Source organism: Juglans microcarpa x Juglans regia, chromosome 5S, assembly GCF_004785595.1.
Source record: "Juglans microcarpa x Juglans regia isolate MS1-56 chromosome 5S, Jm3101_v1.0, whole genome shotgun sequence".
Lineage (NCBI taxonomy): Eukaryota > Viridiplantae > Streptophyta > Magnoliopsida > Fagales > Juglandaceae > Juglans > Juglans microcarpa x Juglans regia.
This window is the reverse complement of record NC_054603.1, coordinates 22,143,035-22,269,278: the sequence shown is the minus strand read 5'-3', so window position 1 is coordinate 22,269,278 and position 126,244 is coordinate 22,143,035. Positions and strand designations below refer to the sequence as shown.

Genomic DNA, 126,244 nt, shown 5'->3' with positions numbered 1-126,244 from the left:
TTTATATGAATTTTCTTAAAAATATCTAAAAATTGAGAAAATTGCTTATCTAATTTTTGTTTTTGAAAACGTTGAGGATAAGGAAGTGGAGTAAAGAGAATATGAGGATTATCAGAAAATGAAATTGCTGGAGGCATATCAGTCTCTCTTAGTGTATCATCCACAATCTCCTCTTCTTCTACTTTATTCTTACTTTGACCATTGTTTCCAGCTGTAGGGGTGGAATTAGTTTCCTTTGATGGTGACCTCTCAATTTCTCTTCCACTCCTAAATGTGATGGTCTTGCATTGTTCCCTTGGATTCACTTCTGTGTTGCTAGAAAAAGCTAGTCAGCCCAATTTGCACTTCCAGATTCTTTATAGAGGCTCCCATGTTGCTACAATGAGTCTCAATGTTGTCTAACCTTGAATCAATCTTTTTAAACCTTGTGTTTGTCTCCTCAACAAAGGAAATCATGGCATCCTCAAGTGATATCTTCTTCTCGCTTGGTTGACTATCAAATCCTGGAGGAGGTTGAGGTTACAACACATTCTTTGTATTTCCATAAGACAAATTCTCATGATTTCGAAGCCCTAGATGGTAATAATTTGGCATAGGATTACCACAATAGTTGTATTTCCGATTGTTGATGTATTGAACTTGTTCTTGACTTGCTTCATTACTCAGAACTATCATACTTATATAGCTGCAACATATTCTGTACTTTGTGGTATCCTTTGGGTTGTCAAAACTGAAATCTGATGGGATAGAATAGCAACTTGAGCTGAAAGGGCTACAAACGGCTCCAATTCATGAATCCCAACAACTTTCTTAACCATAGTTCTTTCGGTTGGCTATTGATAGTTGTTTGAGGCCATTTTTTTCCAAGAGAGAAGTACCACCCTCAGCTGTCTTTGACATCAAAGTTTCACCAGCAGCAGCATCAACTATGGTCCGAGTTTGCCCATTTAATCCATTGTAGAACATCTGAACTTGCAACCAATCTGGCAATCCATGTTGAGGGCAGCGTCAAATCAAATATTTATACATTTCCCATGATTCATAGAGTGACTCAAAATCATTTTGCTTGAATTGACCAATCTCACTCCGGAGTTGGGTTGTTTTTACAGGTGGGAAGAATTTAGCAAGAAACTTTTCGGCCATGTCCTACCAACTAGTGATGCTTCCCGGTTGTAAAGATTGTAGCCAACCTCTTGCCTTGTCCCTCAAAGAGAAAGGAAATAATCTCACTCTAATGGTGTCTTCAGTAACACCATTGATCTCTACAGTGTCACAAATCTCCAAGAATATCACCAAATGAATATTGGGATTCTAGTGGCGATCCGCTAAATTGGGCTTGTTGCACCATGTTGATCAAGGCTAGTTTGAGCTCAAAGTTGTTGGCATTAATGGTCTGGCGTCTTATACTCGAGTAGTTGTCATTCACAACTGGCCGTGCATAATCATTCAAGGTGCGTGACTGTGCATCATGTTGTCCGTCAGCCATGACTAGTACTTTCTTCTTTCTTTGTGATCTAAGAGTTCTTTCAATCTCCGGATCAAAAGGAGTAATGTCACGAGTTCTAACACAACGCATCCAACGTCAAAAACACACCCGGAGAGAAAATAAAATGAAATTCTAAATTAAAGTCAAGATTATTTTGTATCAATATTGGCAAAAATAAAAAGAAATCAATCCCCGGCAACAATGCCAAAAACTTGATCGGTGCAAAACTGCAAGTGCACAGCATCGTAGTTTTATAGTAAAGTGATGAGAAGAGTATCATCCTCAGGGATTGGTAACTTACTTTTGATAAATACCAAAATTATACCAATCTCGACTTTATTTAGAAAAGTCACTAAGATTTTTGTAATTACAATTTACAATAAAATTAATTCAAAGAAAATACTCAAAGGAAAAGAAAGATATTGTTCGAAGATCAAATTAATAGGAAAGGAAACTTCTAGGAAATCGATTTCATCTACTCCCTCACTATGCTTTACTCATATTAACTAATTGAATTTAATTCTCTCTGTTTGTTAGCAAATCTCCAATTCATCCAAATGCCTCTTTCGATAGTCAATTGGAAATATTCTTGTTCATCATTTTACACAAAAGTATGTAAATTAATAAAACAAGAAAGCATTAAGACCAAAGATTTTAATACTACATAGGTTCATACAAGTCTTTCGATCTCTATATTTATCTATGTCGAAATATCCAAGATCTATCCTATAATTCCCTCTTTCAATAGCAAATCACAAGAACAAAATCATTTAATTAATGGGCAATTAATTAGAAGCAATAAGCTCAGAATAAATCAGAAAAACATAGAAGAGAATTATTTCAAATTAGCATAAAAAAGCAAGCATAGTTCGGAACTAGATTACATCGTCTTCCTAGAGTAAAGAAAATTTAGTTCATGCTAAAAATTAAATTCAACATAAATGAATTCACCATAATTGTTTTGAGAGAAGAATAGAAGGAGTTAACACGGGAAAAATACTCCTCACAGTCCGCCTTCACAAGTCGCAGCGTCAAAGATGAAAAGAAATAAAAAAAAAAATGTCGTCGCAGCGTCCAAAACGTGCCAAAAGCCAAAAGGCCTGCTGTGTTACGTCGCCTGCATCTCTTTTTGGAAAAACATAATTCAAATCCCCTTTTTTTTCGTCCATGCATGCGTGCAAAAGCCAAGAGACCAAAGACTCTCAATTGCCCCCCTTTTCATCCGCGTAGCAAATGCCGCTCGGCTCCAATCCGTTTCGTGCGTGCGTCCCTTCCGTTTCGTCCTAGCCATTCTAGCTTCTCCAGCCAAGTCAAACCCGTTTCGTGCGCTGCCAAAAAAATCAAATTTTTATCTAGCCGTTCCAGCTTGCACAGGAAAAAGCATTTGCTTTCTTCAGTGAAGATCAAGTCAAAACCAAAAGCCTCACGCGTGAAAAACTATAGCCGTTCCAGCCTCTACATAAAACTCTCTTTGGATTTTATTTTTCAAAGTGCCAAACTCTTCATTTAAATGAGGGAGTTCCTAGATAATAGACTTGCAAATTTGGGTCTTCATTTTCTTCAAATCTGAAATAAATTTAAATGATAACAATGAAGTCTAAAATCAACAAAAATAAATAAAATTAGACTAAAGCTTAAAGTTAAAAAGTGATAAAATATACTAAATTATGCAAGTCATCAGTACCCTCTCATGAAGTGACTTCACCAACTCTGTCTTCTTTTGTCAATCCAAGCTATTCCTGCCATCAACAGGTAAATGCATCAAATCTAAAGGAGTAAGTTGATTAAAATCATAAACAATTTCAAGAGGAGAATAAGAAATAGTAATATGTAAGGTTTTATTATAGGCACACTATAATAAGGGCAAATGATACTTCCGCAAACGTCCATGTAACAATTCAATTTATGACAAATGATACTCCCACAAACGTTCATGAAACACATCTAAAGTTTACCTTACACCAAAATGATCACTCCAATTATATGCAAACTCAATGAATTGTAAGCAATTCTCCCACAAACGTTTACGCAACATATTAATGAATGACAAATGAAACTCCCACAAACGTTCATGCAACACGTCTAAAGTCTTCCTTACATCAAAGTTACCCAATAAACCACCATGTCTATCACACACAGGCAACTTACACATAAAACTAGTAGGCACACGAAGTCTATTCTCTCTAAATAAGTAACAGTCTAGTTAATAGAGCTTACCAAACGATGTTTTCTCACATATTCCATACACACTAGCAAAGTCATTGTCATTAGCATGCAATTTCTTATCATATTCAAATCTCAATAATTTCGCATTTAAAATAAAGATAAGGACATACCTTCTTGCTAATGCATTAACCACAAAATTTTCCTCACCATATGTGTATTTAATGATATGAGGAAAAGTCTCAATACAATGCTCCCACTTAGCACGCATTCTAGTCAACAACGTACCTTGTCCCTTCAAGTGTGTCAAGGACTCATATTATTCAAAGAAAGGTTAGGTAGGAATTGTCGCACCTGACACAAAATCAATGTAGTGCTCTATCTCCCTAGTTGGTGGCAATCCACTAAACACACAACTAGGAAACACAATCTCATATCCCTGCAACAAAGAGACAACAACACTACGCAAAGATTCGTCAAGTTCGTTAGGATTAAAACTCGCCTTAGCATAAAAACTCAATTTTCTCTTTGTTTTTCTCTCACTTTTCTTTCCACTATCTTTGTCTTTTTCACTCTCTTTTTCCCTTTCACTCTCTTGTTTCTTTTCACTCTTTTTTTTTTTTTTTTTTTTTTTCTATCACTCTCTTTTTCTTTATCTTTTTTTGAACTCATTTTTCTCTCTCTCTCATTTTTGGTCTCACTATTTCTTTTTTTCTCAATCTCACATTCACTCTTGCTTTTTAATTCAATCTTACATTCACTCTTTTTTTTTGCCAATCTCTTCTTCTTTTTTTTTTTTTTTTTATCACTTTCACTTTTATTCTTTCTTTTTTGATCACTCTCATTTTTACTCTTTCCTTTTTGAACAACTTCACTTTTTAGTTTCAGTTGGTCCCCAAGGACCTATGTTGGAGTTAAAGGAGCATGTTTGATTGTTTTTCCATCATTTTCAAAACTGTACATGTTCCTTAACTCATCGTGGATCACATTCCTATCATACTGCCACGGCTTCCCCAACAAAATATGACCAGCATGCATAGGCACCACATCACAAAACATCACATTCTGGTATTTTTCAATTGAAAAAGAAACTAGCACTTGCTTATTTACCCTAACCTCCCCACAATCACTCAACATCTACAACTTGTATGGTCTAGGGTGTTTCAATGTAGGTAAATTCAATTTCTCAACTAAAGTAGTGCTAACCAAATAAATACAATTTCTCCCATCAATGATCATACTACATACCTTGTTATTGTTGATGTGGCATCTAGTATGAAAAATGTTCTCTTTCTGCTGCTCTGTATCATCCATCCTAATTTGTGTATTGAGAGCATGCCGAGCAATAAGAGACTCACCATACTCTTCATTCTTACACTTATGTTCAATACTAGACTCACGCCTACTCCTATCTCTCACACCTTGTAGTTCTCTACACACTGCATCTCGTTAATCCATCCTATCCTTCACTTCACCCAACACTAAGTTCAACCGCTCAAACTGTTATTGCATGGCTTGCAACAAAAATGATGAGTTATCTGCCATCCCCTTTGGTGATAAGTCACTCCTATGAGACATCATAATGTGCACACAAAAAGAATATTAGTGGAAAACCTCACACACTATCTTACATGTTTACACTCGAATAATGACACTCCACTTGTGTTTCACTCTTAATTGGCTTTTTCTCGATCATAGTCTCACGCTCTCTTGCCTTTTACCTCAATAGTCTTCCCGCTCAAGTTCTTTAAGAACTAGTTGAACTAAATCAAGACAATACAATTTTGTATTATTCCAACCATCAATAGGTTCAAGAAACAAGAACAAGAAATAAGGAAGGAATAAAAAGACACGAGACTCAAGGAATTTATACGAGGAAAATAGTAATTATAAAACAAGATACCAACTAGAAAAATGTATTCAGTCCCTTTGATGATAAAGCTCAATCAACAAATGTCTTTCTTTCTCTTTGTTATAACATGTAGCAACCTTTGAATATGTTACGTTTTCTTTTCTTTTTCCTTTTTTTTTTCCTAAATTTTCTTTTCTTTTCTTTTCTCTTCCTTTCCTTTCCTTTCTTTTCTTTTCTTTTCTTTTCTCTAATTCAATCACAAAAAACAATATTCAATTGTGAAAATCAAGCAATTGAATTCAAACATACAAGAATTGACAATGAAGTAGAAGATAATCAATGGATTGACAAACTTAGAGATATGCAAGGAACCCTAGAGCTAAGAAGATCAATGAAGCAATGCAAGGATTGGTACAATCCACTTGGGACGAGTCTAGCAAGAGTCGAATATTCAAGATGGGCTTGAGAGAATGAGATCCAGTGATCATCCACGTGATACAAGCTATGGAATGGTGCAATATAAATTAGGGCCTATTATTATGATTATGTGATTGAAGGCCTTAGATTTGTTTATTTAATTAAATGGGCTTATTTTATTAGTTATAGGAATTAGTCTAGAAAAATTGGGCTTGAGGATGCTTGTCCCACATATGTCTTATTTCTTATGCACTAGGATTTTTGGGAAGACCTTGTATTTTGGCCAATGGTTTATTTGGAAAGTTACTTTTTAGGAACTAGGGTTTAAGAAGTACTGTAGCCATGATACTATTCATCCAAGGGTATTTTTGAAAAATATGGCTTTATTTTGTCTAGGTTTTAATTAGGTTTTGGTTTAAATACTCTTTGTAACCTCATGTTAAGAAGTTTATGAAATTTGATAAATTTATTCATTGTGAGTTAAGTTTATCTCCTCTTGTTCTTGATTGAACTTTTGAACTTATTAAAAGTAAATCACAACCTTTGTGGCGTTCCTTCTTGTAATCTTGATTTTTGAGACAGGTTCTTCAATGGGTCTAGATTTTAATATAATCTAGATTCTTGAAACGAGTTCTCAACGGGTCTAGATTCTCTATCCATTGACTTGATTTTAGCTTTCTTGGATGAGTTTTCAAATTGATTGTGGGTTCAAGGGATTCCATTCCTACGGGTTCATATCATTTGGTATTCAGAACAAGGTTACCAATCAAGTCTGATTCTATCTTTTAATTCTTGTATGTTTAAATTTAATTCTAGGGTTTCATTATTCTAGGGTTGCAAAAAAAAAAAAAAAAAAGAAAGAAACAAAAAGCAGGCTGTCGAAATTCTTAGGGTTTTTGGCTTGGCTGAAATTTGCATCACCTAGGCTTTTCACAATTCTAGGGTTCCTTGCATATGTCTAAGTTTTTCAATCCATTAATTCTCTTCTACTTCATTGTCAATTCTTGTATGTTTGAATTCAATTGCTTAATTTTCACAATTGAATATTGCTGTTTGTGATTGAATTAGAGAAAAGAAATGAAAGGAAAGGAAAGGAAAAAAGAAAAGAAAAGAAAAGAAAAGAAAAAAACAATTGAAAAAAGAAAAATTAAAAAAAAAAATTTGTAGCATACTCAAAGGTAGCTACATAGTTACAACAAAGAGAGAGAAAGAAATTTGTTGATTGAGCCTTATCTTCAAAGGGGTTGAATACATCATTATAGTTGGTATCTTGTTTTATAATTACTCTTTCCCTCATATAAATTCCTTGAGTCTCGTGTCATTTTATTCCTTCCTTATTTATTGTTCTTGTTTCTTGAACCTAATTACTAGTTGGAATAAAACAAGGTTGTATTGTCTTGTTTAGTTTAACAAGTTCTTAAAGAATTTGAGTAGGAAAACTCTTGAGGTAAAAAAGGCAAGATAGTGTGAGACTATTATAGGGAAAAAGCCAATTAAGAGTGAAACACGAATATAGTGCCATTCGAGTGTAAACACGTAAGGGAGTGTGTGAGATTTTCCACTTAACATTCTTTTTGTACAACACATTATGATGTCTCATAGGAGTGACTCATCACCAAAGGGGATGACAGATAACTCATCCTTTGTGTTGTAAGCCATGCAACAACAGTTTGAGCGGTTGAACTTGGTGTTGGGAGAAGTGAGGGATAGGATGGATCATCAAGAAGCAATAATTAGAAATCTACATGGCAGGAGAGATAGGAGGCGACGTGTGTCTTGTGTTGAAAATGGATATGATAATGAAGAGTATGCTGATTCTCTTATTGCCAGGCATGCACTCAATACACAAATTAAGATGGATGATACAGAGCAGCAGAGCGAGAACATTTTTCAAACTAGATGCCACATCAACAACAAGGTATGTAGTATGATCATTGATGGGAGGAGTTGTGTTAATTTGGCTAGTACTATTTTAGTTGAGAAATTGAATTTACCTACCTTGAAACACCCTAGACGATACAAGTTGCTGCGGTTGAGTGATTGTGGGGTGGTTAGAGTAAAATAACCAAGTGCTAGTTTTTTTTTTTCAATTGGAAAATATCAGGATGTGGTGCTTTGTAATGTAGTGCATATGCATGCTGGCCATATTTTGTTGGGGAAGCAGTGGCAGTATGATAGGAAGGTGATCTATGGGTTAAGGAACATGTACATTTTTGAAAATGATGGAAAAAAAATCAAACTTGCTCCTTCAACTCCAACACGGGTCCATGAGGACCAACCAGAGCTGAATAGGGAAAATGATAAAAAAAAAAGGAGTAAAAGTGAGGATGAAATTGAGGAAAAATAAATAGTGAGACCGAAAAGGAGAGAGAGAAAAAAAAAGATGAGTCTGAGGCTACAACCTCAAGTAAAAGAAAGAATGAGTTGAAAAATAATTGTGAGGTCGAGAGTTCAGAAAGAAAAGGAGAGTGAAAGAAAAAAATAGAGTGAAAAGGAAAAAGAAAGTGAGGGGAAAAAAGAGAATGAGGTCGAAACATCAAGAGAAAGAGAGAGTGAAAAAGAAAATAGAGAGGTGGCTGAGAGTCAAGAAAAAAGAGTGGAGCTACAAGAGGAAAAAGAAAGAGAGATTGCAAGAGAGAAATAGAAAGACAAAAATGAGTTTTTATCCTAAGGCAAGTTTTTATACTAACAAATTTAACAACTCTTTGCTTAGTGTTGTTGTTTATTTGTTGTAAGGATATGAGGTCATAATTCCTAGCGGTGTGTTTAGTGGATTGCCACCTATTCGAGAGATAGAGCATTACATTGATTTTGTGCCAGGTGCGACAATCCCTACCCGACCTTTCTTTGAAGAACATGAGTCATTGACACACTTGAAGGGACAAGGTAAGTTGCATAGAATGCATGCCAAGTGGGTGTAATTCTTTGAGACATTTCCTCCTGTAATCAAGTACACACAAAGTAAGGAAAATTTTGTGGTTGATGCTTTAGCAAAAAGGTATGTCCTTGTCATCATTATAGATGCAAAGTTACTGATACTTGAATATGAAAATAAATTGTATGTTAATGATGATGGCTTGGCTAGTATGTATGGAGTACGTGAGAAAGCATTATTTGATCAGTTCTATAGACTAGATTGATATTTGTTTAAAGAGAATAAACTTTGCGAGCCTAATAGTTTTATGCGTAACTTGTTTGTGTGTGATAGACATGGTGGTTTGTTGGGTAACTTAGGTGTAAGGAAGACTTTTGATGTGTTACATGAACATTTGTGGGAGTATCATTTGCCATTCATTGACGTGTTACATGAACGTTTGTAAAAGTATCATTTGTCATTCATTAACATGTTGCATGAACGTTTGTGGGAGTATTACTTGCCATTCATTGAGTTTGCATATAATTGGAGTGGTCATTTTGGTGTAAGGAAAGCTTTAGGTATGTTTCATGAACGTTTGTGGGAGTATCATTTGTCATTCATTGAATTGTTACATAGACGTTTGCGGGAGTATCATTTGCCCTTATTAGAGTGTGCATATAATAAAACCTTACATACTACTATTTCTTATTCTCTGTTTGAAATTGTTTATGGTTTTAATCCAGTTACTACTTTAGCTTTGATACTTTCGCTTGTTGATGATAGGAGTAGCTTGGATGGACCTTTTCAAATTCTTGAGAAAATTAATGAAAATGCATATAAAGTGGATCTTCCAGGTAAGTATCATGTTTATACTATTTTCAATGTTACTATCTTTTTTTCCTTTGATGCAAGTGGAGATTCTAGGTCGAATCCTTTTTAGGAGAGGGGGAATGATGAGAACGAAGGTGGGTTTAGTCTTAAAGATCCTTTGCAAGTTCCAGGTGGACCAATTACAAGATCAAGAGCTAAGAAGATCAATGAAGCAATGCAAGAATTGGTGCAATCCACTTGGGACGAGTCTAGCAAGAGTCGAATATTCAAGATGGGCTAGAATGAGATTCAGTGATCATCCACGTGATACAAGCTATGGAATAGTACAACATAAGTTAGGGCCTATTATTATGATTATGTGATTGAAGGCCTTGTACTTATTTATTTCATTAAAGGGGCTTATTTTATTAGTTATAGGAATTAGTCTAGAATGATTGGCTTGAGGATGCTTGACCCACATATGTCTTATGTCTTATTTCTTATGAACTAGGATTTTTTAGAAAGCTTTGTATTTTGGCCAAAGGCTTATTTGGAAAGTTACTTTTTAGGAACTAGGGTTTAAAGAAGTACTGTAGCCGCGATACTATTCATCCAAGGATATTTTGGAAAAAAAAGGCTTTATTTTGTCTAGGATTTTAATTAGATTTTGGTTTAAATACACTTTGTAGTCTCATGTTAAGAAGTTTATGAAATTTGATGAATTTATTTATTATGAGTTGAGTTTATCTCCTTTTGTTCTTGATTGAACTTTGAACTTATCAAAGATAAATCACAATCTTTGTGGCGTTTCTCCTTGTAATCTGGATTCTTGAGACAGATTCTTCAACGGGTCTAGATTTTAATAGAATCTAAGTTCTTGAAACGAGTTTTCAACATGTCTAGATTCTCCATCCATTGACTTGATTTTGGCTTTCTTGGGTGAGTTTTCAAATTGATTATGGGTTCAAAGGATTTCATTCTTGCATATTCATATCAGAGAGGATCATCTTGACGAACCCCCTTGAAGCCTTGAAAAATCCCCGAGAACACCCATTCAATATAACTGAGAAATATGAAGAAGAAATACAATTATAAATCAAATTTCTCAATTTCTCCGAAAAACCCAACCTTTTCAACACCTCCAATAAAAACTCCCAATTAACCCTATCAAACGTCTTGACCATATCAATTTTAAACATAACATTCCCTACTCTCACTTTCTGATTCATCCCTTGAACCTAGTCCTGAGCGATAACCATATTATCAAAAATGCTTCTCCCCCTAATAAATGCAGATTGCTCCTGATAAATAATTTTATGTAATAACGGAGCCAAACGGAACACCATCACCTTCGACAAGGCTTTATAGATCACCGAGCAAAGGCTAATAGGACGGAATTGCCTAAAGCCAGTAGGTTCATCAACCTTAGGAAGGAGCACTAGATTAGTAGCACCAAAAAATGTGGTTAATGGCTTACCTTCAAAAAATTCAATGGCCATCTCCAAAATGTCGTGTTTAACAATATCCCACACAAGAATAAAGAAACTAGCTGAAAACCCATTAGGTCCCGGGCTACTATCTAAAGGAATAGACCAAAGGGTAGATTTTACCTCTTCCTTAGAAGGGCACACGAGTAAAGCTTCATTTTCAAAATTTGATATTGACGGCATGGGCAATGACATAGCGTCTTTATCAATCTGAGTTCCCTCCGTCGGCAGCATATTCTAAAAAAATTCTACCGCACCACTATGTACCTCTTCCACAAATTCAAGCACCTGCCCATTTTCCAGCCTCTTCTTCTCCACCCTTTTATTCTTCTTTTTAATACTCATCAAAGCATGAAAAAAAGCTGTATTCGAATCCCCCTCCATTAGCCATTTTACCTGTGACTTTTGACAACCCAATATTTCCTCTCTACGCAACCATTGCAAATACTGTTGTTTACATGTTAAAAGTTCCACTTCAACCTAAGAAGAGTAATCATTCACCACCGATTGCTCCAGCCCAACAATACGATTTTCTAGCTCCTTTAATTCAACTTCATCTCTTCCAAACACCTCAACATTCCATTTCCTCAAAACCCCTTTCAATGATTTTAATTTCTTACTAATCCGAACCATTGGATAGCCATCAATAAAAACATCCCAAACCTCCTTAACAAGGGGAAGAAACCCCTTATGCGTGCCCCACATATGCTGAAAACGAAATGGCCTTACGACCATAATTTGCTCACGACATAACAACACCAACATCGGCAAATGATCTGAAGATGATCCCGAAAGATATTCAAAATGCACATCTCCCTATAAATTAATAAAAGCCATATTCACCCAAACTCTATCCAATCTCGCCCAAATACGCCTCACACCAAGTCTACCATTACACCAAGACAACCGAAGGGCGACATTTATTCAATAGACGCAAACCACAAGATTGATTCAATCATTAAACTCAGCTTTTGCATGGGGAGCTCGCATAATCCCAGCAACTTTGTCTTCATCACAACGAATAATATTAAAAGCACCCCCAATGGACCATGGACAACTACCTGGATCTTGATTACACAAAAAATCTCAAAGCTCCAATCTCTTGTTACGAAAACAACTAGCATAGACAAACATACCAAGGATTCACAAACTTCCATGAGTAAACCAACCACTAACAGCCTGATCCGTCATCGAAATTAATTCAAACACAAGGTCATCATCCCAGAAAAGCCAAAGTTTCCCCCCAACCTCAGCATTATTAACAAATTTTGGTAACTTCATCCAACGTGCCCACTAGCGACATTTATTCTTGCCAAGAAAAGGTTATAAAAGTGTCACCACAGAAGGGTGACATTTATTCAATAGACGCTGAAGCCTACTCTTCGACGAAAGAATACCCCTAACATTCCATGTCAATATGTTCAACATCAATTAAAGTAATTTTTTTGAGCGAGTACGTTGCTCCAAAACCACAATAGATTTTTCTTTCCTTATCCCTCTAATTTTCTTCAAAGGAATGTGCAAATCCAGATCCGAGTCAAAACATTTTACTGCTAACTCATCCAATTCCTCTTTACGTTCAACATCTGAAATTGCTCGACCATGCAAAAATAAATCCTCTTCTCTACTCCCTTCCTCCCCTATACAACCCCTATCTGCCAAACCTCCCAAATCAAACTCCAAAGCCTCATCAATAAGCTTAAGAGAACTCCTGGGAGACGAACAAACACCCATGCCAGGACCTTCCTCATCCTCTAGCTCTTTTTCCAATAACTCAAACCAGCTATCCCGCCTAACCAGATATTTTTCAGCCATTCTTGCACCTCCCGCCACAACTCCCATTGCTTCCATCAATCCAGCATCAGAGACCATACCTTCACATTGGATTTTTGATCGCACCTTACCGTCAACATCAACAAACAGTGTCTCTTGCGACCCTTTCTCCAACCCTACCTTCCTCAATTTTATAGCTTCTAGAATTTCTTTTTGGCACAACCCATTGTAACCAACGTTCACAATATTTTGTTCTACAGATGGCTTTTCTTGCTCCTTAGCACTCACAATTTTCCATACCTTCTTTGGCCTTTCCGATTTTCCCACATCAACTCTCGTCATTTCTCCTTTAGTTTGACTTCTCTCTTACTGTTTGCATTGATGAACAGAGTGACCTTGCTTTCGACATTGTAGGCAAAAAGAAGGAATTGTTTCAAAACAACCTCTTGAAAATGACTATTTTCCAGCCCTGGCGTTCCCAGCCAAAAAGAATGACGAAATGGCTTCGAAACGTCAATCTCAACACAGATTTGCGCAGCCTCCGGATGAGTTACACACGCAGTCGCATTATCCAATTTCAAAAAAGGGTCAAATCTTCCACCAATGCTTCTCAAAATCGATTCATGAAAAAAATTAGGGAGCAACCTCGGCAACCTAATCCATATAGGAACCCCAAGGCGAGTCCTCCTCCTTTACAAAATCCGGTATTAAATGTGAAATTCTATAAGAAACCCCCTCTATATTAGAATTTCCTTGAGCCATTACGCTAATAAAATCCTCCTCATTTGAAACACGAACAAGAACATTCTACAGATTTCGCAATTGCCCAACCACAGGAACAGATCGCATCCCCCCACGATTTTTTATGAAACCACGCACATGGTCAAGAGACAGTCTTCTACGTAAGAATTAATAACCACAGAAAATCTGAAAGTCTTCGCCAATTGCTTAATTTTAGACTTTGAAAACAGAAAGAACATCTCGTCCCTAGAAAATTTTGGATTCCAAAAAGGGAGCTCCACTTCAGGGAGTATCTACAGCCGTGAAAGTATAACCTCTACAAACGCAAGTCCAGACGTAATAGAACGCCCATCAGCCTTCAAAAACGAGCTCTTCGTAGCATCCCAATCAAAACCAGCACCACCACCCTTCCCTGCTGTCCCAGACGAAGGCCAAGCCGCAGGGCCGGTGGCCAACACCATCAACATAACCCTAATCGCCTCCCCAAACTAGAGAGAAAATAATATCCCCTCCACATCAGCACTTTTTACACAATGAAGTTAAGATTGTTAACTAGTTGCTCTTCTATACTTTCTTGTTTTGCTGTAAAGATGGTGAATTTTATTGCTTTTATTAATAATGGTAACAAGGTTATGGTTTATGAAACCAACGAGAACTCCCTTTCAAGAGACAATATTACCAAAGATTTGTCACTATTTTTCATCATTATGGCAAGACTGATCGAATATATTCGACCTTATTGTTTTCAGATGAAACCCCATAAGTGTACGAGAGATCATTCGAATGGAATTGAGTGAGATATATATATATATATATATATATATATATATATATTTTCTTTGTTACAGTTCTTATTCTTGTTATGTAGACAACGTCTAAGCCGAAAAGAAAAAAGAGAAAAAAGAAAATTATCTAAGCAAAGAAATCATGAAATCGAAACTAGTCATGTAGCCCTATATATTTCTGATCAACTCGAGTAATGCCAAGGACAAACACCAAATGTAGAAGTCTTGTGTATGCCTTTTATAAAAAAGCGGAGGATCCCACAAAAAATAAAATTTTCACACTTTTTCATAGGGGTCCTTCTTTTTTTTTTTTTTTTTTTTTTTTTTTTAATAAAAGGTTTGCATAAATTTGAAACTTGTATATATCATTATTCTTTCTCTGCTCTCTCTCTTTTGCAGTGACTCTCCCTCTCTTTCTGGAATGATTGCAGGGCTCACCGCACCTCATTATATATATATATATATATATATATATATATACTTTGGTTGAATTCCAATAAGGATAATGATAAAGTTACTACTAATTGTCAACTTGTATAAAACTATGTAAAAAAATCTTCTAATTTATTTGACTACAGAAAGAAAAACTCGATTGAGATGGCTTCGATGCATATATGGCATATCTATTTGATAGAAAAGCGATGAGGAGAAAGCTTTTTGAAGACTCTCACACACAATCTCTCGCTTTAATATATATAGAATCTATGTTCTCCGGCCCATTCTCTCTCTCTCTCTCTCTCTCTCTGAGCTTGGTGCGTGAAGTGGGAAGCCATGGTTGGAGCAGAAGAACACCTAAGTTGACCCATTGGTCCAAGTCTCTCAGAGAAGTATTATACATATATAAGACCAAGTAAGTAAAGTTTATCCATACTTTAAACTCAACCATTCCTATTTAGATTTGGTGTTATGTGGGAATTCAACTATCCACCATACATGTTTTTGCTCAATATAGGTGACACATAATATTATACGCCATTAGAAAGAAAATTAATTAGTAATGTTGCAGTCTACAGGTCTTTTCATATCCCAAAAAAAAAAAAAAAAAATCCCAACACCTCATCAGCCTTGCTTTTCTTGACAAAAGACAAAACCCAAAATACGTACATAGCGCCCAAACACACTGATAATTTTAAGAAGATGATGATCGACGTTACCTTTCCATTCTAATTAATAATTAAGGCCAAATAGTGTTACAACAACTTAACAGTACCTGAAGATGATGCATGCTATACGTGATATGTAGGACATGATTGGAGTTTATATATCATGTCTCGGTGTTTTCTTGTTTTTTAGATTATTGACAAGGTTCGTCACTTCAATACATGAGTAGAATGAGAGTATAATATATAACATTTTTTGGAAAAATACCCCTGCTTGCATTCTTTTTTGTCTTCGATCCATCTCATAAAAAAGAAAAAGAAAAGACTACTGGTTCCTGGAAGATGGTAGCTAGTTCTGTAAACACAAGGTGATTATGCATAGGACTTGGGATAGAATATAGAAACTTTAGTATGCATATGAATACAAGGATGTCTTTATTATTATGGTTGTTTATTCTTATCTGCGCGCTATGAATGTAGAATATTTCAGTTGAGGTTATTACCAACTATCCTGTCAAGGGTCTCGATCCAGTCATCTGCAGTCCTAAAACATGAAAATATTATAAACCCCTAATTAGAGGAAGAAAATTAACAGACCCAAACACAGTTAAAAGAAATACATTTTTTTTTTTTTTTTTGAATGATTGGGATGCGTGGAAAATGTATATCAATTGACAAAGTTTTTCATGAAAATTGAGATAAATGATCTGATCAAAGTTTCATGTGAGAGATTAAAATTTGTTTTGGTACTGTTTATATAGTATCTGAATTTTCTTCTAAAAAATCCTAAAATGTTTCAAACCACATATTAAAAACTAGTGGACCAAAGTTGGTGCCAATAATATAATTCATGTTTTCTAATTATTCAGCTGCATGCCTCAAAGAACAGCCAGTGTCAGATTCCATTAATGATTTGAACGAAAAACAAAAGTAGGCCACTTGAAGAATAAAGCGAATAATAAAGCTGATAAAAGAATAAAGCAAGCAAATTATGATTTGTCTCCATCAATATCTTATTTGCTTGCTTATTCTAAACCCTAGCTGTACAGCGAGATGCAATTTTTTTTTTTGTTCTTTTTAACGAATAACTACGTAATCTGTCTTTGAGTTTTACACCATTAACGTTTTACTCTCCAAAGCTTCGTTTAAATATTATTGTGAATAATAATATTTTGTAAATTTTATTAAAATAAATTTAATTTTTTTAAGTTGAGATGGATTTAATTTTTTAGATTGAAATGTATGAAACATGTTGAGATAGCCGTTTAAATTTTTTATGGGAAATTATAAAAATAATAAATTCTATTAATAATTAATTTGAGATGAATTGAGTTTAGTTCGATAACCAAACATAACCTCAAAATATTTACTTTCGTGGTTTTGGTACTCATGATGTTAATAATTTTTCCAATTTAAATTTTGTCATCTTTTTTTTAACCTAACCTGACGTCACGTCATGTTGTCATGTGGTTAAAAAATATCAAGAAAAAATTAAAATTATTTAAAAAATAAATTAAATATTTTTAAAAATAAAATATCCAATTATTGAATTTTAAAATATTAACTGTGAAAAACACCACTTGAGTTGCACGCTCAGGCGCATTGTCTGGCCGGTTCTTCAACCTAGATGCCAAACCGACAACTCCTGTTTGGATTAGAAACTCATTTCAATTCATCTCATCTCATTATTATAATTTTTTTAAATTTTCACACAAAATATAATAAATAATTCAACTTTTTCAAATCTCAAAACAATAATAATATTAAAAAATAATATTATAACAATGTCTTATTCTACTATTTATAAAACATCTCAACTCATCTCTGAATCCAAACGGGATTAAATGAAAAATTCTACTCATCATCTTTACACCACATATCACACATAATTTTTTTTATTTTTTTTCTCTTACTAAATGTGTGGTGTATGAACGATGAGTAAAAAAAAATCAATTAGTTTAGGAAGAATAAAAAAAAAAATAATAATAATAAATAAAAATAAGTATAAGTGTGGGAATAATGAGTAGCAAAGTTCGTCCTAAATTGCAACCCAGGCGGTTGGTTGCAAAAACCAAGTTGTGCTTTATAAGTATTTTATTGCTTGAAAATATTTCACTTGATATCTTTTAAGAGATTCATATAATTTTGGTTATGTACTATTTCATTTTTACAGGATTATAACAATTAGAAGATGGATGAGAGATTACTTGGATCAGAACCAAAAGATAATAGAAATCTGGCATGGAGAATTTGGGTGGAAACGAGAAGAATATGGAAGATAGCATTTCCTTCCATGCTAGCTAGGGTAACTCAATTTGGAATGTTTGTGGTGACACAGGCATTTATCGGACATCTTGGTGAAGTTGAGCTTGCAGCTTATGCACTCATACAAATCATTGCTGTGAGATTTGCAAATGGGATATTGGTAACAATCTCTCTCTCTCTCTTCCTTTTTTTTTTTTTTTTTTTTGTTTTATTTTTTATTTTTATTTTTTGTGTGTGTGTGTGTGTTAAAGACTGCATCAATCACTAGATTTTCATATATTTGCACAAAAACTTCGCAAGTTTTCAATTTTAACAATTAATCTTTGGAATTGAGGTTTGTTGAAATTAAGTACTCCCTCCATTCAAGCTTTTTAAATATATTAATAGAACAATTGTCATGTATCAACAATTAGAATGACATATGACACAGAAATAACATGTTAATATATACACACATATTTAGAGCATAAGTACTCTGCATGTACATATAATGTTGTCTTAGATCAATATATAATGTGCGAAGTTTGAATTTTCAAAATCATCAGGGGGATGAATTTTCAATATACTTTTTATACCTTCAAATTATCAGAGCCAGGGTTGGTTTTGCACTTTGCATCACAAACTACTAATTAAAACTGAGGCATTGTGCAATCAAATTACTAAAATCCGATAATTTTCATCCTCGATCCATTGTGATTCAGCTATCAAGACTGTGCCATGTTGTTTATTATTTTATCCATATTAGCAGTCAATTGAGTTAATGACAGTGCCAAGTATAAGTTTTATGTAGTGAGTTTTTGTAAAGGTAAGGAATTTGTTTATATATATATATATCAAACACTCCATGTGCTTATCTAAAATAAGATTCATTACTTATGCTTTTTTTTAGTATATAGAAATAACCTATTATGCAATGACTGACTTTCTAACAAAGAAGGTGTGGAGTAGGTAGATGGGAGTTTTAACAAGGAATTATGAGCCAAAAGAGTTATTTTTTAAGACAAGAAGAACATGGAACAAACTTCAACTTAAACAAAGTAAATATAAAAGAAGTTTGGCCAAAGATTCCTGAAAGTAAAACATGCAGCTGATCAGGGATATATAGGTTATGTAAGCATGATTATATCAAGCTCTAATACTTCTAATTATCTTCAATATAATTTTGATGGGGTAGGTGGGAATGTCAAGTGCAACTGAGACTCTGTGTGGGCAAGCGTTTGGAGCAAGGCAATACCACATGATGGGAATCTATTTGCAAAGGTCATGGGTCATTAATATTACTGCTGCAACAATATTGGTCCCTATTTTCATCTTCTCAACACCAATTTTCAAGCTACTTGGAGAGAATGAAGATGTAGCAGAAGTTGCTGGATACATTTCTCTGTGGTTCATTCCAGTTCTCTACTATTTTCCCTTCACCTTTAGTATCCAAAAGTATTTGCAGACACAGCTCAAAAACACAGTTGTCGGGTGGCTATCTGCTCTCACATTTGCTCTTCATGTTCTCTTGTCATGGATTTTTGTGAGCAAACTACACTTTGGAATTCCTGGTGCAATGGGTGCCATGATTATATCTTATGCCTTAGTGTTGATCGGATTGTTCGTGTATGTCTTCGGAGGTTGGTGTTCCAACACATGGAGAGGTTTCACATCAGCTGCCTTCCGTGATTTATTCCCTGTAGTGAAGCTCTCAATATCCTCAGGCGTGATGCTTTGGTAAGTCCATTTCCTTCACCAAATTAGTTTCTAGCTAGCCTTTATTGTTGATATAATCTAGTTACTAAAAGCAGCTAGATTTATTTGTTTGTGTGTGTGTAGACATATTAAGTTCATTTAGATTATAAAGATAAAAGAATGATGAACGTATGTGATCATGAAGACCTAATTGGGTGATTAATCTTACCTGACCAATTATACCCCTACCTCCACCAGTCAACATAAGCTTTCTGATTCAAGATTGTTGTGGAAAGAACAAGCAAAAAAGGGGTTGTAGACAAGCTGGTTTTTGGAGATACTATAGACAGCAACCAATGATGTAGGCATGTTGATGGAGGTCCTCGTGTGGTTTGATCAGTTGTAAAATTGCATCATATGTTGTAAGTAATGAAATTATTGAAATCATTGTGCTAGTGACTGTAAGGAAATCCTGAGTTAATTGTGCATGCCAATGGCATTACTTAGCCAGGGGAAAGTCTAATTCTAAGAGGGAGCCCATTACTCTAAGACCTGTCTCATTCTTGTTTAAAGAATACTCTTCTATAATTCCATCGCACTACTGCTCCTCTGATCATTGACCCTTTGACAATCCCAATAGCTTAGAGCTGTGGTACAATGCTGTTTTAGTCTTACTCGCCGGATACATGAAGAACTCTACGGTTGCAATATCTGCCTTTTCAATCTGGTAAGACCACATCATTCATTCTTATTTATTTTTCCTGATGGATTTTGGTCTAAAATCTCCTAAGTTGATCTGACCTTGCCAGCCTCAATATCATTGCTTGGGAATTTATGGTCTTCCTTGGCTTCCTAACTGCTGCTAGGTATTTATTTTTATTACCCATATTCCTTGTTCGATGATTGGTGTATTTAAACTTATTCTCATGATCTCCTTTGCATAGCGTTCGGGTTTCAAATGAATTAGGGAGAGGAGATGCTGAAGCTGCAAGATTTTCCATTAAAGTCATCACTAGTACTTCTATATGTCTTGGAGTATTCACATGGATTCTATGTTTAGTCTACGGTCGTAAAATCGCTTATATGTTCACAAGTGATGAAGACGTTGCAGAATCTGTTTCAAATTTATCTATCCTACTCAGTATCTCTGTCTTAGTCAACAGCATACAGCCAGTGCTCTCAGGCATGTATCTGATTTTGTAGTCTGATGGTGGTGAAAGGTCACACTCAATAACTTTTGTTTTGCAGGCATAGCTGTTGGTGCTGGTCAGCAAAGTGTAGTTGCATATGTTAACATAGGTTGTTACTTTCTCATTGGGGTGCCAGCAGGAGTCTTTCTTGGATATTTGGTCCATCTTGGAATAAAAGTGAGCTTTTTTCTTTAAAACTTGAATATTAGATTCATTTATCAAGCAAAAATTTACATAAGCTCTTTTCATTTTTTTTTTTTTTAATGAAAACTAAGCTTGTTTCCTTCAATACCTTTTTATCTCATATTTTACCTCAGCATAGACCATAACTGTTTCATGAAAAAATAGATGCTTTTGTGTGTAGACATTGAATGCACAACATGCAAGGAAATCCTAGTTCAGTATACCCTCATAGGACTATGGCAATATTCAGTGCCATTTTCAATATATCCATGGAGGAAGATATGCCCTAGTTCTTAATTTTCTTTAAAAAAAATTTCCAGGGAATATGGATCGGAATGATCATTGGCGTCGTGGCACAGTCGCTAGTGCTCGGCTACATTACCTTCAAGACAGATTGGAATGAACAGGTAAATCAAATGATTTTGAATTTTGCTTGGTTCAAAATCGGGAGGTGTTGGTTTCTAATTATACAAATATCAATGAAATGATGATTCAATTCAATGCTTGTCCTAATTAATCCCTTTTCATACAGGTTAAGAAAGCATCTGAACGCCTGAATAGGTGGCTCTTGAATCCTTCCGACGAATCCAACAGAGGTTTTGCCTAGGAAAGACGCGATGGAAGAATTCCTCAATGTTGTGCTTGATGGCAACCACCAGCTTGGTCAATAACTAAATAAGATTGAACGAACCAAATTTGAGGTTCTAGGCAATAAAGAACCTTTTGGAAGAAATACTTCTCTTTCCAAATGTACCTTTTAAATTTTGTATATTGCCTTTGTTCTTTCTAACATGAGTATTAATTATCGGATGTCGCACAATAATGTTACAAGAAAGTTATGCAACTAAAGATTAAGTTCAATGAAATTAAAGAATCAAACATAGATCAGACTTTTATAGATGGGTGCTATTTAACATTGCAATATAAGATTGGCCAAACACTAGAATGGCATTTCAAAGAGCACAATTTTTGGTATAGTTTCAGAGATATGGACACAATTCTTATGTTACAATATCTGCAGAGAACAGAAAAAAAAAAAGGAAGAGTTGACAGACTAATATAAGTAGAGTAGATTATCTTCTCAAGAGGTTGTATGCTGGTAAATCTCTCACGCCGAAGATATCTTCAAGTGCAAGCTCGCGCTCTAACTGGGTTCTTGTTGACTTAAGAACATCCTGGAAATACAAAACCCAAAAAATAGTAAGAATCAAAATAATAAACAGCCAATGGCAGACTTCGTTAGGTAAATACCGAACAAACATCGTTTCAATACAAAGCTTGGGTTAAATCATGGACAGGATATGACTTTGTTAAAATTATTTACATTAAAATCCATATAGGAAGCACGCTTTGCAAGCCATTGAGCATCCAACATTTGAAACGCTACACAATAGAGGTTATCAAATGCCATTTCATCCTCCCCCAGCAGTTCTAGAAAGCGAATTCCTGCCAATGAAGTTGGTTTTCCTGCAAAATAAAATTATATAGAAAAACGACATTCTCTTTAAATAAAACCTCAGAATTTAAAATGAACAAGAAAAGATGAATATGTGTGAGTTAAGTAAAACATTTTCCAAAAGAGACTAACTTTTGGCAAAAATTAATGATTTTCAATTATTTGATTGAGATCTTAGAAAAGACATTAAAAAGGTTTTCAAATTTTAGTTGTAGCAGAAACTTTCCATGAACATACACACAAGGAAATCACCACATCCTGCAACACCCAGAAAGAAAACCATCATTATGATTTTTGGGGGGGGGGGGGGGGGGGGATGAGTAGTTCGGAAGGGTGGGTGTGGATGATGGGGCGGGCAGAGGGAAGAAAGCTTCAGAACCTGGGAATTCTGTGTCATTTCTGCATTAGCCCAAAATTCGCTTTCCCTTAACAAACATTTTTAAACTAATAACAAGAAAATGTGGAAAATATTCTTTTATTTAAAAAAAAACATTTTAGACTGAAACAAACAGTCAATTATAAGATGGGAAGTCTGGCATTAGATGCAACAAAAAGGCAAATGACACTCTCCACCAGAGTCTTCTGATATAGAGCTTTATCGTTAATCATTCATTGGAGTGGGAATAGTTTTCAGCATCTGGTTATTGATGAGAGGATTGCAACTGACACCAAGTATTCTTCCTTTCAGAAATCCAAATTACCTGATTGAAGATCCAACATTTGAGCCAACAAGAAAGAAATATTGATCCCAGCAACAGCAAAAGGATATTCCCACTCAGCTCTAGTTCCATCTTGTTTGTGCAATAATCTCTGGAATGATTCCTGCAATAAGATAATATATCATGAAACATTTTCAGTTAACCCCCCTCTCCATGTGTTTTATTCAATAAGCATATCCGGTATTTTAATGTACATATGAATTTATCAACACTATCCACTATGCTCCGGAAATACTGCAATGGATAGAGGAAAACATTCTAATGGAGACACACAAGCAATGATAGTAAAATTCCAGTTAAAAGCAAAACTGAATGAACAGAGAGTTTCCAAACTCCGATAGAAAGTGAATTCCCATTCTTGGTCTCAACTTTGCAAATGCTCAAAAAATCTGGAATAGAGAGATCAAAACAATTCTGAAACAATAGTAAATAAGGACAGAATACTAAAAGAAATACTTCCTTAATATTAGCACACTTACCTTTCGGCAAAACTCAACCTACCAGTTTTTTCTCTATTTTCACAGGCTTGAATCCCTCAACTAATGCCAATTTAGCCCAAGAGAAGAAAATGGTAGATACACCTTACACTGCTATACCACATCACAAGGCACAAGTTCCAATCTGTCTCTCAGCCAATCCATACGAAGTAGCACTGAGACCTACGAAGTAGCACTGAGACCTACCACACGCGCAGTAGGGGGCCATGACAAGCCAGTGGCTTCACTTCTTTACTGTTTAATGCTAAATCGGCATAATTATCATCAAAGATTTTGAAGCATTACAATCTATTTTCAGGTACATGGTACACGGACTGGGGAGGTTCGATTCTTCTATTCAGCATACTCTGATCTGCCATTAACAAAAATAGATGCGGCAATTTCCTACTTCGGATGGTGTTTCTATAAAATCTAAATGCCTTGCCTAAGCTCGCCAGAAAAACCTAAGCACTATCTCAAAGGTAAAGATCATCCTCTTCTGGAACAATCTATCTCTTACACATTCTGAAATATGCTTTCAGCTCTTCGGTTTTAGTCACCAGATAAACATTTTTTATTGATATGTAAGCACCAGAAAAACAGAGACACTGATAAGAATGAGTCGCCAAATAATAGATATTCTTGTAGTCACAGATGAATTTTCTCCTGGGCCTGTGCTTTGAGAGGGTGCTCCTCTTCTGAGGATGGCCTTCACTGTGATGAAAATCTATGGCAACTTTCCTTTCAGTGTTGATCATGTGAAATGCAAGAACTTCATTGAGTTTGTCATATTTCCAAAATGGTTTTCTTTTAATAGGAAAATACAACTCATGAACTCATATAGGATTAAACACATCCCCTCACTTTCCACCTGTTATTTTACGGGAGATGTCATTTGGTCCAAAGACAGTTGGCAGGATTCTGACATACTCACAGTTCCAACTTCAGCAAGATTTAAAGTTATGTAAATATGGAACAAACAAAACATCAACTTTTTATTTTTTTTTTGGTTAGATTGACTATAAAATGCACAACTATGCAATAGCTAAATTCTTAGATGTCTTTATCATGAATTCACAACTTGAAAATTTTGCCATGTGTAAAAGGTGAAAGAACCTAAGGCACTTCTGCAATTGCCCTAACATAAGTGTGCCTTAGGGACTCTTGATCGGCAAAAGAACTATTTTTCCTCAGACTAACAATTTTTTTTACAAGTAATCAAGATTTTTTCATTGAGGAAAACAATAGGCATAGGAAAATGACAGAACAACCGGTATGCAACATGTTTACAACTTGCTGAAGTAGCATGCCTAGTCAATGATGCCACATCAGCTAGAGTCAGACCAAAAATAAAAATAAAAATCCAAAACGAGCCTCTGAGGTTTGAAACCCAGACAATTCTCTCTCTATCTCTCTCTCTCTCTCTCTCTCTCACACACACACACACACTCTCTCTCTCACGACAGCCACCGCCGCTCTGCTGCTAGTCATCTAAGCTCGTCGTCTCTCTCTCCCTCCCACCCTCTCTCTTACTCTCTAATCTCCAGGTGTTTGTGGTTGACAGGAGCGCTTAGGGGTGAAAACTGACCCCTTCGGCAGGGTTTCTGGAGCAACCGACCGTAACCGGTCGATGGAGAGTGGTAAAACTGGCCAACGTAGTTTCGGCCGGTTGCCGTCGGTTCATCAGTGTGAACATTAGTTCCAACACTCAATAAATGTCTCAACACTCAACAATATAGATTCAAGTATTCAACAATAAACATCAACTATACACTATACAGATCCAAACAATAACAAGTTGATGTCATCAACTATCCCATGAGAGAGAGAGAGAGAGAGAGAGACGAAAGGGAGATGAGAGACCTGAGAGGCTGAGACAGAGGCTCCTAGAGCCCGACAGGGAGATGAGAGGGAGAGGGAGATGGGATCACCGCATCGGAGAGGAGATGGCATCGCCGCATTGGAGAGGGAGATGGTATCGCTGCAGTGGAGAGGGAGGTTAGGGGGGTGGCTGCTGCTGGGGAGAATTTGAGAGAGGGATGAAAAAAATTTTGAAAGGATGTATGAGGAAGAAGGGCTCGTAGGGGTCTTTTACCCTAATTCAAAACGGCGCGGAGCCAAACGGCGCTATTGCATTTATATTTTTTTTACAACCTGCGTCCCCAAAACGATGTTGTTTCACTCATTTAAGTGAAACAACGTCGTTTCATATACATATATTTGAAGAAAAAAGAAATATAACTAATGTCGGCCGGTTCAACGGTTTTTCCATGGGTTGAACTGGGACCGAATTGGCCGATGTCGGGTTTTGCTTAATTCCTGCCGTCGACCGACCGATTCTCTGCCGGCTTCGGTCGATTTCGTGCTCCGGCAGCCGGTCTGAGTCAGTGCCAGCCGATTTTCACGGTTCGTGTACAGCCCTAGCGCTGCTGCTTGGCACTGCTGCTCTGGCAGTTGTGGCTTCGCCACGTCGAGGTGAGTTCAAAATCTCTCTCCCTCTCCCTCTCCCTCTCCCACGGTGTTTGTTGTGATAGGACATATCGCCGCTTTGGCCGTCATATCTAGGTGAGCTCAGAATCTCACAGAAGCGCCATTGCTTTACACCACCATTGTCACTCGCGACTCTACCACATCCAGGTGAGCCTACCGTCTCTCTCCTTCCCTCCCTCAATCTCCCTCTCTCACTCATGGGTTGAGGGTTCTTTGGCAGGTCTGTTCGTCGCTTACCCCGAACCAGATCTGCCAAAGTGCAGGTCGCTACTCCATCACCACGCCCCCATTTCCAAGTCTCTCCCTCTTGAAATCCATTCAGATCTATGATTATGATGGGCATACTAGTGTAGTGATTTGTAGGGATTTTCTATATTGACGTTACCGACAACTATAAGAAACTTTTCCACCCTACCCATGAAGTGTCAAAAACATTCAGATTATTCAGAAGAATATAATGGGTACATCATTTTAATGGCACTAAGATGGCATTTAAAAGGATATTTATGTCACTCACAACTAACATACTGAAGCTATTTAAAATCCCGTAGATTACTCCTATGCAAAAATGGCATTTTTATTCTATTCTACATACCAATCTCTCTTAAACCCTTTATTTTTTTAACTTTCACATGTTTTCATGCATGACTATATTATATCCAAGTCTCCATTTAATCATTAGATATTTGCATACGTTAGGTCATGTTCATGTGCATTGCACTTTCTAGTTCTAAGTTGGACTTATTTCAAACTTCTCCATGCATGTGTAGTGCATTTCATTTTCTTGTTATGGTTAATGCATTGTTAGACTACATTGCATATTTTTTTTCGAGAATAACTTCAGACCGGTCGGTCTAATAAACCTCAAATAATAGCCCTTCAATGGGCTGTTGACAAATAGACTCCCCATTTTAATTCTCATGTGCCTGCACCCTACGTGAAACCCCACACCCCCCTCCCCCTCCCCCTCTCCCCCATCTCCCATCCTCTCGCATGAAACCCACCCCTGTCTCCACCCACTCCTCTCCAAGACGGACACCGTGACCCTCCTCACTTGATCGAAAATGCCGCCGCCGACCCAACGTGAAATCCCACACCCCACAGCCCCGTCTCCCCCAATCTCCCATCCTCTCGCATGAAATCCACCGAAGAGAAAATAACTCCCAGACCCCCCATTCCCTTACTCTGCGTTAAATCATAATTCTTCAAACAGATAACGAGTTGTTTCTGCCAAAAGAAAAAACTTCTCTTTAATATCTATAGTTCTGAATATGAACCAAAACAAATAGACAAAAAACTAAAAAATGAAAAAAGAAGGAACTGTTAAGAAAAAGAGAAGGGAAAATAAACAATTCAAATTTCCTAGGTAATTGTCGACAAAAGTATTAGCGGGTCTCAGAAAATCCACGCAAAGAAATGAACTTGCAGCCTTTGAACGATGCATTTCAGTCAAAAAGAGGCTTATTTTAATCTGAAAAGCAATTTGTTCCATCAGAAGCAGTGCTTCCTTGAGTTCCCCCCCCCCCCCCCCCCTTTTTTCTCTGTTTGCAAGCTGCAATGGGATAGCAATATGGCTTGGCTAGGTGGTGGCTTAGACGAGACAGAGGCCGGGTTGTGCTTTTGCAATTATTTGTGCTTTTGCATTTGATAAAAAAGTTTGTAGCTCTATATTTGACTTGAGAGAGAGAGTTTGGAAATGAAGGAAAAGTTTGATGGCAGGTAGGGAGAGATGGCCTGGGAGAAGAAAAGAGGGAGAGTTGGGAAAAAAAAAAAAAAACCTCCACGTATGTTATTTAGTGGCCAGCGGAACAGGCAACGACGAAACAGGTGCCTACTGTGATGGTGGTGACGGAACACGTTGGTGACCCAAAACACGACGGTGGGTGACGGAACTTGCAGCGGCGGTCTGAAGTTTGTGAGGGTCGAAGACTCGAAAGATGTTGTGGTTGTGTTTTCTGCTGAAATCTTGATTTGATCTAGTGTATCGATCCTGTATGGCTTTTGTGTGGGCTTGTTTACGTGAAGGAATTGTATTGGATTCTATTGTTGCCTTAACATCAGTTTGACTATTGCAAAGCGGACCTTTTTTTTTATTCATCTCATGTTCATGTGCATTGACTTTCTAGTTCTACAATATAATCATTAGCCTTCATTGCTTCTCGTCTCTCTCCTTTTCATGTTTTCTCTCGTCATTTTTCCGGCGCTTCTCGTCGGGAATAATCGTTAAATTTCTTTTCCTCTTACATAAATTTTTTCCTTTTCTTTCTTTGCGTTTAGCTATTAGTTTTTTCTTGGCTTCTGAGTTGGGTGTTGGGAGGGGGTATCCATGGAGTGTAGTTTTGGGGTGGAAGCTAAATCTTTTGTGTTTAGAAAGAAGGGGGGTAATCTTATTAGTATTGTCGAGAAGTGTAGGAAATTTATTAAGGTTCTGTACCTTAGTGGAGATGCAGTGGTCTGGATGGCTAAGGTGGTTGAGGATTGTCTGCGTTTTACGGGTAATAGAGCTTTTTTTCAGACCAGAAGGGAGGGTAATAGAGTCTTTTCCTAATCCAACTTTCTCATAATTCTTATGGAAGATTTGTTAAAGTGATGGAGTTGGGTGAGGGTAAGGGGAAAGGAATTATCGTAGTTCCTGAAGTTAAAAATGGTTGTGGCTGGTCTGGTTTCGTGCAGAAGGCTCGTGAGATTGACGGGTCTAGACCCTCTGTTTCTATTCAAGTAAAAAGAGGTCCATTTGATGCCGTGAGGAAGAAAAGTACCAGAGAAACTCCTTACTTAGTTGCTGCCAAGAAATTTGCAGATGTTGATTTCGACATCAATAGGAGTGATTTGGTGGAATCATCAAGAAGAACCAAGGAGGTATTGAAGGAGATGAACAGTCGTAGGGTCTCTTCTGTTGAGGGTGACGTTTGGAGTTCCAAGATGTGGAAAAAAGTTGGGGAAGTTGAGGGGTCTCTCTGGCACATTCGGGCGGAATTAATGGGTTGGAAAGAAAAAATTGGCTCTTTATTATTTTCAATAGATAAAAGGCTTGGGTCTCTTGATGGACTGGGGAAATGTGAAGAGTGGGCCTCAGGCTGTTAAGCCTTCTGGGAGTATAATTGTTGGGCCAAATAGAGGCCCAATTGGAAAGCCCTCTGAGGCCTCCCCTGTTTATCGCCAGAAAGGGGTTGGATTTCGCCCCTCGGCTACGAGGCTTTCCCCGATTCAGAAGTTTGATCCTTCTTAGACAAGGTCGCCGGCGAGGTGCGAACCGTCGGGGTCCATTCTGGTGATGAGTTTTGATGCCATGAAAGTGCAAAGGGAGATGGAATCAAAGATTGCCGTCGCTCGATAGTCCCTGGGTTTTCTCCTTCGGCTATGGTGGACTGCGATGGTCAGTGTCCTGGTCTATCTTCACAGAAAAGGTTGCCGGTGAGGTGCGAGTCGACGGGGACTTTAGAGTTGCCAAGATCCATGGCTGTGAATAGTGCTGGGGGGTCTATTTTTGCGGCAAAGCTGGTGTATGCCCAGCCCAGGGAGGAAATGGGTTCGATCCTGTCAGTGCCTTTACAGAAGGGGTCGATGGAGGTGGGGGGGTCTTCTAGCAGTATCCCGACATTGTCTGTGTCAGTGCAGGAAGGGTTGGAGGATGGAGTGCCGTCGGTAGAGCTTATGGGATCAAGCCCAGTTCAGATTGTGGAGGCAGATGATGCTTTATCTCAAGATGTTAGGGATGGGGCCATGGAGGAGTGTAGGGAAAGTTTAAAGGGGTCAGATTCATCTGTGGATGGAGTGCCCTGCACTTTTCCTAATAATTCTGGTTTACAGTTGGTGTTGGGGGGAGGTGAAGACTCCGTTTCATGTGAGTCAGGGGAGATTTTAGAATCTGATGAGGATGCAAATCCTGTCCCTTTGAGTTATTTGAATCCAGTTCTTGAATGGCCTTGTAACTCTTTTGATTGGGTTCTGAGGAAGGTTGAAGTGATCAAAGATGTTGTGGGGATTTCTTGTAATGGTTATGATGAACAGTTCAGTGCTCTTCTAATTGCTATAGAAGCGGGTCAACCTGCTTTTGCTAAATCTGTTGCTAAAAGGGAGAGGGAACTCAGAAGGTTTGAGTGTTCTGTCACTTACAAGTCTAAAGATGGAAGGGTTTTGAGGGAAAAAGGTAAAGAAAGGGCTGTATCTGGTATGTCATGAAGCCCAAAATCATTTCTTGGAATGTTCGGGGTTTAAATGATTATAGGAAGTGTTTAAGGGTGAAATATTGGTTGCGTCAATGGAAGGCCGATGTTATTTGCTTTCAAGAAACCAAGCTGAAATTTGTGAATCAAGCCTTAGTCCAAAGTTTGTGGAATTGTTGTAGTGTGGGTTGGGTAGAGTTGGTCACTAATGGGGCCTCGGGTGGTATCATTATTTTGTGGAATAGGAGGGTGGTGGAGCTGGTGGAGCACTTTGTGGGGGAATTCTTGGTGGCATGTCACTTTAAGAATCTTGAGGATGGGTTTGAGTGGGCATTTGCCGGGGTTTATGGCCCTAATGTGGATAGTAGGAGGATTCATTTATGGGATGAAATGTCGGGTGTTTGTAGTTGGTGGAATTTACCTTGGTGTTTTGGAGGGAATTTTAATCTTACTCGGTTTCCTAGTGAGAGGACGGAGGATTCATATTTTTCAAGTGCTACGGCTACTTTTTCAGATTTAATTTTTGAGTTAAATTTGATAGATTTGCCTTTGGTGGGAGGAGATTATTCTTGGTCTAATGGCAGATCTTCTTCTAGATTGGATAGGTTTTTGGTCTCGTCTTCCTGGGAAGCCCACTTTTCTGGTTTGATGCAGAAAGTTTTGCCAAGACTGTGTTCCGATCATTTTCCCATTTTGTTGGATTGTGGAGGAATTGTGCGTAGAAGAAGTTATTTTAAATTTGAGAATATGTGGCTTAAGGTTGAAGGTTTTGGGGATAAGGTTAGAGGTTGTTGGAATTCCTATAATTTCTCTGGCTCTCCGAGTTTTGTTTTGGCTAGAAAGTTGAAATCCCTTAAGAAAGATTTGATGCGATGGAATAAAGAGGAGTTTGGGCTGTTGGATACCAAGAGGAAGCGGCTTATGGAGGAGATGCAATCTTTGGAAGAGAAGGAGGTGCATGGGTTGTTATTGGAAGAGGATAGAACCAGAAAATTAGGGGTGGTTTCTGAATTGGAAAATTTAGCCTTAATGGAAGAAATTTCTTGGAGGCAAAAGTCGAGGGTGTTGTGGTTGAAGGAGGGGGATAGGTGTACTAAATTTTTTCATCAAATGGCTAACTCTCATAGAAGATATAATGCGATTGAGGTTCTTCGTGACGGGGACAGGTTGATTACGGATCAAGAAGATGTTAAGGCCCACAGGTTAATCTCTCTCCTAGAAAATTTTCTCTCCGTACACATGAATTTTTTCCTTGGTCTGGTTCTTGATTCATTTTGCTTCACCAACGTGGGTTGATTGGTGATAGTTAGATGGGTCGTGTTATAGAACTAGTTATTGAGTCTAAGTGCTTCACTATAGCATTATGTGGAGGTGGTGGTCTGAGAATTACTGAGAGAAGCTGGAAGACAGAAAACTCGGTGTTGCTGGGCTTTTCCTCTATTCATTGGCTTGGGAAGGTGTTAGAGGAGAGCTTGAGCAGAAAAAAGGAGGTATACTCGGCAACACGTGAGGGGTATTGTAGTTTTATTGCTCAACGTTGTGAAAATAGGAAAGGAAGATACGTTAAAATATCAGAGTATAGTCAGGGGGGAAGAAGAAATATGCTATGTATTCCAGAAGGTGAGAATGGTTGGGGATGGAGGAAGATGAGGGAGGCTTTGGTAGAGCAAGGGAAAGAAAAAACCAAGGAAGGTGGTCTGCATGGAGGAGCCAAACCGAGTGATGGAAGAGGGAAACTGAAACACTATGAGAGATCGTATAAGGAGGTCCTTGCGACGTCGATACAGAGAGCTGCGAAGGAGAAGGTGGCTGGTGCGAAGGTTTTGGACAGAGGTAAGGGACGTTGGCAACGTGATGGTACGGTGAACCATGCCCATGGCAGGGCCTCTGTCGAGTGTCAGTCATGGGAAATGCAAAGGAAGTTGTTGGAAATGCAAGGGCAGCTACGCGCATTGCAGAAGGATATGGCTACTATAGTAGCATTTGTCGGTTCATTAAAGGAAAGTGAGGGAGCAGATAAGCTGAAGGATGATGGGCTGAGTTTCACTCGGAAGAAGGCTCAACAGAAGGGCAAATACAACAAAGGATGGAACGTTTGGCGCCAGGCTAAATCACAAGAACATTTTGGGGCTGGGCCGTCTGATGTTAAGGCCCATGGTATCGGATCACAGCCTAAGGCCCATTCAGGCGGGTCGTTATCCAGGACCTAATTAAACGGGTCTGCATTCGGGCCAACAGAACTCGCGAAACCGAGTTCTAGCCCGATACATTCCATCGAACTTCACGGGCTCGGGTTCGTGCCGGTGACGGCGTCGTTGGAGTGTTGGGAGGTGATTAAAGCGGATCTTTTGAAGGTATTTCAAGAGTTTTTCTTGTTAGGAAAGTTTGAGAAAAGTCTTAACACTACTTTTCTTGCCCTAATCCCTAAAAAGGTAGGGGCCATTGAGATCACAGATTTTCGGCCTATAAGCTTAGTGAATGGTGCTTATAAGATCATTGCAAAAATGCTTGCAAATCGATTAAGTGGGATATTGGGGAAGATTGTTTCCAAACCACAGAATGCTTTTGTTAAGGGTAGACAGATCCTTGATGCGGCTCTTATTGCTAATGAATGCTTCGACAGTAGATTGAAGATGGGCAAAGCAGGGATTATGTGCAAATTAGATATGGAAAAGGTGTACGATCATGTTAATTGGGATTTCCTTCTTTATTTACTTGGTAGGTGTGGGTTTGGTGAGAGGTGGAGGTCATGGATCAGATGGTGTATTTCTACGGTACGGTTCTCGGTGTTGATTAATGGTAGCCCAGAGGGTTTCTTCCCAAGCTCTCGTGGCTTGAGACAAAGGGATCCATTATCTCCTTTACTTTTTGTCATTGTTATGGAGGCATTGAGTAGGATGATCTCAGCCTTAGTGACTAATGGTTCCATCAGTGGTTTCCAGATTGGATCACCGAGTAGGGGTATTACAACTGTTTCTCACATGTTGTTTGTAGATGATACGCTTATCATGTGTGAGGCTGATCATGCTCAGTTGAGAGCGGTGAAGGCATTGCTGCTGTGTTTTGAAGCAGTATCTGGCTTGAAAGTGAATTATGATAAATCCGAGTTGGTACCGATTGGAGAAGTTCAAGATATAAGGGATTTGACGGGCATTCTGGGGTGTAAAATTGCGTCTTTACCTATGACTTACTTGGGATTGCCGTTGGGTATAGCACCGAAGTCTCGTATGATATGGGATACAGTGATTGAAAAAGTAGAGAGGAGATTAGCAGGGTGGAAGAGAATGTATTTGTCGAAAGGGGGTCGGACTACTTTAATCAAAAGTACACTTTCCAACCTTCCCACCTACATTTTATCCTTATTCCCTGTACCGGCAAGTGTGGCGGGTAGACTTGAGAAGTTACAGAGAGACTTTCTGTGGGGGGCTTGGGAGATGAGTTTAAATTCCATTTAGTTAAGTGGGAGATGGTATGTCGGCCTATCTCCAATGGCGGTTTGGGTGTCAGAAATTTGAGAGTTTTTAATCGGGCTTTACTAGGCAAATGGTTGTGGAGATATACCAAGGAACCAGAAGCCTTATGGAAGACTGTGATTGAAAGCAAATATGGTGATCTAGGGGAGGGGTGGTGTACCAGAGAAGTTAGAGGAACAACGGGTAAGGGGTTATGGAAATACATTAGATGGGAGGTTTTCCAGCGATACACTAGATTGCACTTGGGGACAGGTGTCGATCAGATTTTGGAAGGATGCATGGTGTAGTACCAGTGTTTTACTAGATCTGTTTCCGTCTCTTTTCTTGATTGCAAGTAACAAAGATGCCACAGTGGCAGAGGTTATGGAAGTCTCAATCTCAGGTAGAAACATTCACTGGAACATCAATTTCAACCGGCGGCACAGGATTGGGAGATGAAAAGTTTTGTAGAATTTTATAGCCTCTTATATTCTGTTCGACCGAACATTCAGCAGGAAGATGAGTTGTGGTGGCATCCTGCAGGGAAAGGGGTATTCTCAGCTCGCTCTTTCTATAAGGTTCTCACACAAGAGCCAGAGATACAGTTTCCTTGGAGAAAGCTTTGGCGTCATAAGGCTCCTCCCAAAGCCTCTTTCTTTGTGTGGACAGCATCTTTGGGTAAGATCCTCACTACGGATAATCTAAGAAAGAGGAGGATAATTATTGCAGATTGGTGTTGTATGTGTAAAAGCGGGGGTGAGTCGGTAAATCATTTACTTTTACACTGTGAGATAGCTAAGGCTATTTGGGACGCGGTGTTTAAAAGGATGGATATGGCATGGGTGATGCCGGAAACAGTTTTGGATGTATTGGCTTGCTGAAATTCTATCCGTGGGGTGAGACAGATTAAAGCAGTGTGGAAGATGATCCCTATCTGTATTATGTGGTGTCTATGGCAGGAACGAAATGAGAGGACTTTTGAAGACAGAGAGATCTGTGGAGGAGCTAATATTGTTATTTTTTAGAACTCTTTGTACTTGGGCCATTGCTGTAGACTTAAATGGCATGGACCTTCATGAATTCCTAGTTTCTAACATGCCTACATAAACAGGGCATTTTCTTTGTATCGTGTTACTTTGGTGATTTAATAAAGTCTTATTTTACTTATCAAAAAAAAAATTTTTTTGAGCAGTTGTTTTCAGAAAACTATTCTTGGAGACCAAAACTGGACAGCCTTGTTTTTAATTCTATAGAGCAGGTGGATGCTGTGTGGTTGGAAAGAGAGTTTGAAGAAGAAGAAATTCTAGATGTGGTAAAGTTTATGGATAAGGACAAGGCTCCGAGTCCAGATGGGTTCACTTTGGCATTTTTTCAATTTTGCTGGGATGTTGTAAGAGATGATATTTTGAAGGTGTTTGCCGAGTTCCACTCGTATATGAGGTTCGAGAAGAGTTTGAATGCTACTTTCATTGCTCTTATTCCGAAGAAGGTAGGGGCTGTGGAGTTAAGAGACTTTAGGCCTATTAGTTTTATGAATGGTATTTATAAAATTATCTCTAAGGTGCTGGCAAATCGTTTGAGTAGGGTGATGGAAATGATAATTTCACCATCTCAAAATGCTTTTGTGAGAGGTAGGCAGATTTTAGATTCTGTTTTAATTGCTAATCAATGTTTGGAGAGTAGATTGAAGGTGGAGCAAGCTGGTATTCTTATTAAATTGGATATGGAAAAGGCTTATGACCATGTAAGCTGGGATTTTCTTGATTATTTATTGAGGAGATTTGGTTTTGGTGTTAAATGGTGCTCGTGGATTAAGCATTGTGTTTCGACTTCAAAATTTTCTATTTTGGTGAATGGAGAACCGGCTGGTTTCTTTTGTAGCTCCCGCGGATTGAGGCAAGGTGATCCCATTTCCCCATTTCTTTTTGTTATGATTATGAAGGCTTTGAGTAGAATGATTGAGAAGGCTGTGGAGGGTAATCTTCTGTCTAGTTTTGTGGTGGGTAATGAGACTAGGAATAGTCTAAAGATCTCTCATTTGTTATTTGCCGATGACACTTTGATTTTTAGTGAGCCTGATTTAGATAATATACGTGCTTTAAGAGCACTTTTGCTGTGTTTTGAAGCTGTTTCGGGATTAAGAGTTAATTTATCTAAGTCTGAAATTGTTCCTGTGGGTGATGTTCAGAATTTATCAGACTTGGCTAATTTTTTGGGATGCAGAATCTCTTCTTTGCCCTTGAGGTATCTTGGGCTTCCTTTGGGAGCCTCTTTTAACGTTGTTAGCATTTGGGATGGGGTGATTGAAAAAATTGAAAGGAGGTTAGCTGGTTGGAAGAGGATCTACTTGTCTAAGGGGGGAAGACTAACTCTTTTAAAGAGTACGTTGTCCAACCTGCCCACCTATTTCCTTTCTCTTTTTCCTCTTCCGGCAAGGGTTGAAAAGAGAATTGGGAGTTTATTTCGAAATTTCTTATGGGGAGGCAAAGGTGAGGAAAATAAGTTTCATTTGGTTAGTTGGAAGAAGGTTTGTCAACCATTGGATTGTGGTGGTTTGGGGATTAAAGAGTTAAGGATTTTTAATAGAGCTTTACTTAGAAAATGGCTTTGGAGATTTCAAATGGAGAGTAAAGCCCTTTGGAAAAATGTGATAGAAGTGAAATATGGAAGTTTGAGGGGAGGTTGGTGTACTAAAGCAGCTAGTGGAGCTTACGGGGTTAGTTTGTGGAAATTTATTAGAAAAGGATGGGATTCCTTCTCCAATAATTTCAGATTGAAGGTTGGAGATGGAAAGAAGATTCTCTTTTGGCATGATCTGTGGTGTGGGGATATTGTTCTTAAGCTGGAAATTCCTACCCTTTTCAGTATTGCTAGGGATCATAATGCAACTATTTATGATTCCTATTGTAGTAGTAACAACAAGGTTGATTGGAATATCATTTTTAAAAGGGACGTTAATGATTGGGAAGTGGATGAAGTTAAGGTTTTGCTGGTTAAACTCTACAGTTCAAAGTTGGTGCCAGAAAGAGAGGATATCATGGTGTGGATTCCTGCTGGAAATGCTAAATTTTCAGTTTCTACTTATTACAGAATTTTGTCAAGCCAAAGTTGTTGTGTTTTTCCTTGGAAAATTATAAGGAAAGTGAAAGTTCCCTCTAAGGTTGCTTTTTTCTGTTGGGTGGCTTCTTTGGGCAAAGTTTTGACTACTGATAATCTTAGAAGGAGAGGTATGTTTATTGCTGATTGGTGTGTCATGTGTAAAAGGGATGGAGAATCTGTAAATCACCTTTTTCTTCACTGTGAAGTGACAAGATTCTTGTGGAATGAGGTTTTGAGTTGGACAGGATTACATTGGGTAATGCCTAGAGAAGTGGTGGATTTATTGGTAGGGTGGAAGGGTTTGAAGGGCTGCAAGAAGGTGGCGAGGGTTTGGAAGATGATTCCTCCTTGTCTTATGTGGTGCATTTAGCTTGAGAGAAATGGAAGATGCTTCGAAGATAAAGCACGCTCTTTGGGAGATCTTAGGGATTTTTTCTTGAGTACATTGAGTTCTTGGGCTAAAGCTTTTGTAATGGTGGATAATTTCCGGCTTCTGTTTTAGTTTTTCTGGTGTCAGTTTCTTTTTGTTTTTGGAAGTAGTAGGTGTTTCCTTTGTATACGTCCTGTGTACTTGGGCTTATGCCTATTACTTTGAATAAAATTATTACTTATAAAAAAAAAAGTTCTATGATATAATGATCATGCTCAAATTAGGTTGAATTTCAATCTGAAGAGCTTTGATGGCAGCCTGACTGCCATAGTAGACTGGATCTAAGTTGCTCTCTAATCAAAGTTAATTAACTCATGACGGGTGATTCATCAGCACCTACAGATGAAACCAACCGAAGTAGAAAATGTTGTGTACGTGTGGAACTTGATTCTCGAGGTATGGTCTGAATTGATGCTGGTGGGGGATATCCCTCATGTTGTGTATCTTGGGATGCAAGGGATCTTCTTCTCTACCCATGAAATATGGCTTACCATGGATGCTTCCTCCAAGGCAGAGGGGATTTGGAATGTTGTCATTGAAAAGGTGGAGCATTGGCTACTCGGAAGAGGTTATACTTGTCTAAAAGGGATAGGATCACTCTAATCAAGTGTACCCTCTCTAACCTACCTACATATTTCATGTCCTTGTTTCCACTTCCTACAAAGGTTGCCAACCATATTGAGAAGCTTCAACAAATTTCTTGTGGAGTGGGATGGGGGACAAGTTCAAATTCCATCTGGTGAATTGGCAAACTATTTGCACACCAATATCTGGGGGTGGATTGGGGATCCACAACTTGATGAAGTTCAACCAAACCCTTTTGGGGAAATGGATGTGGTAGTACCAACAAGAAGGGGGCCTTATGGAAAGACAATTATAGATTCAAAATTTGGGGAAGCTTGGGGAGGATGGTGTTCGAATGAGGTTCATAGACCACATAAGGGGGGTGGGGGGGTTTGTGGAAATACATTAGAAGAGAATGGGAGACTTTCCTAACACATGCACGTATTGAAGTGGGAGATGGTTCTCGTGTCAAATTTTAGCATGACAAATGGTGCAGTGATCGAAGCCTCAAAGACATACTCCCAGCCATAATTGAGCTTGTACGGGGGGCAAAGGATCTTTTAGTAGCCGATCTCTTGGCCTTTTCTAACGACTTCCCCTCAATGGAACATAGATTTCATCAAAGTCGCACAAGATTGGGAGTTGAAGGTTACCATAGAGTTCTTTGCTCTTTTGTATTCTGCAAAAGTGGCCAAGGGAACCACATACAAGAACAGCTGGAGCCCCTCCAAGAAAGATAGATTCACAGTCAGATTGTTCTACCAAGTTCTAATTAGTCAAGGCATGAATATTATCTATTAAGGAATATGTGGAAGGAAAAAGCTCCGCTAAAAGAGCTTTTTTTTTTATAGACAACCTCCTTAGGCAAGATTCTTACTATAGACAATTTGAGGAAACATCAGGTAATGGTATTCGATTGATGTTACATGTGTAAAGAGAATGGAGAATCCGTAGATCTCCTACTTCTACATTGTGAGGTGGCCCAGACCATGTGGGATGGGTTTTTGTGGGAATGGGAATATCATGGGTCATGCCTCGAAGGCTAGTGGATTTTCTAGCAAGCTGGAGAGGCCTCCATGGCAATCCTCAAGTGGCAGCAATCTGGAAGATGGCCCCTATATGTATGTGTTGGTGCATTTGGAGGCCAAGAGATGATATAAGTTTCGAGGATCATGAGCGGACAATGGATGAGCTCAAGGTTTCCTTTCTTAAAACCTTGTTCTTATGGGCAGGGGTCATTGACTTTAACAGGCTAAATGGGGGGTCATTGCTCACCCCACCGCATTTCAAAAGTGTATTTTTTTCATTTTTATTTAAATTTTTAGAATCAATTGGTTTTTTAATTTTTTCAAATGTTCAATAATTTCGGATTTTTTTTTTTGATAAGTAATATAATTTCGGAATTTTAAAGCTTATTTTTTAACTTTATGATAAATTATAACAATTTGGATGAAGTGTAATAAGTATGACTGGTGTCAACTTTTGATTCATCCACGCGACGTATTTTCCATGTGACAAAATACCACATTAAGATATTAGACAGAGATGGAGTAAATCATCCAAAAGGATGAAATAAATGCTATGTTATATTAGACATGTCATATTTCCTATGTCTCTCTTTGAAGTGTCCTTGCCTATGTAGCACATACAAATACTTATTGATGCAGCAAATCGTCTTATGGAGAAACCCTTGCAAAGACGAGCATGAATGAGATAAAACTCATAAAAGCAATGGAACTAAACAGGATAGGATATAGTAAAAACTTAATCAACCAAAAGGATGAAACAAAACCATGAAAGTATATTGATTTGACAGAAGGCAACTGCAGCAGCATTATAGCCAATTACAATGACATTCAGATTAATGGAAGACCAGAAGTAGTGCTTAGAGAGAGAGATAATAAACAAACCGGGTACTTCTGGGCAAAAAAGATCAGGTTCTCCAGTGATATAAAACCTCCACCCCTGAAAATAGAGAGGAAAACTTCAGTGTAAGGTACATATAAGATTCACAAAAGAAATCAGAACAAGCTCGGTTCTAAAATTCAGCCCTCTTATATCTCTGCTATGTACCTAAAATCTGTTGAAGGGTCAGGACCTTGCCAACCCATTTCCTTCCAAAGCTCTGATTTAAGAGATGGGAGCTCCCTATTAGGAAAAGCCAGCCTCCACAACAATTTCAGTGCATCCTGAAACCCAAATATTCAGTTTCTAATTTAGATATATAAAAATGACAATCATATTGAAAGAAACATCTTTTCTCTATGAAGTGTACAACTTTTAATAGTATTCAAACGCCATTTTCAATATGTATAAAAAATTATAGTAGATTAAAAACTATGAAAGTGTGCAAAGATGTCTCTTAAAAAATAATACAAAGTCAAACATTATGTTTAGAATTGTTAAGAATACAATATAATATAACTTAGGTAATCCAATTTATCTTCGCTCCAAAAAACGCATGAAATAGATAACAGTCCATTAGTAGAGGCATAATCATGCAGAAACCATCAAAATTAATGGTTCTCTATCGCAATAATTTTCTGGACAAGTGGGATGATCAGCCCCTCTTTTTCTGGACAAGTGCGATGCCCAATCTTGGTTAATGGTACTCACATGGGTTTCTTCGGCAGTTTGCAAGGTCTACAACAGGGGGGCCCCTTATCCCTAAATAATAGATACTCATCTCTTATCTTCAAAGATCACACAACCTAAACACTCCTACCAAAATAAACTTCCCTCATCACCCTATCTTAGTCCAAATACATCTTTCACTCACACAACCTTTACGCACATTAAAATGAAATAAAAAATGTACACTCCTCAGATCCCTCAGTTCACACCACGCCTACTTCCCCTTAGTTTTCTCCTTGTAACTTCATCATAGTTAAGACTTCTTCCACTTTTCTTCCTACTTACCAATAGTAGTTCCACAGTTATTATCTTATCAAACCAGCTCTAACCCATGTTATATTTTCCCTACCGACTGACTGTCGCTCACACCCATAAGTCTCAGTTTGTGAAAAAGAGAACACTGCCAACCATTTCAAAATAGAGGATCAAACAAATTGCCCATTGTCATGTAAGTCTTGGCACCACCGTAAGACCCAGTTCCCTTGTCTCTCATTTTGGGCTGCCACAACACTTCGGAAACCACCACAGCAACCACCAGGTAAGCCAAAACGTTGTTGCCTTCATCTCTCTCTCTCTCTCTTTCTCTCTCTCTCTCTTATATTCCTCAAAAAAACATAAATCTCATGACCAAGATACCACGCCAAAAGATAGAAATCACGAAGGAGCCGCTGCCAGGCACCATCATCACATCAAAAACCATTGCAAGCACCACAGAAAGAGCTGAACACTTCACCAACGAAACCGCCAACTACCCACTGCCAAAAACCACTGAAACTATGAGGAAGCCCGTGTGTTTGAACCCAAGACGCCTAGCTGTTCCATCCAAAAGACAACCGTAACCCCATTGTGCCAAAAACCATCATACGATCACAGAAACCGCGGGCCAACCCTTTTTGGTCGTCCTCACACCACCTTAGTAAGCCATTAACGTCCATTCCTTTCTCTCTGTATTCCATCATTCTCTCTATTAGTACCAAAGACTCTGACTCTAATTCATTCTCACTTTTCTGCCACCTTGGACAGTCACCAGCAGCAGAGGAACCACCGTTACCCCTCCTCTCCAGAAAGCACGAAGCTCCACCACCACAACCTCCTCCTCTATTTGGCTGCATGTAAGATTATGTTCCTTACTTTAAAATAAACTTAGATGCTAACCTCCTATACATGGGGCTTAAAACCACACGTGAAGCCAAAAGAAAATCCTTAGGAAATTACTTTTATACCCCTACCAGCAACTGATAACATAGTATTATAGTGTTGTTCAGTGAACTATGTGTAATTTCATTAATCTATTGAGTCTAATTTTTATTAAATGAATGTTTTGAGTATGAAATTCTATCTATGGTTTATAAATTTAAAATGTATATATGATTCGGGTACTTATAGAAATGTTAGGACAAGCTTGGGGAGTGAGATGAGATGAGAATTTTGTGAATAGTAGTAAACTAGTTTGTGAATAGTATTGAGATAGTTTGAGTTAGGGCTGGTTTGGTTATACAAAACCAAACCATTTAATCTCATATCATCTCATATAATCATTATAATTTTTCCAAACTCCCACACAAAATATAATAAACAATTCAATTTTTTCAAATCACAAAACAAAATAATATAAAAAATTTATATTATAACAATATTTTATTCAACTTTCAACAAAACATCTCATCTCATCTAATCTCATCTGAACTATGTAACCAAATGAGGCCTTAATATTTTATGGGATTTTAGAAAATGAAAGAAAAAGAGTTGAATAAAAAATATTATAAAGTTAAAATATTGTTAGAATATAATTTTTTAATATTATTTTTGTTCGAGTATTTGAAAAAGTTGAATTGTTTTTTATTTTTGTTTGAAAGTTTGGGAAAGTTGTAATAATTAGTTTGAAAAAGTTGTAATAATTAGCTTGAAAGTATTTGTATTTAAGTGATGTTTGGGAAGGAGATGAAATGAGTGAGAAGGGATGGGATGAGAATTTTGGGATGGAAACTTTTTCCAAACAAGCCCTTAATATATATATTGTTTTGATAGGTAATAAGAGATTTTATTCCAAGGAAACAAGCCCTTAGGGCAGGTTTGGGGGATGGGATGAGACACAAAATTCTCATCTCATCTCATCTCATCATTACACCTTTTTCAAATCCCCATACAAAATATAATAAACAATTCAACTTTTTCAAATCTCAATTCACCTTTTTCAAATCCCAATACAATAATAATATTAAAACACAATATTTTAAACTCTCAAACAAAACACAAAATTCTCATCTCACCCCCCAAACCTGCCCTTAATATATCAAGTATTATAGCTATGAACTCAATTGTTATTTGTAGAATTATAGAGAGATTTATGTTTAAGGATCTGTTAGCAATATTAGGGACTAATATCTAGGAGATCTACAGCTAACAGATCAGTTTTTCTTATCCCATGATTTTAGGAGATTTGGTAGTCTATTACCAAATCTGTAGATATAAGTTTCCTGTTTTATAGCTTTCAGTTTTAGGTAGTTCTGATTTCCTTTCTAGATTAGCTGTAAATATCCCTAAAATAGATGAGCATTATCATCTATATAAAGAGGGGCCTATAACCTTATTTTCTATATAGTGGAATCTTACTCTTTCCTTCCACAAACAAGATGGTATCAGAGCAATCTCTGAACCCTAATTCCCTCATATGACCAAATACGGGAAACGTGATTCAAGAGCTACCGTTTCCCAAATCACCTCCAATCAGGAAGCCATGGCTTCCAACAATGATAGTAACCTCATGCCCATTACAGGACACAAACTGAATGGGAACAACTATCTCCAATGGTCCCATTCCGTAATGATGTTCATATGCGGAAAGGGCAAAGATGATTATCTCACCGGAGATGCTGCCAAACCAAACAAGACGGATGAAAAGTTCAAAGTCTGGAATGCCGAGAATAATATGGTCATGTCATGGCTCATTAATTCCATGACAAATGACATTGGAGAAAACTTTCTTCTCTATGGAACAGCAAAGGAGATTTGGAATGCTGCCAAGGAAATATATTCTAACAATGAGAATACATCGGAATTATTCGAGGTGGAAAGTGTTCTTCATGACTTCCGCCAAGGAGAATTAACAGTGACTCAATACTTCAACACTCTCAATTGGTATTGGCAGCAACTAGACTTATTCGAGGAGCACAATTGGAGCTGTCCGAATGATGGAATCAGGTATAGACAAATAATTGAATGAAAAAGAATATACAAATTTTTGATTGGATTAAATAAGAACCTTGATGAAGTACGAGGAAGAATTTTAGGATCCAAACCACTACCAAATATCCGAGAAGCTTTTTCAGAAGTTCAGAGAGAGGAAAGTCGAAAGAAGATCATGATGGGATCTCAAGATTCTGTGACAAATCCTGAGAGTTCAGCACTTGTGGTGAGAGGGAATCCATCCAACAACAACAACGATCACAGACCAAAGAAAGGGCGACCATGGTGTGATCATTGTCGACGTCCTGGTCACACCAAGGACAACTGCTGGAAGATTCATGGCAAACCACCAGATTGGAGGCCTTCCCGGTTTGCCAATGACAAAGAAGGACGAGGCAACCTTGCTTCCATGGATGAACAATCTCCACCCAAACCAACTCCCTTCAGCAAGGAACAGATAGAGATCTTGCAGAAAATGTTCAGCCAATCCTTGCCTGCACCAACTCCCACTGTAGTTGGTACCGGATCCCTGGCACAAAAAAGTAATTTTTTAAGTGCTCTAAATGCTAACAAGGAGAGACTCAGTCCATGGATTATAGACTCAGGAGCTTCTGATCATATGACTGGAGATGAGAAGCTGTTTTCAACTTACACCCCATGCTATAAAAATTTAACTGTGCGAATAGCTGATGGTTCACTCTCAAAGGTGGCTGGTACAGGCTCGGTTCAAATTTCAGAGAACATCACTCTTGATTCCGTTCTAGTTGTACCAAATTAAATTGCAATTTACTGTCCGTTAGTAAACTCACTCGGGATCTCAACTGTGTTACTAAATTTGGCTCAAATCTGTGTGTATTTCAGGTCTTGGACTCGGGGAAGACGATTGGCAGTGCTAAGATGTGTTCGGGGCTCTATCTTCTAGAGGTTAATGATCCTCCTCAAGGAGCAATTCATCAATCAGATTGTTCAGTGTCCAGTAGTCCTGTTTCTTTGTCTGTGAGTCAGTCTAATAATGATAGTGCAATTATGTTATGGCACTATAGGTTAGGTCATCCAAATTTCTTGTATCTTGAGAAGTTGTTTCCTTCATTATTCCATAGTAAAAATCCAAATGAATTTCAATGTGAGATCCGTCAGTTCTCTAAACATATTCGCAATTCTTATCCTAACAGATCCTACAAAGCATCTCAACCTTTTTCCACGATTCATAGTGATATATGGGGCCCTTCTAGGATAAAAAATGTTACTGGTTCTCGCTGGTTCATTTCATTTATTGATGATCACACTAGACTCACATGGGTTTTCCTCATGAAAGAAAAATCTGAGGCAAACCAGATCTTCAAAACCTTCAATACCATGATCCAAACACAATTCCAAGCAAAAATTCAAATTCTGAAAACTGACAATGCCAAAGAGTATTTCAATTCCAGCCTTAATGATTATCTCATGAGTCATGGTATTGTTCACCAAAGTTCCTGTGTTAACACTCCTCAGCAAAATGGTATTGCCGAAAGAAAAAACTGGCATCTTCTTGATGTGGCTCGGTCTCTTATGTTCTCTACCCATGTACCAAAATATTTCTGGGGTGAAGCCATCCTTACTGCTGCATACCTCATAAATAGGATGCCATCTCGGATTCTTAACTTCCAGACTCCCTGTCAAATTCTCCTTCAGTCCTTTCCCACTACTCGTCTCATCTCCACCATCCCATTCAAAGTTTTCGGGTGTTTAGCTTTTGTCCATGTCCATCAACAACACCGGGACAAACTTGATCCTAGAGCTCATAAATGTATTTTCCTTGGGTACTCTCCAACTCAAAAAGGATATAAATGCTACTCACCAGTCACTAAACAATTCTATCACTCCATGGATGTCACATTCTTTGAGCAACAACCTTATTTCCCCAAATCTGATATTCAAGGGGAGACTAATTTTATCCTAGAATATCAGCTTTGGGATATTGAAGAATCACCTCATGTCTCTCATAATTCTGACCAAACTTGCCCATCACTAAATCATGAATCACTTCCTCCTCAAAATCTCTCCCTTGAGTCTTCTTACTTCGTAGAACCTCCTTCTCAAGATCAAGCCAACAATCCACCTCAAAATCTGGACACACCTCAAAATCTGGACACTATTCAATCAACAAAGAGTGATGAATTGATTACCTACTCAAGGAGGAGAAAGAACCAAAAGGAGATGGAACAACAAGCATCTCTTGAGCAAACCCAAGAGTCTGACTCAAGTCCTAGACCAAGTGAAGATCCACCAGGTAACACTAATCCTGAAACTAATGATGACAGTGGCCTTCCTATTGCTGTGAGAAAAGGGGTAAGATCATGCACAAAACATCCGATATACACATTTGTGTCATATGAAGGATTGTCACTGAAGTTCAAAGCTTTTGTTGCCAACCTCGACAACATCCAAGTTCCTAATAATATACAAGAAGCTCTCGGCTCACCAGAATGGAAATCAGCAGTGTATGAAGAAATTCATGCACTAGAGAAAAATGGAACTTGGGAAATCTCTGACTTACCAACCGGAAAACGCCCAGTAGGCTGCAAATGGATCTTCACAGTAAATATAATGAAGATGGGAGTGTTAATCGGTTCAAGGCACGACTGGTTGCAAAGGGATTCACCCAATCATATGGAATCGATTATGAGGAGACATTTGCTCCTGTAGCCAAGTTAAACACAGTTCGGGTTTTATTATCCTTGGCTGCAAACCTTGACTGGCCTCTCCACCAACTAGATGTCAAGAATGTCTTTCTAAATGGGGACCTAACTGAAGAAGTGTACATGGAAATTCCCCCCGGATTTGAGACACAAACTACATGCAACAAGGTTTGTAAACTTAGGAGATCTCTATATGGGCTCAAGCAATCTCCAAGAGCTTGGTTTGAAAGATTCACAAAGGTAGTGAAGAAGTATGGCTACTCTCAATGTCAGACGGACCATACACTATTTGTTAAACACTCTTCTGCAGGAAAACTTGTTGTCCTCATAGTGTATGTGGATGACATAATCCTAACAGGAGACTATGAAGAGGAAATCTGCACCATCAAAAGTTTACTAGCTGCAGAATTTGAAATCAAGGACCTTGGGAATCTTAAATATTTCCTAGGTATGGAGTCTGCAAGGTCAAGAAAGGGAATCTCTGTCTCACAGAGAAAATATGTCCTAGATCTCTTAAAAGACTGGAATGCTCGGGTGTAAGCCGGTAGATACTCCTATGGATCCAACTATCAAACTAGGAGCTAAGGAAAATTGTGCACCCATGGACAAAGGAAGATACCAAAGATTAGTAGGTAAACTAATATACCTATCTCACACACGACCAGACATTGGATTTGTTGTTAGCATGGTAAGTCAGTTCATGAACAATCCAAATGAAGAACACATGGAAGCTATGTATAGAATCCTGAGATACCTGAAACTAACACCAGGTAGAGGATTATTTTTTGAGAAGAACCAAAGAAGAGATATTGAAGTGTTCAGCGATGCAGATTGGGCAGGATCAGTACAAGACCGAAGATCAACTTCAGGATATTGCACTTTTGTGTGGGGAAATTTGGTCACTTGGAGAAGTAAGAAGCAGTCAGTGGTGTCAAGAAGCAGTGCAGAAGCTGAATTCCGGGCAATGACACACAGTATTTGTGAGGGAATTTGGTTAAAAAGGGTGCTAAAGGAATTAAAAATTTCAGATGAAGAACCTATGAAAATGTTCTGTGATAATTAATCAGCAATCAGCATTGCCAAAAATCCAGTTCATCATGATAGAACAAAACATGTGGAAATTGATCGACATTTTATAAAGGAGAAGATAGAGGAAGGAATAATCAAGATGTTGTACGTGCCTACATGTCTTCAGACAGCAGACATCCTTACCAAGGCTCTATCGAGAAAGGTGTTTGATGATCTGAGTTCCAAGCTGGGGTTAATTAATATTTACCGCCCAGCTTGAGGGGGAGTGTAGATTATAGAGAGATTTATGTTTAAGGATCTGTTAGCAATATTAGGGGCTAATATCTAGGAGATCTACAGCTAACAGATCAGTTTTTCTTATCCCATGATTTTAGGAGATTTGGTAGTCTGTTACCAAATCTGTAGATATAAGTTTCCTGTTTTATAGCTTTCAGTTTTAGGTAGTTCTTATTTCCTTTCTAGATTAGCTGTAAATATCCCTAAAATAGATGAGCATTATCATCTATATAAAGAGGGGCCTGTAACCTTACTTCCACAAACAAGATTATCAAAATTAAATAATTATTTCTAATCACAAAATAATTGTTTTTTTGAAACTTAGTATATGTTAAGTATGTAGAATATTAGTGCACACTTTATTAGAGACTAAGTGATGATGTCGTATTCTATATAGGTGATGAGCTACACAATTAAATTATTGGATTAATGCTATGAGGTAAGTAGCATGACCAAACACTTCTTAGTATCGTAAACTAGTTCTTTAAATTATAGTAGGATCAATTGGCAAGCCAGGCCTAGATAGAGGACCATGGTATTAATACAGTGTATGTGACCAATTTAATTAGTTTGCTTCAGATTTAAGTTAGCCTTTTATTTTATTATCCTTCGGCATTGAAACTCAGATTATGTTTTATTTTTAAGACTTAGTTTATTTAAGAACACTTTTATGAAATAATGAGATGTTTTATGAATTATGCGAGTCTCTTACCTGTCTTCAGTTACAAAAGCGTGACATCCCTAGCCTACGGGAATGGGTGCTACAGTTCCAATTATACCATTGACTAGTTCTTGGAGTATAGGCCTAGATATGGCTTGGACCTCCTCCCTTGGGGCGTTACATTGTCCAAAGAACTGATTTACAACAAAGGATGAAACTCAAGTTTTATCATTGAAACCAAGGGGTTTCCAAGAAAAGAACCCCTGTACTTGCTGGAAATTCCAGCAAGCACGTCCACAATGAAAGATTGAGTTTCAAGGAATGTTAGACACCTTCTGTCAAGGAAAAACAGCACTAGAGATACCCTCCAACATGTGACACTCAATCTGCCCATTAGTTTAAAAGATGAAAGTTTAGATGGAAATTGAGATGATGATGAACATGTGATTATATTTTTTTTATAAGTAAAATTTATTAATGTCAATAGGCGTAGCCAAGTACATTGGATGTATACAAGAGAAAAAACCTAGTTGGGACATGTGATTATATAGATGCTTATTGACGTAATTATATGGATTGTTTGCATAAGGCTAAGAGGTAAGTAATTATGGTCATACCCCTCTTGTTATTTATGTAAAAAAAATATTCTTTTTGCAGGTTATACACTATGTACATGCTTCAAGGATGATTATATGATGTATAAGCTTGTTCATTGGTAGCCCATGTTATGTGTGCCCTTTACCATGGCATGATGAATGCAAAATGAGAATGTAAGTGTGTTTCTACTTGCCATGATATATGTATAAAATTATCATTTGCCATGACATATGTATAAAATTATCATCTGCTAAATGAATGAAAGATAAGAAAGGAACGGAAAAAGGAAAGGACAAGATAAGGAAAAGAAAGAGAATGATTTTACATATTTCAAAATTGGCCATGACTGAGGTTTCACGGTACCGGGGGTAAGAGGCGGATTGTAATGCTGAGAATGACTCACTAGGAATGCATCTTATGATGCCCATCCTTGACAAGGATTTCTAGCCCTTACACACACAATGATAATAGTGCGTTAGCCATCGACAGATTTAAGGGAACTATTTGTATACATGAGGTTTCAATTAAATGCTCTTTTATAATTGAAAATCTATCTTATACACCGTTTACTATATGATGTATTTGCTTACTGAATATTCGACTAATTTGTGTTCGCGTGTTACCCGTCATGGCAAAAATGAAGTTGCAAGACAAGACATGGCTCAAGCAGAAGAGATGGAATCCTAGACTATTTACAAGAATTTTAATTTATGTTTTCATGAATATTATTAAGTATTTTGTGAATTAGTACAAGACTTGAAAAAATTAAGTTCTAGCTATGACTCTCTTTTGTTTTTATGGAGCTTTTTATAAATGGCTCATTTGAAAACCTTTTAATGGTAGCATGCCTAACCCTAGAGGGAGGGGGTATTACATGTGAAATGGGGAATGTGTGTTCACCGATGGCAATAGGTGGGTTAGGAGTGAGAAACCTTTTTTTTTTTTTTTTAACCGGGCTCTTTTGGAGAAATAGATGTGGTGATATGCTTTGAAGGGTGCTCGTGGGCACGAAGGGTGGTAGCCCACACAGCAGTTGGTGTTCTCTTGAAATAAATAGGTTTTTCAGGGTCGGTCTTTGGAAAGATATTAGAAGGTGTTGGGGGAGTTTTTTCACCCTACTAGATTTCTAGTGGGTGATGGGTCCACGATCCTGTTCTGACCTGAAGGGTGGTGTGGACATCAATCCTTGAAGGATACCTTCACAAAGTAAATCCAAAACACACGTTTTATCGTATAATTCTCATAATTGGCGTGTAAATTTTGGCAGAGAGACTAATGATTAGGAGGTGGATCTCCTCATCGTTTTCTAATCAATTGTATTTGAGTCAGGTGCGAAGCAATGGTGATAATAAAATGGTTTGGAGCCCATCTAGGAAAGGAGTGTACACTATGAAGTCTTTCTACAATATCCTATGTACTCATGATTACAAATCTATCCCTTGAAAGTATATTTGGAGGAACAAGGCTCCTCTTAGGGTGAATTTCTTTGTTTGGACAGCGACATTAGGATTCATATAGGTTGACACAGGAAGAGGGGGGCCATTGTAGTGATTATTTTGTCTTGCATGTACAAGAAGAATGGGAAACAATAGATAACCTGCTGCTGTGTGATGTTGCTAGTGCTTTATGGAACACAGTTTTTGGCCTATTTGAGATTAAGTGGATTATGCCCTGGGTAGTGGATCTCCTAGCCTGTTGGAAAGGACAGTTTAAGAGCCATCAATGTGTTTATTTTGTGAAAGATGACACCAGCTACGTCCTCCTCCTTAATACTCTGTACTATTGGATAGTGGTCTACAATAGTGTAGATTCTTCTATTTCTACCTTTCATGAATTTCCAGCACTTTTGCTTTTGCTAGTTAGGTGGATCTCTTGGTGTAACAAAATTACACCCACTTTCATTATTAGGAAAATTCTATCTTGTCAAATAATAACGTGCAGCTCATGTATCTTGCTTACAGCAGAGTAGAAGATTATAACAAGTCGGTAATATCTGCAACATGAACCTGACACAATTTATTACCATCAGGACCCATGGGACTCATTTGGGTAAAGAAGAGTTTTATTGATGAGGGAAGTAAAAATTAATGAAGATGTTCTAATGGTTGCATGCAAATTTTTGTATGATGATGCAGTATTATATCTACCTTCTCTCACCTATTCGAATCAATAAACAATTCTGACTTCTACAGCATAGCTTGAAGATTTCAACATTAAGATCCCAAAAGAAAATTGTGAACGTTCTTTTGGGGAACTTAGGGCGTTCTTCCTTAGTACTTCAAACTTTTGGGCGAATAATTTTTTAAGGGATGGGAATGACTGTAATGTTTTGTTTTAGTTATTTTCTGTTTTAGCTTGTAAGTAGGTATTTCTCATTTGTATACATCCTGTGTACTTGGGCTATGTCTATTTACTTGGAATAAAATTTCTCTTATTAATTAAAAAAAAAATATCTCAAAAGAAAATAAAATTCAAACAAAAATAATAATGTGTAAAACAGGAAGAACCTACTTGGTGCTCCCCACGAGAACCATCAAAGGGGACTTCAAGCCTTTGCTGTAGATTTCTGAGTCTTTCTTCCTGAAAGGAAACAAATTCCAACCATGAAAAAGAATCATATAGTACTATATTTAGTGAGAAAGATTTATAAAAGACTAGGCCATGTTCGATTACCAAAAATGTTTGGAAATATTTGAGAATTTTGGGAATTTGTTTGAGATTAGGTTTTGGGAAAGGAGAGAGAAAATTTTGAATAAAAATATTTTTTTAAAAGTATTGTATTGGAGTTTGTGAAAGTGGATAGATAAACTTGAAAAGTAGTTTGAATATAATTTTTTTATTTTGTTTTGGAGTTTGTAAAAGTTGTATTGATTTTTTTGTTTAAGTAATGATTAGGTAATGATTAAAAGAAAAGTTGAGAATTTGAAATAGAAAAGTTTTTTTTTATTTGAGTAATGTTTGGGAATGAAGTTATGAGAAAAGTTGAGAAATGCTAAAAAGATTTTGAAAACTTGGTTGCCAAACAAGGCCTTAGTAAATGCTATGACTGTATAGCATTATGAGCAATCAATATTAATGATAAATGCTATAAAGACCAAACATTGCATGGTTATGCAGATCTTTGGTAACACCATTAAGTTGAGCATTTCATGAGGAAATGCCATCTACTTATAAGGCTTTTCAGAATCATTGAGATGTGAGAACTTTTATTAGAAATGCTCTAAGCATCGACAAACACAGTGCATATAGAGCTGACAAATATTCATTTAATACACTGCTTTAAACCTAGCAGGAGAAGAAAGAAAATTTAAAAATAAAATAATAATAATGATAATGATAAAGACACTTTTATTATCAAACCATAGAATATATTTCAATCAAAAAATCCTATCATTTGACTAATTTACATCTCCCATTGTTACTCTATGAAAATCATTTTTATGCATCTGTCTTTGGGCTTGACCTCAAGTGGTATACACGTGGAATGGGAGCAGGTAAATCTTACGTCTAAATGTTACCGAGCCAACCAATTTAAATATTAAACAAACAAAATAAAATCCATTCACTCCCTAAAGTGAGGGCTCTAATTTCATCTCAAGAATTTGAAAAAGTTTCAATTTCATTCCTAAACAACTTAGCTGGCCATAGAATCAGGCTTTGACTGCACCACCAAATTTGGCTAGGCTAGTCTAGTTTGGGTGTGCCCAGTAGGTCTCAGCACAATTTTGTACATCCCAACCATTGGAAGAGCATATTCTCTGCAGTGGTGTTTTGAATATTGTATTGTAAATTAGAATGTACTCTTTTCACTCTTTCCAATATGAAAGGATCCATTCAAGACTCATTTCCACATACACACTCCAACTTTCAAACCAAAATCTCATCGAATAAGACCTTTCTCTTCAAACTGCAGACCAATCAATATTTTTAAGATTTTACATGAAAGATTAATTCTGTCAGAAAACTATTCATTAACAACTTTTTTTATAGTTAAAACTATTCCTTGACAACTTAAAATTATGGAGCTAAGCAATATTTTTAAAATTTTACAGGGCAGATTAATTGTCTGCAAAGCAACTCAAATATGCCTAAAGCACGTTCTTATAGTAAACCCCTAACTGGCAAAAAGTCACTCTTCAGACCAATTTGAGCTTCACCTAAAACTTCCTCAGAGGAAAAAAATAAGCACTCGCCACAATAGGAATTATACAAAAGAATGAACGTCATGGAAAGTGAATTTAATTGTTCCGTTACTGTCAAACATTTCAGAGCCTTCATACGCTGAAAGTATAATCAATTGCTATATAGTAAAATACATTGCAATATTGAACATACCTGCAAGGGACTAAGGGTGGGTGGAAGCAGTTTATTGCTTTGTCCTCTTTGGATGTTGGAAGAAAGAGCTAGAAGGCGTCCAATCAGAGACCCGGATCCAAGGACAATATTTGCTAAAGAGACGAAGATGTTCTAATCAACCAAACTGATGATATATTATCAACATTTGGAATGCAGTTAAAGCATGCAAATAATAAGACATCTAGAGGCATACTTTATAATTTTAGTTGCAGTTAACTGCAAATGAAGTCAAATTATACCAAGGAACAGGCAGCATAATCACTGACACAGTGACACCCTTGTGCATGCTTCTGACCTATAGACATCATTGCATAACCTTTTACAACTTTTTTACCCTTCATTTTCATTATATGTAGCTCTCTTATGGTTCCTTCATTTTCATTATTTATAATTTTCGTATGTAATGAATAACATCTATATTAGCACATTTATAAGGGTACACCTAAAAACAAAGGTTCAATCACAAAATTGCTAAGCAAATCATCTGATCCATTACACATCTCACAAACGAGAAAACCAATTTTTTTTTTGGGTAAACAAAATTTTATTGATCATAGGAATTAGGGGTGGGCAGCAGGGCCCCGCACCCCGCTGCCCCGGCCCCGTCCCTACTGGGGCGGGGTGGATCCCCCATTCGCCAGATGCTAGGGGCGGGTGCCCCATCCACATCTGGCACCCCCAGCAGGGGCGGGATGGCCTCAACCCCCGCCCCACCCCCGTATATAATATATAATTATATATACTTATAATAAAAAAAATACCCCAGCCATCAAAACGGCATCGTTTTGCCATTGACAAAACGACACCATTTTGAGATGGGTTTTAATTCCCCCCCTCTCCCCCCCCCCCCCCTTCCCATGACCCCCATTTCTATTTTCTCATCTCTTTTGCTCTGACTCTCTCTCATCTCTATAACCTAAGTACCTCGGCGCCGCTCTCTCTCCCTCCTACTCCGTAATTCCGTCGCACGCGGAAGCACCGTCGTTGTTGTCGCCGAAGGTAAGTGCCCCGTGCCCACGGCTCGTCCCGATTAAGTTTATTTATTGAGTTTTTTTTTAAGTTATGGAATATGGATTGTGGAGGATAGGATTAAATTGAGGAGTTGGAGGATGGGATTGTGAATTGTGTGCAGTGGAGGATTATTTGTGCATGTGTTTGTAGGCTACAAGATGGAGGAGCAACAAGCTGTTATCGGGGTCTCTTGTCTAGGCTATGAAGAACAATTTAGAGCCCTTCTCGTAGCTATTGAAGATGGCCGCTTGAAGTCAGCCACAAAGCGAGATAGGGAACTAAAAAAGCTTACTTGTTCTATTAATTATGATGTGAAGGAAGGGAGTGGTGGAAGGGATAGATCGAAAGGGAGGGATACTCTTTGTTTCTATGAAGCCTAAGATCCTTTCTTGGAATGTGCGGTAGCTTAATAATCGCAATAAACACCTTTGTATTAAATCTTTATTGCGGATGTGGAAGTTGACACGGTGTGTTTGCAGGAAACAAAGCTGTGGGTCATTGATAGAAGAATTGTTCGGAGCTGATGGGGATGTTCGTATGTGGGCTGGTCTTACTTGGCCTCTTCGGGAGCCTCAGGTGGTGTGTTATTAATGTGGGATAAAAGAGTAGTTGAGGCAGTTGAGGAGTATATTGGAGATTTTTTGATAGCTTCTCTTTTCAAAAATGTCGTGGACGGGTGGGAGTGAGTATTTGTAGGCACTTATGGGCAAAATGCAAACAAGGACAGGAGTAGGCTATGGGAGGTTGGCGGGTGTTATTTGGGATGGGTCGTGGTGTATGGGAGGTGATTTTAACATACCCGTTTTCCTAGCAGACGCTCAGGGAATTATCGGAATTCTATGGCTATGGAAGAATTCTCTGAATTCATTTTTTATCTGGACCTCATGGATATACCCCTTGTTAGGAATGAATTCACTTGGTCAAATGGCCGGGTTTAGTCGAAGTTGGATCGATTCCTAGTCTCTCCTTCGTGGGAAGCCCACTATCTGGAGTTATGTCAGAAGCGATTGGCTCGAGTCAGCTCAGATCATTTCCCTATTTTACTAGATTGTGGGGACATTCACAGGGGTCGTCAGTACTTCAAGTTTGAAAATATGTGGCCGGGTGGTCATCGTATCAATTTACTAATACTCCTAGTTTCATTCTTGCAGGTAAGCTGAAGGCCTTGAAGCAAGATCTGAAGAAGTGGAACTTGGAAGCTTTTGGGCACATTGACAATCAAAAGTCGACTCCCTTGGAGGAATTGTAGGAGTTAGAGGGAAGGGAATTATTGGGAGACATCTCAGAGGAGGTGTTAGTGAGAACAGGTAAGGTTGTGGCTAATTTGGAGAGGGTACTGTTGTCGCAGGAGACTTCATGGCTACAAAAATCCAGGGCCCTTTTGTTGAAACAAGGTGATAAATGTATAAGATTCTTTCACAAAGTGGTTAATTCACATCGGCGTAGCAATGCTATTGAGTCGATACATTCAGGTACTCAAGTGTTTTCTTCTCCATCCGATCTAGAAAACCACATGTGCATTATTACAAGAATCTTCTCACAGAACCGGCTTGTTGGAGGTCGAAGCTTGATGATTTGCCGTTTGAGGCAATTGACTCGCAGAGTGCAAGTTGTTTGGATAGACCTTTTGATGAAGATGAAATTTATAAGGTCATTTCAGTTATGGCTAAAGACAAAGTGCCGGGCCAAACAGTCTTTCAATGATTTCTTTCAAACTTGTTGGAACATCGTGAAAGGTGATGTTATGCGGGTTTTTTGTGAATTCCACTCTTTTCTATCACATTGCAGCTAATAGGGAGGCTTCAATGGCAAATATGTGGTTATTTTCTCATGGTTCTCATCAGTGGAACATCCTCTTTAATAGAGATTTTCATGATTGAGAATTATCCATTGTAGCAGATTTTTTCAGATTTCTACACTCCATTGGGACTTCTATGACAGAGAGAGAGATTGAAGTGGAGGTCCAATGATCACAAGAAGTGTACAGTTAAGGCTACAAAATTTTGTCATCACAAGATCATGCTCCTTTCCCTTGGAAGAACATTTGGAGGTCTCATGTGTCTTCTAAAATAGCCTTCTCCGTATGGACTGCCGCTCTTGGGAAGATTTTGACCACGAACAACTTGAGGAATAGGGGATGTGTCGTGATGGATTGGTGTTATATGTGCAAAAAGAATAAGGAATCAGTGGATCACCTCTTATTGCATTGTGAGGTAACCATGATGTTGTAGGATGAGATCTTTCGAAGGGTTGATGTTGCTTGGGTTATGCCAGCAAGGGTGGTGGATTTGTTGAGTTGTTGGAGGAAGATGCAAGGCTATCCTCAAGTGGCAGCAGTGTGGAAGATGATTCCGTTGTGCATTATGTGGTGTATTTGGTTGGAAAGGAATGAACGCTGTTTTGAAGATAAGGAGCGCACAATGGCAGATTTGCAGAATTTTTTTATTCACACTCTATTGCTTTGGTTATCAGCTATTGTATTAAATGGGAACAATGCTCATGAGTTCTTGTCTCTAATTTACAGTTCTTAAGAATATTTAGGTGCTCTTTGGTATACTTCCTGTGTACACGGGCTATGCCTATTTCATTCAAATCTATAATACATATCTTTTACTTATAAAAAAGAAATTAATTTATGATTGTTATACCCAAGTCAAACAAATGGTAACGGAATCCTACATGCAATTCCATGATCAACTATACTTAATTTATGATAAACCACCCTGATTTAATAAATTTAAGAGAGATTGCAATAAAATAATAGAAATATGAGAGTTGTTTTCTATATTTTTATTTATTTATTTATTTATCATTATCATCATTATCTTTGGAGATCCAAAAAGTTCTTTGCACATCCAAATCAACATGATTTGCCATTTAGTTAATCTTTTATATCTATGTTTTCTGTTTTGGGGTTTCGATACGGAAACCCCGATCTGTTTTGACTTTTGAGACGAGAGTGATCGTTGCATGGTTTTAATTGTTTGAACTTTTTTTTTTTTATAAGTAAAAAACTTTATTGCTCAAAGAATAGGCCTAGCCCAGTATATACAATAGGAAGCCCTAACTAAGAGGGCGCAAGAGAGACAAGAAAATCATGAAGGGCCATGCCATTGAAATCAACATCAATAGCCCAAGTACAAAGAGTGCTAGAAAATGATGCTAGCAGTTCCTCTAGCGATCTCTCCTTGTCTTCAAACGTCCACGCATTACGTTCCTGCAATAGGCACCACATGATACACATTGGAATCATCTTCCAAACCGCTTTAATCTGATGCATACCTCCAATGTTTGGCCAACTAGCCAAAGCTGCCACCACATTTTCCGGCATAACCCGAACCAACTCTACTCTACTAAGCACCTCATTCCATAAAGCCCTTGATGTCTCACAATGTAATAGAAGATGATCTACTGACTCTCCCCCACCCCTACAAATGCAACACCACTCTACTATGGTAACCCTCCGCTTACTCAAGTTGTCAGTAGTGAGTATCTTAAGCAATCCACACGAAGAAGGCAGCTTTCGGGGGCGCCTTGTGTCTCCAAAGCTGTCTCCAAAGCTGTCTTCATGGAAACTGAATGTTGGGCTCTTGGGTGAGAGCCTTATAAAATGAATGAACCAAAAAAGCACCTTTCCCGACGTGTATCCACCATAAACCATCTTTTTGTTGATTGCTTGGCTTCACGGAATACAATAGGCTATAAAAATCAGCAAAACTGCCCATCTCCCAATCTTATGCTGCCCTACTAAAACTAATATTCCAATGAATTTGTTCACCCAATATCCCCATAACGTCCGCCATTGAAGCCTCTTTGACACTAGCAATTTGGAATAGTGAAGGAAAAAGGTCTTGTAAAGCATTATCACCACACCAAATATCATTCTAGAATTTAATCCGGGAGCCATCGCCCATCTGCATACGAGAGTGTCGAAGGAAAACCCCCAACCTCTTCTAATGTGTTTCCACAAACCCACACCATAAGTTCCTCTTAACTTCTTTAGTGCTCCAACCCCCCCCCCCCCCAATAAGTCGCCATATTTGCAACCCAATCACCCCTCGCCACAAGGCTTCCGGTTCTTTACTATTTCTCCACAACCATTTGCCATGTAACGCCTGATTAAAGGTCCTCCCATTTCTAATACCCAAATCATAGTTGGATATAGGACGACATACTATCTCCCACTTAACCAGGTGGAATTTGAACTCCTCCCCCAAACCGCCCCACAAAAAGTCACATTGGAGTTTCTCAATTCTGCATGCCACACTTGCAGGTATAAGAAATAGTGAAAAGAAATAAGTAGGTAAGTTAGAAAGTGTACTCTTTATCAATGTGAGCCTGCCACCTTTTGACAAACACATTATCTTCCAACTTGCTATTCTTTTCTCTATCTTCTCAATCATTGACTCCCATAAAGACGACGACCTTGCTCCTACCCCCAACGGAAGTCCCAAGTACGTCAAAGGGAGGGAAGTTATCTTACAACCCAACGTACTAGCCAGTTGTCATAAATTTGACACCACTCCAATTGGCACCATTTTAGATTTGTCAAAATTCACTTTTAACCCAAAAACAGCTTCAAAGCACAACAACAACGCCTTCAAAGCATGCACCTGATTTTGATCTAGCTCGCAAAACACAAGTGTATCATCTGCAAACAATAAGTGAGATATGTTAATAATTCCCCTATCCAGGGTTCCAACCGAGAAGCCTTCCACAAAGCCATTATGCGCCAAGGCCGAAATCATCATGCCTAACCCTTCCATCACAACAACAAACAACAAAGGCGACAACGGATCGCCTTGTCTCAAACCTCGTGAACTATGGAAAAAACCTGTTGGGCTACCATTAATCAATAGAGAGAATTTCGCCGTTGATATGCAGCAACGGATCCACGATCTCCACCTCTCTCCAAAACCACGCCTCCCAAGAAGGTAGAGAAGAAAGTCTCAATTAGCATGATCGTACGCCTTCTCCATATCTAGCTTGCAAATGATCCCTATTGTGCTTGCCTTCATTCTACTGTCTAGACATTCATTAGCAATAAGTATCGCATCTAAAATTTGCCTACCTTTTACAAAGGCATTTTGAGGTTTGGTGATAATCTTCCCCACCACCTCACTTAGTAGGTTTTCTAACACTTTGGAAATGATCTTGTAGACTCCACTCACTAAGCTAATGGGGCAATACTCCTTTACCTCGTTTGCCCCCACCTTCTTTGGGATCAACGCAAGGAATGTGGTATTTAGGCTTCTCTCAAATTTTCCAACTACAAAAAGTTCTTGAAACACCTTCATGATAACTTCCTTAACAACATCCCAGCAATCTTGGAAGAAACCCATAGAGAACCCATCCGGCCCCGATGCCTTGTCCTTGGCCATTTTCCTCACTACATCAACAATTTCCTCTTCCTCAAAGGCCCTCTCCAACCAAGACACATCACTCGGTCCTATGGAGTTGAACGCCAAGCCATCAAGGGACGGCCACCAACTCATTGGTTCGGTTAGGAGTTGCTCATAGAAGCCAACTACATGGTCGTGAATAACCTGTTCTTCTCTACACTCAACCCCTTCAATTTTCAGCATCTCTATGTTGTTGTTTCACCTGTGGGAATTTGCTACTCGATGAAAGAACTTCATGCTTCGGTCACCCTCCCTAAGCCACAAAGCTCTTGACTTTTGCCGCCAAGAAGTCTCTTCTAATAAGATAATTCTCTCAAGCTCCGCACCCAACAAAGTCTTCCGAGCTACTTCCTCCAGGGTAAGAGACCTGGTCTCTTGGAGCCTCTCAATTTACTGAATCTCCCTCAACTTGCCTTTCTTGTTTTCCCCTAGGTCACCAAAAGATTGCTTGTTCAACTTCAAATCTCTTTTCAACACTCTCAATTTACCTACAAGGATGAAACTAGAGGTACCCTGAAACTGGCATGAGTCCACCATTGTCTTACTCTTTCAACAAAACCGTCAGATTTTAACCACATGTTTTCAAATTTAAAGTACCTTCAACCGCCTCGGTGTCCACCACAATCTAGCTAAATAGGGCAGTGATCCGAACCAATACGAGGCATGCGCTTTTGCCAAACATCTGGAAAGTGGCTTTCCCACTCTAGAGAAATTAAGAAGCGATCTAGCCGAGACCAAATCTGATTGTTAGCCCACGTGGCAGAGCCCCCAGCAAGAGGCAAATCTACCAAATTCAAATCAGAGATGCATGCAGAGAATTCTATCATAGCTGGCCACCCTCTTCTATTTCCAGAAGACTCACTCATAAATCTAGTGACGTTAAAATCTCCACCTATACAACATGGGAGATTCCACAAACTGTGAACTCCGGCTAATTCTTCCCATAGCAATACTCTATTACTTTATAACTTTGGACTGTAGACACCTGCAAAAGCCCACAATCTGCCACACTCTTGAAGGAGCAAGCTACCGAGTACCTCCCTATGAATTCCTCCAATTTCTCCACCACTCGTTTATCCCACATCACCACTATTCCTCCTGACGCCCCATTGGAAGCCATGTAAACCCAATCCACGTGAGCACAACTCCATAGGCTTCTCAAAATTCTCCTATTGATCAGCTTCAACTTGGTCTTCTGTAAACAAATAATGTCCGCCTTCCACTCACGAAGCAAGTTTCTTATCTGAAGACGTTTGTTGGCATCGTTAAGCCCGCAGACATTCCAGGACACAAATTTTGGTTTCATGGGGAAAAGGCCAGCCCCTTCCCTTTCGACCTACCCCTACAGGAGCTACCCTCAGTGTTTAGCGACCACGTCAACCTTTTAAGCTCCCGCTATTTTTTTGACCCGGTCTTTCTATGTTGTCAGTGCCCCACCTCAATGGCCGTGAGCAAGGCCATAAACTGGTCTTCGAAACCTTCGTACTCCAATCCCACAACTTTCTAAATTTCATTAACCTTACCCAATCTGAAACTCCAGAATGGATGGGGAACATAAAATTAAGAGGGATAGGTTCCTCCTCCCTACTATCCATTGGAGTACCTTGAGTCTCCCACACCATCGTAATATCAGCCATACCTATGCGTTCACTTAAGGTCTGATCATTTTCTTCATCAGAAGACACCCCTTTGATTGTATTAGAAAGTGACAAGCCTTCTACAAGGTCAGAAACCTCCCCATCCTTCTCAATGGCCTCCGGAAAATACTCTGAGGGGTTCGACGGAGACAGACACCCCTCCTTACCCTTCTCCGCACTGTCTGGCCCTCAGACAACGGAGATGACCCACCCACACGTGTCGCAGGGATCTTCGCAAGATCAACCCCAGCATTCCAAGCACCCCCACATCTGCGGGCAGGCGTCGGAGAGTGCTACTGTTGTCATTGGCGAGGTCTGTGTACCTACCGATAGCTCCCCCTGTGATGGCAAGTCGCACAGCGCAGTCATAGGAGGCTACGAACAGATGCACCAGCGGGAGAAGCCCTAGGGCTATCTTCGCGTGGCCTCTGGGCCCTGGGCTGTGGCCTTCAAACAATTGGTGAGCCGCAGGTTTAATCTTCCTTCTCGTAACACGGCTGCAAAGGATATAAAGAAACAGTATATGTCAAAGCAAGAGTTGTTGAGGGTCCAATTGTTGGGTCAAATTGTTTGCCTCATCACCGATACTTGGACATCGATCCAAAATTTTAATTATGTCTTTAATTGCGCATTTTGTTGATTGTGATTAGACATTACATAAAAAATTTTAAAGTTTTGTCAAACTTTCGATCACAAGGTTGAGATGATTGGAAGAGCCTTGAAGGCCGCAATGAAGGAGTGGGGGTTGGCACGAGTGGTGACCGTTATAGTTGATAATGTCTCGTCTAACGATGTCGCGTTGGGACATCTAAAGACCTATCTTAAAGAGGCAAATAAGATAATCATGGATGGTGAGTGTTTGCATGTGAGATGTGTTGCACATATTCTAAATCTAATTGTGACTGATAATTTGAAAGATCTTGATGACTCAATTGCCCGAGTCAGAACTGTTATGAGATTTGTGAGATTTTCTCCTACTAGATTGGAAATTCAAGGTTGCTATGAGGTATGCGAGTATAAGATCCAAGAAGGGCCTCTGTACTGATGTTCCTACAAGATGGAACTCAACCTTCTTGATGTTGGAGACGGCCCAAGAATATCAGGCGGCCTTTACATTATTGGGTGATGAAGACATTCAATATGCCAGATATTTTTATAAGCGCAGGAGATTGCGGAAGCCTATTGATGAAAATTGGGAGGTGGTTGCTACTTTTGTTGATTATTTTAGGCTTTTATATGAGGTCACAACGAAGCTATCTAGTTCTTTGTACCCTACATCCCATCATTTCTGTCAGCAAATATGTAGGGTAAGAGAAAATTTAGATGACATGTGCGTAAGTGACCATATTAAGATGTAGGAGATGGCATTGATGATGAGGGTGAAATATGAAAAGTATTGGAGAGATTTCAGTAGGTCTAATATTTTGTTTTATATGGTTGTTGTTCTTGACCCCCAATTTAAGATTGATGGCATGGTATACGGATTGGGAATTGCGCACAGGAATGCATGGGCGGAGTAATATTCCAACACCTACACCTACCCTCCGGCCTCCTCCAGAAGCTGGGGTTGGGAAAAAGCGTAGGTTGGGCTGGGGTGAAAGGTTGGAGCAGAACCCCATAGTCCGTCATTCTACAGAGGCTCAGTCGAAGGTAGACAGATACTTGGTAGCGAACAGTCAACCATTTGCACGAGACTTTGATATATTAGCTTGGTGGAAGAGCAACGCCGTGAAGTATCCCGTCCTTGGAGAGATAACCCGCAATATTTTTGCCATCCTTATTAGCACCGTAGCCTCAGAGTCGGCCTTTAGCACCGAAGGGCGCATTCCGGAGTTCATTATCTACTACCACTATGGAGGCATTATTTTGCATGCAGAATTGGATCAAGGTGACCCCAATTCATATTCTGGATGTTCTTGACTTTCGGGAGGCAGACGAGGAGGAGGAGGGTGGTGATCAGCCTGTATCTAGACCATCTGGTAATCGTGAATTTCCTATTATTATTTTAATTTATTTATATTTATTTAATCGGTATTAATTTCAATTTTAATTGTTGTAGCAATACATGAGACGGCGTCTACGACTAGCTCTGCTATAGTATAACTTCGTGTATATTAGACCCACCATTGCCATCCGTCATTGGTTTGCACAATTTATCCCTTAATTGTTTTTGTTATTTTTATTTTATATAACTTTTGGAATCTAATTATTTTGCATGTATTTTTTTTAGCTTTTATAATCTCAATGTCATATGCCGAATCCTAATCCTAACTTCCTAAGGACCCAACGGTTACTCTCATCTTGATCCCAATCTCATCTTGGTTAGTACCTTTAGTGTTTGTAATTTTTACATTTCTAATATATGTTTTTATTTTAATTTTTGTTTCATGTTTATAATTCTAATTTGTTTTCTTTTTAAATTATTAATGTTTCATATTTTATGATCTCGATTCTCACAGTCTCACAGCGGTTAGCACAACTCACTTTTCTACCACTATGGCCACCCCAAATTCCATTGAAGAATAAAATGTTATTATTTTGTTAATTTAGTTAATTGTGATGTTGCTACAATAGTACACTTTGTAATATTTTTAGATGAATTTCTAATTTTGTAATAGTTTCCTTTTAATTATCATTGTAATATACTAATAGCTTAGTTATGATTATTAGTTAATAATTGCAACTTAGTAGTATACTAGTATATAATTAATGGCCTTCTGTTATTGTAAATTATTTTTTGTTATTTTTATTATTAAATTTGGACAGGGTACCCCACCCCCGCACACCAGGGGCAGGTGCCGGGGTGAAAAACCCCAACCCCCGCACATGTGAGAGCAGGGGGCGAGGGGCGGGGAGGGGGCAGGTAGCACCCTTAATAGGAATAGGCAAGAGCCCAATTACGGGACAAATACAAGAGCAATGTATAAGCATGCTAGTTTAGTAACACAAGGAATTCATGAAAAGTCATGCCATAAAAATCAATTACAATCGACCAATGGAGTAAAGTATAGAAAAAGAAACTTCTAAGCTCATCCATTGACCACTCTTGATCTTCAAAACTTCTTCAATTCCTCTCCCTCCAAATACACCACCAAGTATCCATTACACATCTCACCCACTCCATGTGAGTTATTCTTTTTCCTCGATGAAGGAATGGAGTGTTACACGCTGAGATTGGCTAACTAAAGTGCACCAAAGTTTATCAAGAGATACCGATATCTTCCACGTGAATAGAGTTAGGAATTTTGTGATTGTCAAGCCTCACACATGAGGTGTAATTGTGCATAGCCCGCCCAAAAGATTAAATGGAGATATTTTAGTGTGATTTTTACAACGTTTTCCCCAAAAATTCTCTCAACTGCCTCTACTATTCTATCAATAGGTCAGTCAATACCGGTAATGGAAGAAGAATAAACCCAAGTCATTAATTTCTAGTTCAATAACCCCCAAGGGTTGGCTCAAGTGGTAAGAGCCATGGTCTTGGTGGTATTCTCTCTCCAGGTCCAAGGTTCAAACCCTTGGGTGCAAAAACTTTATAGGGGTCATTGAACTAGAGGAGTTTTCCCTTGAATTACCCAAGTTGTACTTCCAGAAAACTTCCTTGTCAAGGGCCTATGCACCCCGAGATTAGTCGGGACTTTATTCCGAACACTTAGCGCCAATAAAAAAAAAATCTAGTTGAATGAGCTCAATAGTGGCCTCTTACTCGAAGTTGGCCATTAAGGGGAATGATAGGCAGACAAAAGATTGCACATTGCAGTCTAATCATGCTTGCTTTGCATGCCAACACAACACAATTAGAATTTTCTTGCTACACTAGCCCTATAATAGAGTCAGACCCAACCACACTTGCTAAGTCTAAAGTAGAGCAAAATTTTTGGTCTGGTCTGCCTCCCCACCTTTTCCGACCACACCAAATATTTTTATATGAAAAGTATTTTATCGCAATTTTTACATTTTCAAAAATAGAAGGAGTTTGTAACTTCATTTCTTGTGTGATGTATCTATTCATTGAGCATTCAACTCATATTTTTATGTTTTAATTATGCACATGCTATGAAGGATGGTTGAATCTAGAATTAGTAATCTTTATTCAAAGGATGCTTCTAAGTAAGTGCACATGGCATAGAAGAGCTCTTATGTTTGGTATGTTTCTGGGCATTTTAAAGGTTGAGTTTGATGTTTAAATTTCTTTTATGGAGTTGTAACAACATGGTATGTTGTTTAAGCTTATTAATGATGGTGGCCTAGCTTTTTGGTTTTCATGATTTTTTAATCTTTGCACGACAGTTTGAACCATGTATAGACACTTAACTAGATTCAATATTTAAGTTCAGTGTAATATACTACTATAGCTATTTAGTACAATACATTTGATAGTCAATACATGGTTCATGACTAAAACTTGAACCTTTTTTTGCTGCTTTTTATAACATATCAAGTTCTTTACCAGCTCACCTTCATCTTCTTATAGCAAAATATATACATCAAATTATTGACAATTATACATTTGAACATCCTTGAAGCTAACTGCTAGTCGAAGCACCCAAAACCACAGTTAGTATGCAAAGGACAAGTTCTATAAATTTGACGATGATAGAATGTCAACTTAACCATAAGAGAACCTTATGAAAGCTATAGCCTAGAAATCTAATTATGTTTTACAGTCCTGAATTAGATTTCTTACGGTCCTGTCACATAACTTTATTGAAAGCCCAGTTCACAATTCAATAACCCATGATAATCCCATTCATTGTTCAATAGGCTGTTCTATACTCAAAAGGTAAGCAAACAAATGAAGCTATCGAAGTGATCCCAGCAACAGAAAATATAAGGCAGTTTCCAATGAATTCATTTGATATTTCCTTATTTTTAATGAAACAACCATGCCCAACAACTCGGTTGCAATATATTATTCACTGTAACACAAATCATATAAAGCAAGTATTTCAGTGCAAAATGAACAAGAGCATGTCAAAAGTTCTCTTAGATATTTTATAATCTAATAGTTAGAAAATGGATTTGAAAAACGAGTTATTGGGATAAAATAAGCAGCAGAAATGAAGTATGATGAAAACTTATTGAAACATTGAGCTTTCCCATCAGCAATAAGGAAAAAGGGAAACAAAAATTCATGAGTTGACTTAAATCTTCCTGAATAGTAGGCCATACATAGCCAACAAAGCCATCAATCAAGCAACCCAGCCTATTTGACAAAATAGCATAATGAAAACACAAACCATTATTTTACCTACTACCAACACAAAAAAATACCTAACCATTCTGCCCACTGTGCGATCAACTGAGAAAATAGAAGTGTCCAATGGAGATTTTCTTTCCTCCGTTCCTCATCCCGAAGATCTTCAAGCTTGGATCCCTACAACAAAGCCAAAGATTGACCAACAAAAAGGTTAAAAGTATCCAAATAGCAGATTCGAACACTCCATTTCATAACACGTAACAATAAAAACAAGAATTCACCTCTGAATGCCCATCATCATGCTCAGAATTCCCTAGCAGAGGCTCGTCCAAACCATCCAGCCCTGAGGTCTCCAAATGCTCTTGCCTTTTTCCATCGACATCCCCGTGAAGAAGTCTTCTCCTCAAAGTTCTTGATGTCATCAATATTTTTATTATTTTAGCTACATATAAAACACAATTAATTTTGAGGGTCCAGAGAGCTTTAAACATCGTCAACACAAAAGCATATTCAAACCAAATCATGCCATCTTACAGCTTTTCATTCACATAAATGTTTTCTTTTTTCCTTTTCCTCGGTATCTATTGACTTAATATCCCTTTATTTTCTGAACTTTAACGTGTCCTTAAACTGAAAGCCAACTAGCCCATAGAAACCAGCTCTTGCTTCATAACAACGATATGATATAAACAATCAATGTGAGCATAAGACGAAAACCAGCCGAATAGCAGTATACAATTAATCAATCGAACAACTATCAAAAGAGAGAAACCTCACATAGCTATTTGAAAGAGAACCCAGATCCTAGTCAAAACATTTTCAAATCTTGCACGGAAACTAAATCAACCGAAATAAAACTATCTAAGGGATCGAATGCTTTCGGGGCGAGATCACCCCAAAAAGAGGGACTTAGGATCCTATCTTTCAATTCCAGGAAGAAAACAAAATCGAATGAAATGAATAAGAAGAAAAAAAGGGTCTAAAGGTATCTTACTTGGACTTTGAGAAATGCAAAATCAACTTCGTGCTTGGTTTTTCTCCTCACTTCTCTGTTTTTTTCCACTTTTTGCGAGGGTTCCTTTTCTTAATAATGAAGTAAATGGGTATCACATTAAAGAAACCAAAGAAATGCCAGAAAGAAACTGAAGTTGATCACAGAGAGAATCCTCCTCCTTCCCTCCTAGAGGGGGATCAGGAAACTCTCGGTCTGAGGTAGTTTTTTTTTTTTTTTTTCCCTTTTGTTTTCTGTTTTTTTTTTTTTTTTTTTTTGTCAGAATATAAACCCAGCTAACTTTTCTTCCTGTTACAGTTTCGGCTACGCGTGACTGGCACACTTCACCGTCTTTTATCTCGAAGGATTGTTATAGAGTAGTCACTGTAGATATGCATACATTGTATAGATTATGTGACTGCTTCTGTTCTTTTGATTTTTTTTTTTATGCAAAACGCACTAAACTTTCTGGCTTCTACCCCTCACTCTCTTCCTCTCTCTCATCATATCTCTCTCCAACATCTCTCTCATCAGCGGCTCTATCTCTCATCAGCTCTTTCTCTCACCGACTTTTTCTCTCTCATCTTGACTCTCTCTCTCATCATCTCTCTCTCTCCTCGACTCTCTCTCTTATCCTCTCTCTCTCCCTGACTCTCTCTCTCATCATATCTCTCTCATCCCTCATTGACTCTCTCTCTCATCTCTACTCTCTCTCATCTCGATCTCTCTCTCATCTGTGTTCTCTCTCATCGTCTCTCTCTTAGTTCAATCTCTCTCTCATCATCTCTCTCTCAGTCTGGTAGTAATTTCAAATTTGAAAGATGTGTGGTTTGGATGTGTCACGTAGGGTGTGCAAAAGTGACTGCTCTCAATAATGATTGCTCTCAATATTTTTTCTTTATCTTATCTGTCTCTGATAGTTGGAGCACTCTTAATGAATTCTTCATCATATCCTTTAAAATACATTATTAAAATTCATTTTTTCTATTTTATATATTGACTTTTATAATCTATCATACATTAGCTTATCTATTTTTTTTATATCATTTAAATATTATACTTTTTAATCTTTTTTATTTATTTCAAATATTTTCTTTAACTATCAATGATATTATCATATATTTTGATATTTATAATATCTTCCTACATACAATGTCATATAATTATGTTCTATTTTAAAACTAAACCTAAATATAAATTAGTATTATTGTTTTTACAAAATAAAATAGATAGTATCAGAAAACCCAAAACCATCAACGACTAAAATCATTCCATACTTGGTTTGTTGGTCAGTCGGACATTTTGACCAGCATCTCTTGTGCACAAGGGTCTGAATGTGAATAAAGAGAATTGAGAAATAGGAAACTTAGCATGGAAGGAAGAGAAATTAATTAAAAATGTTTACAATGATAAACAGTGGCCTCTACATCTAGAGATTTTCTACAGTAGAATGTAAAATTATCTTTAAAATAGAAGATCCAATAGAGAATATTTTTGTGAGTATTTCTTTATATTTTGAAGAAAAATATATTATAAAGATCCATTGGGAGTGCTCTCGCGGATCACTATTAGAGTCAATGATGATATATATCATTTTTTATATTTTTTATAATTTTATTTTAAATGGAAGATAATTATCTAAATTTAAGTTTTAAATAAAAAAGTTATTTTTTAAATTAAAATTCTAAAACAAATTATAAAAATATTAAAAAAAACCATCATTATTCATTTATGGTTAGTATGGATAAAAATATTTTTAAAGCAAAACAAAAACTTGTGACAGTTTTGATTCCTTCGTTTCAATAAATTACAAGAAATAAAAACATTCCCACAATAGTTTCTATTATAGTTAGGCTATTAAGCACCTGAATTTCCTCTTATTTCTATTCCTCTCCAAGAGAGTTTCTAAATTTTCTTCTCTCAAGATGATTATCCTCTCACATTAAAGCATTGTCATTCTCTTCTTCTATTTTTTTCTTCCAACAAAATTAAATGAGATTATGAAGTGAGAATATGTCATTAACCCACATCTCTCTTTCAGTAACATTAAGTTCTTGGCCCACCAAGTCTCCATCAAGTGGTGAAAAAAATAAAATTATAACCATGTTGTAAAAATGTTTTCTCAAATTACCAAAGATCATGAAGAAGCCTTAGCTGAGCTAAGAAGATTTTAAGCACAATTAGCATAAATTACTAGAAAAAATGAATTAAAAAAATTAGCTGAGTCAATATCACAAATCTTATATTATTTCCGACACAGCAGGCCTCTCCATCACAACAAACTAGATTATCTTCAGCTCAGCAAGCCTCTCCTTCTCATGTCTCTTCTTTTCAACCAGTCCGTTTTATTCAAGATTATCAAAGAACAAATAAACTTTCGATCAAAGGAAGCATCATTACTAACTTTCACTATTTCACCCACTTGGACAAAAGGCTCCAGCAATTATCTTCATCGACCCATGAAGACAAATGACTTTAAGCGTCTATTATCACATTATTGTACGAAGTCACTACTTAGATGTTTATAAAAGGAGAATTTGTAAATGAAGGCATTTAGAAAATAAAACTATCATCCTATGCCCTTTCCTTTTCTCCACTTTTCGAAAATAATGTTTTATTTGTGATATCTCATATCTTCATGTCTTTCGCCTACACGATTGTGAATTAATCTCCTTGTAATTACGTTTTCAATCAAGTTTGTTAATCAGTTTCTTTATTTCATATAACTTTCAATTATATTTGGCTGATTTTACTACCTATTAATTTAAGCTTCAATTCCTGGTTTAAGTAAGGATTCTTGCCCCATTGTTCTAGGGTAATGACTTGTTTAATGGTAACTTTATGAAAGGCAATAATAAGAGGAGAAGGCTGAGTTTGTAGGTTGTAGGATATTTCAGAAATGATAATTAAATCGGTATCTACTAATTTATACACAAACATATTGAATTTTCTTAATGTTTTGGAGATGTAATGCCAATCTGGTGGGAGAAAAGCATCAAATAATTTCTAGGGCTCAGTTAAATGTTGAATTTCATATTCAATTGGGAAGATTGGGTTCCAATGTGATTTAATAATAATTGAAGATGTAGAAGGTTATGAAAGAAGTGGAGGATTGATGATTTGAGAATGAGAGGAAGAAGAAGAGACAGCTTTTGAATGAGTTGTTATTTTGAAAAAGATAATGGTGAGAATTGGTTGTAAGATACCCTTATTGGTGGTGGTAATGTCTCCAATACCGTGTACAGTTTTGGAATTGCAGAAGGACATTGCGAAGGATAAGGAGTAGATGGTGGTCTAGCGTAGGAGGATTTGGATTTTATTCTGGATTTTGAAGATGACATAATTTTCACTATAAGAATTATTGGAAAAGAAAATTAGGAAGAGAATTAGATTTTCCTTTAATATGTTCAATGTCAAAATAAAAAATATTTAATATAGCTTGCCATCAAGCAAATATATGTTTTGACGCCAAGCTTTTCACATCTTTAATTAAAACTGCTTTGCTTAACTTACAATCAATTCTAAGTAAAAACTTTTGATTTAACAAATCATCTTGAAATTTTGAAATACATAATACAATAGCTAAAGTTTTTTTCTTAATAGTACTATAATTTTTCTGAGCAGGATTCCAACATCCTAAATGAAAGCAAATAATTTGTTCAGGGTTAGAAGATAATCTTTGCTTCAAGATTCCTCTATAACCGAGGTCAAAAGCATTTGTCTCAACTATTTTAAAAGTGTGGGGAAAAGGAAATCCTAAACACGGAAATTGCTTAACATGTGACTTAATTTATTTATAATATTTGCATGTTTTTCAATCCACAGAGGTAGATTTTTCTTTAATATTTTAAACAGAGGTTTACATAATGTTCTGAAAGATTGATAAAAATCTGTAACATAATTAAGACTTCCAAGAAACCTTTGAATTAGTTTCCCTTTTAGCAAGCATCTCATCTCATTACTCCCTCATGAGGGGCACGTTTATTCATTAGACTGCCCTTCTCATGTTTCTCCCATGGCCGAGCCTCCATGAGATAAGTGAGCCAGATACTCATTTTTTAAGGTCCATGTGTGTATAACTTGCTAGTGCCAAAAGGCCCCTTCCATACTGGGCCATCCCGTTCTCTGGGTTGGGTCCGCGAACTCTGCTAGGCAGATCCTATTGCTTTCACATAGTGGTTCAATTTCCTTCCACTTACCCTGCAAATTCTTGTTGCATGTGCGCGTCTTCTTTCCCCTTTTCTTCTTCTCTCTCCTTTTTTTGACCGCTTTGTTTCGACGGTTCCACTTTCCCACATTCTGCCATTTTCTTTTGGCCACTGTTCACCGAGCCGACACACGTCTCCATGGGGTGGGAGCGCAAGAAATCTACCCATCACTTTTCTCTTTTAAAGCACTGAATGTCTCTGTCTCGTATGCTTTCCATTACTTTTACGTCGTTTCACTTTCCGTCGTTATCACTTCTATACTCTTCTTCTTCCAGCTTCTCTTACTTTAGAATTGCTTTCGATTGTACCACTTGCACTAGGGCATGGCTTGTGGCTTCGATCTTTATAGCCCTTACTCTAGTCTTACATTATAAGTTTAATAAAGACCTATTGATCCCTGGTGATAGTCTCTGTTTTACATTAGTGGAGAATGATTTGAAAAGCAAGCCTATGGAGTTTTTAGAGATCCATTATTGATTTACATGTTTGCCTAAAACTATCCGGAAAGCTAATGATGAAGTGAGAATAATGGGTATGCATGAATGTGGGATGGATAATGCGGTGGAATTGAGTTTTGAATTAACTTTTGGACTTCATTGATCTTGATTGATTCCTTTGAATTATAAACTTTAGACAATCTTTGAGGCAATAATTTTTGTGACTCAAACCAATACTTGTTCTAATTGTTTTTTCTTCTTTGCTCGAGGGCAAGCAAAGCTTAAGTTTGTGGGTATTTGATAAGTGTTATTTTTATGTGATTTTTATCACTTTTTTATTTATAAAAAGTGTCATTTTCCCTTCAATACTATTGATTTTATTTTATTTTTACGTATTTTTATTTATTTTCTTGGATTTGAAGGAATGAGAAAATTTAGTACAAAAGAAGAGACTACGGATCCATATTGATAAGAGGCAGTGAGATCTGAAGAGAGCCGATGAGATTTTGGCGAGGAGCCTTGTCCCGTGAACAGTAAAGAGATTTTTCTTGCCCAATGGGAGAAGACTTACCTCCAGGTAGGTGAGGAGACTCGCAACCAGGAGGCATGAAGATTTGGCGACAAGGCTCTAGGTGATTAGATTGGGCAACTAGTCTAAATGACTAACTTAAAAGACCAACTTAAACGACATCGTAGGCAACAACTAGAAAATGTGAGGGGAGTCTTTCATTCCTGTTGGGAGTCTTTCTACTTGGTAGCCGAGGAGAGGGCCGTGTGGTCTTTGTGACCTCCACACCCGTTCATTTGTGACGTCCATGCCAGTTATATTCAGCACACACGACATCTACTCGGTGGGATAATTCCTCCCGACTGGGTTCAATCTACTACTGACCACCAAATTCCGAGTTCCGCAATCAATTTGTTGGCGACCAAATTCTTCCGAGCTCTGCAATTTAAGCCACATATCATTTAATCTTCCATTTTAGATAATCCAGTTATTCTTGAGATAATTTCTTTTATGTTAATATTTATCTTTAGAAACTAATTTCCAGATCTTTAGGAGAGATTGTAGCCGCAGTTATCTTGTTTCCAAATTTAAATCTCAACATCTATTTAATCTCGACTCTTGGGATGAATATAGGGAGAGTTCTGAATCAGAGTTTTGTTTTGGTTTTAGAGAGTCTGAGTTTTGTCATAGGGGTGGGCAGCGGGGCCTTGCACCCCTCTGCCTCGCCCCCGTCTGCCCCGCCCCTCCCCTCATCTAGGGCCCCTAGCAGGGGAGGGTGGAGGGAAGGTCCCAACTCCGCCCCGTATCTCCCCTGCCCCGCCCCCGCTTACATTTATATATATATATATATGTTATACATATATATATATAAACATAAATATATATTTATATTTTACAAATTGTGTATATATAAATATATATTATAATTTGTTAGACTTGTTCACAAAATATGCATTGGCAAATTTAAAAACTACAAAATTTAAAAACTAATACACTACAATTTACATAAAATATGCACTAGCAAATTTAAAAATTATATAGTTTTTAAATTATAGTCATATTTACAAAATTTAAATTTATAATTTGGGTCTAAAAATGTATTTTTAATTACTTTTGCATTTAGAAATAATTTTTAAAACAAATAAAATTTAGTGTTTTTTTAAGTAGAAGGATATCCGCCCCGCCCCTTGCCCACCGAGACGAGGTTGTAACATCCCGCTCTTTCTTTCTAACATAAGCAAATTTCGAGGACGGAAATTATGTAACAGTCTACCCTTCTCTCTAGCGATTGCGAGCCTCGTTATGTATGCCGAACCTTGATGGTGTATTTCTAAAGATATTATGTAATTTCTAAAGTACGCCCAGTGTTTTAAATGCACTGGAAATATTTATATGAGATATTTCCAGTGTTATTGAAACTTAATTTTAAATAAGACAATTATAATATTTTTGAAGAGCTCTAAAAATATTATAATTGTCGAAAATCATTTTAATATCATTTATTAAAATGATTTCAGCTATTTAAAATATTATGAGATTTAAATTATATTGAAAGTTTTAATTAATTAAATGGTTTATTCTTTTAAAGATATTAAATAAAACTTCATTATTTTATTAATGATGAATGAATATTATTTTATAAATTAAAGTTTAGTTTAAATAGTATTCTACCTTAATTCCTCTCAGTGCTTTTAATTAAGTTAATGTTTACGCATTTTCAAATCAGTGTTTTAATTCTCCATCGTTATATCTTCTTGTAGATCCCAAGATGAAGAGCTTGGATTAAATGCCCAGACCCTCTCTCTTTCTCACTCACTTTTCCCTCCCCTCTCCCTCTCTCTCCTCCCTCTCACTGCCCCCACCAACGGCCTCCTCTCACGCGAGCTCCCACCGTCAAGCCCAGCTCCCACCTTGCAACCGTCCTCCCTCACGCAAGCACGCAACAACACAAGCACGGTTTCACTGTGCGTAGCCCTTTCCACCGCCGTACGCGGCCACCCACGGCCATTGAGCACTGTGACACCCCCAGATTTCGCTTGGGATCGGACAGACATCCGAAGCGTCGCGACATGCAACACAAGGTTACTTTCCCCCATTCATGACATATAAGATGCAATATTCCTAACGTGCATCTAGTATTATGCAATATTCACAAAGGATAATTTTTTTTTTAGCAATCCTATGCACCAAACTTATAATATCTCAAGTAGTTAAAACATAAATCATGCATACTTAAAACATCCACGATTACAGCACGGGTCTCAGAAGACTGTAATCTCAAAACAACGGAGACCTGGATCCATAATTACATGCCAAAATACACTATTGGGCTAGTTCGTTGAGTAACTCACGTAACTCGACTAACGATGCCGGAATACTATCCAAAGACCTAACTATGGAGGCTGCAAGCTCCGTGTTGCGGTCTACGACGTCTAGTCAACTTCCTTTAAACTGCCAGTGTCTATTCCCTGCTCTGATCCTAACACATCGCCTATCATTCGGGGGGAATGGTAGTTGGGACTACCACAGTGAGATTTGATTACAAATCTCAGCAAGTTAACAGAAAACTTCCACACAGGTTAATGATGCATGCATGGCAGTAAAAGCATGAATGTATAATCAAAGTCATAAGTAAGCATAACATAACTTGACATATAGCATGGCATAAATGACATAACTTGAACTGAAACTGAAACTCAGCTTGACATGACATGGCATGTACGTGAACTTAAAACATAACATGGACTAGCAACATAACATGAACGTGAACTTGAAATATAACATGGACTTGAAACATAGCATGAACGTGAACATACATAATTTGAACATGAACTTGAACATAACATGAACTTGAGCACAACATAACATAAACGTGAATTTGAAACATAACGTGAACATGAATATGACATAACATGGACGTGAACTTGAACATAACATGAACATGAACATAACATAACATAAACATGAACTTGAAACTTGACATGAACGTAAACTTGAACATAACATAACGTGAAACATGACTTGAACATGAAATACATGAACGTGGAATCTTATTCAATAGACTTAATTAATAAAAGTGACCATACGGGTGCTACACAGGTCCCCTTGAGCCGTGTGTCCCTGCTGATTACCACATCACAACACAGGTGTCTATACCAGCTGTGAGTGCGTTAATACGCACTCCACAGTTTTTGTGGCACCACATATTCTACGTGTCATAATTGCTGTGTGTCACGTAGTGTATGCTCCACAGTTGTTGTGGCCCCATGAATTGTTTGTGCCACACTTGCTGTGGACACACGTAACATAATGTGTGGCTCCATCGGCGTTAATGTCTAGAGCGCTCCGGTGACCAGCTAGTTAGGTCCCATTCGCAACCTGTTAACTGTACTTCGTCAATCTGGGGAATGTCACACCTATTTAGACACTCCAGCTTGAACAAAGGAGTTCCACTAGGATAGTACCCCATTTTAGCGTTTAGGGTCGTGATTGACATGAATAACTTAACTGTCATACATAACATTTCGTAACGTGACGTGACATGAACGTGACATAAACGACAGAAGTCCTGACGTAGCTTAACGTGACATGAACGTAAGATGACAGACATGATATAAAATGTAACAGACAATATTTTAGAACATGGCATATATGTAACAGACAATATTTCGTGACATGACATAACATGTAATAGATAATTTTTCGTAACATGACACAACATGTAACAGACAATATTTCGTAACATGGCATAACATGTGATAGTGAATATGATATACATGTAACAGATGGCATACATAATGTGACATACTTGCAACATATAGTAACATGTGACAGAATATATTATGTAATAGATAAGATTTTCGTGACAGAATAATTCGTGTAATAGATGAACATGTGATGACATAGCATATATAACAACATACGAATATAAATTGTAGTTTCCTTACCCATCACACATACACAGTAAACTGATAGTAAGTTAAGAGTTAACTTACCTCGATCGTTGCGTTCTATGAGATTAAAGCGCGAAACACGAGAAACTATAAGAGGGTATTCTAAAAGTTAGAACTTTAATTTCTAACAATTTAGAAATGTGAAAAGAGACAACTTAGAGTAAAAGTACCATTTTACCCTCTACATGTGGGAAAATTACCATTTTACGCCTAACTTAAGGATTTCACATCCTAACTCAAAAAATTACCAAAATTTACATTCCTCATGTAAATTTTGTCCTAGACTCAAATATCAACTCAGAAAAATTTAAAACCATTCACAACTATGGAAAACTCACAATAGTCGAAACATTCATAGGCCCTTTCTCTTGATTTTGGTTGCAATTTCTTTCATCTTCAAAACCCATGATTAAACCAAAATTTTGTAACAAGGATCTTCCTATCCAAAGTTTAAAAAATACACTTAAAATATCCATTAAGAAAAGCTAATCATCAACACCAAACTTTTTGTAAAAAGACCCAAACTTTTTAACAAAAAGTAAACTCTTAAATCGCAAGTTTTAGCCTTAATAAAAACATCTCCAAGAATTCCAAAAAACAAATCTTACTTCTAACACATTCATAATATCATCCTAAGATCAACCATGCTTTAAATCATCAAACAAAAGCCACCAAAAATCACAAAACAACACTTGGAGCTTTTGGTTTTAAACTTAGTCCAAAACAGAAACTTTTCTCTCTACTAACTTTGATCAATCTCTTGATCCATGGCTTAAACATATGTGATCTTCAAACAAAAACATCTCATGGTTTAAAAATGTGTCCTAAAGAAGATCCAACTATCAAACTTAAAATCACATGGTTAAACTCAATAAATCATGGATCTAACCCAAAAAATCAAATCTTAGGCCTAACCGAAATCCTCTTGCATAAAAAAATCATACCTTTAAAACTAATATTAAATATCCTCAAAATAACATCCTAACTTGTATATAAGAGGCTTAGGATTATCATATGGAAACATCAAAGCCTTTGGAACAAGATCAAACCACGAAATATTCCAACTTTCACAAAAACAAAAACTGTTTTTCCACTTCCAGTTTGCAAATTTCTAAATCTAAGGAAATCTATCATCAAAAGCTTTATCCATGCAACAAAACCAAAATTCATAAACACATGCTAACAACACTCTATAAAATTTTTGGACCAAGATATGTCCACTAGCTTAGTCAAAAATTCCAGAACATATCATACTCTCTAGTTTCACGCCCAGAATGACATTTCTATGGTTAAAAATACTTTTGGCTGACCAAATGGGTATGGAACGGGACAAATAAGATATTTACGGAAACTAGACTCAAAGAGGAAAAACTTTTATGAAGGAGTAATCGTAATAAAATACTTACAAAGGGTTAGAAATAGCCACAGAAAAAGACCCAGAAATCTGTCTGAGAGAGCTCTTTTGGATTTCTCTCTAAGAACGGGGGGAAGAAGTGATAAAATGGAGAGAAGTGTGTCTTGCACGACTTTAGACTCCTAGAGGGGAAGTTATGGGCTTGAAAGACCCTTGATTGGAGTTGGCTACGTGATATAAAGTGGAGAGTAATGAGGGCAAAGGACTGCCTACAGCAGCTGTGAGAGATGGAGGTTGATGGAGTGGACTTCTCTTCACATCAAGGCACTCATGGGTTGCAGCCAATGGCAGTGGATGGTCTTCCATGTGGGGGAGGAAACGTCTTCAAGAAGCTTTGCCAAGGTGGCCAAATTCGTGAGCCTTGGTGGGCCCCAACCAAGTGGGCTTCAAATTAGGGTTTAAAGGTGGTTTGGTTAGGGTTTGAGATGCTATCAAGCCCGAAGCCAATTTTTTTGGCCCAATCAAATTTTCAAGGTTTAAAAGGTTGGATAATGATATCATAACAAGGATTTGATTAATTAATAGCATGTGGAAGTGATTTAATCAAGTGATTAAACACAATGCTAGAAATCGGATTAAAAAGGGTTTGAAGGCCAATTTTAGGGTTTGGGGAAACCATTTAGGGTTTTGGTTTCAATCAAACTTTTGGGGTTTCAATTGGATTCCAACCATTTAGGGTTTTGCTAGGGTTGAAAACCTCTTTGGTCTGGCACAATTTGATTGATAAGATGAAACAAAGTTTTGCTAAGGTGGCATGATCTCATACCTTGACTTCCTTCACAAATCCATCTAACGTTTCCTGATGATGCCAAGTGTCTAATACTATTCACTATGTGTGGCTAAGATCTTTCCAAGTGTCCAAATAAAACTTTTCTAACCTAATTTGGATATTCCACACTGTGATTTTGAAAACACTGCACTGGGTGCGCTTATCGAGGTTACTATTCACTCCGAAGAAATGCATAATAAATTTAGTACTGAAAAATCATAAATATTCATATTAACCTGTGGTGAAAATCGTTTACTAAAATTCAACCTCGAAGTGCCCCTAAAAATAATTTCACAATTTCGAACAGTAATTTCGTCCGAAATTATGAAAATGGGGTTATTGTACCATAAAATCCTAAATAATCACCTGAGTCTAATGGCGTAGATCAAAACACATTCTAACACTTCTAACTACCCGAAATAATTAAACTCATATTTCTAGCATCATAGTTAGTGATAACACTGACTATGTTGACAGACTAAAACCTGCGCGATTGGTCGATTTGTAAAAACTTATGGGGTTTTCACGAGGTTCCTAAAATCAATAGAAATTCCACCAGTGAATTTCTAGTGGGCTGTTACAAGCACCACCATGAGCTCCTCCTTCCCCCTTTCCTCCTCCACTTGACTCGAGGCCCATAGCCTCTCTCACACGCACAGGCTTTTTCCCCCTCACACACGGGTTCATCACCTTTGCGCCGCTGTGCGTGGCTACCCAGGCTGCCGCACCACAACCGGAGCTTCCTCTGGCCACCATCAGCCTACCCCAGCCTACCCCAACCACCCATAGCCCCGATCTACCCCTCACGCAGGTTTACTCTCTCTCATTCTCCCACGGCTCCTCTCCACCCTTTGGCTTAGATCCGCTGCCATTGGCCGCCATGCCGCCTCCACCTCGCCACCATAACTCCACCAGCAACCCCCTAAGCCCCTCCATGACCAGCCAAGCCCCTCTCCATTTCCATGCCTTGAGACCTATAGCCTCGTCGTGCTCCGCCACCCCAACCACCACAAGGCCACCATGATCCATTCCAAGACCACACCTAGCTATCCAAACGCCCAAATAGCCACCGTACGTGGGTTAGCCGCCACGTACAATCCTTCCGACGTCATCGATTGTGACTGTCAGTGAGCAACGCATGGGTTATCCCATCGATGGCATAACCCTCTCTCCCTCGTTATTTATGTTAGATGTTAATTAGTTGATTAGGTTGTCGACTGTGCTGTTAGTATTGTGGAGTTCGCTGTATTGTGATGTGCTGTGTATGTGAAGTGTGTTGTGAAGTGTTGTGGACTGTGCTGTATGGGTGACGTGGCGTTGTGTGGATTGGGAAGAGTACACGTGGAGTGCACTCTGTGTGGCATAGCTTAATGTGAAGGGAGTACACATGGGGTGTACTCCATGTGGTGGAGTGATGCACCATATGGCGTGTATGTTGTAATGGTGATGTGGCGCAGTGTGTGTGAATGGAGTATATGTGAAGTGTACTCCATGAGGTGTAGCGACACACTGTGTGGCTTGTCGCAGTGATGAGGACAGTTGTGTGATTGATGGGCGTAGAATATGATGAGTAGTGTCGGAAATTGTAGAACAGTGTCCCGAAATAGTTGTGATGTGGACTGTAGTCTGAGGTGACAGGTGCCACTGTGTACTTGACTTAAGGCTGGGAGTATGTGTGAAGTGGCAGAACAAGTATAAGAGTGCGCAATGGAAGCATGACTGGGGAATGTCACGAAGTGACATGGTTACTGGCAATCGTGCTTATGATGGGTGAGGAGTTAGTGTAGGAGTGGTGTAGCAGGAACGTGACGAGATGTCACAATGTGACAGGAGTACGTGAGGGACCGTACTCGTGATGAGTTAGGAGTTAGGAGTTGGCGTAGAAATGACGTAGCAGGATGTCAAGTGACGTGACACGGTCATGGTGTAGCTCGGGAATAGTTTCGAGCTATATGATGTGATGAAAGGCGTAATGGTTAATGGAGTCTTGTTGTGCTAAGTGTTGGGATGGACTGTTAAAAGGGACGTGTAGCATGAAAAGTCATGCTAGCCAGGTTAAGTGAAGGTTGGTATCGGAGTATGGTGCTTGTTTACACAAGCAGGTGATTTACATGTTATATGTTGGTCTTAGGTGATAAAGGGGTAAAGTACATGTAGAATCTGGTGAGACACATGTATCGGACAGATTCACCATATGTAATGAGTAATTTGTCCTAAGCATAGTTGCACGGTGCTTAAGCTTCAGAGTTGGCTTAGAGCCTTGTGGCTTGTATGGATGGGAATGAGGATTTAGTATGGGCTAAGATGCATGGAGGCAATGATGGATGTATTGTTTAGGATTTGGATGCGTGACTCTGTCGGTCGGAATCATGCTTCGGAATGTGGTCAACATGAAGAGTAAGATGAAGGTCTTAGTGTCTTAATCCTAAGGTGAATCATGGGTTCACCTTTAGTGGATGAGCACTCGAGGCAAAACTTGAGTTTGGAAGTGTAGTGTAGTTCTAAGTAGATCCCGATGGTTTTAGTATAGTAAAGGGCACGTAAGGACACGGGATAGAAGGAGAGTGTTTCAAGTATAGTGTAGTTCTACTTCTAGTTAAGTTACTTATGTATTAGATAAAAAATGACGTCAAGGTTCTGTGTATGCATGTAGGTTACCATCTGACACGCACATGAATGGACTGCATGATATGAAAGTAGCATGGAGTCCAGGTAAGTATATGTTCATACTTTTCTAGAGTTTTCTAAAATATACGAAAATGAAAACTTTTCCCTTACGATGCTTTACGAAACGACACGAAAGATACTTTACGAAAACATGCTAAATATAAGTGTTCAAAGGTATAAGTATGTACGACCCTCCTTGGCAGCCCTTTTTTACGCACTCAAAGTATTAAGTGCATGCATGTGAATGGATGACTATACGCAGTATCTATTGTATGTATTTTCTAAGAAAATAAATGTTGAGGCTTATGCCTGATACTTTAACTGATGGTTTAAACGACATGAAGAAAGTATGTTGTTTTAAAAGGTCCCTACGAACTGATGCTTTTATGGATGCCATGAACTGATACTTATGGATGCCATGAAAGATGATGTTTAAGCCCATGCTTTTAAATGATGTTTCCCCATGAACGAACTGTTAAATGAAAAGGACTAAACTGAAAGAAAGGACTGAAATGAAATGAATGTTTACTGTATGAAAATACGTAAGGCCATATGAATGAATGCAAAGAGTATCAATGGAATTGGTAGATTGCAATGTCGGGTAAGTAGTACTGGAAGTGCACCTAGTGCTGCCCCCTAACTGAAAAGGGATTCCCAATAGATATTGCATGCATTTTAGAAAACATGCTAAGCAATTCGTTTTCATTTTCATATATTTTAGTAAACTCTAGAAGAGTATGAACATAATACTTACCTGGATAGCACTGGGTGCACTTCCAGTACAATGCTTTACAAAACGACATGAAAGATACTTTACAAAAACATGCTAAATATAAGTGTTCAAAGGTATAAGTATGTACGACCCTCATTGGCAGCCCCTTTTTATGCACCCAAAGTATTAAGTGCATGCATGTGAATAGATGACTACACGCAGTATCTATTGTATGTATTTTCCAAGAAAAGAAATGTTGAGGCGTATGCCTAATGCTTTAATTGATGGTTTAAACGATGAGAATAAAGTATGTTGTTTTAAAAAGTCTCTACGAACTGATGCTTTTATGGATGCCATGAACTGATACTTATGGATGCCATAAAAGATGATGTTTAAGTCCATGCTTTTAAATGATGTTTTTCCATGAACGAACTGTTAAATGAAAATGATTGAACTGAAAGAAAGAACTGAAATGAAATGAACGTTTACTGTATGAAAATACGTAAGGCCATATGAATGAATGCAAAGGGTACCAATGGAATGGGCAGATTGCAATGCCGGGTAAGTAGTACTGAAAATGCACCCAATGCTGCCCCTAACTGAAAAGGGATTCCCAATAGATACTGCGTGCATTTTAGAAAACATGCTAAGCAATTCATTTTCATTTTCGTATATTTTAGAAAACTCTAGAAGAGTATGAACATAATACTTACCTGGACAGAACTGGGTGCACTTCCAGTATGATGCTTTACAAAACGACACGAAAGATACTTTACGAAAACATGCTAAGTGTTCAAAGGTATAAGTACGTACGACCCTCCTTGGCAGCCCCTTTTTACGTACCCAAAGTATTAAGTGCATGCATGTGAATGGATGACTACATGCAGTAAATATTGTATGTATTTTTCAAGAAAAGAAATGTTGAGGCTTATGCCTGATGCTTTAATTGATGGTTTAAACGATGCGAAGAAAGTATATTGTATTAAAAGGTCCCTACGAACTGATGCTTTTATGGATGCCATGAACTGATACTTATGGATGCCATGAACTGATACTTATGAATGCCATGAAAGATGATGTTTAAGCCCATACTTTTAAACGATATTTTTCCATGAACAAACTGTTAAATGAAAAGGACTGAACTGAAATGAAATGAGCGTTTACTATATGAAAATACGTAAGGCCATATGATTGAATGCAAAGGATACCAATGGAATGGACAGATTGCAATACCGGGTAAGTAGTACTGGAAGTGCACCCAGTGCTGCCCCTTGACTGAAAAGGGATTACCAATCCATGGCCATGGGCGAAGTCCGGGTCTAAAACAAGACCGCTAACCCCAACACACGGGGCGTAACATTGTATACCGGCCAATGAAAGTGATAAGAAAGAAAGAATGTATGAATGCTTGAATGCATCGATTTCTTGAAAAAATGAAGGCACTGACGGGAGATACGTTTTACGAAAAGAAAACTCTTTTCTAAAGAAAAATCCCGTCCAGTGATGTTTTCAAATGAATGCATGTATGCATGTACGTATAGTATGTATGGAATGATGAATGCATAAATGAAAACCTATGTTATTATATTTTAACTATATGAAGTAATGCTTACGAGTCATCGACTCATTTTAGTTTTTATGTATGCTCCTCTCCCCACAGGAACTGAATGAGAAGTACACGTCAGGACAGACACGGCCCATGGGGGAAGAGCCCGGAAATCTAGGCATGAGAGTTTTAATTGCATGAGAGGCCTTTTTATTTTTTTGTATCAGCTTCGTTTGGAACCTCAACTCACTTCAACTCATCTCAACTCATCATTACAACTTTTTCAAATCCCAACACAAAATATAATAAACAATTCAACTTTTTCAAATTCCAAAATAATAATAATATTAAAAAATAATATTTTAACAATATTTTATCATCTCAACTCAACTCAACTCAACTTAGTTCAACATCCAAATGCACAATATTTTCTGTTGTAAACCTCTTTTATTCTAAAAGCATATTTTATTTTATAACGCAGAGTCTTGCACCCTGGATATGGAAGTAAAAAAATTTTAAATTGAACAGTAATTCCTGTCATCTTTTCTAAAATCATTTTATAAAAAGTCTCACCAAAAGGATGGGCGGTACAAGGGTACCCTGCCTCCGCGTCCTGGGGTGCGGGGAAGGGGTGCCCCAGCCCCTTATGGGCGGGTAGCACCCCTAGGTTTCAATAGGTCAGAGTTTATTATTTGAGTTTCTTTCAAGGAGGCAGATTTGGGGGAGTAGAGGCGAAATCCGCATGCTTCATCAACTGACTCCAACAAAGAACACTAGTTTTATTGTTTTTCTTTCTAATTTCATTATGAACTAATTTTATTTTTTAGAGTTTTGATGTAACCTAGCATTGAACACACATTTTATATTTCAAGTTATTTTATTTTCAATATTTTCATGATCGAGTGTTTATTCCTTATTCTTAATGCTTACAATTTTCTAGCTAACTATTGTTCGATTTTTTTTGGATTGCAATGAGACCGAGAGATGATTTGTGATTAAAACTCTAGGATTAAACACTATTAGTTGAGCAGAACCAGAGATGCTTTACCGAAACTAATGTGATTTTTAAGAAAAATTCAAAAAACTTAATGAGTCTCCAATTAGTTAAATTCATATAGAGATATGGAGTTATTAGTTGGAGATATTTTTGGTATTGTTCGAGAGAAAAATATTGAATAGTTAATGAATTTTTATCATCAACTTGGGATAATTGAGATTCTATAATAAGGAAGAATAAATTGTGTGAGATTTGTTAGGTGAAATTAAATGCTCTATATCTATTCTTATTATTTTAAAAATCTTAATTTTAATGTTCTTTTCTTCAGTTTAATTTAGATAATCCACTCTTCAAAATTTGATTTTCCAAATAGTAATTAATTTAGTTAATTTTAATACTCAATAGCATAATTATTCCTTGTGGGTTCGATATCCGTTTTCTTTAAAACACTTTACTACTTGTTATGATTATGTGTACTTGCAGATATATTTTTTTGTGAACAGGTTTTTGGCGCCGTTGCTGGGGAATAGTTATTTGTTATTGATATTGATACCAGTTAGATTTTTACTACTTTGGATTTTATTTTATTTTAATTTTAATTTTTAAAAAAAGAGAGAACAAGGCATACAATAAAGAGAAGAAGAAAGAGGTCGCCGCCTCCAAATTTAATATGGCTGACCAGGAGTACAAGGCGTTTAGAGATTATGCTATTACCACATTGATGGCGCATATGGTAAATCTATCCCAACAAATTGGTAAGATGGACGTTAATGCTATTCAAACTAATGTTGTTTGTGATCATTGCGCATGAAATCATTCAAGTGTAGATTGTCAAGTGGGGAAACCTTTTGCCCAACATAGTTATGAACAAACCCATTACGTGTCCAATTTTCACCGTCAAAATAATCTTTATTCAAACACGTTAAATTCTGGATGGAGAAATCACCCTAATTTTTCATGAAATAATAACCAAGTGCCAGCTAGACCATCTCAACAGTTTCCATAGCAAGAGAAGAAGCCGACACTTGAAGATATGATCATGTAGTACATACAAAAGACTAATTTGGTGAATCAAAACAACTCGGCTTTAATCCGTAATCTTGAGGCACAAATCAGTCAGCTCTCGTAATGCTTATCGAGAGGACAACAGGGACTTTACCGAGCAACACTGTGACAAATCCGAAAGAACATGTCAAAGCCATAATGTTGAGAAGTGGGCGGACATATGACCAGCCACAATAGATAAATACCGAGCGAGATGAAGAAGTTGCCGAAAATGTGGAGTCCAAGAAGAAGGAAACCAAGTAGGAGGTAAAAGAAACCGATCGAGAGGCGACCGACTAGAAGACTAGAGAGAATAAAGGGGTTGCAAAACCCAAGAAATCCAGGGAGTTTATTTCTAAAACTTATTCTCTTTCAATTTATGATCCACCAATTCCTTTTCACAGAGATTAAGAAAAAATAAGATTAATAATCAGTTCTCTCTACAGTTGGCAACCGAGGAGAGCAGTGCAATTGTACAAAAGAAGCTGCCACCTAAGGAACTAGGTCTTGGAGAAGCAAAGTCGACCACATCTCTCTACAGTTGGCTACCAAGGAAAGCCGTGCAATTGTACAAAAGAAGCTACCGCCTAAGGAACTAGGTCTTGGAGAAGCAAAGCCGACCACCATCTCTCTACAGTTGGCAGACAGATCCATTAAATACCCGAGAGGACTCATTGAGGACGTACTGGTGAGAGTTGATAAGTTCATCTTCCCGACTGACTTCATTGTACTCGATATGGAGGAGGACGAGGAGATCCTTTTGATACAAGGTCGACCTTTCCTTGCCACGGGGAGAACTTTAATTGATGTCTAGAAAGGGAAACTCATTTTGAGGGTTGGCAAGGAGCACATTCTTGTTTTCAAATAAGCGACCGAGACGTGGTCATGGCTGATGAGACTTATGGAGCTAAATTCCCAAAGTTACCACGTAAGGAACTACCCAAGCTTGAACTTAAATCGTTTCCATCAAATTTATGGAACAAAGAGGACGGGGAGATCTCCAAGGGGTACACGGTTGTACCTTCAAGGAAAATATTCAATTGGAAGACTAGAAAAAAAAGTCAGAGCATCTCTTACCTTCTCTCATTCGTTGCTTTAATTTTTATTCATTTTTTCCATTAAGGATAATGTGATATTTAAGTTTGGAGAGAAATGATATTATTTTATTTATTTAAAATAATAATAATAATAATAATAATGATGATGATGATGATGATGATAAAAACAGTATGGTTTGATTAATAAAAAAACCTATGATAAGAATATGAATGAAATTGATTATAATTTTTAGGAAAAATTCTCATTGTTTAAATCTAGTTGTTAATTCTTTACTTGATCCTACTTAATTTGATATTTTCTATGTTTAATGAATGCCTCTCATGATCATTAATTGTTTTAAGCACTCAGAGAAATTTTATATAAATTTTATGAATTTATATGGTGTCAACTTACTTTAGAACTTGCTTGATTACACTCGAGGCTAAATCCTAGACAGGATATTACTGAGGAAATGATTAAGGCATTCTTTGGACCAATTGAGCCTTTCAAGCTTACCTGTTTATTCTCTTTATCTCTAGTCGCCCCTTTGAGATTTATTGAAATATATTTTGGCCTTATATTTTTCTTTTTTGTAAACCTCATATTCTCTATCCTATTTAAGCTTAAACACTGATATCTTTACTTTTTAAGAGAACTAAGTTTACACAAAGTTACAGACTCACAAGAGTATGAAAAGCAAGAGAGGTAGAATGTCTACAAGTAAAGTAATTATAGCAATATTATCAAAATCGTAAGTTTGAGGGTGTGAAAAGTTAACTCGTCTATTGTGTGACCAACAAGAAAAGGCCGACAAGAGTCATTCACAAAGGCAGTCGAAAAGGTATAGAATATTTCAAAAAAAAAAAAATCCGATCTGGCAAATAGTGCAGTAAAGAGAGAGATACTTGAGAGTGCAATAAAGAGAGGTATGTTGAAAGATTTACAAAAATTGAGAAGAGATGCTTGTGTTAGAAGTGAGAAATGCTCTATTTATTTTGTTAGTATTCAAACTTAATAAAGACCTATTGATCCCTGGTGATAGTTTCTGTTCTACATTAGTGGAGAGTGATTTGAAAAGCATGCCTATGGAATTTTTAGAGATCCATTATTGATTTACTTGTTTACATAAAACTATCCAGGGAGCTAATGATGAAGTGAGAATGGTGGGTATGCATGAATGTGGGTATGGATAATGCGGCGTAATTGAGTTTTGAATTAACTTTTAGACTTGATTGATCTGGAATGATTCATTTGAATTATAGACTTTAGACAATCTTTGAGGCAATAAATTTTGCAAGTCAAACCAATGCTTGTTTTAATTGTCTTTCTGTTTTCTTTGCTTGAGGGTGAGCAAACCTTAAGTTTGGGGGTATTTGATAAGTATTATTTTTATGAGATTTTTATCACTCTTTTATTTATGAAAAATATTTTTTCCCTTTAATACTATTGATTTCATTTTATTTCTACATATTTTTATTTATTTTCTTGGATTTGAAGGAATGAGAACATTTAGTGCAAAAGGAAACCATTTTGGTATAAAAGAAGAGACTACGGATCCAGACTGATGAGAGGCAGCGAGATCTGAAGAGAGTTGATGAGATTTGGGGGAGGAGTCTTGTCCTGTGGGCAGCCAAGAGATTTTTCTTGTCCAAAGGTGAGAAGACTTACCTTTCAGTAGGCGAGGAGACTCGCGACCAGAAGGCGCGAAGATTTGGCTACAAGACTTTAGGCAGTTAGATTGGGCGACTAGTCTAAATGACCAACTTAAAAAACCAACCTAAATGACATCGTGAGAAACAACTAGAAAAGGCTAGAGGCGTCTTTCATCCTGGTCGAGAGTCTTTCTACTCGGTAGGTGAGGAGAGGGCCGTGTGGTCTTTGTGACCTCCACGCCAATTATATTCAGCTCATACGACATCTACTCGATGGGATAATTCCTCCTGACTGGGATCAATCTGCTGCTGACTAGCAAATCCAAGTTCCGCAATTAATCTGTTGGCGATCAAATCCTTCTGAGCTCTGCAATTCAAGTCGCATATCACTTAATCTTCCATTTTAGATAATCCCATTATTTTTTAGATAATTCCTTTTATGTTAACATTTATCTTTAGAAACTAATTTCCGGATCTTTAAGTGAGAATGTAGCCGTAGTTATCATGTTTCTAGATTTAAATTTCAACATCTATTTAATCTCGATTTGTGGGATGAATAGAGGGAGAATTTTGAATCGGAGTTTTGTTTTGAGTTTTAGAGAGTCTGAGTTTAGGTTACGATTGTTCAGAGTTTATTATTTGAGTTTTTTCAAGGAGGCAGATATGAGGAGCAAAGCCGAGAGCCGCATACTTCATCAACTAACTCCAACGAAAAATACTAGTTTTATTATTTTTCTTTTTAATTTCATTATGAACTAATTTTATTTTTTAGTGCTTTGGTGTAGCCTAGCATTGAACACACAGTTTAAATTCTAAATTATTTTATTTTCAATATTTCTATGATTGAGTGTTTATTCATTGTTCTTAATGCTTACATTTTTCTAGCCAACTATTGTTTGACTTTTTGGATTGCAATGAGACTGAGAAATGATTTGTGATTAAAGCTCTAGAATTAAACATCATTAGTTGAGTGAAAGCAGAGATGCTTTACCGCGACTAGTGTGATTTTTAAGAAAAATCCAAAAAATTTAATGAGTCTCCAATTAGTTAAATTTACATAGAGATATTGAGTTATTAGTTGGAGATATTTTTGGTATTGCTTGAGAGAAAATATTGAATAGTTAAGGGTTTTTTATTATCAACTTGGGATAAATGAGATTCTATAACAAAGAAGAATAAATTATGTTGGATTTGCAAGGTGAAATCAAACGCTTTAGATCTATTTTTATTATTTTAAAAATCTTAATTTTAATGTTCTTTTCTTCAGTTTAATTTAGATAATCCACTCTTTAAAATTTGATTTTCCAAATAGTAATTAATTTAGTCAATTTCAATACTCAATAGCAAAATTATTCCTTGTGGGTTCGATATCCGTTTTCTTTAAAACACTTTATTACTTGTTATGATTCTGTGCACTTGCAAATATATTTTTATGTGAACAAAGGGCTCTGTCAAGATACATGGACTTTCTAGCAAGGCTAGGTATCTTGATGAGGCAGTTGTGACGTAGGTTCAACTGGAGTCCGTGACGGAGAAACTGAAGGTCTCCCAGGTGGAGCGATCTCGGCTCGATGCAACAGTTGCGAGACTTCGGGAAGAAGTCGCGTGACTAGAGACAGAATTGTTATCCTCACAGGAGGAAGTTGTCCATCTTTCTCCTCAGGGCGTGGGGTGGTCCTCAACCGCATGCTTGTTAAGGATCACTTGCTAATGTCGATTTGCACTCCCTATAATTAGGTTCGGTGCTTCCTACTGCCGAGGTCTTTCAATTGTTGGACTCTAATGGCACTGATTTGATGCCATACACCTTTCCACCCCTAGCACGTAATCCTACAGCTTGAATGTGAGCTTTTGTCCTGTTTCATTGATTTCATTTGGATTTGTATTTTACCTTGAATTGCTATTATCATTTGATTATAAGATGTCTTTCTTTTCCTTCCTTTGTGTTTGTTGCCTTCGTGCCAGTCCCGCATTATTTGTTATTACTTATTTTTCTTTCTTTATTTGTCATGCCTTGGCGACCTGTGGTAGATTAGGAGTCGTTCTAACCGTTGCCTGGCTTTCGGTCCTAATTCTCATGGTTGCTCTTGGTTGAGACGGATCCAAGGTTATAAGCTCTAGTGGCTCGTCGACTTCACCCTGTTTTTGGCCCCACTCGTCTCGTATCTCAATTTCATGCCTTGAGAATTAGGGAGGAGGCGACAACAGTTTCTGGCCCCACTTGTCTCGTATCTCAATTTCATGCCTTGAGAATTAGGGAGGAGGCGACAGCAGTTTCTGGGTTTCTACCGTACCTACATCCGTTCCTTCCTTCCTGAATTCCTACATGTTGCACTCTCGTGCCAACGCCTATTTGCTAGGAACTTCATCGATTCCCGCCTCCATTGGGAATTTCATTTTAAGGTAATAGGTAGAAGTGACAGCTCACAGGTTATTCAGAGTCGATCACCTGATGATTGTAGGAGGACATAGTCCTAACCACCAGAAAGTCCACCATAATCAAAAAGGTCAGCCTACCCCTAGGCATACTCTCCTACTATCATTTCTATCTTTCTGTGGGGAGCACCATTCCTACTCATGCTTCACTGGGGGCCACCTTCTGCGTTCCTTCGAACCACCCTTGTGTTCCTCCAGGGGCACCATGCCAACCCTCGCCACTCGTTTACTGGCCGTCTCATGGGCGAAAAGCGGCGGGTGGCGACTTCCTCTGTTTATCTGCCTTCCCCCAATGCAGTTACCCTTCGCTTGAGGCTGTGGCAGTCTTTTGTCCATTGGCCCTTGGCTTTGTGGTAGAGACAAAAGGGTCACATGCGTCCGCCATGCCTGTGAGGTCGCCACTTTCCTATTCATACTCTTTGTCACTCGTTCACACGTGCAAGTTCACGTGCGTTGCTTTAGCAATCTGGCCTTTGGGGGACACACCACTATCCTTTTTCTTTGCATATACGTAGCTCTTATCCTTTCGCTTCATCCCTTTGTCCTTGTCATTCTCGGTTCCCTTCGATCGGTCCTCCATTTCTCAGAGTTCACATTCCCTTAGACTAATCAATACCCTTAACGTGTCCTCTACTTTTACGAAGTCATCTGCTTTGTCCGTGAACTCTTACAATGTTTCTGTGATTTTTCTTGCCAACTCAGCTATAAATGGGCTCATGGGCCAGATGCCTCCAAGGAGTGCTGCCAACATGATCTTTTTGTCCTGGTCACTTGCTACCATGCCCTCCCGATTGAACCTTGACAAGTATGTTTTCAGATTTTTGCCTTCCCGCTACTTTACCATAAGAAGTTAAGCAAATGGTCACCTTCTGCGTTGACTTGCCATGAACTGAGTCAAGAATTGTTGGTTGAGTTCCTCGAAGTTGTCGATCGAACCCAGCCGCAGTGCCCCAAACCATGTCCTTGTTATTCCTTTAAGCGTGAGGAGAAGGCTCTGCACACAATCTCTCTTGGGAAACCATGGAGCATCATATGCGCCCTGAAGATCTCCAATTTGACAGATTATGTAACAACCCGATCCTAAATTTAGACTATAATATAAGTGTTATGTAAATTTTTTTTCATATAGCTATAAATTTATTATATTTGTTATTATTATTATTATTATTATTATTATTTTATCAGATTTTATATTATTAATAAAGTGTAATTTTAATAGATTTATTATCGTATCATTATTATTATTACTATTCATATTTTATTGTTATTATGATAACTCATACTTTAAGTTCCACGTTTTCCCTCATCTCTACCCCGCACGTCTCCACTGTGCATGCATGTCTCTTTTCTCTACGGTTTTTATCAGTTGCTCCCTATATATATGCGTTACACACTTCACGCAACACAGAGAAGGAAAACTTATGCACTCGTCAAAAACTTCCCCACGTCTCAGCTCTGTTCTACGCTCCTCAAAACAGAGCACCCAAACTAGGTGCTGCAGCAAAGTTGAACAGAGAACCATAGAGTAGCCCAGCTTCGAACCCACACGGCACCACCACCACCACTTTCAGGTCAAGTCGATGCCACTACCGGCCACCTTAGAAGATATCGGACCACCCTCAACCGCCAAAGCATGCCGTAGTAGCGACGGACGTGAAGGCCGAAGCCTCTATTTTTCGATTCCACTGTAGCCACCTAGAGGGATGTCGAACCACATCCTGGCCACCACAGAAAGAGCCGACCAGCCCAACCCCGTCGTACCCGCTCCCTTCCGGTAAGCCCACGACCGCTGCCAGCCTCCTCTCCCTCTCGGTAGTTTTCGGTTGATTTCGGTTAGCATAGTTCTCTCTCTAAACTCTCTCTCTCTTCCTCACTCGGTGTCGCACCACCATAGGAAAACCCCCAGACGCGTCGCCGGTCACTCCCAGACCCCCGAAGTCGCCGTCGCACTCAGCCTCTCTCGGTGAGTCTTCCTTTCGCAGAATCTCTCTCTCTCTCTCAAACTCTCTGTTTTCCTTGTGATTAAGCCCATGTGTTTCGGTTCTTGAAGAACCCGTGAGTTTTTTGATGGGCCCTTGGGCTTTAGGCCCTTTTGCGCGTGTGTTGAGCTCATTTTGTTGGGCTCATGTAGTATAGTATTATTATGTTATGGGCCAGGTTGTATGGTTTACAGAAGCTATTTTAATTATTTTAAATGGACTTGCATTTTAATTTGTATTTGATTTTATTTTATTTCAACAATAGTTTACTAATTTTATTGGGCTTAACATTTTAAAAGTCAGTTTTCTTAAATAAATATATTAGTCAAAGGCTATTTTATAAGGATGTTTTGCGAGTATTTTGTTAATATTCATTTGTCTATTTAGTAGAATTTAATAAAATTATTATGTTAAGAATTTAATAACATTGTGATGTTAAGAATATTTAATAGAATTTATTAGGTTTCTTATAAGATTTAATAATTATGTTAAGAAATAAAACTTAGTTTAAGAATTTAAGTTTTATGAATTATTTTAAAATAACTCGAGTATTCTTCTAAATTATAAATAAGTATTTTAAGTAATTTAGATACTAGGATTTATTGATATGTTTAACACTATCTTTTAGATTATGGATTTAATTAAGTAAGATATTAGTACTTATGTGTTTCCAAACAAATTTAGTGATAGTTATTATTTCATATAGGTCTCAAGTTACGAAGTGTTATTCAAGAAGAAACGCAGCGAAGTAAGTAATTTGATCACAAATTAGGATCATCACAGTTTAGTTTATAGATAATTATTATTCAAGCCAATTCATTTCCAGCTATTTATTTATGAACCACTCATGTCATATATAAACATGTCATTCAGCATAGCATACAATCATGTCATTCCTCATCATGTTTAAATTCAGAAATTATGATTATGTATGTAATATGTCATGAATCTCATGTGTATAAGACACGTAAGCCATCTTAAATTCAAGTGAAAGATAAGATAAGATCAGTTAATAAGATGACCATTCAGATGCATGGTACCAATACAGTTCAGTTTCAGGGTAGATGTGCAAGCCACGAACTCAGTCGTGGTCCACCATAGTATGCCAGAATACTATCAGCAGCTCCCCTAGCAGCAGCGGGATGTGGGGCCGGTGCACAACCTCGCACACATGGTTAAGTGTGTTGGCCAGTCAGATAAATCAGATCAGTCAGATAAATCAGTCAGATCAGTCAGTTAATTCAGTTAAAACAGTCATGCATAGCACAAGTATCAGTATGAATAGTCATGAATTTAAACTCTCAGCATGAAAGTTTTTATGAAAATCTTATGTTTAGTATGTTTACGTTGTGATGGATTTCTTGCTTAGTCGACTCATTTTTGTTTGTTTTCATATTTTTAACCACCCAGGTGAGGATGATGAATACGAGCAGGCAGGCCAGGAATAGAAGGAGCATTAAATTTTAGTTTAGACTTTCTAAAATAAAACATGCTTTTATGACATGAGTTTTGTTCAGTTTATTTCATTTAAATTTTTGGAAGACATTTTCTACAAAATAAAATCTAGATCTCTTGCCGGATTTCTTTTTATGAAAAGTACGTGACACTCCTAGCCTACGGGAAGGGGGTGTTACAGATTATGAAGTTAATTTATGTTGATAGATGGATTTTATGTATTTTGATATAGAGATTGTTGGAAATTATGAAAATGAAAATAAGAAATATTTTAATTTATAGATTTAGATATGGAGTCTACTATCATGCCAGAGCAGTGTGGAATTATATATACAGAAGCCTTGAAGGATGCTAGAGAGATTGTCGATCACTTGAATGTGAAATATGCTAATGAACATAAAAAACGAGTTTCTCTTGAGATGGAGGCACTAGAAAAGGAAGAAGCCCTAGAATTAGAGATTATGGATAAGAAAAGATTAAAGTTAGAGATAAGCTCACTGACAACGGTAGTATAAGAAAAGGAGAAATTAGAGCAGGAAACAACAGCTATAGTGGTAAAAGAAAAGGACTGATTTGAACTAGCTTTACAAGAGCTTGATAGTTTAAGGGATTAGGCACATTGACAGCAGATCTTGTTTTTGGAGAGAAGTGAAGAGTCAAACGCCATAAAGGGCAATTTGGCTGAAGCATTAAAGCAAATTGTGCAAGACAAGGCAGAGATGTGTGAATTGAATCAGAAGTTTGAACTGGTAATGGAGAGTTGATGAAGAGAGAAGGATGCTTCATGCCATCACGCAAGACAAGCAGAAGGCTTTATCATTGGTTCAAGTTAAAGAGATGGAGTATCAAATGCAAATGGAATCAATAATTGTTCTTGTTGAAGGATTGTCAAAAGCTGTTTTTGGTTTTGAATGTAGAGCAACAGAGAATATATCAAATATCAGTTTGAGGTAGTTTTCATTGCTAACTTTTGCTTTATTGTATTAAAGCTAATAGTTTCCGTTGGCTATATGTTTGGCTTATTTTTCCTCTGGCGTGATAAGCAAGATTGCAGATAGCTAGTTAAATGTTTTTAGATATCTGTGCCTTATATGATTAAGTTATATGTGCAAGGAGGCATACTTAATTAAATGATTTATTGTAGCTCTTTTGGTTACTGGAAAGAGGTAGGTCTAATGAGAGCCATGTTATGTACATAACTGTCTTCTTCTAGAAAATAATGATTCATTTGGAAACACTCTTTCATTAACCAATATACGGGACCTTAAAGAAACAACTCCCCATAGGCTAGAAAATCATGATTCATTGAGAAACACTTGATTTTGGATGGCATTACATGCATTTAGTGGTTGATTTCATTTCATTTTTTCCTTTTGTTCATCTGCAATATTTCAGGTGAACTTAGACTAAAAACAAATTTAAACAATGTGCCTTTGTGTTCAGGCTGGAAAATTTGATTTTTGAATATCATTTTCTTATCCCAAAGGCTGATGTACTCCAAAGGACATGGTTACTGTACAAGCCGAGGCTTGAGAGAAATGTTCTGACCTGAAAAAGGCTAAAGCTGAGGTATGTACATCCAAAAGTTTACACTAGTTCATGGTTTTAAGATTTCGTGGAGATAGAACTGAGTCATGGCTTCTACTTCCGATGAAACTTTTTTAGAGATTTGTTTGTCAACAAAACCAAACAATATTGTAGAAGACTGCATTTGGTTTCCACAAGATAGGTGACCGTGGTATACTATGGTTCGACAATGCTACATTTTACGATTGAAGTCAATATGTGATTTATGACTACATACTCTCTAATTTAGCCGTTGAGGTATTATTATTAGCGGCAGAAATTTAATTAGTTGTCTATACGCACAAACCGCATAGTTAAGGGTCACTAGCTTTAACTTAACCAATCAGTGGATCAAAGCTAGGATAAGAAGGTTAGATCTCCTAATCATTGCATCTATTACTCCATATTGAAGAGAGAGAGAGAGAGAGAGAGAGAGAGAGAGAGGATCATCAACAAGAAGAATACATGCAAGTACTTGTCTAGGATTTGCCTCAAGTTTCATTGGATATAACTTAAAAAAGAGGGAAACTCCACTTGCACCCCTAAATTACCATCCTTTTTGCATTTTTCCCTCCAAAATTTCAATTTTGGTGTTTGTCACTTTCAAACTACCAAAATTTCAATTTTGGTATTTGTCACGTTCAAATTACCAAAAGTATCACTATGTGCACTCTCTAGGGCCTGAAACGTCCAACATGTGCCTACCTAAACATGAAAAAGACAATTGCATACTAAAGATACTTTGGAAATCTCAGTTTTAGGTGGGGGCTGTTTAGAAATTTTGTAACACCCGGGCCAGAGCCCAGACCAGACCAGATGAAGGCCAGCCCACGACAAGCCTGCACTTGAAGAATTACAGAAAACAGCGTCATTGGGTAAGTTTTCTTCTTCCTTCACTGATTTCTTCTCCACGGTTCCCTTTAGTTTTTTTTTCTCAGTTCCACACTTTCATCTTACAGTTGCTATGGTCTCTTCTCACGTAAAAAATCTTCATCCTCCAACAACTACTTTTCCTTCCATTTTCCTCTCAATCTCTCTCCCTTAAGCGTGCGAATAACCACAAGATTTGGAGCTTCACTGTCGATTGCCTCCACACGATTTTGTGCCGCCGTCGAACCCTTTCATTGGAAGTGCTAACATCGGTAACTCTCTTGTAAGGTTCAACTTGCTGCACTTCTAGAACAAGTAACCCAGAACTCGTAATGCAAAGCTCAGAAACACTTAACCCAAGAATTGACAGAACAAGATTTCATTAGTAAACCTTGTAGAAAATTTTCAAGGAATTCTCAACCTCCCAAAACAGACTCTCAAAACAAACTTCTCCCATGGCTTCCTTGGTCTGCACCACTTCATGGCCTCTGCCAGGCACCCGTGACAATCTCCACCACTTCAAGGCCTTGCCCACAAGGCACCTGTGACAATCATTGCAAGACCGTTCTCACTAAGCGAGGATACAGAGATCTGAGTTTCCACAGCAGCTCCCAAGAGCTATCTTCAATAAGTGCCCCAATCCACTTAATCAATACCTCGGTTGCAGCATGATTCCCTACTTTTCTTATTCTTCTTTCTAAAATAAGTTCAGGCTCAGGTTGCACATTCCCTTCATTGTCAACAGGAGGTAAAGTAGATAATGGAGAAATTTGATCTCCAAGTTTCTTTTTTAAGCAAGATATATGGAAAATAGGATGTATTCTTGTTGAAGATGGTAAATTCAATTTGTATGCCACTTGACCAATCTATTCAACAACCTGGAAGGGACCAAAAAATCTAGGGGCCAATTTCATATTTCTTCTCAGTGCTACTGATTTCTGTCGATAAGGTTGCAGTTTAAGGAACACCCAATCACCAACTTCAAAGACTCTTTCAGTTCTCTTCTTATCAGCATATAGCTTCATTCTACTTTGGGCCTTTTCCAAATTCTCCTTTAAAAGAGAAAGTATTTCATCACGAGACTTAAGCTGCTAATCTACTGTAGCATTAGTAGTAGTGCTTGGAACATATGTCAACAGCTTAGGAGGGCAAATGCCATAACGTGCTTGAAATGGAGTCATGCCAATAGATGAATGCATGGTAGTGTTGTAACACCACTTTGCCATTGGTAACCAAGCACTCCAATTCTTTGGCTTGGTGCCAATGTATGATCTCAAATAGCCTTCTACACACTTATTCAAAGCTTCTGCTTGACCATCAGATTGGGGGTGATATGCTGAAGTGAAGGCTAAATTAGTTCCTTGCATCTCAAATAATTGCCTCCAAAAATTGCTAGTAAAGACTACATCACAATCAAAGACTATGGTTTTAGGCAACCCATGAAGCTTAAAAACTCTAGCAAAAAACACCTCAGCTACCTTGCTAGCTGTATAAAGGTGTGCCATAGGAAAAAAGTGACCAAACTTAGTCAATTTGTCTACTATAGTGAGAATAACAATCATTCCATTGGAACATGGAAGACCTTCAATAAAATCCATTGCAATATCTAGCCAAGGAGTCAGAGGAATAGGTAATGGCTGCAACAAACCTGCTGGGTGTGTTGTTTCATGCTTATTCATTTGGCAAGTCTGACACTCCTTGACTAATCTTCTGATATCCCTTCTCATACCAGGCCAATAAAAATCCATCCGTGCCTTTTGTAGTGTTTTATGATACCCAACATGACCTGCTTCTGGGTTGTGATGGATATATTGTAAAATCTTTTATTCAAAAGAGGAAGAAGGTACTATAACCAGCTTACCTTTCCTCAACAAAAGACCTTTCTGTATAGAGTAATCTTTAGAAACTGGATTGCCTTGCTGTAAAGCAGTGATAATACTGTAGAGATCATCAGAAAGAACAAAACTTTGCTTAAGCTCATCCACCCAAATGGATGTAGGAAAATATATGAGAGCTAATTTAGTTGTCTTATCTATCATTTTCCTTGAAAGAGCATCTACTGCTTTGTTGTCCCTACCCTTCTTATATTCAATCCCGAAATCATATCCCATAAGCTTGAAAATCCACTTCTGCTGAGCTTCAATTGCTGCCTTTTATTCTAACAAGTGTTTCAATGTCTGTTGGTCAGTTTTGATTTTAAAAACTTGACCAAGGAGGTATGGTCTCCATCTTGCCACTACATATACCAATGCCAAAAATTCTTTCTCATATGTTGAAAGTAACACAGCCTTGCCTTTTAAAGCTTTGCTGAAAAAAGCTATTGGTTGGCCTTCTTGCATCAAGACAACACCCAGCCCCACCCCTGAGGCATCACACTCAATGGTGAACTCGTTTGAAAAATCTGGTAATCTCAATACAAGAGGCTTGGATACTGCATTCTTCAATTGGACAAAAGCTGCTTCAGCTTCTTTATTCCAAGAAAAAGAGTTTTTCTTCAACAACTTAGTAGGTGGTGAAGCTATTGAGCCATAGTGCTTGATGAATTTCCGATAGTAACTATTAAGGCCCAAAAATCCCCTCAATGCCTTCACTGTTTTTGGAATTGGCCAATCAATCATTGAGGAAATCTTGGCTGGATCTGCTTTAACTCCTTCCCCCTAGATAATATGGCCCAAATAGTCAATTTCAGGCACTATAAATCTACACTTAGATTTCTTAGCAAATAAAGTGTGTTGCTATAAAACAGTCAAAACTACCTCTAGATGATCCAGATGCTGAGAAAAATCTTGGCTAAAAACCAAGATGTCATAAAAAAATACCAAAACAAATCTTCTAAGCGAAGGCTTGAAGATATGGTTCATTAATCCTTGAAATGTAGCAGGTACATTGGTAAGCCCAAATGGTATTACCAAGATCTCATAATGGCCCTCGTGAGTTTCAAATGCAGTTTTTGAAACATCACCTTGTTTCACCCTTATTTGATGATACCCTAACCTTAAGTCAAGTTTGGAGAAAATCTTAGCTCCATAAAGCTCATCAGGAAGCTCATCACTGATAGGTATAGGAAACTTGTCTTTGATGGTTTCATTGTTAAGGGCTTGGTTGTCAATGCACATTCTTCAACTACCATCAGCTTTTTTCACTAACAACACAAGTGAAGAGAATGGACTTTGGCTAGACCTTATAACTCCATTACTGAGCAAATCTTTCACTATCTTCTCAATCTCAAATTTTTGATAATGAGCATAACGATAAGGCCTCACTGAAACTGGCTGAGCACCATCCTTCAATAAAATCTGATGATCAAATTCTGAAGGTGGGGGTAAACCCACTGGTTCTTCAAATACAGCTTTAAACTGGTCCAATAACTCTTCAACTTCACTTTGTAATTGCTCCTTAACTACACAAGTTTCCAAAGCCATTATCTACAGAACCACCCTTGCTGCCTCACAAAAGAGGATTTAAATAGATTCAGTCCAGGTTGTATTGCAACTGAATCAGAAACTAAGCCTTGCAAGGAAAGCTTTTCACCATTCACCACAAACTGCATGGTCATATTAGTAAAATCCCAATGAATAGACCCCAATGTCTTCAACCATTGGACACCCAATACAATATCACATCCCCCCAGATTCAATACATGAAAAGGAACCAAAAACTTGGTACCTTGAATGCTGATATTTTCTTCACATCTGCCTTGGCTAAGTATTTTAGCACCATTAGTCACCTTCACTTGAAGACCCACATCTTTGATTACCTTCAATTTTGCTGCCTCTACAACCAATAGATCCAAGAAGTTATGAGTACTTCCTGAATCTACCAAGATTTCAACAGAAAATGAACCAATCTTGCCCAACAACTTCATTGCATTACTGTTAGTACAACCAGAAATAGCATTAATAGAAACCTCAAGCTCTTCAGACTCTTGTTCAAGAATTGATTTAACTTCTAGTACCAACTCTCCATTCACTTGTTTTTCTTCATCCTCTACATTGCTATCCACATGCAACAAATAAACCTCTGGATTTTTACAAAGATGATTCGGGTTCCATTTCTCATCATAGTGGTAACAAAGTCCCTTTTTTCTTTTTCTTTTTTCATCCATTTGTAAGGAAGTAACCCTCTTGACTAGAACTTGATTCCTTGGCCCTCTATTAGAAGCTTCTACTGCATTATCAACAACCCCCTTCTCACCAAGATTCAGATTATACTTCCAAGGCCTCCTCGAGGATAAAACATACTCCTCTTGGATCTTTGCCAATCCAAAAGCAGCCCCAAGATTGACAGGATTAAACATTTTAACTGATAATCTGACTTTATCTTTTAACCCACTCAAAAAACAACTAAGTTTATGTTTTTTAGACAGCCCTTTTAATCGATTAGACAAAGCTTCAAATTGTGACTTGTACAAAGTGACAGAAGAAATCTGCTTCAATTTCATCAAAGCCTCCAATGGGTCATCATATATTGATGGCTCAAATCTTACTTGTAAAGCCAAAATCAAGGACTCCCATGAATTAAATTGGTTAGAATCCAACCCTTCTTGGAACCATATATATCAACACCTCCCCTTCCACATGATTTGAAGCCACTAACAACTTCTGATGAAATGGTTTTTGATGGTAATCGAAATACTGAGTGGCTTTAAAAACCCACCCATTAGGATCAATGCCATTAAAACGTGGAAAATCCAAACGCAACCCTCTATAAACTGCATTTCTATCCTCACAATTCCCCCCATGAGCTTCATGAGAGTTAACATGATTAGATTCAACAACAAAACATAGCATGTCAGTAAGTTGATCTAACCTTTCTAAAATGCCATTGATTGCCTGCTGATGATGCTCCAATTGCTTCTGAACCATTTATTGTTGCTTTTGCAAACCATCTTCCTGACCTTTCAAAGAACCTCTCGTACCTTCTGCCATTGTAGGACCGACCACTGCTGATACCACTTGTAAGGTTCAACTTGTTGCACTTCCAGAACAAGTAACCCAGAACTCGTAATGTAAAGCTCAGAAACACTCAACACAAGAATTGTCTGAACAAGATTTCATTAGTAAACCTTGTAGAGAATTTTCGAGGAATTCTCAACCTCCTAAAATAGAATCTCAAGATCATTCACACGGAAACCAATATTCCTGCCTCTGCTTTTATAGAAGCAGATGGCCAACTAACTTTCTAAAACAATCGTATAGAGTAAAACGCAAGAATACAAATGTAAAATGCAGATATCTATTTACATCATGAAACACAACGTTTCATTAAAGCCTCTAAATGTAGCTTCTAAGAAAATAAAATGCAAACTCTTCTCTGAAGATTAAAACGATTCCTTTTATCAACGCCTTTCCTTCCTTCGATTCCTCTCGATGGTTAAAACCGTTGCAACTGACTTCCTAACAAACTTCATAACAGACTTCTCCCATGGCTTCCCTAGTCTGCACCACTTCAAGGCCTCTGTCAGGCACCCATGTCATCTCTCCTCCCATTCTCTAATCTCACATTCACCCTCATTTTCCCCTCTGTTTATGCGCACATAGATTTCTTTTTCCACTTTTTTTTTTTTAATTTTTTTTATTTTTACGCACCCACACATGACAATGCTTTCTCACTCACACACTCATTTTATTTTTTTGTTTATAGATTGTTTCCCCTACATAGAGCAGTGCTCCCTTGTGTTTGTCAGCTTTGTTAAAGAACCCAATGCCAATAAGCCTATGTTACTCTCTTTTATCTTTTGTTCATCATTTAGTAAAAAAAGGGGGGGATTCTATGCAATTTCAAGTTTAATTAATTTAATTATTTATGTTAAAGTGTGGTGATTTGGGTTGATGTGTGGCGAATGGAAGTGATGGATGGCTGCTCGGGGTGGTTTATTGACTATGTGTGCAATGTGGGTTTGAGCTGGTTGTGTTGGGGGTGTTATGAGTGGCATAGATACCCAAGATTGAAGTGTTGGATGATTAAAAATATATGGTGTTTGTGCTGAAGTTTTATATCGAAGGTTGGAGTTAACGTGGTTGTGTGTTATGTTTTAAACGTAGGAGTTGTCGTTGTTGGTATTGGAGATGTTGTTATTGTTGGTTAGGTGTTGGTAAGAGGTAGCTGTATGGGTTGAGTTTGGCTGTTGGGTGGAGATGTTTGTGGCTGTGTTGAGGTTTAAATGCTAATGAGTTAAAAAGGGATTGTTCAGGTTTAATTTTATGATGGGTTTTTAGTTACAAAAGGGACTGGTTTGGGTTGTTTTTCTATAAATAGTACCTTACTAGATTGGTTTATTAAATGTATGGTATATGTTTTATTTAGGTGGTGTTACTGCTAGAGTTTCGACTCAAGACGTAGATAATACACGGAAGTCAGGTAAGCGGGGTTCATATACTAGTTTGCATAAAAGAAATGAAATGATGTTGACTTTAAAAATAAGCATGTTTGTTTTTGAAAAGAAATCTGAAAATGACATTCGATGTTTGTTTTGCATATGCATAAATACTATATAAGAGAAAGTATTTTTTGTCATGATTGGTGTAGATATGAGCTAATTTTATTTATTCTTTTTTCTGAACTATGCGAAAAGAGTGATTATGAAAATCTAAAATTTTTTGCTGTGAATAAATGAAGATGTTTTGATTCTGTTTATTTCAAACATGTGAAAGGATCTGAAGCTATTCAGTATTCGATTTTGATATGATGTGGCATTTGAAAACCTTGGCAAGAATTTCTGATTCTGTATCTGAATATGATCTGGTTCCGATTTTGTTCTGTTCTGTTTCTGTTAAGGCTCTACTACAGGCATAATGGTGGTTTATAACTCTCACATGGATGAAATATGGTATACGACCCAGCCATAGGTATAATGGTGGTTTATAACCCTACCATTGGGGTGAAACATGGTATACGACCCAGCCATGAGTATAATGTTGGTATATAACCCTACCACGGTGGTTAAAGAAGGGCAAGTTGAGCCCTAGATATTTCTAACCGTTGTTGCCGATTAGAGTTTGAGGTCAGGAATAAGGTATTCTTGAGGATTGCACCGATGAGAGGGGTCATGAGGTTTGGAAAGAAGGGCAAGTTGAGCCTTAGATATGTTGGGACCTTTAAGATTCTTGATCAGATTAGCCCACTGGCTTATAGGGTAGCCCTACAACCAACACTCTCAGGGGTACACGATGTATTTCATGCATTTATACTAAGGAAGTATATACCCAACCCCACCTACGCTATCGACTACCAGCCTCTTCAACTTCAGGAAAACCTGACTTATACAGAAGAGCTGATGCGAATTGTAGAGAGAAAAGAACAAGTGTTACGGAATTGGACTATTCCATTGGTTAAAGTAGTATGGAATAATCATGCTATCAGTGAAGCCTCTTGGGAATTAAAAGATGAAGTGCGAGTAAAGTACCCATAGTTGTTCGATAGAGATCTTGATAGCTTGTGACAAAATTTCAAGGACATAATTTTTGTAAGGGGGGAGGATGTAACACCTGGGCTAGAGCCCAGCCCAGACCAAATGAAGCCTAGCCCATGGCAAGTCAGCACTTGAAGAATTCCCGAAAACGACGTCGTTGGATAAGTTTTCTTCTTCATTCAATGATTTTTTTACCACAATTCCCTTCAGTTTTTTTCAGTTCCGCACTTTCCTCCATCCTGTACGCACCTAACCCATGATCTTGCAGTTGCTATGGTCTCTTCTCATGTAAAAAATCTTCATCCTCCAACAGATACTTTTCCTTACATTTTCCTCTCAACCTCTCTCCCTAAACCGTGTGAATAACCACTAGATTTGGAGCTTCACCATCGATCGCCTCCACATGATTTTGTGCCGCCGTCGAACCCTCTCACCGGAAGTGCTAACGTCGGTAACTCTCTCCTCCCATTCTCTGATCTCACATTCAACGTCATTTTTTCCTTTATTTATGCGCACACAAACTTCTTTTTTCTTTTCCTTTTTTTTTTCACGCACCCACCCATGACAATGCTTTCTCCAGCACACACTCATTTTAGTTTTTTGTTCACAGAGTGTTTCCCTGCCATAGAGCAATGCCCCCTTGTGTTTGTCAGCTTTGTTAAAGAACCCAACGCCGTTGAGCCTACATTAAGGGGATTCTATGTGATTTGAATTTTAGCGAATTTAATTATTTATGTTTAAGTGTGGTGATTTGGGTTGATGTGTGGCAAATGGAAGTGATGGATGGCTACTCGGGGTGGTTTATTTGACTGTGTGTGCAATGTGGGTTTGAGCTAGTTGTGTTGGGTGTGTTAGGAGTGGTGTAGATACCCAAGATTGAAGTGTTGGATGATTAAAAATATATGGTGTTTGTGTTGAAGTTTTATATTGAAGGTTGGAGTTGACGTGGTTGTTGTGTTATGTTTTAAACGCAGGAGTTGCCGCTGTTGGTTTTAGAGATGTTTTTATTGTTGGTTTGGTGTTGGTAAGAGGTAGCTGTATGGGTTGAGTTTGGCTGTTGGGTGGAGATGTTAGTGGTTGTGTTGAAGTTTAAATGCTAATGAGTTAAAAGGGGATTGTTCGGGTGTAATTTTATGATGGGGTTTGAGTTAAAAAAAGGAACTGGTTTGGGTTGTTTTTCTATAAATAGTAGCTCACTGGATTGGTTTATTAAATGTATGGTATATGTTTTGTTTAGGTGGTGTTATTGCTAGAGTTTCGACTCAAGACGTAGATAATACACGGAAGTCAGGTAAGCGGGGTTCATATACTAGTTTTGCATAAAAGAAATGAAGTGAGGTTGACTTTGAAAATAAACATGTTTGTTTTTGAAAAGAAATCTAAAAACAATCTCAGATGTATGTTCTGCATATGCATAAATTATATATAAGAGAAAGTATTTTCTGTCATGACTGGTGTAGACATGAGCTAATTTTATGCATTCTGTTTTCTAAACTGTGCAAAAAGAGTGAATACGAAAATCTAAAAGTTTTGCTGTGAATAAATGAACATGTTTTGATTTTGTTTATTTCGAACATGTGAAATGATTTGAAACTAATCAATATTCGATTTTGATATGATGTGGCATCTGAAAATTTGGCATGAATTTCTGATTCTGTATCTGAATATGATCGGGTTTCAATGTTGTTTTGTTATGTTTCTATTAAGGTCCTACCATGGGTATAATAGTTGTTTATAATCCTACCACGGGGGTGAAACATGGTATACGGCCTAGCCACGGGTATAATTGTGGTTTATAACCCTACCACGGGGGTGAAACATGGTATACGACCCAACTACGAGTATAATGATGGTTTATAACCCTACCATGGGGGTGAAACATGGTATACAACCTAGCCACGGGTATAATGGTGGTTTATAACCTTACCATGGGGGTTAAACATGGTATTTGTCCCCCTGTGATGCTATGAGATGATATGAATATAATGCTCTAGTCTGGATATGCGAAAGGATTTTCTTTTTGGAAATAAGTTTGTTTTTCTAAAAATTTCGCTCTGATGTTTTGTACCATGTTTTGTTTATACATTCTGAAAGTAAATGTTTTGTTCTGCATACCGAACTTTATAAATGCTCATGTTTATATGCTAGTATAAGGTATCTGCTTACTGAGTTGTTGATAACTCACCCCCTTTATCTTCACAATATTTTCAGATGACTTTGATGGTTCAGCTGAGGATCAATAATAGAGTTTGTGGGCAAAATTAGCTATGGATAGTAGTTGCGTACCTCGGGGTACTGGTGCCGTTGGTGGATTTATTTATTTAGTAGATTGATTTCAGTATGTTTAGACGGTTTATGGAGACTTATGTAAACTCTATTTCTTTCTATTATGTTATGCGAGACATGTTGTGAAGTTTATTTATTTTATTTGGGTTACTGTATTGAGGACCTGATTATATGAGTATGTGTGGTTAATTAAATTTCAAGTATTTTACGTTTGTTTTGGAGCCTTTGGAAGTAGATATTTTTGGATTTTGGAAATATATTAGTATTGTTGGAGTTGATTATCAGGTGGTAGGAGTTAACTCCCTAGACCTCCGGGGTCAGGGTGCTGCACATTTGTAGGTCTTTGAGGGTGCATGTTGTAGTTTTTTGGTAGTTTGAAGGTAACAAATACCAGAATTGAAAGTTTGGAAGCCACGTGACAAAGGTGGTGTAATTTAGGAGTGTAAATAAATTTCACCAAGTTATATTCAAGTATTAATTTATAAGATTTCTTATATTATTTAGACGTTCCCAAATTGATGTGACTGATTGCAAATTCTTAACCTAAAAAATCAAATATGAAAGGTTCCTAAGGCTTGGATTTCATCAATTCAATTTCTTTAATGAGTTTAAACCTAGTTGCTCGCATTAATGTTTTGCTAATTACAATGACCGAATTTCCTTTTTTATGTGATATCCACTTTCAAGGTATAACACCTATACCTATATTAATCTTATGTGTACTGTCATGATCACAGAAACTAATATAAATTCATTATGCTCTGTGGAATTCTTGAATGTAGGTCACAAAGATGTGTATTTATTTCTAAACTACACTACCAAGGTTTGATGAATTCACGAACTAATATTGAACTTCAACTTTCGTTACTTCATTCAACATCTTAAGTATGCAATTCATGGCTAGTAAATTGTAAGAATGAAAATAGAAATCATCCAATTACAATTAACAAAGAGTATTCAATATAATCATACTCAAATCATATCCAAAATTCAATGACTACATTCTAGCCCTAGAATAAGAAAACTAGCAAATCATAACTAATAAAATAATCCAATTATTTCTAAACATAAATTTGAATTCAACATCCTTAATAACAATTCAACAACTAAAAATTAGAGAAAAAGAAAAAGAACTCTGTAATTGTAGAAATCGTGAACTTCATTCTTCATTTTGAATTACGACTCTTTCTTCAATCCTCCTCTCTTAATTTCGTGCCAATGATATGCTTATATAGGGTAGAAAAGAAACCCTAATGTTTTCATGATTCTCCCTAAAAAAAAAGACCTAACTTTTAAGACTTATCTTGGCAGCCGCGTATGTACTTCAGGAGTCCGAATTTAAAAATACTTCTTAGAGACAAAGTTGTATCATTTTAAGACAGCTTTCCAACTCATCAATGATCGTATCAATTGGATGTGTGTTTTAAAAAGGTTTTCTTTGTAAAGTTTGTACTTTGCATAATATAAAAATGTTATATGAAAATGACGGCATATGTGCATATGCTTCTAATATTACATTTCATGACTGAAATGAATAAATTGAACTTTCATGTAACCGCAGTTAATATTCAATCATATGCCATAAAATCAACAAGGACAATGGTAGGGTAACTTACAAACTGTTATTGGTTATCCTACACGTGCACGTTTCAGCATAATTGTAATCTAAAGTTAGATATTAACTTAAAAAAATTCTATTAATAACTAGAAATAACTCCACTCATATACATAGAGAATTTTTGCCGATCGGTCCCTAAACTTTCATTATTTAAGTAATAACTCCTATACTTTTCACTATTTCCAATTTAGCCCTAACTTTGACAATTTTCTACAAACTTCATTATTTTCTAATTCTAAATTCATATCTAGACTTATTACATAATTTGACACACAATAACCAAGGTAACTGTGACGCCCCTGGATTTCGCTTGGGATCGGATGGACCTTAAAGCGTTGGAACATGCAACATAAAGTTACCTATCTCCGTTTATGACAATTAAAAATGAAATGCACTTAGCATGCATCTAAACAGATTGCAGTATTCCCAGCGGATAATTTTTTTCTTTAAGCAATACTATGCACCAGATATGATATATCCCAAACATAAAACATATTTCATAAACTGAAGATAATAGATGTTCAAGTTACAGCAAAGTCCAAAAAATCTGTAACCGTAAGGGTACTGGAGATAGACCTCCCTAACTATATGCAAAAACTAAAATAACGACTAGGCTAATCCATTTAATACTTCACACAACTCGGTTAAGGACGCGATAATACTATTGCTAAAATGGAGGATCGAAGCGATGAGCCCCGTGCCGTGCCATCATTGTATACTCAATCGCCTCAAGTCGATTGTCTACCACGTCTCTTGATCTTGGCACATAATCTATCATTCCGGGAGAAATGGTAGTGGGACAACCACAATGAGATTTGATTACAAATCTCAGTAAGTTAACAAACAACTTAAATTGACAATTTAAAGATGTATGCATGGCAGCAAAAATATGAATGCAAAATGTGAATATGAGTAACTTGACACGACTTGACAAATAACATGACATGTACTGACATGACTTGAACTAACATGATATGAATTGAACTGACGTGAACAGAAAACTGAACGTGACATAACATGGCTTGGAGTGAATGTGAAATCACATGAATTGAACATGAACTAAATTGAAATTGAACATGAACTTAACTGAAATTGAATGTAAACTAAACTAAAACTGAACATGAACTTAGAATCTTGTTCAACAATTAAATTGGTTAATTAAAGGTGAAATGTGGGTGCTACACGGGTCCCCTTGAACCGTGTGTCTTCGTCGATATCGTATCACATCATAAGTATCTACATCATTTGTGAGTGCGTTAATATATATACCAGTTTATAGGTATCTGCACCTGCTATGAAAAACATAATGTACATATCCCGTGGCAAGTATCTGCACCCCCACAAGTACGTTTAACACGAAATTGAAATGTGGGTGGCACCATCGGCGCTGGTGTCAGGCTTCGCTCCAGTAACCAATTAATTAGGCCACATTCGAAACTTGTTGATCTTTACCTTGTTAACTTGGAAAGTTTCACACTAATTTAGACACTACAACGTGAACAATGGAGTTTCACTATGATATTACTTTATCTTAGCACTTAGGGTCATGACAAACATAAATAGACTTGACTTGACGTGAACAAACTATTTTCAAGACATACATTGTATTCAAGATATGACATGACATGAAATGAAATGACAGATGACCTGGCATAACGTAACGTGACATGTACATGAGATGAATGACATGGCATAATATGAAACAGATGATCATTTCGTGGGATGCAGTGACTTGTAACAGATAATAATTCGTGAAATGACATAACATATAACAGATAAAAATCTCATGCCATAATATAATGTGTAACAGATATACATTTTGTGACAATATGTATAACATATATACATTTTGTGACATAATATAATGTATAACAGACATACATTTCGTGACATCATAAGGTGTGTAACAAATATACATTTTGTGACATGGCAAAGACAAAAAGTGTGGTTCAGCCAAGCAACTAAGAAAGAAATTAATTTGCAAATGGAATGGGAAGGTCACAATGAAGTAGTTAAGTTCAAGGTTGGTCCTTCCATTGAAAACCTTTTGCTTTATAAAACTACAAGGAAAGTAAAATTCTAACAATTTGTCAAAATAGTTCCAAAACTCTTGTCAAAACGTTATCTGAGTATCCAAAAAGATTTTATTAAGTTGGACAAAGAGGTTGGCTTCCAAAATAATAAATAACTAAATAAAGTTAATAGACAAAAACGAAATAATAGGTTTTTTTTCCTCTTTGCCTCAAAGTCCAATTCTAAAACTTTTTTTAACAAAAATGGTGGTTTTCCTTCCTACCAAATCCCAAAAGAATTTCAAGAAAGAAAGAAAAAACGACGTAGAAACTTTTTTTAAAAAACAATATTCCAAACTTTTTTGTAAAATGATCTGATACAAACATTTAATGAAGATTGTAAAATTTAAAGCATGTAAAAACACTTCATAACAACAAACTTACCCATTGAGACATTGGTTCAAACATTTTGACTTCCTAAGAATAATTTGGACCATACCTGAATAATAAGCTAGGCCATGTCATACAAACCATTTTGCAAAGAATTCATGGAGTGGTCCTTTTGAAGGAGTGTAACAAGTATGAGTGTAAGGTAACAAGTATGAGTGTAAGGTGGTCTGAATGGTTGGGGAAAGTCAAGCTAACATCAATTAGAGTGAATCCCAAGGGTAGCGATGAGTAAAGCATTCACGACAAAGGAAGTTCAAATTGTTTCCTCAGCTCCTACAGATGTCAACATATATTTCAACCCAACAACATAAACTTAAAAACTCATTACCCCCAACTACCATTTTACCTGGTGGTAATCAAAATCAATCTCAAACACCACTAAAGTTCACCAAAATCGTCATTGAATTTGACTCCAATACCAGCTGAACTACCCAATCATACTCTACACTTAGCTTGATCTTCTCCTATACCATCAAACAAAAGTATCATTCTCAATAGTCTATTGGACCTATGTTCTCATATTCGACAAAGATCATTTTCTAAATTTGTAGAGTCTACAACCTTAGATCTGATAATAATATTTTCTTAAAATTTATAGAATCTAGAACCTTAAATCTTATCAAAATCATTTATTGAAATCTGCAGAATCTAAAACCTTAATTCTCAACAATTATTTCTTGAAGTCTGCAAAATCTAAAACCTAATATTTTATCCACTCATAAAAATCATTTCTTAAAGTCTGCAAAAATATAAAACCTTCTTTATAATTATTTCTTAAAGTTTACAGACTCTAGAACCTTAAATCTTATCCAAATCATATATTTAAGTCTGCACAATCTAAAACTCATATTTCATAAAAATTACTTCTTTAAAGTCTACAGAATCTAAAACCTTTAAATTTCATTAAAAGTTATTCTTAAAGCCTATGGAGTCTAAAACCTCACATTTGATCAAACTTAAGTACGTCTTCAGAATCTAAACCTTAAATTTGATCAACTCAGATACAGATTTCTGTAGAATCTAAAATCTCATATTTCATAAAAAATGTTCCATAAAATCTACAGAATCTAAAACCTAGCTTCAATGAAAATCGCATATTAAACTCTATTGAATATAAAAGCTAACTCACATACTAAAGTATGCTAAATCTAAAAACTAGGCTATGATACCAACTGTCACGCCCCATACCCGTGAGTGAACCCTTTTAACCCACAAAATATAAAACTTATATACAATAACCATCCAAAATCAAATACATAAAAAAGTCATTCACACCCATAACATTCTCCTCAACTTCAAAGAGCCCTGGCCACAAGGCTAAGGACTACCCTCCCTTCTCACAAGACCTCGCACACAAGGTGAGGGTAAAGGTTTCTAAGCTTTCGTAGAGATTCCTAGGTGCTGTCCTCAGGCAAGGTTCCACTCCATTTAATCAACACTTCAGTCATAGCATGGTTCCTAATCCTCTGCATACATCTGTCCAAAATGGCCTCAAGTTCAAGTTGAATGTTCCCTTCCTTGTCCATTGGTGGCAAAGATGGAAGTGGTACAATGTGTTGACCCAACTTCTTTTTAAGACATGAAACATGGAAGACATTATCGATTTTTTATGAAGGGGGAAAGTTCAATTTATAAGCAATTGCAACGATCTTAAATGGACCATAAAAACGATCTGCCAATTTCATATTGTGGTGTAAAGGAACTATCTTTTGTCTATATGGTTGAAGTCTCAAGAAAACCTAGTCCCCTACCTCAAAACACCTTTTAGTTATGTTTATGTCAGCAAAACTCTTCTCCTTTAACAAGGTCATGAGTTCCTTCCTTGTCTTTAGCTGTTGATCCATGCAGCATTTGTAGTTGTGTTTGGAACGTATAACAATAGCCTTGGGGTTGGTAGTCATACGATGCTTCAAAGGTGGACAAACCTGTGACGCCCCCAAATTTTCGCTTGGAATTTGGCAGATTCTGAACTGTCGGGACATGCAACATAAGGTTACCTACCCCGTTCATGACAAATAAAGATGGAATGCATTTAGCATGCAAATAATAATATGCAATATTTATAGTGTATTTTTTTTTTCTTTGAGCGATACTATGTACAAGAAGTAACTTATCCCAAAAACATAAACATACTTCATAAAATTCATATAACAGACGTTCAGACGTTATAGTGTATGCCCAAAGATCTATAACATCACAACTACTGGAGATAGTGCTCCTTAAGTACATGTAAAGACTACTAATATATGCTAGGCTAGTCCTTTGCGCAACTCGGCCAAGGAAGCCAACATACTATCGATGAAATGGAGCATCGAGGCTATAAGCTCCGCGTCATTGCTTTGACGCCTAACCTCCTCCAGTTGACCCTTGGTCGCATCTCTTGATTCTGGCACATCATCTACCATTCCCCCAGAAATGGTAGTTGAGGCTACTAAGTGAGATTTGATTATAAGTTTCAGCAAGTTAGCATATAACTTTAACTAGCAATGTATAGATGCATGCATGATAGTAAGAACATGAATGTCGATCTGAACATGAGTAAACGTGATATGAATTGACAAATAACGTGATATGAACTGACATAAACTAGAACTGACATGGACTGAACGAACATGACATAAACTTGGACTATACGTAAGATAACGAGACATGAAAACTAAACATGACGTGAACTAAAATTGAACATGAACTTGGAATCTTGTTCCCATATTAACTGCTTGATTAAATATGGACTCCGGATTCTACACAAGTCCCCTTGAGCCTAGTGCCCATGCTGATACTACAATACATCACATGTATTTGCACCACTTGTGAGTAAATTAACATACGCATCACACCACGAGTATCTACAATCGTTGCGAGTACGCAATATACGCATCCCGTGGCAGGTATCTGCACCTGCATAAGTGCGTAAAACATGAACGTGAATTCGTTCCAGCGACCAGTTGCTTAGGCCCCACTGTATTTTGTCAACTTAGAGAATCTCACACTAGTTTAAACACTCCAGTATGAACAATGGAGTTCCACTAGGATATTATCTCATTCTAGTACTTGGGGTCGTGATAAATGTAAAAGACTCAACAGATTGAAAAAATGAAATTACTTTTTGTGACGAACTCCATACTCGTGACATGATGTGGCATGAAACGAAATGACAGATGATATGACATGAAGTGACATGTAAGTATGACTAACAACATGGCATAACATGACGTGCAACAGTTAAACATAACATGGCATGAAGTTACATGTAACAAATAATTTCATACTTGAAAATAAAACATGGCATGACATGATATAATATGTAACAAAAAATTTCATGCTTGAAAATAAAACATGTCATAACATAACTTAACATCTATATATATAAAACCTAACCAATGTGAATGATGGTTTCTTACTACTATACATACACAAATACCCTAAGAGTAAGCTAGATGCTAACTTAAAACGATTGAAGCGTGACAAATTAAGCGTGAAATAACGAAAAACTGTAAGGAGACATTTTTAAATGTTAGAAACTCCTTACTAGTATACTAAAAAATAAAATTATTGACTCAGAGTAAAATTATCATTTTTCCACCAAAATTATCATTTTACCCTTACTGGTGGAAAAATGATAATTTTACTCCTAACTTAGAGATTTCACATCCTAACTTTCATGCTAAAACCGAATCATGCAACATACAAAATAGCTACAAGAACCAAGCATAGGCCAAAACACACTAAGACTAAAATCCTTGATTTTTGTTGCAATTCTTTCAAATTCTAACTTTCATGCTAAAACCGAATCATGCAACATACAAAATCATATCCTATGCTTTAATATCATGTTAGGAAAACCCTTGGCGTTCTTGATCTATGCTTCTCCAAATCAACTCCAAAAGTTTAAAAGCATATTCTTAACATAACCATAAATCAATCCTAAGGATTAGCATGCTTGAACAAACAAGTCAAAAATCACAAAAATTCCAAAATATCAACTAATACAATCGGCTTGCACGTTTTCTCCAAAACCTAGTACCACATGTTTTGGTCTTTGATCAAACCATTGGATTTTACTTTTTCCATGAAGTAAACCATCAATAAACAACATCATATGATTCACATTGAAGTTGTAAGATTGATCTAAGCATTAAACTCAAGATCACATGACCAAAATTGCATAGAAACACAACATAACCCGTGAGCCTCAAGTTTGTGTTTCAACCGAATCTTAGCATGCATAAAAATTCATTCCCTCAAGATCACAACCATAAATGTGACCAACCGCTCTTTTCCTCTCGATTGGTCACGAGTCTCACGTTGGTGCTTTAAATCTTGAATCGTTGTTTCTAAATTTAGCATATGATTTTTAAATGAAATCCAGTGTTTTAAAGTCTTCGAAATACTTTAAAAGTCTAAAACTATTTTAAATGGTGTATTTTTAGTATTATTTGGTCCCCCTCCCTTACCCATATTGCCTTAGATCTCTGCCTCCACATCACCTCATCACGTTCTAACCACTTTTGCACTTCTTCCCTGATAGCTTTTTGTTGTTCTCTTCTAACCCCCATAGGATCACTTAATTGTAACTGTTTTAGTTGATGCTTAGCTCTTTGTAAATTCCTCTAAACATTGCCAAAATTATTTATGTTTCAAGCCTGTAGCCTGTGATGACCCGAACTTGCCTAAGCATGGCCCATAGATTTTATTCTTAGTTTCCATAGCATTTTGGGAGCTCTAGTTATTTTGGAAAGCCTTAGAATATTTGAATTAGTAACTTGAGCCTAAGATTGGAGCAACCCTAGAATGCTTGGTGATTTTCGGCCCTATTTATAAACCCAGGCCCAATGGCTTTAGGCCCATGACCCAAATCTTAGTCACTAAGTGCCATGTGTCATGTAAGTGTTACACTATGAATCTAGACTTGGTAATGGGAAAAGGGGGAGAGAGAGGTGTAGCAAAGCACCAAGAAATGGCTTGCACGCCTACCTTAGAGGAATTGCCACCTGTCAACATGCTAGAGACCTTCTAGAATAATCAAGGGACAAAAGGAACCTAGGAAGACTAAGGGATTTTTGGCTAGCCCATCTTCCCACACGCCTAGACCCTTGTCTTGGCCTAATTTAGAGTTCAAGGTAGATTTATTGGGAAAAGAAACCTAGAGAAGAGAAATAGAGTTTTTTTAGAAAATCTGCATGGGAAAAAGAAGGGGGGGCACAAAGATTTCGAATTTGGTCAATTTTTGCCAAATATCAAGCATGCACTAAGCTTCTAGAAGATTAGATAAAGGGACTCTTGTATCAAAGGACAAATATGCCCTAGGGTTTCGACTAACACACTCCCAAGCACCCTCATTCACTTGCTACTTGTCACTTGGACTATCCTTAGACCAATGGCACATGAGAAGTCACCTACGAAATGAGCACTAGGAGATGAAGCATCAACTAGGGAAATGGAAGAAGGAGTAGATGGCTAGGGCAATGGCACACGTCTATGCCACTTGTCACCCATGCCAAAAGTTGATTGTTGGGAAAAATGAAGAGATATGCATGAAGAGAGGAGGAAGGGCATAAAAGGAAAAAAAGAAGAGGGTTTCTGCCAAGGGTGGAAGAACCCACACGCCACGCAAGCTTTTGCCTTCCCAATGAAATCCAATGATGGGGAACACCAAGGGACACTTCGGCTAAAGAGAAAAAAAAGAAGAGGGAAAGGCCACTTGTTTTGCATGCAATGGACTTCAAACAACCAATGTGGAATTCTATAAAAAGGGATAGGAGTCACACGCCCAAAGGCTTTCCTCTTTTGTCATTTTTGGATTTTACATCCTCTCCTTCTCTTCATACTCTCTTACACGACCACTTAGAGATTTCCTCCACTTTCTCACATTTTATCTCGGTTTCTTTTGTTCCAAACAAGAGGAATCTTTTTCAAAAGAAGTTTTCACCACCCTCAAGACTAGGAAAGGTAAGGATTGATTTTTCTCTTACTTTCACACACACAAGTCACTTTCTCAATCCAAAAGTGAGATTCAAATCTCATTAGATTTTGAAATTGATGGAACACACACACTTTCTACCCGATTTCATGGAAAATGACTTCGGGTTTTTAAGAAAACCTTAAAGCCGAATGGTTGGGGGAGTTCATCCTCTATATTTTCGGCCACACTCATGTATTTTCACACTTATTCGAGATTAGTTGAAGATACACGGAAGTTGAAGGGTTTCTTGATTCAAAACCCTAGAAGCCGATTGGTTTGGGACTTCTTAAGCCTTAGTGATTACCCTAGAAACCCCCCACACACTCAAGAATACAGATTAGGGTTTTGGAACCGTATTTCTAATGAGTTATATTTCGATTTATAGCTTGCTATTTGTTTCATTTTGTGGATTTTTGTAAGTATACACTCAACTTACTCTGGTTAATACTTGTATATATTTGTGTAAATCCTTTCATTGTTGTGTTTGCTTTGTTGGTTATTTCTTGTTTATTTGTTTGAATATGCTAATATGATCATTAGTAAATCTATGGAATGAATTATATATTTCGGATTTGTGTTGAAAATGCCATGAAATACTCCTATAAGTTTCGGTTTTCACTCGATTAAGATTGATGGTTTATGCAACATGATATTTCAGTTTGAATATGTCTTGGAAGTTTCAGACCTTAGCCAAAATCTATGACTTCATGCTTTGTTTCACTATGCTTTGATTTCTACATCATATGCTTGGAGTTTGGAACATGATTAAGTAATGATTCTTCATGTTTTTGTGCCTATGTGTTTCGGCCTAAGCAAGTTCTCATGATTCCATGTATACTTTTGATGTCTCATGTGTTTAATGTTATCATGCCATATATCACATGTCAAGTGTAAGTACGGATGTCTTATGTAACGCCCTAGTCTCACACGGGTCGGAGAGTTACTTCCATTCACTTAAACTCACATTTCAACAATATAATAATAGACTCCAAATTCCTAATATCGTATAGAAATTTTGATTTAAACTAATTTTCTCAATATAATAAATTTTCTAAAATGCCAAGTCATCATAACACAATAAATTTTCTTAGTAAAAATCGACAATACTCATAAAAACATTATATGCTTAATCCACTATACTTAAATAATCTCACTCAATGCCTCATAATCTTGATTCTCAGCTGAACCATCAAAATATCTGAAAAATATTGTGGAGATAAGGGGTGAGTTATCAACAACTCAGTAAGCAGACAACTTATACTAGCATGTGAACATGAACATTTATAAAGTTCGGTATGAAGAACAAAACGTTTACTTTCAGAATGCAGAAACAATATATTTACTTTCAGAATGCATAAATAAAACTTGTTACAAACCATCAAAGCGAAACTTTCAGAAAAACTTTCTTATTCAAAAATCATTCGGCATATCATAAACTGGGACATAATCTTCATATCATATTGGAGCATGTCATCGACACAGATACCATGTTTAACCCCCGTGGTAGGTTTATAAACCACCATTATACCTGTGGCTCGGCTGTATACCATGTTTCACCCCCGTGGTAGGGTTATAAACTACTATTATACCTGTGGTAGGGTTATAAACCACCATTATATTCGTGATTGGGACGTATACCATGTTTCACCCCCGTAATAAAGTTATAAATCATCATTATACCCGTGGCAGGGCCTTAACAGAAACAGAACAACATCAGAATCAGATCATATTCAGATACAAAGTTAGAAATTCATGCCAAGGTTTTTAAATATCACATCATATCAAAACGGAATACTGAACATCTTCAGATCATTTCACATGTTCAAAATAAACAAAATAAAACATCTTCATTTATTCTTAGCAAAAATTTTTAGATTTTCATATTCGCTCTTTTTGCATAGTTCAGAAACAGAATGTACAAAATTAGTTCATTTCTACACCTGTCATGACAGAAAATACTTTCTCTTATATAGAATTATGCATCTGCAGAATAAGCATCTGAGGTCGTTTTCAGATTTCTTTTAAAAAACAAACATGCATATTTTCAAAATCAACCTCATTTCCTTTTTTTTGTGCAAAACTAGTATGTGAACCCCGCTTATCTGGACTTCTTAGCCTTTCAAATATTTCCTCAACAATGCCAAGCAAATATTAATCATCACCTATAAAATAATCACGTAATTTCTGTAAATTTCTAGTCGAACACGTGTTTCGATATTTAAACCTAAAATGCTAAAATTAACCTATTTTAATTCCTCAATACTTAAAATTCTCATAACTCTAAAATATCAACACTTCCCAAATTCCTCAATATCCATATAATTTCTCTGACTATTAAACTCTGAATATTTCTAAAATTGCATATTAATATTCTTACTAATTATAACTATGCCACAAAGATACATCTGTAGTTTAAAAGAAATTATCTTAACAAAATTATAACAAAATTGATCAAAAATAGGAAAGAAAAAATTTCATTTAATAAAAATAGACTAATTAGTATCTCTTTAAAGGGATCAAAATAAAATCTTGCACTTACTATGTACTTCTAAAATTCATATTTTAATACTAATAATATATTTCAAATCTTTATTTATTTTCTTTATAAAATCATGTATTTAAAACAAAACCTACACAAATTGAGTTTAATATATAAAGATCAAAACATGATTATCCTATAATTATTCTGATGATAAGGGTATTTTAGGAACTGACCCAAGTTGACCCATGTATAACCAAGCTGAAATTTACAAAATAATCGTGCATGGAATTTCAATTACCTAGACTAGAAACACTTCGGCAAAAAAAAAAAAAAAAAAAAAAAAAAAAAAAAAAAAAAAAAAAAAAAAAAAAAAAAAAAAAGCTCATTGAGAGATGGAGGCATGACAGCGACAAGCAAGTGGTGGGGCGATGACAGAACATTGGTTAGAGAGAGAGATGAGAGAGAGAGAGAGAGAGAGAACAGAAAGTGAGAGAGCGAACGGAGAGTGAGAGAGTGAGAGAAAGAGAGCAGCGTGTGAGGGACTCACAGTGAGGGCTGTGACGAAATGGCGACAAGGCGGCTGGGAGAGGCGGCAGAGTCGTCTTTTGCAACCGAGGCAACCAGCATTGTTTCAATCCCACATCGACTAAGTATGGGATTGGTTGATGGTTTATAAGCCCCTAAGTACCCTTCCCTTGTAAGCTAGTTTTTAAGGGTGAGTTCTACCTAATAGGTTCATAACAAATGGTATCAGAGCCACCCTACGTCTAAGGCCATGTTGCGACAGTTGGAATCGTGTGGCACAGGGGGTGATGCCAGCATGGCAATGTTCGCCCAAAGCTAGGAAAAGACCTAACGCACAACATGCCCATGTGAGCGCCGGGACCACTGTGGACGTCGGCTGCAGAGCGTAGTGGTTGTTATGATCCCACATCGACTAAGTATGAGATTGGTTGATGGTTCATAAGGCCCTAGGCACCCTTCCCTTATAAGCTAGTTTTCAAGAGTGAGTTCTATCTAATGGGTTCATAACAGGTGTGGGCAGTGGCTTAAGGGCAGTGGGTTGGTTGAGTCAAGATTGCTCTGTTTCAGGAAGCAAAAACAGAGGTCCTTCGGTGATAGTGAGGTAGTGTCTTCTGTCGTGCAGGCGGCTTGTCGTGTGAGTTACGATGTGGAAGGGCTTGGTAGTGGAACTACCCTTCAGTAGTGGTTATGTGTACGTGAAGTAGTGGCAACGTACGCGAAGTAGTTGTTGCTGTGTTTTTTAGGGCTAAAATAGGGGACAAATGGCTTCGCGTGGGCTGGTTGTGGCGTCAGTTTTACGTGGAGATAGAGGCTCGGGCTTGCGATGCAGCCATAGTGTGCAATGGTCCCCTGCGGCGATGACTGAGTGGTGCAGAGACAGCAACAGACAGTGGTTGGCAACTGTCTCAATGATAGTGCAATGTGCATGCGTTCGGTCAGGGTTTTCGTTGATGGTGGCCTTGCGAGAATTGGAGGGGTTCGTGTCATATGGTTGTGGGAAGAAAAGAAAAGAAAAACTAGTGGTCATGTTGCATGGCTGAGGCTTAAGGAGAAACGACTATGACTGGTAACAAAACTACTGCGACTGGTAGTAAAGGAAACTAATAGGTAGTTTGGTAGGGGTGCATGGCAAACCTAGTTTGGGAAAAAAATGATGAGGTTTTGATGAACGTTCAAAATCATTCGTGTATATTTATATACCAACTGCCGTAAACCCTAGTGGGGTAGAGACATGCATGGTGGGGAACGTGGTGACGGCAACCAAGAACTAACTAGGGTTTGGAAGTAAAACATCTATCATAATGCACAGGGCTGTATAATAGGTTTAAGGATTTTAAAGGAAACAAAACTCTAGAGTTGTAACCTTAATCCGTTTATAAATAAATAAATAAACATTTAAAAAAAATAAATCATCAGTTGGATTATTGAAAAAGAAATAAATTAGATCCATAATCTATATTAAAAAAAAAAAACTCGAAAACTCAACTAGCCTTTTTATACATATGTCCAAAAATATTTAGAAACGGGGCTTGGCTGGGTGCAGGTGTTACATCTTAAGTCTCATGTCAAATGCATTTGGGGAAAAGTATTTTCAAAGAAAAACGTATAAATGCTTTATCACGACCCCAAGTGGTAGGACGAGGGATTGTCCTAATGGAACTCCTCTGTCCACTCTGGAGTGCTTAAGAATTGAGTGGTAACCCCTGAGTCAACAAAGAACAGTTGACGAGCCTCAAATGGATTCTTTTTAAAAGATGCCGGAACGAGGAAGGACCTAACGCTAGTGGGTGCATAAGGCATGTAACCCAACGAAGTAAGGTCAAGTTAATATGATTCTCTGTTTGTGACATATTCATCACGGTGTATGAACTGTTGATGGTGCTGTAATTAGCAAAAACATGTGGTGTAAAGGGGAACCGTGTTGTGTCCACCCTATGAACAAGAATAAAAGCTCATATGATAAGGATCACTCGATGCAAATCTTGTGATATGTTCTAACAAGAAAAGTTCTGATTAAGTTCAATATGAAAAAGAAAGTCAAAGAAGTTTTCCAAAAACTTTTAAAAGTCTCTGTTACAAGTCTTTTGAAAATTGTCAAGTGCATAAGTCAAGTTTTGGTCAAGTCATATGTCAAGTACATGTCCATGCATGCATTTCATGATATACCTCTTGTATGCTTGTGTTAATTATTGTATGTTGTGTGATTACTTGCTGAGATTTCTCAAAATCTCATTGTGGTAGTTTCCTCTGCCATTCCTCAACCGGTGTAGAAGATGACAACCATGACCAAGAGGAAGAGAACGACACCTTTTCCGGAGTCTTTTGGTGTCTGGCTCTCGATGGGACATTAGCAATGAAGAGAACGGAAACCTAGTTATTTTGTGGATAAAATTTTTTTTTTTTTTAAAAAAAAAAGGAAGAAAGAACATATGGTTTAGATCTCAGTTTTTGAAAATCAATCTTTTGAGGAGGTCTCGTGTTTTGGGAGATTAAACTTTACTCTGTTATTTTTGGGATACCATATCTTGTGATACATATTATGGTTATGGACAATGTGAGGATATGTTTTTTGTTAGTACGGTACCTTGTGCTTTTGCAATTGCTCATCACGTTGCTTAGAATACTCGACTATTTATTATTTTTCTGTTGCTACGATATTGCATATTGCTAGTATACTTAGGTGTATTGCATATTATCTGTAATGTACGAGGGGTGTGTAGTCTTGTGTTACATATCTCAGCATTTCAGTTAGCATCCAATCCCAAGCGGGGGCTGAGGGCGCCACATTGCCTATTTCCACAATTAGAAATCTTTGACATCACCTCTTCTATTGTATTTCTGCCAGTGTCATTTCTCCATATATCTTCAACAATTTTGTCACAACTTTCTTCACCAAGTCGCATGGCTTCAAATCTGAATAGTTTCCCCCTTCTCCTCTCAATATGAACTACTTTTGATTCCAACCAAATTGGGATATGGTCAGAATAGGCAACTCCACCATGTACAAAAAACTCTAGCTTGTGAAAACAAATTCCACCACTAAGGATTACCAAAAAACCTATCAAGGCGTTCACTAATACTCAAATTGTCCTCCCTCCCATTACACCAAGTGAACTTCGGTCCCCAAAAACCAATGTCTCTAAGTAAGCAGTCATTAACAACATTTCTAAATTCCTCCATCTGTGTCTCAGACCTTTATCTCCCACTCCACTTCTCATGCTGATAAAGAATTTCATTAAAATCCCCAAGTACTATCCACGCCTCATCCTCCTTTCTATATAATGATCGAATTAAATCCCAAGTTCGATATCTGAGACTAGAGTTAGGGTGTCCATAAATGCCAGTAATGAAATACTTCATTGTTCTACTCCCATCCTCCATAATGAACTTGAAACTACTGCTTTGTTAGATCCTTTAGTGCATGAAATTAGAAAGCTTCAAGAGTTATATGCATAATACAAAATACAACATGTGTATACAAAAGGCAATTGGGTTGCTCACAAACTTGCCCGGTTTACTTGAAATGTTGAGGATAACTCAATCTAGTGGGATTGTTTTCCAGATTTTATTTCTCTAGCCATTTGGTTTGACAAATGTTTGAAAAAATTCTTTTCTTAATGAAATGTTATGTTCCTAAAAAAAAAAAAAAATTAACGTAAACCTTTTTATATTTTGAAGCCCTAAAAATAATATGGTTTTAGCAAATCATTTTATTTAAATGAGTTTAGTCCTTTAAGAGCGTTATTGAATATTCATTATTTTATTTTATGTTAAAACTCTATTTATTTAGATAATTTTACTTCTCTTAAAAATATTTAATAAACTTCATTATTTCATTTTATGATGAAGATTATTATTTTTGGGACTAAGAAAACAAAGTTGAATTTTAAATGTAGTTTAATATCATTTTCTACCTATTTTACTTATTTTATTTTCATCCATTTATGTGTTTAATCTCCACCCTTAGATTAAGATCAGGAACCCTAAGTTGAAGGGCTAGGATTAAATCCCCCAAGGAAACCCTAGATCCCCTCATCCCCCCCCCCCCCCAACACCGCGGCAAGCCGCTGCCATCACTGTTGCTACTGACAGCACCACCTCCACCCGCCTCAAATGAGTGTAGAGCCCCCAATCAATCCCTCCTCTCCCACGGCTCCTCCTCGAGGCTCACCCCATAGCCATTCCTTCTCCCTCAGCTTCTCCCTAACAACATCGCGATGCCGCCGTCGATCCACCTATGTTGCGCAGTCGCTGGTCACCCCTTGCCGTAGATCTTCCTTGCTCCTCCCCGAAGTCATGTTATGAACCCAACTAAATCGGGCCAGGCTTGATGGGCCTCCTACTTGTTAGTATCCTTTTGTTTCAAGTTGTTTAGTGGCCCATGGGCCTTGTTAAGGTTTAGTTAGAATTGGCCCATGGTCTGAGTTGGATGTTGCTGAATTAAGTCATCCTCTTTCATTATATGTAGAGGAAGGAGGTTCGTTGTAGGGGTCTTGAACATTATTGCAGAAAACGTTTGTATTTTCTTTAGGAGGAATTGGGACCTCAAATACCCTAAGGCATAGCCATTATTATCATCATCTTCCTTGTTCTTGATTCTTTTTTTTATACGAATTTACTTGGCCCATTACAAGTCACGTCGAAGCTCTCTCTCTCTCTCTCTCTCTCTCTATCCCTCTCGGATCTCATTAGACCCCCGTATTGACTCCATGCGCCGCCAATTGGAGGTTGGCTCTGTCGCACCCATAACCACCCAACAACGTCATGCAACCCCCCATTCCGTACGCCGCCCACACGAGCACACCCAACAACAACGTGATAAGGATGATCTTCTCCAATGCCCATGCCCTCATTGTTGATGATGAACTTAACATGAGGTTTGTCACCCAAGATTGAAGACGTTGCCCAAAAATTGCCCCCACATGTTTAGCTATGGCTTCGGCATTCTCGGTCTTCACGATGGCAGCCTTAATAATCTCCTTCGACGACAGCATTGGGCGAATATAAGCCCCATATGTAGAGGACATGGGCTTTGAAAACAAGGCAAAAGAATTCGAAGCGGATAAATCCCTTACTCACAGATAAAGCAGTTTCTGGGTTCTCATTGATCGAGCAATTTCTATGTGTTAATTTCTGGATTCGTCTGCAACTTGCCGACTGTAGCACTCCGATGGAATAAGAGGTGAGATGTGGCAAAGGAGTTAATGGAGATGAGGAATCAGATTGAAGGAACTTACAACTGAGTGACACTAGATCTACAAATAGACTGAGCTCCTCTCGGTCCCAAACCCACTCAACGGTGAGTGACGGCCACTAGAGGGCATGGGTCTCCCATGGGTGGTGCCATACGAGGCGTACAACAACATCTCTACATCTATGACCAACTGGCCTCTAAGAACTGTCTACATCTATGACCAAACCAAGCACTTTTCCGTGGACACCGCCACAATTTCTTCCACCTCCACTACACTTTCTTCTTCTTCCAGCATAGTTTGGTCTTCAACAACTACTGGCTTTTGTTTCCTAACCTTTAATCTCACTCCATAATAGCATGCCGATTCGGAATATTATTCTGCTTTACCACCCAATGAAGCAGCATATCTATCAACTCGTTCAAGTTGTTCTTAAGCTCCTGAAGACTCTTTGCATTAGAATCTATCCCCCGTTGTAGGGCTTCTTCTTGTGACGTGAGAAATTTTTCGTCCTCCATGGATTGTCAGCTCTAGATACCATTGTTAGAACTCCCTTGAGAATGGAAGATTATGGTTGTAGTATAAATTCTATCGAGTTGCTGTTGTAATGAGGAAGGTAATGGAAATGAGATGCTACGATTTACTGCAATAGAAAATGTGCACACCAAGTGTTTGGATAAATTTGCTAGAAGAAATAGATTGCTACAGGAGTGCTTCGAGGGCTCCCTAACCTCCTTACAATTCTCTTTCAACAAGATTCCAGATGATTCTCAATCTCCTTCCTTCTTTGACTTATACCACAGATAACTACAGCCAAGACCCTCTAACAGAAAGGAAAATTAACTAAAATGACTGAAATAGTAAAGACTAAAATGACAGACACAAAACACATCACTTAAGGTGAAATACACAACTTAACTAAAATAACAAAACACATCGTTTTATTCTTCCATCTTCAAACGACATCGCATCTTCCCCAACCATACGACACCGTTACACTCATGTTCATAACACTGTTTCAATAATGATTTCTCTCTCAAATAGCTCTGCCACCCTACTTTAGAGCATTAACATTGGATTTATCAAATTTATCTTCAAAATTTGATGAAAATTACATGTTTTTCATAAATCTAAAATCTCCATATCCATAACTTCACATTAAATTAGTCATTGGATTCATCAAAATAATAATATGTTATTTTTTTAATAATAATTTTTTTAATTTTTTCTTTCATATTTTGCAATTATACTAACCCTATGTACGTTAATAATTTAATTTGATACTTAAATTATTGTTTCCCACCTTGTTTCCAAACATAATGTAGCCAACCATAGTATAGCCAACCAACTTGTTTCCATCATAAAAACAAGCCGCAGCCCAAAATACAAAAAACTAACAACAATTTATAATGCAAAGGCCAAGCCGCATCCCAAAATCCACCAACATTCAGTATCACCCAACAAAGGCCAATTTGTAGTACATTTCAGTATCAACATTTCTACCCAACATTTCCACCAACAAACCAGTTCATAAACCAGCAACTTCAATTCATTAAGCAGAAAGTTACAAGGCTTGAGGTTCAGCACCCGGGTCCCAATTGAATGCAACTCTATAATCGCTTTTGCCAATTTGATCCCATACCTGTAAGCATTAGCATTTTCAAAGACTATATCTCACCATTTAAAGCAATTGTATGCTACACTATATTCTGACGAGCTTTAGACCATTATAAGTATTATAAAATTTGAGTAAAGCATA

General features: G+C 37.5%; 2 protein-coding genes, 2 long non-coding RNA genes and 1 other non-coding gene across 6 annotated transcripts in view; 3 read left to right on the top strand and 2 right to left on the bottom strand.

Annotated features, from left to right (window-relative positions):
- Positions 1–988: 988 nt before the first annotated feature.
- LOC121268734 lies at positions 989–1,095 on the top strand. Its single transcript, XR_005941245.1, has one exon. It is a non-coding gene; the product is annotated as a small nucleolar RNA R71 (small nucleolar RNA).
- Positions 1,096–15,091: 13,996 nt separating this feature from the next.
- On the top strand, positions 15,092–21,901 carry LOC121267442 (protein DETOXIFICATION 25-like). Its single transcript, XM_041171298.1, has 9 exons — positions 15,092–15,221; positions 17,645–17,896; positions 18,911–19,452; positions 20,051–20,137; positions 20,220–20,276; positions 20,355–20,593; positions 20,659–20,777; positions 21,104–21,190; positions 21,316–21,901. The coding sequence occupies exons 2-9, from the start codon at positions 17,663–17,665 to the stop codon at positions 21,388–21,390; spliced, it is 1,440 nt and encodes a 479-aa protein (XP_041027232.1). The 5' UTR covers positions 15,092–15,221; positions 17,645–17,662; the 3' UTR covers positions 21,391–21,901.
- Positions 21,650–67,575, bottom strand: LOC121267443 (ELMO domain-containing protein A). The gene is made up of 10 exons (XM_041171299.1): positions 67,300–67,575; positions 66,587–66,747; positions 66,380–66,482; positions 53,035–53,147; positions 51,211–51,279; positions 39,709–39,824; positions 39,546–39,600; positions 22,941–23,061; positions 22,108–22,250; positions 21,650–21,958 (listed from the first exon to the last, which is right to left on the bottom strand). Exons 2-10 carry the CDS (start codon positions 66,725–66,727, stop codon positions 21,857–21,859), a joined length of 963 nt encoding a protein of 320 aa, XP_041027233.1. The 5' UTR covers positions 66,728–66,747; positions 67,300–67,575; the 3' UTR covers positions 21,650–21,856.
- LOC121267444 lies at positions 33,981–43,015 on the top strand. The gene is made up of 3 exons (XR_005941001.1): positions 33,981–34,733; positions 42,609–42,618; positions 43,005–43,015. It is a non-coding gene; the product is annotated as an uncharacterized LOC121267444 (long non-coding RNA).
- A 58,335-nt stretch (positions 67,576–125,910) lies between the features above and the next one.
- Positions 125,911–126,244, bottom strand: part of LOC121267441 — a 3,894-nt gene continuing 3,560 nt past the window's right edge. For both annotated transcript variants that reach the window (XR_005941000.1, XR_005940999.1), the window contains one exon: positions 125,911–126,127. This is a non-coding gene — a long non-coding RNA (uncharacterized LOC121267441). The remainder of the gene's footprint in view (positions 126,128–126,244) is intronic.

What these genes read in the sequence shown, in the direction of transcription:
- LOC121267442 (XM_041171298.1), top strand. Translation starts at nt 17,663, where the DNA reads ATGGATGAGAGATTACTTGGATCAGAACCAAAAGATAATAGAAATCTG. An exon ending in GGCTTCCTAACTGCTGCTAG is followed by an intron (nt 20,277 to 20,354) that starts GTATTTATTTTT and finishes TCCTTTGCATAG; the next exon opens with CGTTCGGGTTTCAAATGAAT. An exon ending in AGACAGATTGGAATGAACAG is followed by an intron (nt 21,191 to 21,315) that starts GTAAATCAAATG and finishes CTTTTCATACAG; the next exon opens with GTTAAGAAAGCATCTGAACG.
- LOC121267443 (XM_041171299.1), bottom strand. Translation starts at nt 66,727, where the DNA reads ATGACATCAAGAACTTTGAGGAGAAGACTTCTTCACGGGGATGTCGAT. An exon ending in GTTCTCGTGGGGAGCACCAA is followed by an intron (nt 39,825 to 51,210) that starts GTAGGTTCTTCC and finishes TTTGGGTTTCAG; the next exon opens with GATGCACTGAAATTGTTGTG. An exon ending in AATGTTGGATCTTCAATCAG is followed by an intron (nt 22,251 to 22,940) that starts GTAATTTGGATT and finishes TTTATTTTGCAG; the next exon opens with GAAAACCAACTTCATTGGCA.